Raw genomic sequence first — 138,364 nt, forward strand, 5'->3', positions numbered from 1 at the left:
GAGACAGACAGACACCTGTACCACGTGTGTGGGCTCGGGTCCTGCTCTTCAGGCCACTGTGTGACCTTGGGCCTGTTCCCCCACCCCTCTGAGCATGTAGTGTTCAGAGAAGCCTGAATTAGCTGGACGGTCCTTGGTGGCCAGGAGGCAGGTGGAGAAACACATGGCCACCTGTGGGACATCCCCTTGTGAGGGAAAAGCATCCAGCTTATCCAGGGCATCTTTTGGTCCCTTCTTCCTTCCTTCCGTCTTTCTTTCCTCTATCCCTTTCTGCTTTCTCCCTTCTTCATCTCCTCCCTTCTTTCCTTTCTCCTTATTTTCTCTTTCCCCTTTTCTTCCTTCATTCCTGAACACACTGAGTCCCTGGCCTGAGCCTTATGTCAAAGTAGCGATTTTCTTATTCCAAGACCTGTCTCAGGCCCTGATAGATTAAAGACAAACTCGATGAATAATCCCTCTGGCACACTATCATCAGCTCTTAGCTTTTCATCCCGAGGCTGGAAGCTCCAGTGTCTGATATGGCCTCTGCTTTCTGGGAAGAGCAAGGAACTCTAACAAATGAGTTCTGAGGAGCTAACATACAGCATGGTGACTATAGTTACCAACACTGTGTCGTACACTTGAAAGTTGCTGGGGCTGCCCGGTGGTCAAGTGGTTACGTTTGCACGCTCTTCGCTTTGGCCGCCCAAGGTTTCGTTGGTTCGGATCCTGGGCGAGGACATGGCACCACTCATTAGGCCACGCTGAGGCGGCGTCCCACATGCCACAACTAGAAGGACTCACAACTAGAATATACAACTAGGTACTGGGGGACTTTGGGGGGAAGAAGAAGAAAAAAAAAAGAAGATTGGCAACAGATGTTAGCTCAGGTGCCAATCTTTTTAAAAAAGAAAAAAGAAGAAAGTTGCTAAGAGAGTAGATCTTCCGTGTTCTCACCACACACACACAAAAATGGTAACTATGTGATGCGATGGAGGTGTTAGCTACTTGGGGGGTCATCATTTTGCAACATATACTTGTATCGAATCAGTGCCTTAAAGGGACACATGTTTTATGTCAATTACACCTCAATAAACCTGGAGGGGAAAGTTCTTTTAAAAAAAGTGACGATGAGAAGATCAAAAGTCCAGGGCAAGGAATCCCCTAAGTGTCTGCGTGGCCACCTGCTTCTCTGTGAGGATTGGAAGACAAACGAGGAGACGCCTCTCAAGGAGCTGTGCTAGCTGACCAGACTCCCAGGCCGTCCCAGGTTCCCCAAGACTGGCATAAGCTGGAGCAGCAGGAAAAGGGGTGCTGGGGACAGGGGTCAGCCCAGCGAGGTCACCTGCACAGTCGTGGGTTGCTCTAAAGCACTCGCGGACCTGATGAAGATAAGCAGGAGATTGCTGGCATGTTTCCCTTGACCATACTGCAACTTACAAGTAACTGTTTTCTCACCAAACCAAAAACGTAACACAGTGGGGTGGAGACCACCGAGATTTCACACCAGAAAAATAGCCCTCTGTCCTGGGAGGCTGGGAGTCTTCACCCCCAGATTTGTCTGCATCAACTTCCTAGAGCTTCTCCCTGTGGACACGCTTTCCACCAAGAAACCAAAAGTCTGGAATCGCATTCAAAATAGATATTGTTCCTCATAGAAATTTATCACAAACCAAAATTGTTCTTGGCTAAAGCTGCGCCTGGCACAAGTTCATTTGTAACAGATAAGAAAGAAAGGGGAGAGGCTAGCCCAGTGGCGCAGCGGTTAAGTTCGCACGTTCCGCTTCTCGGCAGCCCGGGGTTCGCCGGTTTGGATCCTGGGTGCAGACATGGCAACGCTTGGCAAGCCATACTGTGGCAGGCATCCCACGTATAAAGTAGAGGAAGATGGGCACAGATGTTAGCTCAGGGCCAGTCTTCCTCAGCAAAAAGAGGAGGATTGGCAGCAGATGTTAGCTCAGGGCTAATCTTCCACACAAAAAAATAAACTGACACTGGAAAAGAAATAGACAAAATCAAGCTAGCACTGGCTAAGACTAAGATACAAGGTCAAATCAAATTTTGACCAAAATTGCAGTCTGCCCATTTTGAGGTGGGGAAGATGAACTGGCAGGAAATGTGAAATTCACAAAGGTAAAAGCTTGGTGGGAAAATTGTATAAGGAAAAAAAAAGACAAAGTTGGCACAGGAAAAAAACTGATGCTGATGAGAACAATCTTAGTAAAATGAAAGCGGAAACAATGGAAATAGTTTGACTGTGCTCTATCAAAATGGATCAAGGAATCAAATAACCCTAATGGAGATGGAGCCTTTCTCAACCAAAAACGCGCTACGTTGGGAGGATTCTGCTTTCAATTTTGTTTCTTGTAAATATGGAGTCAAAATATCCTTGAATGTTTTACACACCTGTTGGCCCTCACTGCCCATCCTCCCAGGTGTGTTAGTTTCTGTGGCTTCTGTAACAAAGTGCCACACACTGGATGCCCTAACGCAACATCAACTTATTTTCTCGCATTTCTGGAGGCTAGAAATCCGAAATCAAGATGTCAGCACAGCCACGCTCCCTCTGAAGCCTCCAGGGAAGAATTCTTCCTCGCCTCTCCCAGCTTCTGACGGTTGCCAGCAATCCTTAGCATTCCTTGGTTTGTAGGTGCATTACTCCAATCTCTGCCTCCGTGGCCACATGGCCGTCTCTGTGTGTCTGGGTCTAAATTTCCCTCTTCTTATAAGGACACCAGTCACATTGGATTTAGGGCCCACGCATGCTGATCCAGTAGGATCTCCTTTTTTTTTCCCCTGAGGAAGACTGGCCCTGAGCTCACATCTGTGCCCATCTTCCTCTACTTTATATGTGGGACGCCTACCACAGCATGGTGTGCCAATCAGTGCCATGTCTGCACCCGGGATCTGAACCGGCGAACCCCGGGCCTCGAAATCTGAATGTGCGCACTTAACTGCTGTGCCACCAGGCCGGCCCTAGGACCTCCTTTTAACGTGATGACATCTGCAAAGACCTTATTTCCAGAGAAGGTCACATTCACACGTTCTGGGGGCACGTGAGTTTGGAGGGAACCCCAATCATCCCAAGACAGGAGGATAAGCTCAGATTTGGGGGGGCCTGTCTGACCCACCTTAACCACACCCCCATCGCCCTCTGCAGCATGATGGAAAGCATTTTCAACTCTTTAGACAGAAAGATCAATTTCCCAAATTGAAAATGCACCCGCTTCACTGGGCAGAAATAATGAGGTTGGGGGCCCTGTCCAGTCTGCCCTGGACGGCTAACGGGGAGTGCGTTTCTGATTGACTGGGAACCCCCAGTTCTGCTTGGCTGGTCTCCCCTTTGTCACCTCAGCAAACCACATAATGCACTTACGTGCCCTCCAGACACCCTCTATGCATTCTCAGACCCTCTTTGCACACAGACCTACCGCCCCAGAGAGTATTGACCTAAGAAACAAAAGAATATGGAAACCCCACTCAATTCTCTGCAACTTATGAAACTGCAATGTTTTTTTGTCTGTGTGTTTTAGATTGGCCCTGAGCTAACATCTGTTGCCAATCTCCCTCTTTTTTTTCTTCCCAAAGCCTCAGTACATAGTTGTATATTTCAGTTGTAGGTCCTTCCAGTTCCTCTATGTGGGATGCTGCCACAGCATGGCTTGATGAGCGGTGCTAGGTCCGCGCCCAGGACCCCAACTGGTGAACCCCGGGCCACCGAAGTGGAGTGGGTGAACTTAACCACTCAGCTTCAGGGCCAGCCCCCGTGCAATGTTGGCTTGTCTTATTTTGTTTTGCCCTTGTGAGAAGACTCCCCGCTTTTTATGAAGAGTTATAAATCCCCACAGCTTTAAAAGTCCTCCAAGATTTTTTTTTTGAGGAAGATTAGCCCAGAGCTAACATCTGCTGCCATTCCTCCTCTTTTTTTTTGCTGAGGAAGACTGGCCCTGAGCTAACATCTGTGCCCATCTTCCTCCACTTCATATGTGGGGCGCCTTGTGGGGCTTGATGAGCGGTGCCATGTCCGCATCCAGGATCCAAACCAGTGAACCCCGGGCCGCCAAAGCAGAACGTGTGAACTTAACTGCTGTGCCACCGGGCCGGCCCCTCCAAGATGTATTTTTTAACATGCATTTGAACCAAGTATCTGCAGAATTCTTCTAGTCTTTGCAGGGAGGCCTGGGGTTTTTCTAAATGAAGCTCAATTTTATTTCCAATACTTTTTCCCATCTTCACTGATTGACAACACTGCCCCCTTTATCACTACTCATCTGTTTGAATTAGGATGTTTCCAGCCATCCATCCTACTTCAATTGACCTTTCCATCCTTTGACCAGCACCCCACTGTTTTTATCACTGTAGATTTATAATGTTTTCGTATCTAGTGTGTTCCTTTCCTTGACGTGTTCACCTGTTATTATTCCAAAAGAATAGATAGCCTTCACGGCATTTCCACTCTGACTTGCTCTAGAATAGTTTATTCCCTAAGTCCCGTCTGGGCCAAGACTCGTAAGAAACTCAAAAGTTTGCTTTCAGCAAAAGCTTCCTTTCCAGGACTGCCATGTGTGGCTGTGCATGTTGTACACTGCATAAACACATGGTCACCAGCCACATCACATGGTCGCCTACACATCAGATTTTCACACTGACAGTATTGACAGTATGGTTTTCTAAGATGCGCGTTGGTTCATATTTCTAACATCTCTGAAAGTGAGGTGCACCTCACATGGATGGCATGCCATAGCTTAATTAGCAGTGTGAGAAACCATGATGTTAGACCATTTCTGCCAAGACTATACAGCTAGTAAGTGGCAGAGCTGAGCTTTGAACCCAGCCGGACCAATCTACGGTTATAACTTATTGTAGAAGCTTGTGCCCCCTATTGGGAGGAAACTCTGAGTCCAGTCATGTGGAGGAAGAAAAAGTGACCACAGTGTATGAGCATGCGTGTAAGAGCATATGGGTGGGGTGATGCCGGGACCCACCACCCCTCCTTCTCGCCCAGCTCTTCCTTCTGGAGGAGATGAGAGAGCGAAAGTTCGACGGCTTTGCCCGCACCATCCAGAAGGCCTGGCGGCGCCACGTGGCGGTCCGGAAGTACGAGGAGATGCGGGAGGAAGGTGAGAGGTTACAGGCGGGAGGCTGAGGGTGGGGACAGGTGGACCTGGAGGAGCCAGGCCATGACCTCTGCCCCCCACACTGGGTCCCCACAGCTTCCAACATCCTGCTGAACAAGAAGGAGCGGAGACGGAACAGCATCAACCGGAACTTCGTCGGGGACTACCTGGGCCTGGAGGAGCGGCCGGAGCTGCGGCAATTCCTGGGCAAGAGGGAGCGCGTGGACTTCGCCGACTCGGTCACCAAGTACGACCGCCGCTTCAAGGTGAGGCATGAGCAGGTGGGCACGGCTGGGATCCTGGGCCCAGCCTGGCACCCCTAGCAGAGGTACACCCTTACCTGGCTCAGACACACCTGTCCACAGGTATATATTCACCTAGCCTGGGTACACCTGTCCCACCACAGGTACACTCTCACCTGGCCCAGACACACCTGCCCACAGGTATACACTCAACTAACACAGATACATCTGTCCATCAAATACTCCCTTAGGTAGCCTAGACACACCTGTCCATCAGATACATCTTCACCTGGCCAGACACATCTGCCCACGATTACACACTCACGTCACCCAGAAGCCCTGACCACAGGGCCACCCTCACTTATCCTGAAAACACTGTCCATTAGGTACACCCCCACCCAGTCTAGATAAACCTGTCAATGAGACACACCTTCGCCTGGCCCAAATACACCTGTGCACAGGTACACTCTCCTCTGGCCTGGGCACCCATGTCCACAGGCATGCCTTCACCTATCCTGTACCTGTTCACTGGCCCAGACACCTCTTTCCAGCTAATCTACCCTTCCTTAATCTCCTTTTTCCTATATAATGTAACCACTCACATACCTTCACGTGGAGGGACACCCTCACCTGGCCTGCCAGCACCACCCCTCTGCCTGGGGTTGATCCCCTGGGGCCAGGCTGCCCCTGCCTAGGGCTCCTGACACCAACTCTGGTCCTCCATCCTCACAGCCCATCAAGAGGGACTTGATCCTGACGCCCAAGTGTCTGTACGTGATCGGGCGGGAGAAGGTGAAGAAGGGACCTGAGAAGGGTCAGGTGCGTGAGGTCCTGAAGAAGAAGCTGGAGATCCAGGCCCTGCGGGGAGTCTCCCTCAGGTGAGGGCCCCACCTGCCCCGTCGTCACCCTCACCTGCCGCCTTCATCCTCCACCGTCCTCCTGTTACCCATCTGTCACCCTGACCATCTTACTCGCTGCTATACCTGCAACTCTCTCTTGGCCCTGCCTGTCACCTTCACCTGCCCCCACACTCGTGATCCTTATTTCCCACCAGCACCTGCGCCCTCCCCGGCCCTTCTCTAGTACCCCTTCCCCAGCTCCTTGCTGCTTCTTCCCTTTTCCCCCACCTGGGTCACTAGCCCCGTACCTGACCCTCCCCTGTTGCATCTCACCTGTCCGTCCTTCTGCCACCCTCACTTGTCACTCTCCCCTGCCTTTCCTCCCGCCCCTCCCCCAGCACGCGCCAGGACGACTTCTTCGTCCTCCAAGAAGACGCGGCCGACAGCTTCCTGGAGAGCATCTTCAAGACCGAGTTCATCAGCCTCCTGTGCAAGCGCTTCGAGGAGGCGGCGCGGAGACCCCTGCCCCTCACCTTCAGTGACACGTATGCACCCCCCATCCTCTGGTTGGGCGCGGCACAGCGCCCCCCTCCCTCGCCCGCGCGGCCTGGCAAGGATGGGGTGGGGAGGGGACCCCCCCACGTGGGGGGATGGGCGCCCCCACGGCTTCCTCCTCTCCCCACAGACTACAGTTCCGGGTGAAGAAGGAGGGCTGGGGCGGAGGTGGCACCCGCAGCGTCACTTTCTCCCGTGGCTCCGGCGACGTGGCTGTGCTCAAGGCCAGCAGCCGGGCTCTCTCGGTCAGCGTGGGCGACGGACTGCCCAAAAGCTCCAGTGAGTCTGCGCAGAACCCGGGGCGGAGCCAAAGGGGCGGTCCGGAAGAGGAGGGCCCTGTGGAAGGCGGGGCTAGCAAGAGAGCCAATCAAGCTGTGGGGGCGGTGCCAGCTAGGGTTGGCCTAGAGCCCGTGAGGGCCATGGAGGGGCGAGTCCACGAGGTGACCAATGAATGGGCGAGAAATGTGGAAGGGGCGTGGCCAGAGGCAACCCGTGAGCTGGCTGATAAGGGCGAGCCCTGGAGTGGGCGGGCCCAGGGAGCCAATGACAGGTGCGTCCTGGAGGGGCGGGGCCAATGCTGGGCGGAGCCAGTGTTCCAGTAAATAAGAGGCGAGCCAGTGAGCTTGAGGGGGCGGGCTCTGGGGGCGGAGCCAGAGTGGATGGGGCTTGCGGGCGGGGCCAAGAGCCTGGTCCCGCCTGGCCACCACGCAAATCCCTCTCTTCTTTCCCCTCTCCCTTGCAGAGCCTACACGGAAAGGGATGGCCCAGGGAAGACCTCGAAGGTCGGCCCCGGCCCCTACTCGGGCAGCCCCGAGGCCCCCCAGAGGTGAGGGGGTGCCCCCCCACTAAGTGTCTTCGCTTGCCTCTTGTGGGCTCCTGAGCCAGACCTCCTGTCAACCGGATCTAACAAGCAGAGTTGAGCACTCTCTCCTTCTCTGTGCAGAACTCTCCATAGCTCCCCATCTCCTACAGATTAAAGGCTAAACTTAGTTTGGTATTCAAAGCCCTTCCAAATCCGGCCTCAGCTAACCACTGACCTTTTCTCCCATCTTACACTCTTGTCATGCAAACTCCATCTTATTTTGTCAATTTACCCAATTTGTTCTTACCTCCAGGCCTCTGCTTGGGCTGTTTGCTCTGCCTCTCTCCCAAATTCCCACTCCACTCGAGCTCCTATTCATCCTCCAAGACCCACCCACAAAAGCCCTCTACAGAAGGGGCTGGGGGAAAATCTTACCCCTGCAGAACTTTCCATTAGTCCATCCTAACCCCTAGGTCCCCTCCACTGGCCCAGTCTTTTACCATCCTGGGTTGAGAGTGTGGCTGCCTCCTCCCTCAGAGTGAGAACTTGGAGCTAAGTCCTCCCCAAATCCTCCTAGCTTCACCCTGGTAAATGCCCCCATCCTTTCTCCTACTGCAGGCCCAGACCGCAACGGGGTGCCCCCCTCTGCCAGAGGGGGCCCCTTGCCCCTGGAGATCACATCTGGAGGGGGCTCCCAGCGGCCTCCTCGGGGCCCTCCGTCCTCAGCCCTGGGGGCCAGCAGACGCCCCAGGGCGCGGCCCCCCTCAGAGCACAACACAGAATTCCTCAATGTGCCTGACCAGGGCATGGCTGGGTAGGTGGGGTGGGAGGGCGGCCCCAGGAGGTGGGTGGAGGCGGGACTGTGTGGGGCTGTGACAAGTGCCCTGTCCCCACAGCATGCAGAGGAAGCGTAGTGTGGGGCAGCGCCCTGTGCCCGGGGTGGGCCGGCCCAAGCCCCAGCCACGGACACACGTCCCGAGGTGCCGGGCGCTGTACCAGTACGTGGGCCAAGACGTGGACGAGCTGAGCTTCAACGTGAATGAGGTCATCGAGATCCTCATGGAAGGTGTGTGCACGCAGGGGAGAGGTGGGAGGAGCCAGAACCCCAACACGGCCAGGCAGCCCCCCAGGACTGCACACCTTTCCCGAGGAGAACAGAGGCAACCAGCTCCCACCCAGCCAGCTGGAGAGACCCTCTCCTGTGCCCTATGGAAGCCTTGAGTCTAAGCCACCCTGGGAGCCTGGCCTCATAGCATCACATCCAGTACCCCAGCCTCATACTGCTCACTTGTCAAACAGGGTTAACAGCAGAGCCCCTTGTGACCCCTTGTGAGTAAGAAATAGGCCACCTCGTACCTTAGTCCCCTGGGCTGCCCCCAGAGGGGCCTGGGACTCAACAGCTCCCTCTGCAGGGGGATGGGGGAGCCCCATAGGGGTCATTCCTGGGTCCACCATGGGGATTGTTGGGAGGGGCCTGCAAGAGGAGATGAGGAGGGAAGAGCACAAGAGAATGGTCTAGAAAGTGACGGCGTGTGAGCCAGTGGCCAGAAAAACCATGTGTCCGTCCCTCCATCCCTTCCTTCTATCTGTTGACAACTCTCTTTTCTGCCTCTGCCTTCTGCCAGGCCGGTGGAGACGAATAAGACAGACACTGAGCCAGCATGAGGCTTTCTCCCGGGTGGGCTGGGCGCTGCCTCATGCTCCCTTCTCTCCCCCAGATTCCTCGGGCTGGTGGAAAGGCCGGCTACACGGTCAGGAGGGCCTCTTCCCAGGAAACTACGTGGAGAAGATCTGAGCCGGGGGTCCCCCGGAGTCTGCTCGCCCGCCTGCCCGACGGGGGGGCCAGGCCCTGCCAGCGGGGGTCTCGCTTTCCTTGGCTGCCTTGGCCACAAGGTCGAGTCCTGTGGCCTCCAGCCCAGCCCAGCCCAGCTCAGCCCAGGCCCTGGGTCTGGGGGGTCACCATTGCAGCCACCCCCGGGCCCTGGCCTCCCCCATGTCACACCTGCTAGTCAAGTCCCCGTTTCCTCCTGTGTCACACGGAGCTGACAGCGGAACCTACCTCCCAGCTGCCTTGTGAGAACGAAATGAGTCGAGTCACGTTGGCGAAGTGCAGGGCCCAGTCGGGGGGGCCTTGACAAGCGTGACTTCCCTCCTTCCCTCATCACTGGGGCAATAAACGTTTGCCAGGTGGAAACGGAATTCACTTACTGAGTGGCAGCAACAAGGACGACCTCCTCACCACCCTGTGAGGTGGGCGCAACCAATGCCCCATTTTACAGGTGGAAAAATGGAGGCTCAGAGAGGTTGAGCCACTTACCCAAGATCCCACAGAGCCAGGCTTGAACTCATATATGCCCCTGCCCCCCCTTCTCAAAGCTCGAGTTTGTCGAGCTTCTGGAAGCTGCATGCCAGCTTTCCTGCAGAAAATGGTCCAGTGGGTCCTGTCTGCTTTGAACCTACAGCTCCCAAAACCATCGGGGACCCAACTGGACCCTGAGGAAGGAGGCATGGCCCCCCCGTAAGCTCCCCTGGGCCATCCCTGGCTCCTACCACCCCCCCCCCCACCCCGTGTCTGTGCCTTCTTAGCCCTCCCGCACCTGGGGTCAGGATTGGTTCCAACATTCGAGGGCCCTGGCTGTCTGCACTTATTGTCACAGGTGAGGGGATGAGGCTGGATCCTGGTCTTCCCAGCTGTCTCCAAACCAGTGCTGGGTCTGAGCCCTTCAGAAGTCCTGCGGGTGCAGCTGGAACCCACTGGGAGCCCCTCAATGAGCAGCCAGGCTGGGAGAGACAAAGCCAGATTGGGGGTGTCCGGCCTGGGGTGGGGAGATACAGAGGGAGTGGGAGTTGCTGGAGGGACCAGGAAGGATGGAAAGGGTGGTGTCGGTGGCTCTTGGTGGCGAACACCACACAGAATGACCTAAGCTAGGATAGGAGAACTCCAGGCAGATGACACCCACCCAACAGGAGGCTGGGAGATGAGGTGTCAAAGACAGATCGGCCAGCAGAGCCTTCTGGAGCATCCGCACCTTCTCTCTTCCACACCTGTCTGGGGAAGCTGAGTGTGGCTGGGAAAAAACCCCAAGGTGGCAAGTGGGTCTCAGCAGCGCTTTATTAGTCCATCATTTTACAAAAGCATTTAACATAGTCCCTTGAATGTCCTCCCTGCCCTCCCCCTCTAAGTTTCTCCATTCTACTGCCCACCCGCCACTGTGTGCATCTCTCTGCAAGACTCCGATGTGAGGACAGACTTGAGGAGGACGGCCATGAGCCACCAACCTCATCAGCTGGGCATTTCCTGGGGCTTAAGGGGAATCAGGGCTTCGTCTCCCTTCTCTGCCTCCAAATTTACCATGCAGTCTGCCCCCGACTCCTGGCGCTTTGGGCTACAGCCCCGTGGCCCCACTGCCTTGGCAGGCATCCCATTTGCAAGAAGTAGGGCCTTCCAGGCAGGACAGATGGGTGAGGTTTGGGTGGGGTGCTGGGGGTGAAGAAGGGAATGGGTTTGACACATTCTAACAGCGTCGAAAATCTAGGTCACAGCATCTTCACACTGCAAACCTGAGTCACCTTGGGCCTGCCCACTTGGCAGCCCCACATCCTGTTGACTCTTTTACAAAAAAAATCCATCTCTCCCACACTCGAAAATCCCGGCTCCCCTCTCCAATTTTTTAGTGTCTCTTTCTAACAGTATTCCCTGCATGTGAACGTGTGTGAGTACATCTTATGTACACAGATGGAAATACCTTGCACCTAAAGTCTACACTTGCCTAGAGCTCAACAAACACCTCTTGAATGGTTAAATAATGTATTATAGAAAACTGAGATCAAAGATCCACTTTACCGACCCCCCAGAAGGCCATCTTCCAAATGACAGCCAGCGATCAGATGGTGTACCTCCCCTGCTGAAAATTCACCAGTGGCAGGAATAGAAACCACACTGCTCTCTCTCCATGGTTCACAAGGCCCTGCATGACCTACCCTGGACCATGTTCACTTTCTGACCTCCACACCGCACCTCCACTCTGCTCCAGGAGTGCGTGGATCTCTTCACTGGTCCTTAAAAAAGACAAGCTTGTCCCTCCCCACCTCAGGACATTTGCACGAGCTATCCCCACATCCCGGAGTGCTCTGACCTCCTGACCTTCCGTTGTCTCATCCTTCCTGACTCTCAGGCAGCAGCTCAGAAGCCACCCCAAAGAAAGGCTTCCGTGACCCATCACTGCCATATCCTTCCGGGTTTGTTTTTTTGGTAGCACTCAATATAACCTAAGATGGTTTTGTTCACTTGTTGACTCAGTGTTTCCCCATTTAAAAACGTGAGCGGCCCCTGAGGGCAAGGATGTTCGTCCTGTTCTTTGCGTTCGCAGCGCCCGGAACGTAGGTTGGATAGGTGACTCATTCCCCACTGAGACACCCAGGGCTCTCCATCCTTAGGCTACGCCCGTTTATAAACAGGTGTAGAGGACAGGCAGCTTGCTTCCCGCCCTGGGCCACCACAGCGGACTCATCTCAACTTCAGAACTAAGTGCACTGACGATTTTGACACCTCTCCGAAGAGGGGCCCAATCAACACGACCTCTTCAAAAAAGGAGAACCGCTGTTACCCCCTTTCGAGGGCTGGTGAAGGGACGGGACGGGAGGGGATGAAGATGCCCATTTTGCAGATGAGAACACAGAGGCGCGACAAGATGTAAACCCCGGTCTCAGCGCCCAGGCTCTGTTAAAGATGCGCTCCATCATTGCCCTCGACTCCCAAGGCCGCCCTCGCGCCTGCACCGCGGTCCAGGAGGACCCCGGATCTCAGGCCCCGCCCCCTTGCGGACCTCAGGGCGCAGGCCCCGCCCCCGCTCTCGCGAGAGCTGGGAGGCGGAAAATGGCGCCGACGTGAGCGTGAGCCCGCGGCCGCCCAGGGAGTCGCTGCAGCCTCAGCCCGAGCCGCCGGAGCCGCGGGAACAAGAGGCCGAGCCGGGCCGAGGATGGTGAGCGCAGCGCCAGGGGCGCGGGCGCGGCGAACCAGCGGGGACTGGCGGGGAGAGGCCCTGTCGCGCACACACCCTCCGGCGGACCCCGCCCCCACATCCGGGCACTCTCCCGCGGCTCGCTGTCACTCGGCCTTACCCCCTACTTCCGGGCCTGGCCTCGACTGGGCCACGCCCACAGGGCTCAGGCTCCGCCCCCGGGCCTTGTACATCCGGGCCCCCAGCACCTCCGAGTTCTGCCACCTCGATCCCGGTGGGTCTTTATCTCTCAGGCCTCGAACAATCCGCTCGGCCACTTCGGGCCCCTCCTGTATCTTCCTGGCCGCGCCCTGCTCGGAACCCCGCCTTCATAGCCTTGGTCCCGCCCACTCCCTCTAGGCCACGCCCCTGCCGCTTAGTCGGCCTCCCTCCTTCCCAAGTTGGGAGGAGAGGATGCTTGTCTTTTATGGGCGATTTCTGACAGATACCCCTTTCTGCATTTGGGACACCTCCCAGCTCCTTCCTGAAGATGGGGATGCAGGAGGCGGGAGCTCAGTCGACCCTCACCCCCTGCCCTCCCTTGATGGTGCCTCCTTAGGATGACATCTCAGGGGCATTTGCTGTTTCAAGAATGCCCAGTGGTCTTGGCGGGGTGGGAGGGGTGCCCCTGGCTGGCCCAGGCAGACCCCGGGCCCAGAGGGGTTCTCCCTGCCTCTTCCTTCCGCCAGGAGGAGGAACCCTCGGGGCCCAGCGCGGACATGCCGGCCACTGCAGAGCCCGGCTCCAGTGAGACCGACAAGGAGGTGCTGTCCCCAGTTGTGGCTGCTGCAGCCATCCCCTCTTCCATGGGGGAGGAGCCTGGCCCTGAGCGGGCAGCCACACCCCCGATGTGGGACCGGGGAGCACCTGGAGGGACCCAGCAGGGTGCCTCCCCAGCCCCAGACAGTGGCCAGCCTGGCCCTGGACCCAGCCTTGGCCCGACCAGCATAGTCTCCGGGACCAGTGAGGACCTGCGGCCTCCCAGGCGACGCCCGCCTCCAGGTGACCTGTGATGGGGCCTTCTGGGGGGTCACAGGCCCTGGAACAGAGTGCAGAGGATCTCCAAACTTGGGGCCCATTTAGAGGGATGCCAGTCACTGTTCACCGAGCACTGTGTACGCCAGGCCGTGGCTACAGTGTTAAGCCAGGCCAGCTCAGCTCACCTCCTGCCCTCTGGCACCTCAGTCTGTTGGCAGCGGGAGCAGAGCCCTGGACAGCGCGCGTGGGGAAGGGACGGGTGACCCCTGCTCTGTGCATCCTGCAGGGAAGCAGATTCCCTGCTCCAGCCCTGGCTGCTGCCTCAGTTTCCCCAGCGTTCGCGACCTGGCACAACATCTGCGGACCCATTGCCCACCCACACAGTCCCTGGAAGGTAGGGCCAGGGTAGGTGGTGGGGAGGCAGGCAGAGCCTCCAGGCGGGCGTTGGCCACCCCGCTCCACTCCTCTGTCCTTCGCCCCTGCCCTGCCAGGCAAGCTCTTCCGATGTTCCGCCCTGAGTTGCACCGAGACCTTCCCCAGCATGCAGGAACTGGTGGCACACGGCAAGCTGCACTACAAGCCCAATCGCTACTTCAAGTGAGACCCTGACCACCCGCGACCTCCCCTGGTGCTCGGTGACCAGGCCCCGGGCAGCTTCGCCCGCCGCTGGTGTGATAGCCCCACTCCCCGGGCTCCAGGCCTTTCTCCCTTCCCAGTCAAGGGGGTTGGGTCTGGGGGCGGGTGTGGCCTCGGGCAAGCCCGGTCCTCACCTGCCTGGAAGAGAAACTGGTTACTGAAACGAGTCCCAGGGGCTCGGGGGCGGGGCTTACGTGGTGTGGCTCTGCCCAGCCCCTCTCGACCTCCCAAGAAGAAAATTGACCGCCCAAGTCAAAATGGAGACTTCCTTCCTCGTTTTCCCAGGGCTCTGACCCGGAGGGGTCCGGAAGGGTCGCGGTCACAGGAGGGGGGCGTTTAGGGCCAGCTCCTCCCCCCAGGTGGGGAATCTGTGATTTGGGCCTAGGCTCCCCGACCCCCGGGAGACCCAGCCCTGTGCCCGCCCCCAGGTGTGAGAACTGCCTGCTGCGCTTCCGCACGCACCGCTCGCTCTTCAAGCACCTGCATGTTTGCGCCGAGCATGCGCAGAGCCCAGCCCCGCCGCCGCCCCCAGCCCTCGACAAGGAGCCGCCGGCGCCCGAGCGCCCCCCGGAGTCCGACCCCGCGTCGGCACCGGGCCTGCAGTTCCCGCTGCTCGAGCCCTTCACGACCCCCGCCCCTGCCCCCGCCGGGCCCTTCCTGCCCTTCTTGAACCCCGCGCCCTTTGGCCTCAGCCCCCCGCGCCTGCGCCCCTTCCTAGCTGCCGCGCCCGGGCCGCCCACCTCCAGCGCCGCCGTCTGGAAAAAGAGCCAAGGTCAGTGTGGGGGCGGGGCCGCCTGGGGGGAGGGGACTGGAGCGTTCTGGCTCCTGACCTTGACCCGCCCTTGTCCCGCAGGTACAGGCGGCAGCCCGCGAAGACCCCAGGGCGGCTCCGACGCGCCCTCAGGTGCGTGCAGGTGACCACCAGGGAGGGGTGGAGGGGACTCCTTTGCTGCGCCCCTGCCGGGCCCAGGGATGCTGGCAGGCAGCGGTGCCCGCCCCCTTCCCAGGTGGCCAGAAATGCCGCCCCCAAAATACAGGATTTTGCCTTAAAAATGACTGGCCCCTGCGCCTTCCTCTGCGCCGGCGTCTCCGTGTGACTCGCGCCCGGTTCCCGAGTCTGTCCCCCTGCGGTGGTTCCGGGGATGGGAGTGGGGGACGCGGCTAAGTCAAGTTCGGAGCCCCCCATTCCAGGGGGGTACACGCCCGGGAGAAACGGATCAGCCCTGCCAGACCCCCGGCGCCCGGAGCTGATGGGGAGGCGGGGGAAGATCCGGCCGCCCTCTCCCTCGCGCACCGTCCCCGGGGGTGGACGGGTCCTGGGCCCCGGGCCTGACGGCGTCCCGCCTGCCCACAGGGCACGCGGCCCCGAGCCGCATCGTGTGGGAGCACACGCGCGGCCGCTACTCGTGCATGCAGTGCGCTTTCTCCACGGCGTCGCGGCCCGCCATGACGCTGCACCTGGAGGACCACCGCCCCGTCGCCCCCGCGGGCCCCGCGCCCGGGCCGCCGCGCCCCGCCGCGCCGCCGGGTAAGGCCCGGGAGCGCGCGGGTGGGGAGGGCGGGGGCCCCGAGGCGAGCGGCGGGGCCGAGGCTCAGGCGCCCCCTCCTCTGCCCCACCCAGACCCGGCCCCGCTGGCACCCAAAGTGTCGCCGCTGCTGTCAGAGGGGGACTGTCCGGTTTTCTCGCCGCTCTGAACCCCGCCGCGTTGGGGGTGGGCCTTGAGGAGTGGATACTTTTGTAATTTGGGGGGAGACTGAGGTGGACGGGGTGGGGGGGACAATAAAAGAGGCGTCATGAGCCAGCTTGTGCTGTGTCTGGGTCCCTTGTCCCCCTGAAGCACAGCGGGCCAGTCTAGCCGTCCTAGGGCACTCCCATCTTGGGAGGGGGCAGGCCTCCCCCCTCCCCGCCCACCTGTGTCCCACCTGCCCTGACACCTCCAACAGGGACCCAGGTCTCCAGCTGTAGATGGGTTGGCCTCTGCCTGCTGTCCTGTCCCACCGCTTCCCGAAACCGGAGGGGATGGAAATTGCCAGTTTTACTTAAGTCCCAGGAGTTGGGAAGACAGGCTGGGAGCCTGGCCCTGCTGGAGCCCCAGATCCTGGGGCCAGTGCTGACTCAAGGGACAGGGTGGGCACTCCGGCAGGCTGGGGCTCGCATGACTCCATCCTCGTCCCTCTTCTCTGGCTGCCCCAGCTCTGGGGAGGGAGGGTCAAGGACTGCCCTGGAGAGCCTGGGTCCCCTCCCTCCCCCCTTCTCCCCCATCTCCGTCCTCCTCTTTCCTCCTTCCTGGGAAGTCAGGCCAGGGCCAGGCTTCCAAATCTGGTGCCACCCTGCTGTCGCAGCCCTCCTGTCCCCAGAACCCAGCGTGCCAGGCCTCCTGGGTATGGAAGTCCCATGTGTTGTTGGCAGCCACCCCACAGGGGCTGGTTTCACTCCTGCATCTTGCTCCCTTCCAGCTCCATGGTCCCCTGGCCCAGGCCTCAATCCTCTTCTCATCCTGGGATACCTGAAGCAGCCCCCCCGCCCTTCCCCCGACTCTGAACACCCCTGGAAACAGGGCTCTCTTCTGATTGTGCCACTCTCCTGCCTCGTCCCCTTCGGTGGCTCCCCACAGCTCTCTGGATGAAGATCCTGTTCTCTTAGAAGGCCACAAGGCCACGTCTTGAGCCTCCCCACTTCCTCTCAGGGCCGTACTCACCATCTCCCTCCTCGTTCTCCTCTTCCTCTTCCTCCTGTGAGCAGGAACCCAAAGCCCAGGTCCCTGTCCCCATCCCCACCATGCTCCACTCCTTGCAGCCTCCTCCCCATTTTCTGAGTCCTCATCACAGTTGTGCTCTGTCACCTCTTCCTTCTCAGTACCTGCAGGCAGCAAGACACTAGTCCCCCTCTGGGCGGAGTCCCCAGGCTGCCCTCCCATCTTCTCTTTGCCCCCCTCACGTGGTTCTCCTCGGAATCTTCAGCCCCCAGCGCGTGGTGTCAGGCTCTGTGTCAGGCAGCGCAGGGTCCCTGGTGTCGAGGCCAGCCAGGTCGAGGAGCTGGGGCAGCGGCTCAGACACCGGCTCTCCATAGTGCAGCTGAACGGTTCCCGGCTCCAGGCCCTTCAGCTGCTCCCGGAGAGGCAGGGGGGCGCTCCGGGCGCCCTTAGGACCCAGCCCGCCTGGACCCAGGGCCCTGCCTGCCTGCCTCGCTGCCAAGGCCTCCCCAGGGTGCTCAGGGCTGCGATGTCCTTGATGAGGTTGCGGCTGAGGCCCCAGTGGCTCAGGCCAGGCATCCACCCCACCAGCGCCTCCAGGCCCCCGCTGAGGCACCTGTCACTCAGCAGCAGCTGTGGGGCCAGATGGGCCCTCAGGGGACCTGGGGCTCCGGGGCCCCCTGAGCTCCCTGCTCCTCAGCCAGAGGCCTTGGAACCACAACTCTGTGACCCTGGAGGGGAGTCAGCCTCCCGGCATCTCACTTTCCTAGTCCTTAGGATGGGTGTCATGACGCTCGCCCTCCGGAGTCCTTGTGAGGATTCAGAGGGACTCGGGGGACGGACGGAGGGGCCGTTTTCCGGGGGGATGTTTTCGAGTGAGGCCCATACCTCCAGCCACCACGCCCATGGCTGCCTGGGGAGCAGGTCGGGGCAGGCTCAAGGGGCCCATTTTACAGATAGAGAAAGTGAGGCTTGGATGGTAAGCCGAGGGCTCGCACTCTGGCCAGGCTGTTCCAAGGTCCTCGCTGACTCTGCACCACCCTGGCAGCTGGGCACGGTTACCACCGATGAGACACCCCGGGCAGATGAGAAGACCGGGGCCCCAAGGCCCGCGGGCACTCACCATTCCCTGCTCTCCCTTGGGTATCAGGCCCGGTCCCAGCCTTTCCCGCATCTCCAGGGACAGGGTCCCATGCTCCCTGTTCCCCAGGCCCCTGATCCATATCCAGGGTACCAGGGTCTCCCAGCCCCCAGGAGTTTTCTTCCCCCATCAAGCCCCTCATTCAGCCATCCCACCCCCACCCCCGGCTCCAATCCAGGCAAGGCCACTTCCCAGTCTGTCAGGACCTTTCCAGAGAGACCCAGAGCCAGCATCTTGGTACCTCCCCCCGCCCCATCACTGATGTACACGCAGTAGTTCCTCCCGTGGACACAAGGGGTCCACAGCCCCCTGCTGCCCTCTGGAGCAAGCTGAAACTCTGCCCCGAGGCCTAAGGAGCCGCGTCACCACCTGGCCTGGGCACCCTGCCCTCTCAGAAGTCCGCCTCCCACCCCTGCTCCTCCCAACTCATGGGCAGCCTTAGTCTGCTCGGATGGGGAGTCTTACTGCGCCCAGGGGCCCCTCTGGGCTCCCGCAGCCCCTGCCCTCCCTCTGGCCAAGCTGGGACCCTACAGACGGCTCCCCCTCCCCGCCCTGCGCCACCCAACTCCAAGATGCCTGAAAGCCGAGTTCTCCTTGGGCCCCGATTCCGCCCAGCAGAGGGCGCCCAGGAGTGTCAGTCCGAAGGGAGAACGGATGAGACGGGCCGGCATATCCAGACAGGCACCCATCTCGCCCAGCGGGGACTGGCTGGCCACTGCGGGTTCACGTTGGACAGGCTGAGCCGCTCCACCGGGTGCCCGTCCCCCGCCCGCCAGTTGTCCAGCACCAGCTCCATCGCCTGCGGTGCCCCCTCGGTTACCCTCACCCCGGCCTAGGCGCACCTCCCCGGACCCTGCTCCTGACCCGGCCCGAGCACTCCCATCCCGGGCTCCTACTCCTCCGAACGCCCTGAGGCCCCGGGATCGGCCGCCCACTTGCTCAGTCCTCCCGCCTGCGCGCCCGGACCACGTGGCTGAGCCCGGCGCCCTGGCTGCCACTGCCGCGACCCCCCACCCCCTCCTCCCCCGGCTCTGGCGCGGGGACCGGAGGCACCAGCTTGGGCTCCCCACGAGCGCTCGGAACCCCGGCACCCGTCCCTGACCCGCAGACTTCCAGACGCTCGCCCCAACGAAGCCCGCCCCAACTCCCCAAGGCGGCCCCTGGCCCGCGCTCGCTTCTCCGGGCTTCCGGTGCCGCAGCTCCCAGTGGAGCCGCCTGTCCGCGTTCACGGCCGCGCGGCGCCACACACCCACTGGGGAGTCGGGGGGCGCCCCCTGGAGGCTGTGCCGGGAGCCTGCGCGCGCGCCCCGCCGGGGCTTGGCCCGGGTGGGCACCCCCAGACTGCGAGATCTAGCAGGGGGTGTCCACACCGAGTGCCTGGGAAGTCACTAGCTGTCATTCAGTCCTTAAGCTCACTTTGAGCGCCTCCTGTATGCTCTCGGCCAACAATCGCTTGTCCTTTCATTCGTTCTTTCCCTCACTCACCAAACCTGTGCTGGTTGGTCCCCCAGACCGGGAGAGGACCCAGACCTGTCATCCTTGGCCTCCCGGGACTCCTGTTCAGAGGGGGACCCACATCTGGGAATGTGAGCCAGGGTGCATGCGTGTCCGTGCAGGAATGGGGATGCACAGGCACAGAGGCTCCAGAATCCTTAAGCCGCGCTCTTGAAGCAGACATACGGACAAGCAGGTAGTCATTTCCGACTGTGCCGCCTTGTGGCCTTCGTGGCAGGGCAGGTGAATGAAGGGCTCCTCAAGACAAACGAGCCTCCTTCCCTGGCTTAACTGGATCCTTCTGGATCCTCCTGGAAACTGCCACAGCCTTGCTACTCCAGGTGTGATCCTGGGACCAGCAGCATGGGCATCACCCGGGATGGTCCGGAATCTGAGGCCCCACCACGGACCTGAGGGTGAACGTGCACTTAGTGGGATCTCAAGGTGATGGTGGGCACCGGTGCTTCTCAGCTTAGCTGCGAGTTAGAATCCCCCCCTCAAGTGTTTAAAAAATCCCCAAGTAGGGGCCGGCCCGGTGGCGCAGTGATTAAGTGTGCAGGTTCCGCCAGTTTGGATCCCAGGTGCGGACATGGCACCGCTTGGCACGCCATGCTGTGATAGGCGTCCCACATATAAAGTAGAGGAAGATGCGCACGGATGTTAGCTCAGGGCCAGTCTTCCTCAGCAAAAAGAGGAGGATTGGCCACAGATGTTAGCTCAGGGCTAATCTTCCTCAAAGAAAAAGAAAAAATCCCCAAGTTCACGCCACACCCCAGAGGCCAATTAGGTGAGAATTCTCCGGAGCCTTTGTCTTTTTGTCAAGCCCTCAGGTGATCTCCTTCAGGCCAGACTGAGAATCAGGCCACCGCACTCTGGGAGGCGGGGGGGGGTGGGGGGGGGGGGGGGGGGGAGGAGTCTCTTTCTTCATCTGTGCCTGAGGTCACTGACCTGGGGACACAGCCCTGTGTCTGGCCCGGCCTCACTCCCTAACAGGACTGGTCTTGCCCACTCCCTTCACCCTCTCTTCACTGGCCTCCCAGCTGTCTCAGTTTTCCTCCCACCTCCCATCTGCCACCAAATCTGCCATCCCAGTTGGGCCCTCTGTCCAGCCAGTCGTCCACGGTCCCTGTGACATAAAAGGGAAGTCCTGCTTAGAGCTGGGGAATCAGACCACGGGGAAGTGTCTCAATGAGGAAGGCGGATGAGGCAATGAGAGCCTGCAGAAGGGCCTCACCCATCACACTCACCTGACCCCTGGGTCTCTGGGCCCAGAGCTGACCGGGCCCCTTCCCCACTGAGCGCCCCTCCCGGAGGCCCCAGCTGGAGGGGACCTTGGTCTGGGCCTGGCATGGCGTCCTCCCTGGGGTCCGGAGGTCAGCACACGGCAGAGCATGTTGTGGGAGGGAGGGAAACAGCGGAGTCAAGAAACTAGTGACCGGGTTGACAAAGTGTTGAGGTCGGATGCACGAAGGAGACCGTAGCAGGCAGGACGGGGACTCAAGAACGACCCCACAGGATCTAGGGACAGGCCGGGGCTGTCTCCGCCTACTTTCCTTCCTCCTCTGCCCTCCCCACCCTGCCATCAGCCCCCACCCAGTGGGGCCCGTGGAGCAAAAGCCACAGTCACTTCCTGAAGGCAGCGGCCCCGGCTCAGGTCCCACTGGCCCCGTGGCCCACTCGCCTCGTGGCCCGCCACCTGCCTGCAGCCATGGTGAGTGAGTCCCCAAGCTCCGGGAGAGCCCCCAACTGACCGGAGGCAAAGGGTGCCTGGGTGGAAATGGGAGTGGAGCAGTGAGGAGGGCAGGAAAGCCATCTGGGAACGGAGAGTGACCATCACAAAGGCCCAGAGGTGGGAAGCATCCAAGACGCACCCCTGAGACAGCTTGGGCTCCAAGGGGCTGTGGCCCAGGCAAGGCTGCGACCATAAGGGGGCACAGATGACACTTCCTGGACTACTCCCCTCCCTCCATGTCAGCGTGAACAGCAAGCGGGTAACAGGCAGCCAGGGTGAGTGCAGGGGCTTCCTGTGAATGAGAAAGTGGGTCATGCGCCCGCTGTCCCCCCACCCCGGCTGTCACCCAAGGTCACCTGCTGATCCTGATTCTGTGGCCCTGTGGGTCACCCTGGGGCCCTTTCCCCGACCACCCCCTGTAGAGGACCTTTCACAGAGGCATTTCAGGCCCCAGAAAGGAATCGCCACCCTCCTCGTTCTCCAGATGAAGACAGCGAGGCAGTGACGGGGGCACAGTCCACGCGGTTCTGCCTCTCCCCTCCCCCAATCTCCTTGACCCCAGTGAAGCAAGACTTGGGGAGCCTGCAGCGAGACCACCTCTGGGGTACCTTGTCGGGTGGAGCAGGCCTGGCCCACTTGTGCCTCTGCCTGTGTCTGGGGCAGGCTGGATGTGACACAGATGGTGCATAGGCCTGCCTGTGCCCTCCATGGGGGCCTGCCTGCCAGCCTCGTGGGCACCCCTGTCGGCCCAGGTGTCTGGGACCGTTAAGAGAGCCCCTGCGCCCACCTCTGCCTCCACGTCTCTCTCTCAGTGTCTCTGCATCCGTCCACGTGAGTCCATGATGGACAGACTGGACGTGGCTGAGTCCACGCCTGCCTCTGTGCCCTGCGTACATTCTTTATTTCAGCAGATATTGACTGAGCCCCAACTGGGTGCCAGGCACTGAGAGGACAGCAGTGAAAAAGCCGCAGCACTGCCCTCACATTTCAAGAACAATAGGAGTGAAATAAATAGTATGACACAAGGTGGCAGGTGCTGAGAGAAAAACCGTGCAGGCTGGGGAGGATGGAGCGTACTGGCAAGGGGGCATTGACTGTTTTCAATTAGGTAAGAAGGCCTAATAAGGAGAGGCTGGAGCAGAGAAGTGGAGGAGCAGGAAGAAGAGAACCACGCGGTGGGGGACTGTCCCAGGCAAGGGGCAGGAGGGGGGAGAAGGAGGGGGATGGAGAAGAGGAGTCGGAGGATGAGTTGGTGACCAGGTAGGGGCTGCTGGCTGGCTGGTTCAGGGCCTGCTGAGAAAGGAAGGCAGGCTGCCGGATTTCAAGCAGAGGGGCACAGACCGACTCGCTTCCCCTGGCTGCTGTAGGGGGACCGACCAGGCATGGGGGGGCGGGAGAACAGGGAGGAGCCTGTTACAATAATCCAGGCAACAGGGGAAGGTGCTTCTGGCAAGTTCCTCCAGTGGGTGACAGTGGTGCAGGCGATGAGAAGTGGTTGGATTCCGGATGTATTTTGAAATTAGAACAGAAAGAACTGGGGACATGGCGGTGCAAGAACGAGGGGATCTCGAGGATGCTGGGAAGGAAGGCGCCACCAACTGAGGGGGGTGCTGGGGAGCAGCAGGCTGGTGGGGGGCAGAAGCTCAGTCCTGATGTGGGGCAACTCAGGTCCTGATGGGGGTGAGGTCGGGTCCTAGTGGGGGGAGGTCGGGTCCTGATTCAGGGGGAGGTCGGTTCTTGATTGCAGGGGAGGTCGGGTCCTGATAGGGGGAGGTTGGGTCTTGATTGAGGGGGAGGTCAGGTCCTGATAGAGGGAGGTCGGGTCCTGATGGGGGCAGGTCAGGTTCTGGTGCGGGGAGGTCGGGTCCTAGAGGGTAGGTGCGCATTTGGAGCCCAAGTGGAGAGGTCAGGAGGTATGGTTTAGGAGCTTGGGAAATGTGGGAGTCCCCGACCGACAGAGAAGAGAGCCAAGGGCAGAGGATGGGAAAAGGAGCTAGCAGAATGGGAGCCCAGGGAAGGGGGTGTGTCCCCAAGGCGGTCTCTCCACAACCCGTGTGTTTGAGTCCCTGCTTGACTGGCTCCATGTCCCCTAGGGGAGCCATCAGGACTTCCGGAGCCTTCAAGCAAAGTTCCAGGCCTCTCAGCCTGGGACCAGCGAACAACCCCAAAAACCCCCAAAGCCCGAGGTCAACAAACTCCTCAAGAAGTTTCCGCTGCCTGAACTAAACGAGCACCCCAAGAAGCCACAGCCCGAGTTCAGTGCAGTGCCCAGGACACCCCGGCAGCCTGAGTTCACTGGTCTCCCCAAGAAACCCCCACAGCCTGAGTTCGCTGATCTCCCCAAGAAGCCCCTGCAGCCTGATTTCGCTGGTCTCCCCAAGAAGCCCCCGCAGCCTGAGTTCACTGATCTCCCCAGAAAGCCTCTGCAGCCTGATTTTGCTGATCTCCCCAAGAAGCCCCTGCAGCCTGAGTTCGCTGATCTCTCCAGAAAGCCCCCACAGCCTGAGTTCACTGATCTGCCCAAGAAGCCCTCCAAACCTGAGTCCAGTGAACTCTCCAAAAAGTTCCCACAGCTCGAGGCCACTCTGTTCCCCAGGAAGGCCCCACAGCCGGCAGCCGGTGAGGCCCCTCAGAAGGCCTTGCAGCTGGAGCCCAGCGCTCTTGCCCAGAAGCCTCCACAGCCTGAGCTCAGCAACCCTGCCAGGCCTCCCTCAGAACCCAAATTCAGTGCGTTCCCCAGGAAGGTACGGCAGCCTGAGCCCAATGAGGCCACCCCGAAGCCCTCGCAGCCCGAGTTCAATGCAAACCTCAGAAAGCCCCCACAGCTGCAGGTCGGCGGCCTCCCTAAGAAGTCCCTGCTGCAGGCTGAGTTCAGCGAGGTCCCTCAGGCGCCCCCCTGGAAGCCTGAGTCCAGTGAGCCCCACCCCCACTCCTCGCAGCCCGACCTCAGTGCCCTTCCCAAGAAGCCCCCGCAGCCTCAGCTGAGTGACCTCCCCAAGAAGCCCCCGCAGCCTGAGTTTGGTGACCTCTCCAGGACGTCCTCGGAGCCCGAGGTCAGTGCGCTTCCCAAGAGGCCGCGGCAGTCGGATTTCAAACCGCTCTCTAAGAAGCGCCCCCAGCCCGAGCACGGCGGCCTCCCCAGGACGTCCTCGGAGCCCGAGTTCAGCCTGCTCCCCAGGAATTTTCTGCAGGTCGAGTGCCGGGGACCGCCCCGCAAGTTCTCGCAGCCCGAGACCAGCGCTTTGCTCAAGAAGCGCCCGCAGCCTGAGTTCTTCGGGGATCTCCCTAGGAAGCCCCTGCTCCCTGGCTCCGTGTCCGAGAGCTCACTGCCCACTGCTGTGGCGGGTGGCAGACCCAGGTTCCCGCTCAGCCCGGGGTTCGGAGCCAGGCAGCAGAGACCAGGGGCGCTCACTACCAGTGGAGGGTCAAGGCTGAGCCTCAAACCCCGGCGGAGGCCTCTGCCCTCGGTCAGCAGCCTGGGACCCCCTCCGGCCAAGCCCCCGCTGCCCCCAGGCCCCAGGGATGTCCAGAGCTTTCAGAGGCCCTCGGCAGCGGCCACAGGTGGGTCAGGCGGCACGGGCAGCAAGGAGGGGACAGAGGTGCCATGGCCGTGCTGGCCTCCCTTCCACTCCCGTCTCTCCACAGCTCCACGGAGGAGCCCCTCTTCTGCCGGAACCCTTTTCCAGGCCCGCCAGCCTGCAGACCTCCTGCAGTGAGTGTGCGGGGCGAGGGGCACGGGCGCAGGGGGTGCGGCTGAAGGGGGCCCTCACTCAGGTATCCCCGCAGGGCCCCGGACGAGATCTACGAGGTGTACGACGACGTGGAGTCCGCAGACGACTCCAGCCCCAGCCACAAGGACAGAGGTTTGTTGGTGGTGGGGCTGGGCCCTCAGCCAGACCAGCCTGCCCAGGCACCTGGCAACGTCCGTCACACAAGGGCATTTTCTGCCCTGCTGCGGGTGTGAGGCCAAGTGACAGTCCCCCTTCCTGGCAGTGCCAGGGGAGAAAGCAGAGGGGAGACGGGCTTTTCAGAAAGGTCACACCAGCTCCTGGTGGGTGGAACAGTGTGCGGAAGGGCAGCCCAGGAGCCAGTGAGTGTGGTGTGGCCCAGGTGGTGGCAGAAGGCATGGAGAGCAGTGGGACAATCAGCTCAAAAGCAGCAGGAGGACCTGGCGCTGTTTCCAGGGGCGAGAGGGACGGAGCAAGCGCCTGACATGGCTGAGGCCCAAGTCTCAAGCCCGCAGCCTGGGTGCAGAGTGGAGCCATCCCTGGGTAGGGGACAAAGTGTCAGGTTCCACCTTAGACCTGCTGTTTGAGATGCTTGAGGGATGTCCAGGCAGGACAGGGGCCTGAACTCTGCAGCAGATCCTCCGGGTCTGCGGGCCCAGGCAGCTCATTTGCTCTCAGTGCTCTGAGTTCCAAGGGCCCTGTGCTCCCTTCTTCCAAGTCTCTGCTCCTGGAGAGCAGGATGGAGGCGCAGGAGGCCTACGCCTGCCCCCTAGCTCCAGGGCTAATGCCTTCAACCAGCAATGCGTGAACAGAAAAAATGGCTTCCAAGGCAATGTCCCACCCATTTTATAGATGTGGAAGCTTGAGGATCCCAGAAGTGATTTGCCCCAGCTCACAGAGCTAGTACGCAGTGCCCTGGGGGCTGGAGCCCAGGCCCTCTGCCCCCAGGCTGCTTCCCTGCCCTGTCTTTGGGAAGAGCTTCCGGCAGAGGAACCTCACACCAGGGCTGCCTGGGGGATCTCCGGCTGAGGCCTCTGCGGCCGGCCGAGGCTCCCTCCTGGCCCCATCTGCTTCTCCCGGGCTTTCCCTGGGGTGCTGCTTGCAACACGTCTCTGTTGCCACAGAGCTTCCTGGCAGGGCCCCTCCTGCTTCTGCTCCAGTGAGGCTCTGTGGCCAGAGTCTGGGGGCCACTCTTGGGGCTGGGACGTGGGGAGGGAGTGCCTCTGGCCACACCACCTCCAGCAGCCTTGCAGCTGCTTCCCCTCTCCTTCTTTAACCCCAAACCCACCAGGCACATCCCTACCTCTGTTCACTGTCCCTGCCACTGGACCGCCTTCTCCCCATTCCGTGCCGCTCGCTTCCCTGGATCTCGCCCTCCTTGAGGCCCCGTGTGGGGCTCACAGGTGTGCAGACTGTCCCGAAGTCTGCTCTGCCCTTTTCCAGTCTCCTCCATTGGAAGGACTCTCGCCTCCTGGCAGCAGTGGCAGTTCTACTCCAGAGGCTCCGTGCACAGCCGGGCGCTCCTCTGGAGGGGCCAGGCCCAGCTCTTCCCCAGGATCTGAGGATGGCCTACTCAGGCTCACAGCCAGGAAGCTCGGGCCACGGTGCGCCCGGTCTGTGCTCTCTGCTGCTGTGGACAACTTTGTAGGGGCCCTGGGGCACCTGAGTCAAGACCGCTCCCAGCTGGGTGACCATCTCTGGCCTGGGCAGCCTCTGGGAGGGAGGAGCAGCTGCAGAGTGCTCTGGGTGGGACCGTGCACGGCACCCATCCAAACATCAGGCCTGGAGGCAAGCTCAGTGTCTGAAGGGGTGCGAGTGTACCCACAAACACCCAGCACTGGGCACTTGATGGGAGGGACTGCTGGCCTCCAATGTCCAGGGTGACGCTTTGAGTCATTCAAAGAGGACGGCAGAAAGCTGGGGTGCCCGGTTCTGGATCCTTCACTCACCTGGTGTTCGTGAGGCTCTCGCTGTAAGCCAAGCCCTTGGCCAGCAGGGCTCACACCTGGCAAGCTGGTCATTCGCTAGGAATCAGCCCTCACAGTCCAGATCTCAGCATCAGCCAGGCCAGTCTGAGCCCCACCCCCACCCACCCCCCACCCTGTCAGCCCCTTCTCAGAGGCGGACTTTGTTTTGCCTCTAGGAAATGCTTCCCTTTGCCTTATTTTTGACCCAAACCTCATTACAATTCCCAGAACCCAATCTGCTCTAGGGGGTAGACACGAAATGGCCTCAAGAGCCTAAAGTAAATCCTGCCTCTATCCCTTAACAGCTGGCTGGCTTTAGACGGGTTATTTACCTCTCTGGGCATTTCGTCATCAGCCAGTTGAGAATGGCAGTATGGCCCACTGTCACCAATAAGGTTGTGTGAGGGGTGAAATGAGTGCTGTACCTGGCGTGCAGCAGGAGTGCAGAAAATGCAAGGCAATCTCCTAGAACTCACGCCGAGGAGGAGAGGGATGTGGAGAGGGTGGGCAGCAGGGGTCAGGGGACGGATGTCCTCTGAACTGACGTCCAGGGAAGGCTCACTTAAGATCAAGCTGCCAGGCTGAGAGGCTGAGCCAACGGGCCCTGCCCTAACTTGGCGTTCTGACTGCCCCAGATGAAGTGCCATCTACCCAGCAGTCCCCCAGGAGGCCACCCCAAGACCCAGAGCTCAGGTACCACAGGGCAAAGGGCACGGGACAGGGTGGGGCTGAGCTGTGGGAGGACAGTGGAAGGGGACTCCTGAGGCCCACACCTTGCTCAGCAGCACCCAATTCCTTTGGGGGTCAGGAAGGAGAAGGGCCCCCAGGAAGAGCAGATGCCAGCCATGGACCCGAAGGTCCTGAAGCAGATCCGGAAGGCGGAGAAGGCTGAGCGGGAGTTCCGGAAGAAGTTCAAGGTGTGGATGCCAGGCTAAGCCAGGGTCAGCCCCAGTTGACCAAGGCCCCCAATTCCACCCTCGGAAGGAAGCCAGGGGTCCTGGGTGGCAGCACAGGCGAAAGCTCTCTCTTCTCCCTCCAGTTTGAAGGGGAGATTGTGATTCAGACGAGGATGATGATCGACCCCAATGCCAAGACCCGTCGTGGGGGCGGCAAGCACCTGGGGATCCGGCGTGGGGAGATCCTGGAGGTGATCGAGTTCACCAACAAGGACGAGATGCTATGCCGGGACACCAAGGGCAAGTGTGAGTGAGGCATACCCGGCAGCCCTGGGGAGAGGGGGCCACCACAGGGCCAAGCACTCACCCGTGCCTCCTCTCTTCGCAGATGGCTACGTGCCCAGGACAGCTCTACTGCCCCTGTGAGTGCAGCCGGGACTAGGGGGGCACGGGCTGGGGGAGGGGCCGGGGGCCTCGCTGACCCACTGTGTTCTCCACCAGGGAAACGGAAGTATATGACGACGTGGACTTCTGGGGTATGTAGATGCTCTGGGGCGCTGGAAGGGACCACAGTGCCTCGGGAGGGGGTATGCCCCACCCCCAGGGGCTGTTCCCTGTTTGCTTATGTGGGGAGGTGTCACTGGAAGTCACCCTTCCTCGGCAGACCCTCTGGAAAGCCAACCACTCCCCCGGGGACGATAAGGCCTGCAGGTGTGGGGACCTGGGACAACCCACCAGCTCAGCCACCTGCTAAACCCAGGAGCCCTGGATCCCAGCCTGGCGGCCACAGAACTCCCAGACTCCAGCTGACCACATAAAGCCCCTGTTTAAAGCAGTCCCTGCTTCCTGTCTTTCTTTTCCCTCCTGGTTGGCACAGAGCAGAGCCATGATCAAACACTTGGGGGGGGGGGGTCATCGACTCTCTCCTCCAGGGTCTCACCCCTCAGAGAGAAAGGGCAGGAAGAGAAAAGTGGGGCAGGGAGAAAGTGGCCGGGGAGGGGGCGCCTTGCTAGACCTCAAGGTGGGATTGCCTGAGATGGGGCTCCTCGCCATGTGCCAGCCAGAGTGGAGGGGAGGCAGGTAGGAGCCGCCCCCAGCCCACATCCCAAGCAGCAGCCGCAGGTCCTCACACGCTGCCCACCTGTGCATGAGGTCACGTCTTGGGAGGGGAGCAGGGAGCGTGACCCAGTTCTGACAGAGCCCAGGAATCCAGTTCAGCCTGAATCTCTGACACAACCACATCTGTTCAGACCCTTGCACCTGCTTGGTTTATTTTAGCAAAAAAAAGCCACTATGGACTGAATGTGCACCCCCACCCCCACCCCAATTCCTACACTGAAAACCTAACACCCAGCGTGACGGTACTGGGGTCTCTGCCCTCATGGATGGGATTCGTGCCCTCGTCAAAGAGGCCCTAGAAAGGCCCATGTCCCTTCTGCCACGCGAGTTTACAGCTGGAAGGTGCCATCTGTGCACCAGGGCCCTCACCAGACGCTGAACCTGCCGGCGCCCTCACCTTGGACTTCCCAGCCTCCCGAGCTGAGAAACCCATGTTTGTTATAGCAGCCCGACAAAGCCAAACTGGAACAGAGCCTGGCGCAGCATCTGTGCCCACAGGCCCACCGCACCAGGGCAGACGGGCGGCTCTCCCAGCCAGGTGCTCCATTACCGGCTCTGGCGGATTCAACTTTCACAGTTTTCCTAAAGTAGGCGGGGCCAACGGCCTCCAACTCCCGGGGCCACAGCTCCAGGGGAGAAAGGAGACTCAGTGGCTCTGCCCCCCAACACACATGCAAAAGCAAGCAGCTTTCAGGAACTGGTATTTATTATCAAAGTCATATTTGATGTCAACAAGATGCCACAACTACAAAAAAAATTGCGCACATTGCAATCTCAATGCAAACAGTCAAATGGAACCCCAGTCATTAAAAAAGTAATTCAAATTACCCCAAAAAGCAACTGAATTTTTTAAACATCTTTATACATCCAGCCAACAAATTAAAATGGTTAACAAGAAAAAATACAAATTCAGAGGTCTGGTATCGATGTTTAAAAAAGGCAACTGCTTAAGCGTTTCTATCGATTCGAACATCAATCTCTCGGCCACTCAGCTTCATCCCATTCATCATCCGGCAGGCTCTCTCAGCCACCTCTGGCGACTCAAACTTAACCACACCGCACCCCTTGGACTTCCCGTTCTCCATCTTGATGTCGGCATACAGCACGTGGCCTGGCACAGGAGGGAAGAAGAGACCACACTCATCAGGCAAACCCGGAGCACAGCCTCAGCCTGGGCTCCACTCAGTCCAGATCACCTGGTGGATTTCGGGTGACAGAGGCCAAGGGAGTGTGGCCCTGGCGCCTGAACGCTCAGAACGCAGGTGGGAACCCAGTGACCGCGGCCCCCAGCCACACCGCCATTCCTCTGCCAGCAGGACAGCGGTCTGACTGCCCCGTGATAAGCATTTCTGGCGGCTTCAGGTGCCGCCCTGACACTCGAGTCTAAACTAGCGGCTGTGGGAGGCCAACTTCATCGCCAAGTTCCAGAGGCCTCCTCTTTAATACCCTGCACCACCACGTTTACAAGGCCATCGCCCATACAGGGGACACTTGTGCAAAGTCCACTGGTGTGTAATAGTGAGTGGGCTGCACACTCACTCAGGCGTGGGTTGAGCATCCAGGTATGTGTCAAGCGTCATGGAAACAAACGCACAGGGGAAGAGTGTAGAAATGCAGGGCTCTGCTCCTGGGAGAGCCAAGGACACAACAGTGTGGCCAGTGCTAGGGGTCCCCAATTCTAGAGCCATTAACTTGGCCTGAGGGCAGGTCAACAGCCGGGAGGCTTCCCATGGGGAGTTTTGAGTTAGCTTAAGTGGAAGTTCACTAGAAGGAGGCCTCCTGCTGGTAACAGCTGGCCACAGAGCACTTCTGGGGCACAGCACTGGCAAGCTCATGGTGGGGCGGGGGCATGGTGCGATGAAAAGAGGAAGGGACCAAGCCTTAAAGGGCTCATGAGTTTGGACTTTCTTTCGCCAGTGAGGAACAGCTCCAGGCCCTGAGGCACGGGGAGTGGCGGGATCCCATCTCACTTTTCAGAACGTCTAGCTCCAATGTGGCAAGTAAGGAGGGGAAGGAGGGCAGAAGGGGGCCCCAGGCAGGCTGTGGCTCAAGAGCTGCCCCAGGAGCAGCAGCAGGAAGGGGGAAATCGGCGCCACCAGTGAAGGAGGAAATGAGAGAACGCTGGGGAGGCCTTGATCCAGCGAGCCGCCCAGACAGGCCTCTGGCTCAGGGCTGGGGTTCCCACTTGACAAGGTTAAAGGAGGCGGGGGCGGCGCTCACCCAGAGACAGCTCAACTTCCTTTCGGCCACAAAGTGAACCTTCCAGAATGGTTGCCTCGTGTGCCAGGAAACCACAGCCAGAGACCCTGAGCCTCATCCACACAGAGGCTGCTCTGCACCCAGAGCCTGTGCCCTCACCTGTGGGACCAGCTGGGCAAGGACTCTGAGGCATGAACCCACAGTGCTGTGGTGGAAAGAGACCTTGTCTCAGACGTATTTATTTTAGTGTCACTGAGAAGCCATGTGACCTTGGGAACGTGACTTTGCGTGACTCGTGTAAAATGGGGACAGCACGACCTCCTTTCAAAAGCGGGAAAAGGAGAAACAAAGATAGTTAAGGATGAAATGAGAACACAGCGGAAAAGTGTCTGACACACAGTGGGCAACTCAACAAGCCGCCTGAATGTGTGCACAGGCAGAAAAATGGCATGTCTCATCAGGCCTCTAGTCGTGGCCGGTGGCTGTGCAAACTGGGATGGAAGCATCGTGGCACCACAAAGGCGTCACCCACAAGCTCCGCTTTCTGAAGCCACAACACACGGAAGCCCCCAGAGAGCCCTGGGCAAACACTTACCACACTCGTTGAATTTGTCCTTGAGCATTTTCCATGTAAAGTCAAACGGGAGCTGTGGGAGACAAGGAGAGATGGATGAGCGACCCCAGCAGGCCCCACGCAGGAGCAGCATGGCGGTCTCTGAGGACTCCTCAGCGGAGACCGGCTGACCTCACACTGAGCCCACCAGCGAGAGGGAAGTGAGTCTCTCTGGATGAGCTTCTAAACTAGCAGGCCAAGGGCACTCCCTTGGGGCTTTATCTGCCCGTGCGAGTGTCACAGGAGAGCACAACGTAGCTGCCTGTGGGGAGCGGCCCAGAGAACCAGCCAACAGCAGCTGAAGGTGGTCAATTTGCTAAAGATAATTCAGACACAGCCGTTTTTCCTCTGAACTGTGAAGCCAAGGCTTAGCAGCTCTTTAAGCCAAAGGCTCGAGAAACTGGAGTTCTTCAGCTCGCTGCCCGTTCCACCTAGTAGTCAGACAAGCCCAGGCTTTCACAAACCCACTATTCTTGCTGTACAAGTGTCTTAAGCTCTCACATCCCCTTCGCACCCTACCAACATCAAACTTTGGGGACAGTGATAAGGTGGCCTCGCCTGCTACTCAGCTCCCCTTCTGAGGGCATCGCCTCTGACTTCAACCTGCCGCCATCCAGTACTGCTGACTCCCTGCCTCCCTCCTCCCTTTCTGTGTAAAACCACTGAGAAGTTCCTCAAGAGCCACTTACATTCCTCACAAATATCTGGCAAGCCTTCCTGGCCACCCCAGGAGCATGGCCTCCCGCTCCACCAAAGGAGCCTGCGAAGCTTCCTCCAAAGTTGCCACGCTCCATCTCGATGGCGCGGTCAAAGCTGGCACCGCCGCCGCCACCCATGGCCAGGCCCATGCGCTCAATGCCAGCGCCCAGGGCCGGGCCCATGGCAGGACCCATGCGCTCCAGGCTGTTGGCGCCCATGCGCTCCAGGCCCATGCGCTCGAGACTGTTGGCGCCCATACGCTCCAGGCCCATGCGCTCCAGGTTGTTGGCGCCCATGCGCTCCAGGCCGGTGGCCATGCGATCCATCACAGGGCCCATGCGCTCCAGGCCAGCCCCCATGCCTGCGGGCACCATGCGCTCCATGCTCAGGCCCATGCGCTCGATGGCAGGGCCCATCCGCTCCACACCGGAGCCCATGCGCTCAATGGTCTGGCCCACACGGTCGATGGGGGCGGCCATGCGCTCGAGGCCAAAGCCCATGCCGGCACCCATGCGCTCCACGCCAGAGCCGATGCGCTCCATGGTCTGGCCCATGCGCTCGATGCTGGAGGCCATGTGGTCGAGGCCCAGTGGGCCCATGCGCTCGATGCCAGAGCCCATGCGCTCGACTGAGCCCATGCGGTCCATGACCAGGCCCATGCGCTCGATCTCGGAGCCCACACGATCCATGCCGTGGCCCAGGCCTGCGCCCATGCGCTCCATGCCGGCACCCCCAATGCGGTCAATGCCAGGGCCCATCCTCTCGATTCCAGGGACACTGCCTCCACCTCCACCTGAAACAGACACACAGCACAGGCAGAAGTCAGGGACTTGTGCATGTGAGAGCACACCATGCCAGGAGGGTGACGTGGGTGCAGAGGCCTGGGCACTTCACAAACTCAACCACGACTCAACAATTAAGCCCCACAGTAACTTATCACGAGCTAGCCCTCAAATGCTGACAGCTGTTAGCGCTGGGCAATGAGCCTACTATTCTTCCTATTCTGGGCCACGGCTCAAATCTCCGTAACAGAAAGAGAAAAGCCTGCCCTGGAGGACAGCGTTCTCCATGCTCCTTCAGAAGTGTTAGGACTTGTGACAAGCTTTGTGAGCCACGGCTGTCAATTCCTGAGATCTCTGTGGTTTCCCCACCACCAGACATTGAGAAATGCTCTCAAGCGGGCAGGCTTGGAAACCCCACACTCAGAGGGTCACACGGTGTAACAGATTACACGGATTATATGGTGACAACTCAAAAGCACGCAGCACCTTTATCCTCTCCCAGCTGTCCCTCTACGATGCCCTGCTGGTGGCCAGTCTGGCTGCATTTCCTTAGCACCTCCAGAGCACACAGAAGCTACACTTCGGCCATGTAATCAAGAAGAGAGAAAACAAACACCAAAACCAATACAGATCCTCTGTGTGCAAAGGGACACAGCCACCTCCAGAGAACCTCACTTGTCGGGAAAGCACCCACTGACTTGTGCATCACTCTGCTGGCTTCAGAGGAAAAGAAGTGGATGGCACTGCACAGTGCCTTCTGGAAGAGGCGGAGGGTCAGTCTCTCACTACCACGGTCCAGCAAGACATGTGCTGGCAGGTCAGCAGTAGTGCACAGTGACCCCATGATGCTGGCAACTCAGGACAAGGAGGGTCTGCCTCCACCACCAAGGTCACCCCCCACAACTTTCCCACATGCAGAGCCCAAGGGTCCCTCTCACTCAAGCCTCACCACTGCCACCACACTGCCACCTGCCTCTGAAACTGGGCACTGGAGCCTGCAGCCAACCCACGACTGATCAAGCAGCCCAGTCCAAGATGCAGACTCGAGAAGAGGAAACCCAGCAGTTCTCTAACTGACCGAGGTCGTGACCTCCCACGAGTCCCTCCACTTCTCCATGTCTGTTTCCTTAGCTGAGTAACAGCACACACAATTTTAATATTTGCCAGCAACTACAAAAAAGGTGAGACCTAGAGAGGGTAGGGGGCATGCCCAAGAGCATGAGAAATGAAGCTGGCTCCCCAGATGCCGCCAGCAGCAGAGAACTAGGAAGAAGCAGTGCCCACGTGGAGTGCTGGCATCAGCCCCCACAGAAATAACCAGCACGTGGAGTCACCAAGGAAATGCCCAGACACTCAGAGCCGTGGAAAAAAACCAGGCTGAAAAAAGTACATTGAGTTCTAAGTACCCATTATAAAAATATCTATTAATGGAAAGATACATTCCAAAGTGTTCACAGTATTCATCACTGGGCAGTGAGATTTCAGATAATGACTTCCTTCATAATTTTCTGAATTTTTCTGAGTACATGTGTATATATTTTAGCAAGCATGCTACGTATTAGGTGGTATACTTTTATAGTCAAGTGAAAATATTTACTGCCAGAATTTACAATTTTATAGTATTGAAAACAAAAGTACCCAAACTGCATGGCCATTATAATAATGACAGTGGCTAACACTTACACAGACCTACGCAGGTACCTTTCCTATACATTTACTCATTTACTCTTCACAACAACCCCGTGAGGTAGGTACTATCATATCCCCATTTTACAGTAAGAAAACCAGAGAGGTTCGGTAACTTGCCCAACGTCACACAGCTGGGTAGAGGCAGAGCTGGCTCCCACCCCAGGCAGTCTACTGTAGAGCCCATGCTTTCCCCCACTATACTCTACTGTCCCCCACAGTAACAACCTATTCTAAACATCAAAACATCAAAACTAAGCGTGTCCTACCTCCTCCCTGCTTTGCAATGATCTCTCCTCTCTTCAGTGCATTACTTAGGATTTCTAAGGAAATCAGGAAGAAAAAAAAATTAGCCAAATTTCTCTATGTAATAGAAATTTGTTTATTACAGATTCCAGAGTAGGACTACTACTAATTTCAAAATAAAACATAGAGGAAAGGGGGAGGGGTTGAGAAACGGACAGACAGACAGGATCATTTTCCTGGAAACTTTAAGAAGCCGGATGACTGGTGGCGCTGCTGGGATCCCCTGGAGCTGCAGAGTCCAAGGCCCGGGGGAGGGCCCTCCGGGAGAGCGCTCAGCAGAGCTGGGAGCCAGTGTGCACCCAGGAACTGAGCTTGGAGAGTCAGAGCAAGAACGGGGCCAGTCGCACAGTTTTCTACAGCTGGTCCAGACCCTCAGTACTCACAGCCCGACGCCCACACCCACCCAGATCCACTCCACACCTCACGGCTATCCTTCAGCAAACGACAGCTGTAGCTACACTCACAGCAGAAGCCCTGCAAACCAGGAGCAACCACACGCAGCGCTGGAAATACGCCCGAATTAACGAGCCCCGCATGGCAAGACTTCAGCCAGCGGAGCCCACCAGCCCCGCCTGGAAGGGCCGCTGTGATGGAGACTAGGTGCCAGACAATGCCTCGGCAAAGTAAAAACCCCAATACACACACCAACAGAAAACGCTGCTGCTGGCCTGCCAATGGGCCATCCAAATCTCCTTCAAGTTCGTCTCATGCTATCGTTAGTGCTGGCTTCGAAAGCTCCTTCTCAGTGTTTCACTCTGTAGAAGCAAGTTCCACGCACCCCTTCTCTGGTCCTGAAGTGTGCTCAGCAACATGGACAACAGTTCCAGAGCACACCTCGTACTGCGACCATGACCACGAGGAGGTTACCCCTACCCCACAGCCATGTCTGGTATGACAACTCCCTGCCAAAGGAAGGAGGTGGGAATGGACGCCAAGAAGGCACAGCCCTCCCAGGCAAGCACAGGGCTCATCCTTCCGGCACGCCCGCGGCCCTGCTCCACATGCCCAGCCGAGGTGCACTTTCCTCCAACCACTCCCTGCCACAGCCTGCACAGCCATCCGCCACTGGTTTGAAAGAAAAGCCGAACTCTTCCCACGGGCACTCACAGGCCTCCCTGCTGCGGCTTGACCTCAATCTGTTCTTCGTGCCCCAGGGAGACCCTCTCCAGCTGCTGTATACCCTCTACCTACGCTGAACCCTCGCAGGCCCCCAGCCCCTCCAGCACAAGGCGCGTCCCCTGCTCGGATCCAGTGGTCTTGGCGCACAACGCTTCTAGCAGCCATGGAGAGCAGGGCTTTTCCCAGTCTTCACACAGAGAAAATGATCACCTTCGTGTGGTGCTCACATGGCTGCCAGGGGCCCGGGAATCCACAGCTCCCTCACCAGGCCGCTCCTGCATACGGACCTCTGCTGCCGCCCTGAGCCACCCTCAGCATCGGCTCCTCCGCTGCACCAGGCCCTTCAAAGTCAAGGACCACAGTATCCATCTAAATCCCTGCAAACATCCACTGCCTTGTCTGGAGAGAGGGACACTGAGTAAGGAGGCACCACACAAAGCAGCACCAAAACGCTCCAAGTGTCAAGTAAACAACACAGCAGAAAGATCAAGAAGTGAATCCGAAAACCCAATCCCGGCAACTACTCTGAAACCGACAAATATTTTAGTTGGTACAAAGACCTTTTTACTAACTGGGGTCTGATCACAAGGAGCAGCAGGGAATTCTAGAACAAAGCCCTCTGTTCTTGCCCATGGTCACTCTGGGAGGCCTCAGGATAAACAGGCGACACAGTCTCCAGCACAGAGAAAGTGCCAGAGCAGCAGGAGATAGCAAGGCCTCAGATGCTGCGTCTATCCAGGTTGGGACGAGCTTCCTGTTGCCACATGCAGCCACCTCACCAAATCTACCTCTCATGCCACTGCAAGAGCGGGGACCAGGCTGACGGCCTCATCACAGAGGTGAGGCGCACCACAGAGTGGCAAAGGATGAAAGCTCAGAGCAGGAGAAAGTAACTATGGGAGCACGGCCACGTGCCATCTTGCTCTCACCACTGGTATCCACAAACCGGTATTTGAAGCCAAATGACAAATTTTAAAGTATTTAAAAAAGACTCTACCATTGCAAGACACAGAAACAAAGCCAGTCAAGAAAACAAGAAGCTTTTAACTGACCTAGTCACAGATTATGAATCCACTCCAAATTCTAGAGCTTTGAAGAACCTAGAATAAAGCTACAGTCCAATCAAGCAAGTACAGGAAAAAGGTAACTCTTCACTACCAGCCAAGTGAGATGCAAGAGAACCATTCGGCTTCCTCACTGTGGTCAGGGAACAAGTGTAACCAGTCTCCACCAAACAGAATCGACTCCGAGGGACACAGTTTCTAGTAATTCCTGATCTTCATAAATGACACAAAGACGACGGGAGTCCCAGAGATGATCTGCAGAGTTAAGAATCCTGTCTCATTCACGAGCTGAAGGATGAGTCTCTTAGGGCCTTCATAAATTCTAACACAGCTCAACTCAAACAAGCTACATATCAAAAGCTTAAAATCCTCACATCCAGCCCATAAAGAGGTGTCCCATAAAGAGAGGCTGAGCTCTCTTTGCATTTCCCTGTACTCAGACAGGCCCAACACTCAAGGCCTTCGACGTCAGGGGGCTTTTCTAGCCCACCGAGGCGTCCCTCAAAGGCATCAGTGAGCACCATCCTGGGTAACTGAGCACCACGGAGCCCAGGACCGCGGAGACTCGCGCCCCACCTAGCAGGGCCTTGACAACCTGAACCACGACTACAGAGCCACAGTATCACAGCGACACAGCAGCGTCAACTCCCACAGCCAGCAAGCACTTTACACCAATGCGAAAAAGGAAGCCACCTGAAAAGATGCAAAGAAAAGTGGTGCTACTGACACCAAGAAAAAATTCAAGGACCGAAAGATTTTCTCTAGGTCTTGGAAACACACAATTTTTTAAAAGCCTAAGGAAAAACAGCAGACTTTGCCTAAGAAAGAACATGAGACATCAGGGTGAGCCTGCACCTGGGCGTGGGCCCTGCCCGTGGGGCCTGCGGGGCCTTCTTACCCATTCCTCTGCCAAGGGGCTCTCCAAAGCTTCGAGACATTCTCATCTCCTTTCTGGCAAAGTCTCTCTCAAATCCTCCACCCATGCCACGCTCCATCTCTGTGGAAAAAAATATTACCCTAGGCCTTTCTGGGCATACCATCATGTTTTAGACATTAAAAACAAAAACCCAGAGACACAACAGCCACCACCACGTCAGCATGTTTAGTTTTTCTATAAGAAACCATCATTCATCTGTAATCCTCAAATAAAAAAAAAAAGGTCACCTCAAGTGAAATCCCTGGAAACAACCTACCTTTAGTTCATTAAGAATAAGAAGGACGGATTTACAACGCACGTCACAGCCACACAACGGGCACCCACGAGGGCGGGCTGCAGGAGAGCCAGCTGCTGTGGGGGCAGCAGGGACCACCTCTGGGCACTTCCCACAAGTCCTGCCCTGCCAACGGCTTGCGTGAGCTACTATTCCATGGAACCCTCACAACCAGCCCGCATACCTGTATCACCTGCTACCACCACTGCCCCTTTACAAAGAACCTGAGGCTCACATGACTGAGGAGCTTGACCAAGGCCACATGCCTGGTAAGGGGTGAGGCTAATATTTTAATATTTAAAATGATATTTTAATTAAAAATTTTTATATCCATTCTATCAAGACACGACCTCTCTGGCCGATTGACTGGGCCTGAGAATGTGACTGATTTCTAGCCAGTTTCCTCTTGCAGCACCTGTGACCCTAACAGATGCATTACAGCCATCAACTAAACATTAAATTCCATCGGAAACATCTTTATCATTTTTTCCCAGTAAGTGAAGCCTTCCTCGGACCCGGCACCCAAGGGCCCTGGAGCTGACTCCACACCAATCTCAGACCACAGCTCTAGCGTCAGGAAGGCCCTGTGCTCTACACAGGGCAGGGAGCAGGAGCACCTGGACATCCGTATCTGAGAACACCTAAGAACACGGCGTGACAACAGAGCCCCCACCGCGGCTCTGCAGCACAGCCAGCACGCGGACCCTTTCCTCACCAGGCTCAGGACCCTAACTGCTGCGTCCCACCCACCAGCTCACCAGGACTTCACCCACACCACTCAGCACGGCCCCCACGCCATTTCCATCCACTTCTAAATCCATCACTCTGCTCCTCAGAGCAGCAGCCCAATCGCCTTCCTTAATGGCTCCTCTGTTCTGAGGAAGCACTTGATCAAGCCAGACTTCACCTCTCACCTTTGATTAAAAAACCCAGGCACACCCGAGCCACCGGCAAGATGCAAGCACAGTGCAACACAGACTTTTGTCCCTTCATCCGTAATTAACAGTGAGGACCTCCCCACATCTTTCTACCACTGTCCAGAACAGGGCACCCCACAAAGAAAGGCACTTTAGTCCCCAGGAATACCTTCCTTTCCAGTCTGACAGCGAATGTCTCTCCTAGCAAGGCCCTTGATTGCTCCACACTCTCTTCACATTATATGTTACTACAGACCAGCAACGCAGCATGTGAGCCCAATCCTTACTCACTCCCCATCTCAGGGAAGCCCGTGCGTATAAAGGAAGCAGCAATCCCATGGGTGGGAGCAGAGAGCACCAACTGCGGAGGACCTCCGACAGATGGCAGGTTGCACAGGGCGCACTCTACAGCCCCGCTTGGGAGGGCTGAGGCCCGTCCCGGAGGCAGTTCTAAAGGCAACATGGCAGTGTGGTTAAGAGCCAGATGGCCTGGATCCACATCCCACACCATCACTAGCCATGGGACCTTAGGCAAGTCACTCTCTGGGCCTCAGTTTCCACTGAAATGGGGATAACAGTACCTACACGTCATGTGGTTCTTGCAAGGACTAAATGAAATAACACCCTGTTATTATAATTCCTATTATCATTGCATTGCTGTTAAGAGGCTGGGAGGGCTGTAAGATTTGAAGGGCAGTACACCAAAATTGGCATTATGTAAATGCTAAATGACATCAGCGCCTCCGCTCACAACTCAGGGTCACCACAGCAGATGACCAAGAACTCACTGAACCCAGTACTCCAGGGGAGGCATGACCTTGATCAAAACTTCAGAGAAACGAATCCCTTACACTTGGAGACCATTTTAAAGTGTGCAAGACATAACCACAGATGTCTACATGATGCTGCTGGTGCTGGAGGCACTAAGAAAGCTTGAAAAACTGTACTGGACAATCACTGGGGAAATTCGGAACAAAGGACATCTTAAGAGTTTAGTGACTAAGAGAATTAACACTTTCTGTTGAAGTCTAGCTTCTGAAATACAAACTTAGAATTTTGCTAATATTTAAGACAATTCAAAGACATCCGATTCATGGAAATCAGAAATCATTCTGGAATCATGTGAAAAGGGGAACTCATTTATTAAACATGGGTCACCCGAGAGCCAACAGTCAGCAAAGGGTAAGTGTGAGCAGGCAGGAAACACAAGTCTTACCGTTTATTCTGCCCATGTTCATCCCAGATCCAAATCGACCCATGTTTTCCATACCACCACCAAAGGGTCCCTCCATGCCTGAAAGAGACATCTGCACTTCAGCACCATCACAACAGGATGGCTCAGACTCGGCAGGAAAAGAAAAACGTTTTCTCAAGTTTCTCCTTGGGCATTTCCTGCCAGGACCGTATTACTTACCAAGTTTAAGGGCTTTTGGAAAAATAAAAAAACATAGTGCCCTTGCTTAAAAATCACCATCTTTTAAAAAGGTGACCTGATCCAACCCCCTGAATGAACAGACAAGCAGAGAGGCCCAGAGAGATGGAGAGGTTTGCCCAAGGTCACAGAGCTGGTTAGTGAGAAAGCCAGAACCGAAAGCCAAGACACCCACTGGAAGGTGCGACAGGTAAAGTAATTTCTAGAATCAAATTTTTTGGAAACCAAAGTGAGAATTTCATGCAAGCTTTAGAGAAAAGAAAGAGGAAAAAAGATAGAAACCATACCTAAGTGATTACGTTTGTACTTCATTTTAAATTTCTTACCTCCCATTTTATTTATTCCAAATCCTATGCCTTCCATTCCCATTCCTTAAAAAGAAAAAGTCAATGCAAACTAAAATTATCTCAAAGCAGTAACGTTTGAACTTAAAAAACACAAGAAATTCGAAAATAGCAAATGAACAAAAAATATCCCTGATTACGAATTATTTTAATCGTCAAGGAAAAAAGGGGGGGAGGGGCTCTACCATTTCAACTGTCAAACCACCACATTTCAAGAAAACTGAGCCTTTAACAAAATAATCACCAAGTGACTCAAAATTCTGTAGGGTCCATACAGTTTTATTAAACGGCCAAGTTAAACACTTTTAAACATAAAATAAAATTATCAGGTACAGACTAGGGAACATTCATTTTTTAAAGCTTATTTTAGGGAAGAGAAGTGGATTTAAAAATCCCCTTTAAAGGTAAAATCCACTAAATAAAAAGCAGTTCTTAAAAAGACTGAGGCTTCTCTCCCCCTCACTAGGTGTTAGTCAGGGGGCTGTGGCAGTCAGCCAGGTAGAGCCACTGGAGGTGTGACAGCCCAGGACACTGCAGTCAGCCCCAGAGTTGAATCCGGGAGGGAGACAAAGGATAGGGAGAACCAACAGCAGTAGGGTCGAGGGCATCCAGCTTGCAAGTCAAAGGATTTCAAGAAAGAAAGACCTAAGTCTGAGGTCATAACAACGAAATATTTCTTAACACTATATAAACGCCTCATTGCACAGAAATGAAAACACTCAACAGTCAAGTTTACAGTTCACTGTACTTGTCAAAGCTTTCGTTTCTTGGCCAGTTCTTGTCTTCGTGAACAAAGATCACACTGTGCATCACTGGTCCTCGTGGCCTGTGACGGCTACGCTGTCACGCAGTGAGCCCCTCTGTGCCTTTGTGCACCCATCAACGCCCCTGCCTCTAGAAGCCGTGTCAACACCAGGCGAGAGCCCAAGGGGTCTGGGTGATAGACGGTGGCAGTGCTGTGGTCCCATGGTCAGGAGACCTACAGTCTCTGTCACTAACTGACAGTGTGACCTTGAGCAAGACCAACTCTGGCTCCTTTTATCAAATGGCTTAACTACCTCAGCTCAGCAGGTCATGCAAGGATAATACGCAAAGGTATAATGGCTTGAGAAAAAAGGTTCAATTCAGTAAAAATACAAAAATACTTCCTTTATCAAAATGAATCAGAGACGAATAAGGAGGGCATTTTGTCCCAATTAAAGCTTTATTCCATTCGAACTACTCAATGGCCAATTATCCCAATAATTAACTTTAATAATTTGAACTTCCCCAGAAATCCCCAATCAAGGTGCACTGTACTTCTCACCTGCGGGTCCTATGTTTCCCATTCCAATGCCTTTGTTCAGGTGATTGGCATCGATAGGCTGCCCTCCCGGTCCTAACCCCATGCCAATACCACCAAGGCCATCTGCAAGGAAAGGAGAAAGTCACAAGTCTAGATGCCACTTACTTAGAAAACCGTGACCCTCAAGGCAAAAAGCCTTTGTTTACTGTGTTGTAGCTGTCACACTCCATCCCTCCCACCCACCTCCACCAGCAAACCCAGGACTAATGCACAATTCAACACTGGTCCATCTGGAAGCTCCCCCCTTTAAGGCATCAGCTTTTATATGCGATTACAGATTGGAGTTGGTGATAGGTATACAACAGTGCAACTACAAGTCAGTCCGCTGCAAAGTTACAGCGAAGAACTCTGAACCAGTAAGTTCTTAGTTCACCCAGTAAGAATCGGTGAGCACCTGTTTGCTGCCCTGAATCGTGAACTGAGAAATGCTGGATCAAAAAGGGCAATTCACAACTAGAAGGACCCACAACGAAGAATATACAACTATGTACCGGGGGGCTTTGGAGAGAAAAACGGAAAAAAAAAAAAAAGGGCAATTCAGGACCTCAGGAGGCAAGCAGCACAAATATGACCAGCCCCACCTCCCATCCTGGTAGCCCAAAGGACTTTTCTCATGAAGAAACCATGTCGTAAGCCAGCCAACTAACGCACTGGGCACACACTAGTCTCTGACTCTGCTGCAGGCAGAGTAACAATGGAGCCAGTGTGTTCGAAGAACCTGTCTTCTACCCAGAAAGCCTCCTGACCCGTGGATCGCTGCGAACCCAGCCCACCCTCAACCCCAGGCTCCACAAACAAACAGGGCGCAAGGACACAGACGGGGCTCACAACAGCCAACAAGGCCTGACAGTGTTACGACACTTGCAGTGCTATGGGTGACCACGGTCTGAGGCTTCAACCAGGACCAGCCGAGATTTTTGAAAATGGGAATGAAGTTCATCAAAAAAAGTTCGACACAAGTTCCCAGGTATTTAACCTGATTAACATCCCTGTTTTTAAACTGCATAGAAACAGCAGCAAGAGATCACCAAGGTTACTCACTCCCCAAAGCACTGAAGACTGAAGTCAGCCCTCTGAGATGTGCCAGGAGACCAAAAGCCACGTCTAACGGGCTCCCTGGGGCCCAGTGGGAGCCGGCCAAGGTTGCCAAGCAGCCCCAACCCGCCCTCCTCTAAGCAAGAAAGCCAACAAGAGCCAGCACGCCGATCCTGGGCGCTCAGAGCAAGTAAGCACACTGCCTCCGACAAAGGAATGCGGTCACACTGTTAACTTCCACCAGATAAGCGATGGACCTCCCCCTCAAAATCCCCCTCTATAATCCTGCACTGCAAAGGCACTCAAGAGTTGTCAGTGTTCTAGTCTAGGCTCCCATTCGGTTCCATCTCTGACGGCTGCACCCTCGGCTTGAGTCACTGCTCCAGACCAGAGGCACTTGCTGGCCCTCCAGACAGCGCCCCCTCACCTGGTGGAAGGCCTCCCTAGCACAGCAGGAGCGGGTCCCACCCCCACCCAGTCTTCCTTCTATAGGATAGCCCCACAGGCACCGCTGATTCCCCAAGTCTCACGCTGCTGCGACCTCACTCCCACCGCTGCCTGTGCTCAGGCTCAGCTCACCCCCATGGTCTTGCCAGATGGGGCGCCTAGGACGTCACTAATATGTGCCACTTCCCGCTATGTGGTGACCAATCCACTAGCCTTTCCTGTCACACGACAGATTTTCACTTGACCTTGCAAATAACCCTCTCCAAAACTCTGACTGCTGTACTTCACACAGCATAAAACTCACCTACTGAAAGTTACAGCTCAGTGACTTTTAGTATATTCAGAGTTACGCAACCATCCCCATCCAATTCCAGAACATTTTCAGTACCCCCAAAAGAACCGCCACCCCCATTAGCAGTCACTCTCCACTTAGCCCCACCCCGCCCCAGCCCCTGGCAACTACTAATCCACCGTGCGCAGATTCGCCTACTGCGACGCTCCCTACAAATGCAATCAAGGCTCGTCCACGCTGCGGCGCGCACCAGGACTCCACTCCGTCCTAAGGCTGGGTGAGACCCTAGCGCGTGGATTTACACATTTCATCGATCCGCTCATCAGCTGCAATCATGCCGCATGAGTATCCAGGCACAGGTTTCTGTGTGGACCTAAGTTTGCAGCTCCCCTGGAGTAGACGGAGGAGGGGAAGTGCTGGGCCACGTGGTAATAACCAGTCTCCTCGTAACCCAGGGGCAGCCTGGCTTTGATCCCCTTGCAGTTTCTCGTTCCTCCTTTCTCTCGTTCCCAGGACGCTTGCAAGATGCCCAACTCCCTCCTGGGCAGCCTGCCTGACCACGAGTAATCCTAACAATCCTTCCTCCATGGAATCTCTCTGCTCCTTTCCACCCCAAAAAATCTATAGGGGGAAAAACCCACCCTTTCCTCAAGAACGGGCAAGAGAACTGCAGAACAACATGGCACAAATTCAAGGGTAAGTGTAGGTTTCTGGTTAGTACATATCAAATTCAAAATTTCAGCCATAATAATTGAGACACTTACGGGGAAGTTGCTGTGGACGCTCAGGAGGGAAAAAGTCTCCCTTTGGTAGGGCCCTCTCATCCTGAAAGAGAAAGCAAACACATCTCAGTATTCCTCACAGCACTGTTTGCAACAGCAAAAGACGGAAACAACTCCCACCCACAGAGGCCTGGCTAGATATATTATGAGACACCCCGCCGGGGCACGACACGCAGGCGGGAAAAGGCTGTGGGAGAGCGCTTGCTGCCTTTTGTAAAGGGGGAAGGATGAAACTCCCGTTCATGTTACTGTGGGGATGGGGGACCCGGACACAAAACGAGAGCAGGACTCTCACACTAGCTTTTTCATGCTTTTTGACTTTTGAGTCATGTGAAGCAATTATGTATTCCAAAAACTCAACTGAATGTTTAAAGCAACTAAAAAATTCCTCTACAGCTCCTTTTCTTCACCAATTTGAGTCCTAACTAGATCGCCCTCAGCACGGCAGGGCTGGAGTTTACAGTGAAGCGCTTCCGCAGAACTTTAAGGGGTGTCTGAATCAAAGACTTGATGTTCACAGTAGATACGATGCTAACAAACACCAGAGCGCAAGACTCTGAAAGCGGGAAACCCATGTACACAAGCCTTCTTCGAAACCGATCACTTGCTCAAGCAGGATATTCAACTGACCTGACCAGGCCAATAACAGCCGACTATGCAAAGGAAAAATATCTGAAAAGCTGAGTGAGCAGAAAGTTATTTCTGTCATGAATTTGCTCAAGATACTGACCCTATTTAACTTAGCTGGATCCATAGAGTATAGTGGCTATGTGTACACTCTTAATAATCCTCTATTTTTGCTAGACTCATTTGAGTATGTTATGGAGAAGGAGGTCCCATTAACTTACCATTTTCACGTGCATAGGTCTATCAAACAGCAGCTGACCATTAAACATAGCTGACATTACAATTAAGGCTGTTTCTTGCAATTCTAAAAACACGCACAGCAGGAGAGAAATACATAAGAGAAAAATAGTCCAACCGCTAACAGTCCACTAAGTGGTGAATTTTGGAGAAATTGAGATTTGTCATTATGTTTTCAAGTATTTGTTTCTACAGGAAGCATAAAAGGAACAATAAATAAAGCTCAAGGGGCTAAAAATGTAAACCTCAGCTTACTCCTCAGGTGTGGAGGGTCATTCACGTAATCTTACTCTTCTCACCAACTACCCCTTAAGTACTGGTGTCAGTCTGTGTGTGCGCCCAATGGCAGCCACCCGACCATTGTGGAAGCACCATGTTATCTGGGTAAGGTGAGACACTCAGCGAGAGTCCTGTCTGAGTTCAGGGACTGTTCACACGTGGTCTTCTCCACTGTGAGTAAAGATGTGACTCTGGGGGAAGCAGCCCAGGGTCAGAGAAAAGTGCTTCTCCCAGAATGGTGCCAATTCCTAAGTCCTGGAAGGACTCATGCATGAAGTAACACTGAATTTCTCCCCAGTGGCACATTCTTTGGACTTCCTCTTTCCAGTCAGACTCCTCTACAAAGAAAACACTGGAAAAGACCACTCATGGGCATGTGCCTATTTTCAAACCATCCCTTCTATTTTATTTACCTGGTACTGAATCAATTCCATCCCAGAGAACTTCCAAATTCCACAGTACTGCATTCCCCAGTCACTTAGGAACTTTTAAAACACAAAGTTACCACTTCCCCACACAAACCTATGATGACTAACACAACATTTAGGCCAAACTGTTCACCAAGAGTTGAATTCTGGGAAAAGGATACATATAGCTTGCACAGCTTCAATGGACTGTTCAAAAGTAACAGTGCCTATTCCACGACTTTTTCCATCTTTATCCTCAAGAATGTCTGCTCGGACCACCACACCAGCCATACTAAAAACTTCCTTCAGTTTCTTCCAGCCAACTTTATAATCCAGCTAATCAAGAGAAAGGGGAGGAAAATCTCAACGTAGACATCTTAAGAAAAACAACATCTTAACTACATGGACACGACATGCTCTGGTTGGAAACACAAAAACAGTATCACAAAAACTTAACAACTGCAGTGCAGTTTTTCAAACAGGATTATGAAGCTTGGCCTTCACTGCTGTTTACTGTCTCTTTTCTCTGAAAGAACAGTTTCAGTCACCTCATACTTTCCAAATTAGTGCTTATTTCGTGAACATTAAAAAAAAATTTGTTCCCCCGCTAAGGTTTACCATCATTGTTCCCAACCCACCTTCTTCTAAAACTATTTCCCCTTGCAAATGACAAAGGTATTGCCGTTCATCCCAGACACAACAAAAAGAGGAAAGTATCAATATACAACCTCTGCTCATACACTTTCTTACTCTGCACCTAAAACCCCCCAGAGAATGCTGAGTCAGCTGCCACTTTTGTAAACACCAGAAAAACTCAGTAAACAGGGCCCCAATGGGGCCACAGTCCATCCCCAAGGCTGAATTTTTAAATAGATCAAGAAGATAACATAACCCTCTTTTAAGTTTTTCTTCTCAAATGTCAAGAACTACTTTTAGAACGTATTGACAAGAGTGTTTCACAAAGTTCTGATTTCCTACTTCCACCAACGTTTCCGGGTACTTACATTTGCTACAAATACTGTGCTTCCAAGTCTTCCAGCCTGTAATGCATGGATAATCTCATTTGGGATGTTAGGATTATTTAGGATACTGGGTGGGATATTAATCATTCCTGGGCCACCTGGTCCCATACCCATCCCACCAGTCGTAGCCATCACCTTTTGCATCGCTCTCCTGGCATGTTCACCATCGGGATCCTAAAACAAGCACAAAAGTGTTACATTGAACTGACCCAGTGACAACTAAAACCACGCTGGCACAATAAGTCATATTCCCAAAACCGCAGAGATTGAGAGGCTGTTTGGAAAGCATTTCTCACATAACAAGAAATTCAAATAAACTAAACCACCAAGCTAGGAAGAATTCCAGCCAAAGGAATGAGCAAGAAAGAAAGGGTATAAAATTTAGCTCTAAATTGAACTAAGTAAAAAACAAAAAAGGGGGTCAGGTGACATGATTAGTTGACATAATACAGAACTTCCAGACTGAAACAAGATCTTCACAGGCTTGGGACAGTTGAATCTCACTGATTCAATGAAGTTTTGACATCTCTGCTAGCCCCATCAGTGATTTTTCCAAACGTTTGGAAACACAGTTCGACATCACCAAGGTACTCCATCCTTCAAGTTAGTCAGGCGTCTGACTCACGAGTCAAGTCTGGACATGTTTGTCAAGTTCTCGTATTGACACTATTCTTGAACTCTTTGCCCTTTTGTGTATCACCTTCGACACACAAGAGACCTTAAGCTCTACCACGCTTTCCTCTCTGAGCTCCGAATGTACTCATCTTCCTCCAAGAAGAGGTGAAAATAAGTCAAGGAGGGACTGAATCAACAAAAAACCTCCGTCCTCCTTGAGTAAGAGAAGATATTTGATTTGGATCAGATGTGAAAGAGGATTTGAGTCATGACAAACTCACTTTAAAGAAGAAAAAAGGTGGGCCAAGAAAAGGGTGCAGACTAGGTGAAACTGTGGGTGCAGAATCCCTTTAGAAAGCCAAAGGAAAGCCTGGGCGCAGCCTGCGCGCCCCGAGCAAACAAGGCAGGCCGGTCTAGGACAAATCACAGGCGTCGGGCAGGCGGCCAGCAGTCGCCCGGGGCGCGCTCAGCCCCTCCTCAGAGCTCTTACAGGAGGGCCTGCTGCAGCCTGGGACCGACCCTCTGCACGAACAGGCTGGTCTGCTCCGAAAACGGAGGCAAGGGCTCTTTTTGTCCTTTCCTAACTCCGAACAGGAACAACTCGACAACCACACACGGAATCCACAGGTCTCAAGAGCTTACTTCTTTGACTTTCAGTGGTCTTCCACTCAGACTATGCTTGTTTAGAACTTCGGCAGCTTTTTTCATGCTCTCTTCCATCTTGAATTCAACAACGCTATGAAGAGTCAAAAGGAAATGAGTGAAAGCAGTCCCACGACTCAGAAGGCTCAATTGCCAATAAGTAACTAGACAATACTTACGCACATCCCTGTGGGAGAAGCCACAGACCAGCCAGAAGAGCAAGGAGAGGGGGAAAAAAGAAAAGACAAAACCGTCAATATCAACGACAGTTATCAATGAAAAATATGATTTATGTAACAAAGTCAGTTTTGTTTTTTGCCTTAATCCTTCTAAGGGGCAGCTGACAGCAGCGTCCGGCCTAGCCCTCCTTCTGAAAAGCTGGGCTCCGGGTTTTCTCCTGCTCCTGCGCGTAACCAGCACTACACTAGAGCTGCTGAAGTTACAATGAGCAGACCCAAATTCAGGTTCTCCAAGAAATCACACCAACTTTAGATCTGCTTCCCTCTCCTCAGTCAATGCCTTACCATACTCCTCTAAATCCATCCCTTCCATGAATTAAGCTCATCCTTTGGATTAGTCTAAGCCATTCTATTGCACGACAGAAAATAGTTTATTTTCTCATTAAACTAGGCCAATTTTAAACATTCAAGTTTTAATATTTGTTTTACAATTTACTGGCACAAAGGCAACTTTTCGGAATCTTTGGTTCACACAACTTTCAAATTCAGCAAACAACCAAGAGTGACATTTTCTAGACAAAAACACACGTTTTACATTAATATACCACCGCTAAAATTCCATGCATAATTCACACACAGCCAATTCCTCTGTTAACAAAGAGACAATGCTGCTATTGGTCCCCAGGTACCCAAAATGGGCGTCCAAACAGAATACCAAAAAGCTCTTTGGCCAGCCATTTGGAAAAGCGGGACTCCCGTGTGCAAATCCCCGCCCACCCCACTCAAATGTTTGGCAAAATCAAACATGGCTACTGTAACGTGAGCACTCACTGCCTTCCTGATTTCATTCGATTCCACGCCACCATACAGTTACATTTTTCATGTAGTAAATCCACAGAAGAAATTCTCTCAGACACTTACCCTTGACTTTCCTTCAGCGTCCATTAAGAGCTCCACGTATGTTACCTCACCAACTACAAATCAGTTTCCAGACGACACATAAACCAAGGGAGAAAAGCCAAGAAAACAATGGGAATTTAGAACAATCATCAGCAACCTTGTATGGAGCCTCTGCCTTATAAGAAAGCCCAGAAACACTCCATATTCTCTAAACCACCGCACTAGGCATTACAGGTGTGCAGTAAAAGGAGGTGCAGCTCTTTAACAATATGTCCTTGATTCTCCTCCCACCACAAACAAGCTATTTCCACAGATGTCCAGATCCATGTCCCTACCTGGAATCCTCACTCATGACTCCTGGCAATCCAAATCTACAGGAAAGAAGTCTGCGTGGTTCCCTTTTTTGGGGAAGGGAGGAAAACAGTTTTACACACACACTCTTACTGGTGAAAACAGGTCAACAGCACACAAATTGCAGCGCCACTGAACCAAGCGCAAGTGCCAAATACAGGGCCATGTAGCTGGACAGGCACGAGGGTGCACAGATGGTGTGGCCGGCTACGTGGGTGGGCAACCTGCACAATCGCACAGGGCCCTGCGCTCAGGAGGGCCGTGCCTTGGTTTAATGCTCTGTTGCTGTCATCTTGAAATTCTTATCTTTTAACAAGGGGCCCATGTTTTCATTTTGCACTGGGTCCCACAAAATCTGCAGCTAGTCCTGCACGCAGCACTGGGCTCAGCAACTGTCAGAAGCAGGAGGTTTGCATACCCGATCACAAAACCAGAGCAGCACCTGGCTCCTCTTCAGTGACCTCAGCCAGGCCTCACTACTGCTACTTTCTCCGCCTCCCCATTCAAGGACTCGGATAAAAGCAAACTGACAGCTCAGTTTGCATCTCAACAATTAAGCAGACTCACAAGTTTCCAATCTACACAAAGGTGAGGAAAAACAAAGCAGTTCAAAAGATTCCGCAGGGTTTCCTCCAGGTTTGGATTGCCAGTTCATGACCACCATGACCGATGTTCGAACCCACCAAGACGACCACCAAAATGGCTGCTGAACTTGAAGATGGCACACAGCGAACAAAAACATAAGCTGTTAACCTGGAGAAAACAACCTCTAAGCAGGCTTTCCAAAGTCAAGAAATGGCTTTTTGTTCCAGAAATCTCTTTTTTCACCCAAGGATTATTTTATGATGGTAAAGCCTTCTCCAAATCAGTTTTCAAGTTTGGTTTAGCAGTTTAAGGGTAAAAACCACCCTCTTAACGGCCTCACCAAGTCCTGCCTATTCTAATTCCTTTGTTCAAAGGATATTAAATTATGAAGATTTTTAAATTTATATGGCAAAGAGTGATTTAAGTGCAAAATAAAGTAAAATAATTTGTTAAATAAAATTAACAATCTGAAAGGCATATTTATTAGTAACATATCTGCATGGCAGCTGAAGGCAAGAAGGCCAAGTGTTCAAAGTGTACGTCCACAGCCTCACCTCCCTTGTCCTTTCCTGGAATGCTACAGAACCAAACCAGCACTTTGCACAAAACAGAGGGGAGAGAGAATCAGTGCAAAGGAATGAAGAAAGGGAACGGGAGGGACTGGTCTATTAAACTGTTGGAGCGTGCACTCCTGTGGGGCAAACTGAAAAGCGATCACTGCCAAAGGACACTCGTACCAATTGGCTTTATTTTACTCTTACCAAAGTAAAGTAATTCCAAATAAGGTGTGGCCTTTCCTGAGGCCATGTTAAAAGCCATTTATTTCAACAGCAGCAGCCATCTGAGGACCAACAGCCCTTGTCTCCACTTTGATGAAAATGCCAAGCAGTGTCAGGATAAGTGAAGAGAGAGGCCACGTTTACTTCCTACAAGCTGACTACCACCTAATAACCTTAAAAATAAATGAAAGAATCACAGTATCTAACTCAAGACAGCTGTAACTATGTTGTCAGAATTCAAATCTGTTGCATTTGGAGAGTTTCTAATCTGTGTCCATAAAGGCACTTTATCAAAAAGCTGTCATTGCGGGCTAGAAACCAAGCAAGTCCAAACCAAACTTTTTTCCATGGTCATAACCATTTTAACAAAAAGCCAGGTTTAGAAATTAGGACTTTTTCCACTTAACATTCTAGTGATGGCAGACATCCAACTTCAACCTTCTGCACCAAAACTTTGCTTAAAGTGTCCCTTTTTTTCCCCCAAATGGTACAGTGGTTTAGTAAACAAATTACATTACAAAAACCTTCCATCCTATCAGTGGAGCCGCAGGTTCGGCGGTCACGGAGGCTGGCAGCAGTGCTGCTCCCGAGGCTCAATAATAACCATGCTCCTCAAGAATTCATGAAACCCGGACCCCCACCCTGAGACCGATCAGTTCAGAGCCGTAAGCTAATCAGTCACAGGATCTGCAATAGTTGCTAACTCGTACTCCCTCCGGGAAGACGGTCCTGAAGCCTGCAAAGACCACCTCTTTTAGTCGTACAATATTAAAGCACAGACCTGTTTAGCACAGTCAGTACAAGTGTCGACCAAACTTTGCGGGCTAAATTTGCCAAGTGTGCAGAGTCTGGTCACATTCAACGAAATGAAGTTTAAAAGAGCAAATAAACCAGAGCAGATCCCAGTCCGGACTGGGAGGGTGGTCGACGAACAGGCAGGAGCAACAGTCCCACAGAAATGGAATCTGTAGCAATGAATCAAACACACTCCTGCTCCACTCCCTCCTCCACACAGACGGAATCCCCAGAGGAGGCAGCTGAGACAAGCTCTACTGCAGCCTCGAACATCAAAATATCTACATGAAAAAACCAGTAAGACTTTGAAAACTCTAATGCCATGTTGTTACCTACCTTTATTTTCAAATGCTCCCAGAAACCACTCTGAACCAACATTTAGGTGCATTATTAAAAATAGTGCCTCAAGAATAAAACACATCACGAGGACAAGAGGATGGGCAACCCAAAAAGAATTCAGGCCGTCCTCTGGGGCTACTTTGATAGTAACACTCCCGCACATATTTTCCTCACAAAGAGTATCTGCTTCTGTGTTCTCATTTACTGCTCCGGTCTGAAATGGACAAATAGGCAGAAGTACAGAGGCCAAAGCTCCACTGAAGAGAACGCATATGTGAAGAGGCCTACAATTTTTTTAAAGGGGGGAGGGGCTCAAAAGCATGGCATGTTACCACACGTTTCACCTCCTGATCGTCCCCTCCCAGGCGGCCTCTCTGACGGAGGGGCACATGGAATAAATGCACACTTGAACCGGGAAGGCTTGTTTCTGTAAGATGCAGACAACTTGACACATGGCAAATTAATTCCTCTACACGAGGACTGCCTGATTTACGGACAAGTTAGGAAATGGCCGAGCCCATTCTTGCTCTAATGCCATGACAACAGCAGAAGAGGACTGCCCCTCTAACTAGACTGAAAACCACCAAATAAGCTAGGTGGGCTGCACTGCTGGGGCTCAACCCGAGCCCCCACAGATAGGAACGCTTTAGCCCAACAGGCCTTTCCAAAACACAGGCTGAATTTCCAACAAAGGAAAATAGGAAGGAGCCAAGGAGACTGGGTAGGGATTTTTACTTAAATTGAAAATAAAGTTCTGCTCCACAGACCCACAATGTAGATTATTTCCAAGAGCCAAAGGAGACTTTCTACTGGACTACACGTTTGTGCCTTGCAGGCCTGTTTTCTGTCAGCTGGAATCTGGAATTCAGTTAAAGTGATACATTAACTAAAAACAGGATTAAGCACTTAAAGAAATCTTTGGTTACACACGATGGACTGACTGCTGCTAAACTCGGGATTGACTGAGAGTAACCTAGATCCCTGACCTTCCTTTCTTCCTCCCAGTGCGCTCCGTGTTTACTTTACTCACTGCTGGGGCAGCCAGTCCTGCCCCGCCGCAGCCGCCGCACCTCGAGGCTGCCGGCTCCCTGTTAGGCCAGAGCTTTCTTCATCCACAGGACACCTCGGTACCGCTGCACAACACTATTTAAGTTTAAAATTCCCAAGACCACCAGTTGCTCACAGAAATCTTAAGCTGTTGCCCAATTCTTACAGTCAAACGCTTGAAGATGTGTATCCTGCTGTCTGTTAGGTGATGAAAATGAGGAAGCTGTGAGGAAGTGAATCACTTCCCAACCTGGTTTGGCATCTCCAATTCAAATTCCCTATTACACTGACTTTTTTTAATCCAGCAACTCTTCAGTGCTCACAGCAGCCATTTGTTCCACATGTCTCCACTTAAAAATAAGCACGGTCACAAGGAAGAACAATAGAAACTTTTCCTCTGTCCCACCGGGACACTTAAGAGCAGGAAGGGAAAACTTGGGGAAGAGCGAATTCAATTCTAAGGGCCATGAAAACAGTTTAACCCATGGCCCTGACTGATGTGATGAGGCGGGGAGGGAGCCAAAAAGCTGCCTGGCACAGAACAAAACGAAGCTCTCAAAATATTTCCCCTTTAAAATCAGCAATGCTGATTTCATGACAGTGCCACCTAACAGCTGGGCACCAAGTAAGCTTTGCGATCCCATCCAGGGGAAAAGGCATTTAGTGACCAGGTCACACAGCATAGACATCTATTAAGAGGATGTCCCAGAATGCTGTCACATTAAAGATGGACAATGTCCATAGGGTGTCCAAGGAGGGGTACGTGAGGCAAACTCAGGCAAGATTACTCTTAGAAAAGCTCCCGCCTGCCACCCCAAAGCCACTCCTCTAGTTGTGAGAGGTGGTAATGGACAGCGCTGCGGCACCAGAACATTCTTCAGATAAGTTCAGGACAACTAATTCTGGCTCTTATTCCCCTAGCTTCCTGAAACAGGCCAGGATTCCATCAGGGACAGACTCTTCAAACGCAGGCTGATTAGAGCGGTTGGATTCTGACAGCCCAAATCTCTGGTTTGTCCACTCCAGAGATCATCTTGAGACTGCAGTTTTTAGAAAGTGCCTCTATGTGCAATTTTTTTCCTGTGCCACAACAGATTGTCAAAAACCTTAAAACTTATTTGCAACAGATTTCAAATAATTACTCCAGATTTCAAATAACCATTTAAACACATTTATGGTAAACCAAAACACGAATAAAAATATATATTTAAACCTCATAATGAAAATAATAACAACATTTCTTAAGGAGTCATATGTACGTAACCACAGTAAATTTCTTTGGACCTCACATACTGAATATAAGCATAACCGTAAAAAAATTACCTTTCTCTTATGAATCCTTTTACCCACAATTCAATACTGCAATAATTTAATTAAACAGAAAAAGTAATTAATTTAACCTGTACAGGGGAGCGCTAAACAAGAACATTTTAAGGTTTGTTAAAAATAACTGATTTACTGCACACCTGTAATTCTAAATTACACCACCAAAAATACACTGCAAGGGCTGAGCCAGGGCATTCGGAGTAGAATGCCAGGGGAATATGAGAACCAGTTTGGACGTATCCAAATAAACCACCAGGCTGGCTCCACGCTTCGTACAGTGCAAGATAGGAAATTGAGGCGAACTGCGTCTACATCCAGAAACGCCATGGCTGCTGCTGCTACCAGCTTTCAGGCTTCCAAAACTGAAGTACTGAATGGTAAAGCAGTGAAAATGTCACCGACTTTATCCATCATGTCCCAAAACTGGTTCACACACTCCTAAAAATGAAAAAATAATTGGCCGGCAATCTCTTACACAATTCTAACAATTGCGTTTTCAAAACCACATTCCTGGTTCTTGGAACTACTATACCTTATTAGCAATGGCAGTATCAATTCAGCGGTTCAACCAAATCACGAGAACACAAATTTGGGGGTTATTCCAAAAACTAATTCGAATGAGACCCAACTGTACTGTACAGAAATTCTAAGCTTGTATTGAAGCAGCAGTCCCAAAAACCAAGAACACTGCATCTGGGATGCCACGTGACATGCCCTTCAGACATAAAGAAGAGACTTCCCTCTTGCCCTAGGAGCACTGGCAGGAACGATTTGGCCGATCAAGGCAGGAAAACAAATCTCACACCAAAACGGTTTTCCATCCGTGTTATCTGGAGAAGTACCACATGGGAGCAGCCTACATGACTGTACAGAGGTTCACGGTGCCCAGGGCTGCCGACGTGTCGTGGTCGAGTTAAGTAATGGGACAATGATCACAGTGGGCCATTCATAATTTCAAAACCCCACGCTGGGAGCACCAGTACACATCCCAAAATGGCCTATCCAAGTGGCATCTCTATCACTGAAATGTTAATCATTTGACAAATCAAGCTCAAATCTCTTTTCATTATGAATGCTCCAGAAAACCAATACCTTTCAGTCCTTCAAAAAGACTCCATTTAAGGGTGATTTGATGCTAGGTTTCCCTTGAGGGTGGGGGTGAGAGGGAGACCTCCAGGCATTAGACAAATTGTTCCCCAGCAATAGTTTTGTCTAAAGCAGGGCTGAGCAATCTCTTTAGCCCTGAGTGCCACCAGCAGGGCCAAGAATCAGGAAAGGAAGGCAGGCAAAAGCAGCAGCAGGAGAGTTTGAAGAGAGAGATGACACGTGATGTGCACAGGGGGGTGAGGCAGAGGACCATGGGGGCAACCAAGCTCCTCGGACCTCCTGGTGGCAGCAGAGCGCCAGGTGCTTCTCCTGCCCTCGGCCAGAATGTGGACCCCTGGGCTGGGACTGCCATGCCCTGAAGGCACCACGTGGCACAGCAGATGCCTTATTCTGAGCTCTCCAATTGCCAATCTACTCTTTCTTCCCCCCGCGAGGGAAAAAGCCTCAGAGTTTAAATACAAGCTAATGTTTTATAATTTAGAAAATCTGAGCAGCACAAGCTCCAGCTACCAAATTTTGATCCCAGGAAGACATCCACAAAATTTAAACTACCTTCCTGCCAGAATTAAAAAGCCAAAAAAGAATGAAAAAGAAAAGCAAAAATCTCTCCTGTCATATATAAAGAATTCGAAAAATTTCCTCCACACACAGAGGCTCCCCTCAAGCTTACTCGAAGCCCTATTGACCATATTAAGCCAGTAAAATCATTTGTAGGCCCGGGGACCCTACAAACCACCCTGCTGGACACACAGGTGCATGACCACAAAAAAAGTAGGCTGGGTAGGAGGCTGAACTGCCAACCCTGGACAGAACACATGCTCTACCCAGAAGAGCTTCCAATGACAAAAAATAACCAAGGAATTAGCCACAGGAGAGATGACACAGCGACCTTCTTACCCTACTCAGCCACCAGTACCATTACCTTTTTCTTTAACCAGGTCTTTAAGTGACTGCCATTTCACATCAAAAGGGATGTTTGTAATGAAGGCTCTGTATCTCTTAGTTGGATTGGCATACGGCTCAAAGCGATTGCCTCCTCTTTTTATGTTTTTCTCCTTCCTCTTCTCATTCTGAGTAGGTCGTTCTCCTTCACTGAATTCAAGAGAAAAAAAAAACGGAGTCCATATGTTAGCACAATATGAAAGACAATATTTGATTTGCCAGGTTTACAGCTCCACACAGTTACAGATGACACAAGACTAATATTGATTTTGATTCGAGACATTCAGACTAAAGTGCTCCATAGAGCAGAAAATGGCAGTAGTGCGCTCCCTGAAATCCACCTATCGAGGGGCTGGCCCCACGGTCTTGTGGCTAAGTTCAGCGCACTCCGCTTCAGCAGACCGAGTTCAGACCTACAGCACTCATCAGCAGCCATGCTGTGGCGGTGACCCACATACAAAATAGAGGAAGACTGGCAGAGACGTTAGCTCAGGGTGAATCTCCCTCAGCCAAACAAAAACAAAAACAAAAGCAACCACTCACCTATTTAGAAACCACTCCCAAGAAAAATATGCTCTCCCAAGGCCTTTGCCCACTCCTATGGGGCTCTAACAGATAGGGCAGCGAGAGGCCACCTCCCTGCCCGAGGGGCTTTAATTCCAAGACAGAACAGGAAAAGAGAAGGGAAGCCTTCACAGATTTCATGGTACAGAAATGAGGTGGTGCACACAGGCCCAACCAATGTTAGCTTCACAAATAAAAGTGCCTTTTGTTGTGGGAAAAAAAAGTTTCTTTAAAGTGGGAATGTAAGTGGTGCAGCTGCTACAGAAAACTGGCAGTTACTCAGAAAGTTAAAACATGTAATCACCATAAGACCCAGCAATTCCATTCCTAGGTGTGCACCCAAGGGAACCGCAGGCAAGGACTCAGGTACCTGCACACCAACAGCAGCATTATTTGTAACGACCAAAGGTGGAAACAACCCATGTCCACCAACAGACGGAACAAACGAACTGTGGCGCATCCACACAACAGAGTATCATTCAGGCACAAAGAATGAGGTGCTGGCACGCTGCAACACAGATGAGCTCTGAAAACGGCATGGAAAGCGCAACAGGCCAGACACACAGAAAGAAAAGAAGAGCAGCGGTCACCAGGGACTGCGGGGGGGTGGGAACGGGGAGTCACTGTTTAACAGGGAGTGGATAGTGGCACACTGCACAACGTTGTACTTAATGCCACTAAATTGGAAAATGGTCAAAACGGCAAATTTTACATGTATTTTACCACAATAAAAAAATTTTTTTCAAGAGAAAGAAACCATTCTGTACACAACCCTACTACCCTGAGCCCGGGAAAACCCAAGTCTGAGCAACCCTGGTAGGCAAAAGAGGGCAGGCAAACAAGCCCGCAATGAGCAAAGAGGTGAGGATGCTTTCTGGCACTGGCTTTCCCGTCATATTCTTCACCTTTGTGCGTGAGGCGCCTCTGTTGAGGTAACATTTCATTTCTAAGCACTATAAACACAAATTTGGCTTCGAGTGGGACATGAAAAACATTTCATGAGAAATGTAGACATCCAAAGCACAGAACCAGACATCAGGCTGGAAGCCCAGGCCCCACAACAAAAGGCCAGGGTGTGCACAGCCAGCGCAGGGGCCAAGTTCAAGTTCAGCCCCCTTTGGCTACAGGTAGACACCTGGGAGAGCTGACCAGGAACAAACACCAGGGGAGTGGCAGCCACAGGAAGTTCTTATCAGGGCCCTGAGTCCTGCGCTTCCTGCTCCCAAGCCCTATCCTTCCATCAGTGAGCATCCAGCAACTCCACAGATTCTAGCAGACTTTGTGATCCACGACAAAAACGGAAAAAGAGAAAGCTAAGACCATGGTACTGATGATTTCTAAAACTACACTTAATTAAAAGGGTGATCTTTATTCTACCGTGGAAGACCGTGTGGGGGAAGGGTTAGTGTTCAAACACCCGATGGTGGCTGGACAACTTGAACGTACGTACTTGGAAAAATTACAAAGTTAGCACGTCTTTGTAGTCCTTAAAAGTTTTTTTACTGGTCCTCATATCCAAACACAAGGGTGCCAAGTGGCAACCCAGTGAAGGTGTCATTCCAGACAAAACTAAGGAAAGCCACTTCCTCCATGAGCTGAACTACACCAACAGGCAATAATGGGCTTCCTCCTCACAGGCTGGCAGATGAGGGGGTGTGGCCGCTCCTCGAGCCCCAGAGCTCTTCCCCCAGCTTCACAACAGACCCTCATCGGGCGGCTGCATACCACAAGCCGATCTCAGAGGGAAACCCTCAACTGTCACCCAGGCCACCTGTCTACTCCTTAGGCAAGCCCTAAACCAGAATCTGCTACACAGAGCATAACTGCCAAGGAGTCTTTTAGCAGATGAGGAGGAAAGCAGGAGCAGAAATTCATAAAATGTAGATCAATCTACATTTCCTGGACCTACAGTGGACAGAAACGTATTTTAATGTAACTAGTTTTTTGTGAAACCCCAATATTCTATGACTTACAATAAAAAACATCCTTCTGACACAGGGTCCATGCCACAGTAATAGTTCCCGTCTGTGTTTTCACCTACTAGTTACAAATGTACAAATAACTAAGTACAGCCAGAGCAGGTAACAAAGTGTCTAAACAACAGTATGCGATGGACCGGCTGCATTATTACTGCTAAGAGCAAGCGGCCCAGCTGCCGATCTGCCGATCGAGGCTGGGTATCTGCTCTGGGGTTAATCCCCATCACGTGGCTCACAAGGATTATGCCCGGGGGAGGGCACAGCACCACTGCACCCGAATCCTTCTCTGGCTGACCATTTCCTCCCTCCAAGAAGGTTCCTCTAGGCAAAGGGTTAGAACTACCTCTGGTCACTGGGAGCTTCTTAAAAAATTGACCTTTTCATGAATCTAATGATCACCATCAACGCTGTTCTTGGTGTTCTTGAATTATAGAGAACCACCCTTAAGGAAATCCCACTCACGTACAGAAGATGTGACAGTTTAAGCACGGTGTCCTGAAAAGTCCATTTAAAAACTGTCCAATGTTCTCGTCTTTACTGTAAAATTAGAGAAATATTCTTCTCTAGCCCTAAAATATATGTAAAACAACTCTGAAAATCTTTTAGAAGTACGTTTTTATAGGTGGATTATAATTTAGCAACACTGATAAGATAAACTGATTTATCCTAAATACCCCAAATTTAAAACACTATAGACATTAAAAATTTTATGTTAAACACACCCTAGCACATGAGCCAATCATCCACAGCTAGATACTCACCCAAGAGAAGAAAAGCATTTATCAATACAAATGCTTCTACCCGAATGCTCATGACGTCATCTGTAATATCCCCAAACAGGAATTCTAAATGTCTACTAACAAGTAAATGAATAAACAAAATTGTAGTATATGCATACACTGAAATACTATTCAACAAAAAGTAATGAACTACACGCAATACGGATGAATCTCAAAATAAATAAACTCAAAGAAACCAGACCAAAAAAAAAGAATACATATGGTATGATTTCATCATATAAAACTCTATATGTGAAAAAAATCCAATCTGGCAAACTAATCTGTATCAGGGTTTCTCAAGCTCAGCACTACTGACATTTTGGCCACATAATACTGCTGGTGGGGGGCTGCCCTGTGCACTGTTTAGCAGCATCCCTGACCCCTACCTAGAGATGCCAGTAGCAACTCTACCCCTCAGTCCTGAAGGTGAAGATGGAAAATGTCTCCAAGACACTTCCCAATGTCCCCCGGAGGGAAAAAAAAAAATCACCCTGGTGAGAACCACTGAGGCATACTGATGAAGAGCAGATCCATGGATGCCCAGGGGTGGGGGAAGGCAGCACTCAGAGGATTACAGGGGGGCAAGAAAAGCCTTCTGGGGGCTAAGGCTATATTTATTGTATATATCATATGGACATATTTATTGACTCAGTGAGGGGTTCATATACTGACACTCATCAAACTACATTTCCAATGTGTGCACTTTATTGTGCCAATTATACAATACTGTTTTAAAAGTTTCGACTCATGATTGTTAAATCTTTTTTTTTTTTTTAGATTTTTTGGTTTTTTTCCCCCTTTTTTCTCCCCAAAGCCCCCGGTACACAGTTGTACATTCTTCGTTGTGGGTCCTTCTAGTTGTGGCATGTGGGGCACTGCCTCAGCGTGGTTTGATGAGCAGTGCCACGTCCGCACCCAGGATTCGAACCAACAAAACACTGGGCCACCTGCAGCGGATCTCGAGAACTTAACCACTTGGCCACGGGGCCAGCCCTCATGATTGTTAAATTTCAATCCTAACTCCAATAACCTGACTTGTAACTCCAATATAGAGTAACAAATTTGTAATCTTTCAAAGAAACTGAAGCCACAATAAGCTTCTACCTAGGCCAGCTAAATGTCTTACCAATATCCTCCTTGCTAACCAGTTCTCAGTTCTCAATTGCCAATAAACACACCATCTGACTGATTCTGGCATCCGGTCATCCACTTGATGTTCTAAATAGACCTAATAAAATAAAGACTTTTTCTGACATTCTGTCAACCTATTTCACAGTATATCGATAAAAACAAGCCTAATATACCTTAAGTACCTTCCAAGTCATTAAAACAAGATTAATTATGTTTAATATAGCTTTGGAATTGTCTGACAGCATTCTTTGAAAACTGGTAATTTATCATGTTACTGCTCCACCATCCTAGAATTATACTGTACATAAAGATAAAAAAAAAAAAAGCCCGAGTGCCCACTCCACAAAGAACTGCTACGTGCCTGTGTGAATCCCTGAATCCCCACCCTCTTAGGCCTCCACGGCATTCCCACATACAGCACTCTCACGACTCTCAGTTTGTCACTCAGGAGTGTAGCTTAAAATGGCAAGCCCGATGCCCTGAGATCCTGACCACATCTCCTGAAGGAAGTGCCCCCTCCCCAAAGCCCCCTGAGAACCTTCCCTTATGTAAAATGATTCTGCACAGAAATCCTTTCAACCCTGAGCTCCTCTAATGCATTTAAGATGTGGAGAGCACTATTCATAGCACTCTTCTAGCTGCCCGTCTACCACTTAACTACCCACGTGACTCAAGCTCTTCACCGCTCTGGTTCTTCACCAGCAAAACCAGCATAACTAACCTATTTCCATGGTAGCTGACAGGGATGCTGCGAGAACCAACAGCCTAACAAAAAGCAGCTGGTAAACGCTCAGCACGGTATCTCAGGGAGCAGTACTACAGGTGACTAGGGCCCATATGTCGGTCCGAGCCCCAACGTCACCATCTCTCTGCTAGGCCTCCGTTCCTCCACCTGTAAAAGGTTACTATCCACGCTGACGGGTCTAAAGAGAGACCTGGCACACAGTCACTGAGCCGACGGCCTATTTGTGTACCAATAATTTTCTTGAGGGGATAGGGAGGGAGCCTGATTCAATCCTGGCCTTCCACTGTGGCATATGCTGATGAGGCTTTAAAACAAGCCCACTGGCTGAGGCAGCCCAGGCGTGGTACTCATTACAGACCACCAAAGGAGCAGCTCAGCTTTCAACCTCACCACTGCAAAATATGGTCCCGGGAAAGCGCATGTGAGAGTCCCGGAGAGAAACAAGCTCACTCCTCTTTGTAGACTAGTGTCTCTGCCTGGCCATGAATAAAATCAAAGAGCAAAGGGAAAGCAAAGAGCTGGCAGCACGCATTTGATCAACCCAGAGGCCCCACTCTAATCTGGGCTCACAACCTAACCTGCTTCAAAAATGCCTTCTGCCAAGGACACAATCACTTTGTAAAGTACAGCAAACACTCAAATCACTGCAACGCAGAGAATCTGGTTTAAATAAAACACTTCAAGTGACTGTGTTTAGTGAGAGGTTACCAGGGCAGCATCCTGGAAGCAGCTAAGGCCCTGGAGTCAACACGGCCTCCCCCAGACTCTGGGTCCATTTCCTGAACCTGAGTTTTCTCAACAGCTTAAGAAAAACATTTCTCAGTTACAAAACAAAGTTGACATTAACATTACCTCCCGGGCAATCTACACTAAACATAAACGTTTTATTTTTTGAATGACCAATCCATCTCTCAGTTTTCTGATTCAGCCATAACATTACTACGGAAGGACAACAGGTTATGTCATTGATTTTAAATATATGGTTCAACCTTTATTTAAAAATAAAAAAGAAACTCAAACCTAAACTGATATATTCCTCTAAAATGAATGCTTTTTCTCCCTGACTAAATATATTCCAACTCTGAATCTTGACTGACTTTAGATGGCATACATTTCTCATCAAAAGAAAGCAAATCCTGGGGCCAGCCGGTGGCGCAGCGGTTAAGGTTAAGTTCACATGTTCCGCTTCAGCGGCCCGGGTTCGCAGGTTCAGTTCTCGGCCATGGACCTACGCGCTGCTTCTCAAGCCACGCTGCCGCAGGCCTCGCACATATAAAGTACAGGAAGATGGGCTTGATGTTAGCTCAGGGCTAATCTTCCTCAAAAAAATAAATAAATAAATAAAATTTCCTGCTCTCACACCCTGGAGAAAAGTAACTGCAAAACAAGCTTCCTATCTCGGGCCGTCCCTCAAGGCTGCCAGCTCCCTACCTTTTCTGCTTACAGCACACACTCCACTCCTGCTGGACACAAAGGTCAGAAGAACCAAGTTTCACTCACTCTCCATCCCTCCAGGGCTTTCAAGATAAAGATCTAAATTCCTCAGCCTGCAATTCCTCCCCCACCAGCAGGCCCCCAGTGTTCCAGCATTAAATGCTACAGCGGCCTCAGCTCTCTATAAATATGCAAAGCATATCCACAAGTCCCCAGCCTTTGGCCCCTCTCCTCTTTGCCTCTCCCCAGTCACCCTCTTTCCTCCTCCTCCTCCGGAACACCTCCCAGCCCCAGGGGTTCGGCTGGGGGGAGGGGAGCCCCTCCCTGCCCCCTACCAGGTAACTCCCTTACTTCAATCACAGCATAATTACATTACTACGAAAATATTAACTCGCCTCTCCTCTGGGCATGGGCTTTATTCTAAAGAGATTCATAAGCCAAAAAAAAAAACAAAAAACAAAAAACCCACACAGTTTTCCACTGGCCCTATGAAATACAGCTAAGTGTTGCTAGTTCCCTGAAATATCCTCTATTAAGCAGCCCTAGACTCTGAGGTTCTTTCCAACAAGGGCTATTTTCTCTCTAAAACCTTCAGGCTTTCTAATGGTCTATGTGTTGCGTTTGTCAAATGAATCTGTCACAAAATGACTATTTGAAAACGGACAGTGGAAAACAGGAAATTTGAAACATGTACCCCAGATGCTATAACCCATAACTAATTCGCCTTCTCCCCTAGCACGGTTCTAGCAGCAGTCCCTCCTGAGATAACTGCTTTGAAAGAAAAACACGGGAAATAAATGTATCTTAAAGGCCTCCTTTGGGGCCGGCCTGGCGGCACAGTGGTTAAATTTGCACGTTCTGCTTCAGCAGGGCGGAGTTCACCGGGTCGGATCCCGGGTGCGGACATGGCACCGCTTGGCACGCCATGCTGTGGTAGGCGTCTCACATATAAAGTAGAGAAAGATGGGCACAGATGTTAGCTCAGGGCCAGTCTTCCTCAGCAAAAAGAGGAGGATTGGCAGCAGATGTTAGCTCAGGGCTGATCTTCCTAAAAAAAAAAAAAGACCTCCAAAAATGGCCGTCAAATCCTCCTGGGCTCCCCTAGACAGACGACGGAAAAAGTCTAAACGAACACATCCCCTTGCAGAGTTTTCGACAGGAAAGTGCTGGGCACCCTTCCAGGCTGCCATTCTCTTGCCCTCCGAGGACCAGCAACCACGGCACTCTGCGCCTCCCCACCGACGGGGAGAGGGTTTACCAGCACCGCCCGTCATCCGCCGAGCGCTCGGTGACACAACGCGCTTTAACCACATTCACTTCCAATCTCCACGAACTCCGGTTCCGCGCACTAGACATTTGCGGGAAGGCGAAACCCTAAGAGACACAACGTGTAACAGAAGTTTCCAGGAGCTGGGGACGGGGGGGGGGGGGGGGGGGGGGGGGGGGGGTTTGGGGAGTCACTGTTTCACGGCTCGTGTGCTCGGGGTGACGGAAAAGTTCTGGACGTGGGACAGTGGCAACGGCCACAACAAAAAACACAGTGCACCCAATGCCGCTGAACCGTCCCCTTAAAACGGCCCAAAATGCCAATTTCACGTTACGCACACGTTACCACAATTTAAAAAAAAGAAAAGAAAAGAAAAGAAAACTGGTGGGAAGTCACGTGCGCCCAGCCTTCCCCCCGCCTCCCCCCACGGGCGCCGGTCAGGCCGACACGTCTCCCCGCGTCTCCCCTCCAGGTGACTGTCAGCACGACGAGCGGGTCTCGCGGGGGCGCAGACGAGGCTCTAAGGCTTGGAGAAAACTTTGAACAGCCAAGGGCCGGAGTGGGAGCCCCAGGCGGGCCTCGCAGAGGTGACGGAGCCCGGGAGCGGGTGAGCCCGCGCGAGGATGTAGGCTCTCCCCCGGGAACACGGAAGAGGACGTTTCTCGCTTTTTTTTCTTTCCTGCTCTTTGTTGGCTGCGCAGGGCCGATCCCCGCACCAACGCCTCCCGCGCACCTGGGAGGAGGCGGGCGCCGGGGGCCCGGGGCGGGGGAGGGGACGCGGGGGCGCCCCGAGAGGCCTCGCGGTCCTTCCCGGTTCCCACGCGCCTCCGCCACCGTTTACCGGGCCGACCACGCGCGAAGCCCCCCACGCGCGCGCTCGCTTCCCTTCCCTGCCCCCCCCCCAGTAGCCGGAGCGGGAAACTGAGCCCCCAGTCGATATTGGGGGGCGCGGGGAGGTAAAGCCACGCGCCCAAGGTCACCCGACAGGCGGGCAGGCCGCGACCGCGGGGTCCCTCCGGCGCCGGGCCCGCGCCATCATCCCCGAGCGCACAGGCAGGGCCCGAGGCCTCGGCGTGGGGTCGGCCCGGCCCGGAGGGCCCCGGGGACCTGAGCCCGAGCCCCGGGAGGAGAGAGCGGCGCCGCCGGGCCGCCCGGCGTCACCCCTGGCGGCCGCGGCCGCCACCGCCGCGGGCAGGCCCCGCGGGAAAGGCCCCGGCCGAGGCCGCGCCGGGGGAGGCCGCCAACAGACCTAACGGGGCCGCCGCGAAGGCGCCCGGCCCGGGACGCGGAGCCGCGGGCTACTCACCCCTTCGGGCCCGGAGCCCCGTTGCCGCTCGGCACGCCGGGCGCGCCGCTCTCCTCCTCCATTTTGGGCTCTGTCGCCGCCACCTCGGCCGCCGCTTCGACCCCTGCCGCCATTTTCTCCGCGTCTGGGCTTTGTGTGAGGGAGCCGGCTGCGCGGCGCTGCGCCTGCGCGCTCACGTGACCCGGCGCGACCAGTAACGCCTGCGCGCGCCGCGACCGGCTCCCGCCTCGTCCCCGCCCGCCCCAGGCCACGCCCCTGCTCCGGGCCACGCCCCCGCCGCGCGCAGGCGCAGACCGGCCGCTGGGATCCATTCATTCCCGCAGCAAATTCAGGTTGGGCGCCTTCGTGATGCTCCACCGGTTCCCCAGGCCTCGTGAGGGAGGCATCTCCCCACACCCGACCCGGACACCCGGACTTCGTCACTCCCAGCTTTCTGTAATCAGAGGTGGGGAAGAGGGGCAGCGAAAGTTCTGTTTACTAAAAATATGAAGGAGTCAGCCAGGTAAGGAGGGCAGGACACGGACGGGCCAGGCAGTAGAGCTGGAGTGCAAAATGCTGTCTCTACGCAAGGATCATCCTGCACCAGGAATATCTGGGCTGTGTCCGACCTGTCTCCCTACCACGTTGGGGGCTCCTGGGTGCACATCCCGTGGCCTGAATCTCTCGCTGAACCTATCAACCAACAAACAAAACGCATGGCTGAGAACTTCGTATGTGCTCGCGGATGTTTCTTGAGCGAATGAACAAGCAGGAATCCAAATGTGATGGGAGAAATGAGCTAGACGCCAGGTGATCTCATTAACCTTAACCGGGGCTCCTTCCTGCCTGATCCTGGCTGGGTGCCTTTGCCTGAGGGCTCGGCTCCGTCCCCAAACTGGATTTCAGGGCTGTTACAGGCTATGGCCTGGGGCAGCCACGTGGCCCGGGAAGAGACCAGAGCGCAGGGGCACATTCAGAGGCCTCAGGCTCCCTTCCCCAGCAGCACCCCCTCTCCCTGGTGTCTCTGGAACTTTGAAATGCTTCACTGGATCTCACAGAAGTTCCCATCTACCACCAAACTCGAGGCTTACGAAGGGAAAGAGGGTTTTTTCCCCCTCCTCTCTCACAGAATGACTACATTTCATCAGGCTCTGGGGAATATGTCACCTACCACACCCTCCCAGCTGCTTAATTCTGCCTGGTGATTCTGAGCCAGGGTTGAGAATTTCAGGACCAGAGAATAAATCCACCTGGTAGCTCAGTGGAAAGAGACCAGCTCCATTCCCACATACTTCCCAAACTCACCTGCCCCCCAGAATTCCCTTCTCCTGCCCATCTTCAAGCCCCTCCTCCCACATCACCTCCTGAACCAGCCCCCCCCCCATACCAACCTTCCCTTCCTCCATGGCCCCACTGGATTCATTCTGTCTCAGTTTACCTTCCTCCTCTAGCCGAGCTCAGAGATGGCAGAAGAGGCCACAGCAGACTCAGAATCAGGGAGGCGTCCCAATGCAAAACAGGAGGAACAAGAAGCCACCTGTCTGATCCTTTCTCCCACAGTGGGTGTGACAGGAGATCAGGGACAAGCCAGGCCCTGGTTGTGAGACAAACTCTCTTCCAGGCTGGACTTCTACGGGCTGGCTGACATAACCCAACTGTGCCCAGATCCTGGGTTTTGCTATCTCTTGAACTAGTCTTTCCTTCACACTTTCCTTTTCCTTTAAAGGCATGTTTTAAAATTGTGCCTCACATCTCATGTAAATATATGCAAATATGTGTAAAGTAAATATATGAAAACTTATTGTAAAAAATAGGAGGATGATGCTATTCAAGTATAAATTCAGTCGCGCACACTGCCAAAGGCTGAGCCTGAGGCTTGCTCTCTCTTTGCTCGGGTTAAGGGTCATTTAACACAGCCTAGCAGCGCTGGTTCCGATCCTGGGCGGGGACATGGCACCGCTCATCAGCCCATGCTGAGGCAGCTTCCCACATGCCACAGGTAAAAGGACCCACAACTAAAAAAATATACAACTATATACTGGGGGGGGGGGGGGGGGGGGGGAGAAGAGCAGAAGAAAACCAAGAAGATTGGCAACAGTTGTTAGCTCAGGTGCCAATCTTAAAAAAAAAAAAGACAGCCTAGCCCAAGCTACAACGGTCTCCTCGATGTAATTGAAAGGATTAGAAGAGATTTGCAAAGGAAACAGCTCTTTTCACGATGGCATATCCTGGGGCCTCCTGACATCATCTCCAGGGGCACTGCAATCCAAAGTTGGCCTGAAAGAGGTGGGTGCCAGGCCTGTGTAGAGAGGCGAGCTGCCATGGCCAGAAGGGCCCCTGAGCGCTGGGGGAGCTAAGGCACTTGGGTAAGACCCTGGGTTTCTGCAGACCGCCAGATGCCCACAGAGTGCCGCGCATCTTTCTAACTGCCTTTCTCTTACCCCTCTGCCCCTCCGTCACGCTGCTCCAGCAACCTCGTCTGCCATGCTGCCCCACCACAGGCCACGCATGCTCTAGCCTCCAGGCCTGTACCCTGTGCTGTTCCCTCCACTCCTGTGGCCAGGCTGGCTGCCGCTCGTCCTTCTACTCCCGGGCAGAAAGGGTTTTTCTTCCTCTGTGGGTGAGCCACATACCAGACAGGGATTCATGCCAAAATCAATAGAACATGCCAGACACTGTGCTGGCCCATCAGGGAGGTGCGATCTTGAGGAAGCGACCCCCCTGCTCCAGCCTCCATTTGCTCATCTGCAAATGAGATTCCTAAGAGAATTCGGGAACCCACCTGTCGGGGCTCCTCTGAGGATGAAATGTGGCCTGATGCAGAGAACCCTCAAAGGTTAAAAGCTCGGAAAGTGCTCAAACGGTGGATGCTGTTATGAGCACGACCATATTCTGCTGCTTTTCCTGAGTCCTCACAGAAGGGGAAGCATAGAGCTCAGCAGTGGGGCCATGCGGACCTGAGGGCAACCCAACTCCACTTTCTAGAGCTGTGGGGCCTCAGACAGAGGCTTCTCTGCTCTGGGCCCCTGTCTTGTCACCCTTAGAATGGAGGTGCTAGCTATTCCTCCCACCGATGATGGTAGTGAGAGTCAGAGGGAGGGTGCCCATGCAGGCTCAGAGATGGGGAACCCTCCAGAAGTGTGGGCATTAGTCATTAGTAAGTATACCAGCGTGGCGGCTGGCCCATGGGAGATGCAAAGGAAGTGGAAACTTACGTATAGTGATTGTAAATCATTTATTATATAATCCCGCTACCTGCTCTTCACCTGAAAACTCAGACTTTGCTTCTTGCAGTGCGTTTCATAACAGATCCCTCAAAACCAGCAGAGGGCCTTTCTTTTCATTTTTTATTCTTTACCTCGGTGTGGTCCCTGACTCCCCTCGTGTCCCGGGTGCCTCACTTTGAGGCCTCGGTTCAGAAACGTAACTGACAAGTCCATTTTGTCCAGCAAGGCCTGCTTTTATTCATTTGGGGTGGGTTTTTGAAACGCGGTGCAACTTGATGAAGTCGAGGGTGCCGGGAAAGCGAGCCTGCCGGGTGCGGAGAAGCGCAAGAAGCTTGTGGAACCTCCCGGCCTGATGGACACCCTCGACTCACCAGGGCTACTGGCCCCGAAGGGACCGAGTAGACCTCGGGAAGAGATCAGGGTGCCTGCTCCATCGGAAGTTCAGGACCACGTCCGCCTCCTCGGGTATAACGGTGTGCAAAACAATCAGTGAGTGTCTTCACACGGGATCACAGAGTCAGCTCCGCTTGGTGTCTCTTGGCCTAAAAAGCATTCTGGCCGTGCAGAAAGAGTCGGGCAGTTTCCGTCCTTCCCAACGCCAGGGCATCGCCAGCTGCCCCTGGCCCCGCCAGCCTGGCCTTCACACGGGCGTCTCCTCTGCCACCTTCTTCAGGAGTCCGGCTGCCAGCAGCGGGGGCTGGGCACCCTCAGAGCCCTCCACGTCCTGGACCTTCAGGCGCACCTTCTGGTTGGTTCTTCTCCACTCGGAGTACAGCTGGCAATGGTAGCGGAAGGAGACCTGTAAGGCAGTGCAGGGGTGGGTGGGGAGGCTGGCCGGCAGCCTCCACCCCCGGGAGAGGAAAACTGGGTCCCCGGAAGAGGAAAACTGGGTCCCCGAGGCACCTGCCTGGGCCCAAACCAGGGCCGGGCTCATGCTTCCAGAAGCATCCAAGCCTTTCTCATACAGACTGTGCACTCACACCCATTCACTCTCCTGGGGCAGCTCCCCACCAGCGCTCGGGGCCCCGCAAAGCTAAGGGGGTCTGCAGCACGGAGCAAAAAACTCCCTTCTGTGTCTCAGAGGGTGGGGATGAAGTGATGCAGCCTCTTAGAAGGGGTTCCATGGCAGTCGGTCACATCGTTGCCAAAACACGGAAGCACCCAAGATGTCCTTCAGTAGGCAAATGGATAGACAGACTGTGGGACACCCAGACAATGGGATACTATTCATCTCAAAAAAGAAATGAGGGGCTGGCCCAGTGGTGCAGCGGTTAAGTGCGCACGTTCCACTTCGGCGGCCCGGGGTTCACCGGTTCGGATCCCAGGTGTGGACATGGCACCACTTGGCAAGCCATGCTGTGGTAGGCGTCCCACATATAAAGTAGAAGAAGATGCGCACGGATGTTAGCTCAGGGCCAGTCTTCCTCAAAAAAAAACAAAGAAAGAAATGAGCTCTTAAGTCATGAAAAGATACGGAGGAACCTTAAGTGCATACGACTGAGCGAAAGAAGCTGATCTGCAAGGCTACATCCTGGATGATTCCAACTCTGTGACATTCTGGAAAAGGCAGAACGATGGAGACACTAAAAAAAATCGGTGATTGCCAGGGGCTGAGGGGATGGAGGGATGAATAAGAGAAGCACCGAAGATTTTTAAGGCAGTGAAACTACTCTCTATGATACCGTGATGATGCATCCATGTCCTGATAGATTTGTCCAAACCCAGAGAATGTGCCACACCAGGAGTGAACCCCAGTGTCAACTATGGACTCTGGGCGACAATGACGTGTCCATGTTGGTTCATCAACTGCAACAAAGGGACCACGCTGGTGCCATGGTGACTGTGAGGGGGGCTGTGGGGAGCGGACAGGGGGTACGTGGCAATTCTCTGCACTTTCTGCTCCCCATTTTGCTGTGAAACTTAAACTGCTCTAATACATGAAGTCTATACAAGACCATTGATAAAGAACTGTCAGTGGTTCATACTCTGACGAAGCAAGTTCCAAGAAATATTTGCACGGCTGGTGCCCAAAGCACGGTTCATAAAGGCAAAAAAAAAAAAAGGTGGAAAGAGAAGAAAAACATTGGAAGGAATCCCAGTGTCCATCACAAGGGATTGGCTAGATAAATATGGTCCACCCACACGATGACTGGCTGTTGGGTGGCTGCCTGTTTTTTTAAAGGACATTAGGAAAGTGAACAGCAGCAGACTGCAAAGCAGGCCTTATGATTTCATCCTATTTGTCTTAAAAAAATACACGCTAGTGGATGCACTGCAAAATCATCGTGGAGAGGGAACGCCCCCACAGCTGGAAGGCAGTGGTTCTGCCCCAGGGGTGAGACCCCGGGGGACCTCAGGTCTCCCAGCAGGGTGCTAATGCCTGCCAGGAGCCTGGAGCGACACCCCCAGGGCAGTCTCTCTCAATCCCAGGGGCTTTTTCTCGCAGTCGCTTCATCCTCCTCCCTCCCGGCCTCTCCCCGCAGCCTGGCCGACTCTGGGTGGGCTCATGGATGGTGGAGGCCACGCTCAGCACTGGGGAGCAGGTGCCCTGGTCCCCACAGAACAGAAGGCTCACATCAGGCTCAGGCTTCCCTGGCCCTTGGTGGGGCTCGGAATCTGGAACCCCTGAGACTCCGGGAGGTCGCCAGCAGGGAGCCCCCCAGCTGCCTGCTCTCCAGCCGGCGGCCACTCACCAGCGTCCAGAGGACATAGATGGTGAAGAGCGCGATGGTGAGGGCGATGAGCCCCACGGCCTCGAGCCGGCTGTGGAGCCGGAGGTGGTCCTGGGCGCCGCGCAGGCACAGCCAGCCCGAGATGGCGGCCAGTGGTGTGATGAACAGGAAGCACACCATGTCACAGCAGAGTGTCCGCTTCTCGGTCCGAGGCCCCGGGTCCCTCAGCCACTGCGGAGAGGAAGGGAGCAGGTGAGCTGCTGAAGGGTCTACCCGGCGCCCTCCTGCTGGCCCCGCTGGGGATGCGGTGCGGACCTCCAGGCCCTATGCCTCCCTCGGCTGACACCCATCTTGATCGCTGGGCCTGCGACCGTCCTCCTGCCTGGCCCCTCCCTCCATCCCTTCCTTCCTTCCTATACTTGCTGAGCCTACGAGGAACCAGGCCCTGCTGGATGCTGGGCATTTCTGCCCCCATTTACAGATGGGGGAAACTGAGGGCACGGAGGGGCTGACTCATTTGTGCAAACTCGCATGGCTAGTCATCCACAAACCCTGGACTAGAACCGAGGAAGTCTTGCCCCAGGGCCTGTGTGGCCTCAGCCGCTATGCTCCACTGCCTGCCACAGATGACGGGCCAAGAGATATGGGCTTCACTCATGGAACTCTGGAGAACAGAACAGAAAGGGTCCCTGCCAAACCAGAACTCCCTTGCTAGTCAGGAGAGGTATGAAGTGGGGTGGATGGTCAGGGAGGGGAAGCCCTGCTGTGGAGAGCTGAATGAGCAGGAGAAGCCACGTGAAGAATGGGGGAGATGGCACTCCAGACTGCAAGAATGGCATGTGCAAAGGCCCTGAGGTGGACGTGTGTAGATTAGACAAAGTACAGTGGGGACGAGGCTCGTGTGGCTGGAGCTCGAGGTAAGAGGCGGACAGGTGCAGGAGGGGCTGGCTCTCCCTCCCACCGTTCTCCTAAGAGCCCAGCTCCCAGGTGGGCCAGGAGCCTTTCACATCTCAGCCCAGGGACATTAGCCTGTAGCTCTCAGCCACCCCCCTGCCAAGGAGGGCAGGGAGGAGCTGGAGGGCATCCAGCCAGCCGGGAGGGCCCTGGGGAGCAGCAAGGCACCCGCCAGGCCTGGGAGTGCCCTATCCCACCCCATCACACTCAGGCTAAAGTCGAAGCTGGGTGTGGCCGTTCCCGCCTCCTTCTGGGCTGCCTTTCTCCTTTAACTCGTTCCACTCCAGCCACTGGGCATCAAGGACACCAAGCTCCTCGTGGCCTCAGGGCCTCTGCACTTGCTGTGCCCTCTGCCAGGACCTCCCTTCCCTGGGTTCTGCTGGCTCCTCATTCCTCAGGTCTCGGCTTCAGGGGGTCACCTGAAGTGACCCAAACAGGGAGGGGGCCCAGGGTCTGGCCAGTCTGGAACCTCAGGCCTGGTTCCCCACCTCCATCAGCAGAATCTCTGGGGGGCAGGAGGGGTCCACCCGACAAGAGAAGCCACTGCCCCAGGCCCAGGGCAGTCCCCGCCTCTGGTCCCCGCCACCCGCACCAGCCTCAGGCTCCTGAGCGTACCTCTATGAGGGGCCGGGGACATTTCTCCACCACAAACTCCGTGTGGCACAGCTCGCAGTAGCTGGTGTTGGACGAGGAAAGCCACCTCTCTAGACAGCTCTTGTGCACGGCGCCCAGGGTGCCGGTGCAGCCACACGGAGACAGCAGGCTCTCCCCGTTGGCTCCCTCATGGCAGATGCGGCAGAAGGGACCATCGCTGGACACACAGATAGGACACATGAGCAAGGACCAGGCTTCCTGCTTATGCCTGCTCACTACCTGCTGGATCACGAACTCAGCACTGCCCCTCTGCTGCCACTTGGCAAACTTCTACTCATCCTTCAACACCCAGCTCCAAATGTCCTTTCCTTTGGGAAGCCTTCCCAGATTCCCACAGACGGAGTGATGTGCTCCTCCCCAGGGTTCTGGTGGCACCTTTTTAGGCCCAGGGTGAGCATCTCTTGTACCTGCCTGCCCAGTGTCTGCTCCTCCTTTTCCTGCAATACCACCTTCAATGTACTGGGTAACCACCCTGCTCTCAACCCTTGGTCCTCAGGGACTAGGGCAGAGCTGATGACACCGCTGATGACCTCAGACCTGACCAATCAGAACACTACACACTCCTGGTCACAAGGACCAACTCAGGGAAGGGCATGTGTGATGCAATCAGAGCCACTGGGAATTCATTCCTGAAATTCTTTTTTTTTTTCCCCCACTAAACTCCAGAACCACAGGCAGCGTGGCTGATGTTAAGTCTGGAACTGCTGGCAGCAGCCTGGTCTCCACGTGGAGTCTGTGAATGATGCCAAACAGAGGAAGGCAGAGCCAAGAGACGGGCAAGGGTGGATTCTCAAGGCCATCATCAGAGGCTCTGGATCTAGCCACACCTGAAGGCTGCACTACCCAAGAAACCTGAGCATCCAAGGAAAACAACTTCCCGCTCCTGTGCTCTTGTGAGGCTTGGAAAAGAGACATAAAAAGCATCCCCAGGAAGCTGCTTCGGGGAAGTCTCAGCCCCAGCAGGGTCTCTGGGGATGCTGGGTCCTTCCTGGGGCAGCTCAGGAGGCTGGGGGAGTGGCCTTGGTGGGCCCAGAGGCTGTCCAGCACATGAGTCATTGTTTTCCAGACACTTCTGTCCGGAGAGCCACTGTAGGAACACACGAAGGGGGCGGAGCAGAAGAGCTGTTTCCCAGATAACGCCAGTTTCCCCTCCCAACTGTTTCTACACTTTTCTGAGCGTGGCTGGCGGTGGGCGGGGCCTGGCTGCCAGAACACAGGCGCTGGGCAAACCCCTCACGTCTGCTGTGCCGGCAGCCCTACGCCCCCCTCCACTCTGACCCCTCGCTCCCCAGACACACACCACGTTCACAGGGGAGCAATCCCTCCTCCGGAAACCAACCCCAGGAAGTGGAAGAGATGAGAACCTCGGGGCAGAGCCACGTCAGTTTGGGGTTTGTCCCGGGCATCCTACTCGGGAAGAGCAAGTTCCGAGAAAACAAAACAGAAACGGATTTGTTATGGAGCATTTACGGACTGTGCACTAACAAAGGGCAACACGGGGATTAATTTGTCTCGTTCTCGCAGGGAGCCTGTGGAGAAGGTGCTGTTTCTGCCCCCATTTGACAGACAGAGAAACTGAGGCATCGAGGGGTTCACTTGTGTGTGCAAACTCACACAGCCAGTAGACCACAGAGCTGGGGTTTGAACCCAGGAAGTCTGGATCCACGGCTTGTGTACTCTGAGCCACTAGGCTATGCTGCCTGCCACAGACAGTGGGGCAAGAGAAAGGGGCTTCGCTCACGAAATTCCAGCAGGAAAATGACGCACCCGATACAGATGAGAAGGAAAAGGGATGGGGGAGCAGGGGAGATACCACAGACTCCCATGGGGCTGCCCAGGGATGCTCCACGAGCAAGAGGAGATGGGAGATGGGGAGCGAGGGAGGGAACAGAAGCCGTGGGGAAGGCTGGGCAGAAGGGCTGGGGATGCGGCAATGCTGGGGCAGCTTCCAGAAAGGCCCGGGCCCGCTCACAGCCTGGTGGGCAGAGTGCCGAGGGCTCAGAGGGGTCCAGGGGCCCCACAGCCTGGCCCCAAGCCTGAGTTTCTGTAGATTGTCTTGGCCCCAGAGACGCCTCCTGGCCCTTCCTCTCTGGCCTCTGCTGGGTTCAGGGTCCAGAACTTTCCGCCCCGCCTAGTCTCTGCCATGTGCCCCCAGGGCCCCAGGTCTCCTTGGAAGCCAGATAGAGGGCTTGATTTTTAGGAAGGCGCCGGCTATGACATCCTTGAGCCCCACTCCTGCTTACTCTCTGTTGGCAGGCTGGCTAGAAGGAGTTACAGGGCGAGGGCAGGGGACGGTGACCTGCCTGCGTGGCCTCTGCCAACCCCAGAACCTCCCAGCGGCAGCAGCGGCCGGAAGATCCTCATTTGCTCCTGGGGAGGCTGGCCAGGAGGCTGTAGGGAAGGCCACGTCCCTGGATGACGACAGCTCTTGGGAGAAACAGCGGCCTGCTCTCCGGGACAGGAGGTCCCGCCCTGGCCTTCAGCCCCGCCAGGTTTGGGTTGAGTGGCATCAAAAGGCAGATGGGAGAAGCCGCCAGCAAGGAGGCCAGAGCAGCTCAGGAGGCCCTGTGGTCTCAGCGGGCATGGCCGTCCCACCCGCCGCTCGCCTGGGTCTCTGGGGACTGCAGGAGAGGCTGCTGGGATGCAGTGAGCTCCTCCTTCCCGAGTCACTCCCCACCGGAGTGGGGGTTCAAGCCTCAGCCCTGCTCAGGGACACTGACAGGGGTCCGCCTCCCTCTGGGCCTCAGTTTCCCCAGCTGTCAAGAGGGAGAGTAGGGCACAGTGGGGTCAACTCACTCGGCACCCCTCAGGAACCCCGTGTAGGGAGACCCCAGCTTCCGTCAGCTTCCTCCCGGGCCGCCTGTCCTGGCAGTGCTGGCTGGGAGGTCCCAAGGGTGCTCTGGCTCCCAGCCTGGCTGGACCAGCAGAGACAGACCCCATCCTGACTTCAAGGGTCTGATGGAGACGCAGAGCTAAAAACCAGCACCCTGGAGGAAGCCCAGAAGCCCAGAAAGAGAGTTCCCGCTCTCATGGGGTGCAGGCAAGGCTTCCCGGAGGGCGCGACACCAGGCAGAGACAAAGAGCGTGAGCGCTGTGAGCTCCCTCGAAGCCCTGCGAGGCCTCCCCTGCTTCTCTTCCTGTCTGAATGAGAAGCTTCTGAACTAATCCTGACACCTGCGACACCACGGGTGAATGGAAGGCATTACGCTGAGTGCAATAAGCCAGGCACAAAGGGACAAATACTGTATGATCCCACCTGCACGAGGGCCCAACGGGAGTCACGTCCAGAGAGACAGAAAAGAGACGGTGGCGCCAGGGGCCAGGGGAGGGGTGGGGAGTTTTGTTTCATGGGGACAGACTTTCAGTTTGGGAAAATGAGAAAGTTCTGGAGACACATGGAGGGGATGGTTGCATAACCACGTGAATGAATTTAATGCCACTGAGCTGTGCGCTTAACCATGGTTAAGGGGCTGGCCCGGTGGCACAATGGTTAAGTTTGCATGCTCCCTTTCGGTGGCCCGGGGTTCACGGGTTCGGATCCCAGGTGTGGACCTAGCACCACTCGTCAAGCCACGCTGTGGTGGTGTCCCACATACGAAATAGAGGGAGACTGGCACAGATGTTAGCTCAGCAACAATCTTCCTCACGCACAAAGAGGAAGACTGGCAACGATCTTGGTTGAGATTGGTGAGGGCCAATCTTCCTCACAAAAAACAAACAAACAAACAAAAATAGTTAAGACGGTACATTTGATGTTAAGCATATTTTACCACAATAAACAAAACTGAGGGGAAAAAGCTTATGAATTAAATCGTAGCCAATAAACACAGCAACAACAGGTAAAACTTGAAAAACTGAAAGAAAAAGAAATCACTTAGAATCCTACTCCTCCAGCCAATCTGGTAACTGTTTGAAATCTAAGTAAGTTAAAATGGATTCCAATTTGTGTGGGGTTTCCTTAAAACTCCCTTCTTTGGAAGTGATGACCAATGAGTGAAGCAGGCTGATTCTGCTCACAGGTGGGTATCAAAGGCCAGCACCAAGGTTTTTTTTTTTTTAGACATGCTTTTTGGTGAGGAAGAGCGGCCCTGAGCTAACATCTGTTGCCCATCTTCCTCTTTTTTTTTTCCTCCCCAAAGCCCCAGTGCATAGTTGTATATCCTAGTTGTGGGTCCTTCTAGCTCTTCTATGTGGAACGCCACCACAGCATGGCTTGATAAGCAGTCTGTAGGTCCAAACCTGCGAACCCTGGGCCGCCGAAGCAGACCGAGTGAACGTAACTGCTACGCCACAGGGCTGGCCCACCAGCAATGGGTTTTAAATACTTGTATAGAATGCTTGTGAGGCAGCCACCCCCGTCCTAGGCTTTATGTGGACCATGGCAACGTGCTTTCAGAACTGCTCCGGGAGGAAGATATCCCCATCTTAGAGACACCGGGGGAAGTGACTTGTCCTGGGTCACACAGGGAGAGAGGTCTCCAGGCAGGATTTGAGCCCAGGCACCGTGAGCCCACAGCCTACACTCCTACCCCCTCTTTATACTGATTCGCCAAAATCTGAGCTCCTCGCCAACGTTTAGTCTTCAGCTTTCACGGTGTAATCTGGAGTTTCTGCTTTTCCTAAAGAATCAGGCCCTGCCAGCCATGGGCCTCCTGGCCTCCCATGGGGTAGTGACTCATTGAGCCCTTTCTCTGGGAATCTGCCCACCTGCCCCTCCAGATGGTTGGACTTCTGACCCCAGACTGGGAGGAAAGCACTGGGCCCAGAGAGCCAAGCCACTGAGGACAGACACCTGCTCAGTCCTCACTCACCTCGGCCCATCCAAGGCCCGGATGACAGTGGAGAGGAGCCGGCCGTCCCTTGACGTCACCTGTGCCACATACTGGGGTGGCCCAAGGCCCGTGGCCTCCACGATCTTGGAGAAGGAGGGGCTGCCGGAGCAGTCGCACAGGGAGCCGGGGAGGTGGCAGCATTCACCTGTCGTCATGGCCACAGGGAGCCCTGTGTCCTCAGGGCCCAAGGCCCATGGTCCCAGGAGCCTGGGGAGAGGCAGGCAGGGAGATTAAGGGCAAGGTCAGCGAGGCGGACACAGACTGGGGTTTGAATGCAGCTCTCTGAGCCTCAGTGGCCGCATCTGTGAGATGGGGGTATAGGGTGAGGATCCAGTGAGGACCCCCGAGCCCAGGCCTGGGGCACACCTGAGGCTCTAACTCTCCTAAGAAAGGCCAGCCGGGTCCAGCCCTCAGTGCTCGCAGGCTGCCCCTAGCATCACCTTTCCAGAGACGGTAACGGCCCCCCCACAGTTATTGAGCACCTGCTGTGTGCCCGGCCCTGTGCTTGGCGCTTTCCTGGGCCGGAACCACGCCCGCCAGCCACGTAGTCTTGTTCTCTGCAGACCAGACTCCCAGCGCTGGGCTCAGAGCACAGAGCCTGCCTCTGAGTGGGGCAGAATGAGCTAGAAACTGGGCCCCGCGGAACAAGATGGTGAGTTCCCTTGACCCTTCTGGTTCTGGGCCTCTCGCAGGGCTCTGAACTCCTTGATACCTCAGGCCATGAAGGAAGTGACCCAGGCTGGAGAGGACCAGGGAGGCCTCTGTCCCCGCCAGAGCAGCTGCTCTAAGCCACGTCTCTGTCCCGGAGGAGAGGCCTGTGGGCAGCAATCTCAAGTCTGCTCTGGTGGTGACTTCAACAGGATCCGCCCCGACCCCAGGTCTGACCTGCCAAAGGGATCCTTGGAACCTCCTCCTCCATCCCTCCTCCATGCCTCCTCCCCAATCCCTCCTCCTCCATCCCTCCTCCAACCTCCCCCATCCCTCCTCTATTCCTCCTCCAAACTCCTCCCCATCCCTCCTCCAAACTCCTCCCCCATCCCTCCTCCAAACTCCTCCCCCATCCCTCCTCCAAACTCCTCCCCGTCCCTCCTCCAAACTCCTCCCCCATCCCTCCTCCAAACTCCTCCCCCGTCCCTCCTCCAAACTCCTCCCCATCCCTCCTCCAAACTCCTTGCTCCATCTAGCCAGTGAGACTTGTGCATTTCCCTCTGAGAATTTCATGAGAGTAACAGAGGCCTCTCTAGACGCCCCCTGGAAGCCAATACAGGTGTCCTGGAGCTAAGGATCTCTGTCTCCAACTGGTCTCATCCTCAGGCCTTTGTCTCCGGGAGCTGTGGCCCAGAGACCCCAGCAACACTCACTGAGGTGCCCCTACTCTCGGCTTTTACCAACCCCTGCCCGTCAAAATCTGAGACCCCAAGAGAGAAGAAAAGGGAGAAAAGTAGTGTAAGTCATTGACGAACTTTTTGCGCCAGGACAGTCTGGCAACAGATCAGCGCCCTCTGAATAGCTCAGCCAGAAGCCCTCCTGACCCAGCACGCCCTTCCGGGCCTCCACCACTGGGCGCTGCAGGCCAGATAAGCCACTACAGGCGGCCCTCCGTATCCATGTGTTCCACCTCTGCGGATTCAACCATCCGCGGATCAAAAGGCCTACGATGGTTGCGTCTGTACTGAGCACGGACAGACTGGTTTTTCTTCTCATTATTCCCTAAACAAAACGGTATCACACCTATTTCCACAGCATTTCCATCGTATTAGTTATTAGAAGTGATCTAGAGATGATTTAAAGTGCATAGGAGGATGTTCAGAGGGTAGACGCAAATACCAAGCCATCGTCTATAAGGGGCGTGAGCATGCGCAGATTTTGGTATCTGCTGGGGTGGGGTGGGGTGGGGGAGTCCCTGGAGCCAATGCCTCGAAGATACGGAGGGATTACTGTATCGCCCTGAGTCAGGAGCCCTGGGGGAAGGCTGCGTGACCGAGATAACACGCTCGCGGGGCAGCGGCTGGGCCTGGCCTGTGGTGTGTGCCCCTGTCCCTCCTGAGGGCCTGCGACCAGAACTCCCAGCTCTGAGGTCAGCAGGGGAGCCCCAGGGCTACTGGGGGAAGGCACACAGAGGGGAAGCCACTCCTCCCGTCCCACAAAGGACCGGTCTGAACGTTTCTGCAAGTAACTGGGCCTTATAAGAACCATCAGGGGCCGGCCCAGTGGCGCAGCGGTTAAGTTCGCTCGTTGCGCTTCAGCAGCCCGGGGTTCACCAGTTTGGATCCTGGGTGTGGACATGGCACTGCTTGGCAAGCCATGCTGTGGTAGGCGTCCTACATATAAAGTAGAGGAAGATGGGCACGGATGTTAGCTCAGGGCCAGCCTTCCTCAGCAAAAAGAGGTGGATTGGCAGCAGATGTTAGTTCAGGGCTAATCTTCCTCAAAAAAAAATAAATAAATAAAAAAGAACCATCACAGCTCCTGTACATGTTAAGCTCTGCCATTTCTTTTATTCTTACAGGAAAACAAAAACCCATCTGGTAAATCTGCTAACATGCCAATGGCCAAAACAACCCCAGCAGCTGTTCTTTATTACGGACCTACTGTGTGCCAGGTGCCAAGCTCACTGAGTCTAAATAGTTCTTATAAGTGTCCTCTGCAAAGGTCACCTCCCCTGGGAGGCCTTCCCTGACCACTCTGGCCACCATTGGTGTCCACATTACCACCCTCCCAGAATGCGCCCCTCTCCAAAAACGCCCTCGGTGTTGGTTTACTGTGTAACCGCCTCTGTCCTCTGTGCTTTCGTGAGCTCTGTGAACGAGGGACCAGGCTGGATTTGCTCTCCGCCACCCCCAGCGCCTGGCCCTGCGTCTGGCACAGAGTGGCCACGTTAATTGTTGCTGCGTTCATCTCTTGGCCCCTACTCTGTTTCACAGCAGTGGCAGAACCAGGTCTCTGCACCCCAGAGGGTCTGCCAGCACCCAGGGGAGGAATCAGATATGTTTAGAGGCTAGAGGTCTGTGCAAACCACAGAGGCTTGGGCTTACAAGAGGCCAAAGTCGAGACTGGCCCCAAGGATGGGGTGGCTGCAGGCTAGGCTCAGCTCTGGAGCTGCAGAGATGGGGGCTGAGCCAAGGTCCCAAGCAAACCGGGCCCAGTGCCCGGGAGACGAATTTCACCAAGTCTTCACAACAAACCTATGACATAAGTCCAATAAATGACCCCATGTGACAGCTGAGGAGACTGAGGCTCAGAGAGGGGCAGCTACTTGCCCAAGGTCACACAGCTAAGAAACAGCACCAACATTTGAACTTAGTCCACTGAGTGGGTCTGGGACTCAAGACCCTTGAGTTCTTTTAAGTCCTGACTCTGGCCCTGATGCTGTGTGTCCTAGGACAAGTCGCTTGGCTTCTCTGGGCCTCATCCTTCTCCTCTGCCAAATAGGTTGACGGAGTTGGTGGACTGAGTCTGCTGAGGGGCTTCCTGAGAAGGAGCCCCCAGGCTCGATTCCTTGGCTAGGCATGTCTGGGGTGGCACTGGGACACCACAGCCTTTCCACACCTGCCCAGCCTCCTTTTTCTGAGGGCAGGAAACTGAGGGCAGAGGACTCCGAGGACCCTAACTCCTCACAGTGTCTCTCAGGCCAGTTGCTTCACTGTCTGTGCCTCAATTTTCTCATCTATAAAATGGGGGTCACAATGACACCCAGCTCAAAAATCCGTAAATATGAAGAAGTTGGTAAATATTAGCGCTTGTTACAATCACCGCCATCAGCTTACAGAGCTGTTGAGGGGGTTTGATGAGACAAGGCACAGTCAGCACCTGGCATACAGTAAGTGTTCGATAAATGCTCACCATAATTATTTTTCAGGATAAAGGTGGAGCCTGCGAAATGCATTCATTCCCCTTCACTCACCAAGGAGAGGCTTCGTCACTGGAGGCCAGGTTCTAATCCTAGCTCTGCTCTCATTTGCTGTGTGGCCCTGGGTAAAAGACTTGACGTCTCTGAGCCTCGACTTCCTCATCTGTCTAACGGGAAGCTTCCTAGCACTTCCACCTCCGACGGTCCCTGGAGGACTAAATGAGTCAGTCACATACATCCTGGCTACCCAGTTTGGGGCACCCACTAACAGCCAGGTGCTCTGCTTTGTACACATTCCCGGCTCATGAGAATATTGACTCTTTTCCAGGCAAAGCCCCTCTGAGAGGGAGGTTGGGGAAGGACACTGACCGCTTATGGACCGCCTACTGTGTGCAGGGCACTTTCCTCCTCCGCCACCTCCAACAGCCTCATGAGATCGGCGCCGGGATGACCCGGTTTCACAGATGGGGAAACCAAGGCTCCGAGAGGCGCCTACTGTGTGCCGGGCCCCGAGACCTGCCGCTGCCCTGGAGACCGGACTGCGAGCCCCTCGTCCCGGGGAAGGCGGAGGCCGAGGGTGCGAGCCCGGCCGTCCTGCCCGGGGGCCAGGCTCGGGCCTCGAACCCCGGGCCGACCCGCGGACTGGCGCCCCTCGGCCCCGCCCGCTCGCGCCTACCTGATCCGCGGCCGGGCCGGGCGGCCGCGCAGGCCCCTCCGCTCGCCCCGGCCCGGGTCCCGGCCCGGCCGGTCCAGTCGGCGCCGCCCGCTCCTCTCCGGCCGGCACCTGCGTCCGGACACCGCCCGCCGGGCCGACGGCGAGCGGGCCAATGGCGACCGCCTCTCGCCCTCACTGGCCAATCGCCGTGCACGTCCCGCCCTGGGGGGCGGGGCCAGAGGCGACGGGGACGTCCTGGGCCGCACAGGCCCCGCGGCGCCGCAACTGCTGGCTCCGCCCCTGCCGCGTCCTGGCTCCGCCCCCGCCCCTGACCCCGCCCCCAGCCGTGACCCCGCCCCAGCCCGGCCCGGGGCGCGAGCGGGGCTAGTGGCGCCATCTGCCGGCGACCAGTGCCTGTTAATTAATAAAATCGTTACAGTATTCAACGTGACGCCGGCCAAGGAATTGATTTGTGGGTGCTCATCACCTCTCTTACGCTTCTCATCGATCCCGGGGGAGGGAGGGACCGCGTGATCACATTTCACGGAGGGGAAACGGAAGTGTAGGGAGGTTAGGGGGCCGTGGAAGAGCCTAAAGCCAACATCATTATTGATCATTCATTTATTCCTTCATGTATACAATAGATTCATTCATCAGATGTCATAAACATCAATCAGAGGGCCTATTATGAGCCAGGCACTGTGCTGGGAGATGGGCACACAACGTTGAGTAAGGCAAATATTGCTGCCCGCGTGGACCTCGATCTAGAGAATGAGACAGACCATTAACCAACTATGTAACTAATTATTAATTACAAAGGTGATAAATTATAGCAAGCGAGGGGGGCATATCATGGAATAATTTGGAAACTGCAAAAATATTTCCTTCAAGAAGCAATTGAACTGACAACTAAGGTGTGAGAAGTTCAGCACATGCAAAGGGCCTGAGGTAGAATGGGAGAATTGTCTCATTGTTCCTTTCTTCCCTTGGCTCAATACTTAGGAATATGTAGATCAGCTCAATTCCCTCAGTTAAATTCTGTTGTGTTGCACTGGCTTATATTTTTTAAAAATGGAAAGATAGGGGCTGGCCCGGTGGTGCTGCAGTTAAGTTCACACATTCTTCTTCAGCACCCTAGGGTTCTTGGGTTTGGATCCCGGGTGTGGACCTACACACTGCTTGTCAAGCCATGCTGTGGCAGGCATCCCACATATAAAGTAGAGGAAGATGGGCACAGATGTTAGCTCAGGGCCAGTCTTCCTCAGCAAAAAGAGGAGGATTGGCAGCAGATGTTACCTCAGGGCTCCTCTTTCTCACAAAAAAAAAAGGAAAGATAGACCATTTAACATTTTTTAAAAGTTACCTCTAGAGGGAAGAAGTAGAATGGAGGGGACAGAGAGAGAAGCTAGACCTTTAAAAAGTATATCTTGTTTTATATACTTGACTTTCCAACCACATAAGTATTTTCTATAATGATAAAACAAAATTTTAAATGTAAATATAGTGCTAAAAACAAAAATTAAATAAAGTGAACAAACCTGTGTATCTAGTTAGCGACAAAACAATACAGAGATGGAATCTAGTAACTTTAAAACACAACAGTTTGACTGGACATACCACTGCTATGTTGTTATTGATGGTGTTAAAATTGGCATTCTGAACTTATTGCCTATCTAGTATCGGATAAAGCAAAGAAGTAATTATGTTGGTGTCAAGAACCAGGATTTTCAGAGGGCGTGAAGGAGATGTAAGATTGATTATGTTCAATTAAAACCCGGTCATCTTGAATTTGAATTGGACATATCACGATAAATTTTACCTTTATAAAAAGCAGACGTTTCCTAGTCTGTTCTCTGAAAAAGTCCCCACTGAAACAAAGACTGAGCTCGAGCTCGTCGCAATGAGCACTCCCTAAGCCCAGATTGTGGTCTCTAAACACCATTTCCAAGTGGGAGAACCGGGAAACCTTGAGGAAGCAGCTGATTCTGGGTCTGGGGCGGGAAACGTGGAAGATGCACCTGTCGCATCTTGATAGACCAGAAACCATATGTCTTCCTCAAAGACGTTACCTAGCAAGGTAATGTGGATGGAACCAACTAGAAGCAGCTCTCACTGGCCACAGAGGAGACAATCTGGACTTTAAAAGGGATAATGATTACAGAAGATCAAAACACATCAAATGGTTAAATCCACGAACTTGGGTTTTTCAAAAATTCTTATCTTACGATAATGTCAAATTTACATAAAAGTTGCGGAAGTGAGACACAGAGCTCCCGTTAGCACTTTGCCTGGAGTCCCCAATGGTTAACATTTCGGAATCTTCTGAATATAAGGTACATACGTGGTGTCTCATTAACCCTTAACATTTCAGGTATATTTCCTAAGCGTAGGCACGCTCTTCCACAAAATTGCGGTACAACCTCCAAAATCGGGAAATTCATAGCGATCCAATATTACCATGTAATTCCCAAGTCCCGTTCAAATTTTCCAGTAAAGTCCTTTAAAGCCCCAGCCTCCATCCCAGATGACACATCGTATTTAGCTGTCTCATTCAGTCTCCTTCAGTCTGGACGAGTTCCTCAGTCTTTCCTTGTCTTTTGTGACCTTGAAACTTTTCAAGATTGTGGGCTCATTATTTTGTAGAAAGTCTCTCAATTCGTGTTTGTCTAATGTGTCCTCGTGATCTGGGACAGGAACCACAGAAGTGACATTGTGTTCTCGGTGCAGATAACAGGAGGCATCGGGTGTTGATTTCTTCCATTACTAATTATGTTAACCTGGTTAAAATGGTTCTGCCAGGTTTCTCCAATCTGAGTTAGTGTGTTGTCAATAAGTGCTTTAGGGGAAAATATTTTGAAACTACTTAAATATCCTGTTCCTCAACAAATCTTCACCCATCAGATTTAATATGTATTGATGACTCTCGCTTGAGTCAATTTTTGTTGTTGCCGTTGTTAGCTTAGATAAAGGGAGTTTTATTTATATTTATAAGAATTCTGGAGGAGGATGGCTGCTGGCATCGGCTTGGCCAAATGATGATAAGGTCAAAGACTCTGAGATTGTCTTGACCTTTCTCTCATGGTAGCAAGATGGCTGCTGTGGCTCCAGGCATCACATCCTCAATCAAAGCAAGAAGAGAGGGGCAGGGCGATGTAAGCCAAGCCTGTCTCTTTAATCAGGTAATAGTTGGCATATGATGATTTTTCTAATTCCATCTTTGAGCACTTCCTTACTTACTGGCTCAACAAGATGTTTGAGGGTAGTTTTCCTTTAATTTTTACCCAGCCCAGCTCTGAATCGACATTTCTCCAAGGCGGCCTTGTTCTTTTTAGTGGGGAATGATATTTAGAAACTAAGATCTGGGTCCCACGTGTGCTCATAGCTACCTCAGTGCCACTAATTCTTGCTTCTTTCATTGTAACATGTATGTAATATGTATGTACCTATATACATCTATCTGTCTGTCTGTCTGTCTATCTATCTGTCTGTCAATTTATCTTTAAAACTCTGGCTGCACACCAATACCTCTAATTCTAATCAAACATCAAGATTTATCCCAGTTCCTGGGATACATGTTTCTGACTTCTTTCTCTGACTATGAAACCGAGCTCCTGTGATCCTCCGTAGAGTTACTCATTTTCCCACCCCCCGCCTCCTGGAAACTCCTAGATACACCAGCCACAGCTCAGCCCCAGTCATATGCTTCCTACCCCATTCCACTGCCAGTGGGAACTCTGGTTAAAGGCTTGACCCCCAACAAAGGAGCCAAATCCACACATTTTAACTAAAAAGAGAACTTACCAGTCGCTTTCGAAGGCTACTGGAAACCAACTCAAAATCTTGAAAATTATCAAATTCGAAAACTGACAAGTGAAGGAAAGAATTGAGTGTTTACACTGACCTATACAATCTGTGCCTCAGGGTAACCACATAGACGAGGGGAAATTTCTCTTTATAGAAGTATTCCAGAAATAAGTGAAAAGGGAGAGAATTTGAATCTCACTGTGTTTCTGACTCCTAATGGATTAGGAGTCTGGGTGATGCTCAGCATCTGTAAACACTATAACTGAGAAGCACACTGACACGATCTGCCTCCCAGGGGATCTGCGTGACACCAGTGTGAAGTGCTAATCTCAGGTCTGCTCAGCCTCTGGGTCTAACTATTAATTTACAGGAAATGCAGGGGACAAAGGGATACGTTTTATTTTCATTTTTTTGCTGAGGAAGATTGGCCCTGATCTAACATCTGTGCCAATCTTCCTCTCCTTTGTATGTGGGACACCGCCACAGCATGCCTTGATGAGCAGTGTGTAGGTCCACGCCCAGGATCCGAACCCACAAACCCCAGGCCACTGAAGTAGAACATGCAAACTTAACCGCTATGCCACTGGGTCAGCTTGGGACATGTTTTAAATCTCCATAGGCCCATAGAGACAGAAAGCAGGTTAGTGGTTGCCAGGGGCTGGGGAGGGGAAATGGGGAGTAACTGCTTAATGGGCACTGGGCTTCTTTTTGGAGTGATGAGAAAATTGTGGATCAGATGGTAGTGAAGGGTTGCACAATTTTGTGAATATACAAAAACCACTGCATGTACTTTTAATGCATGAGTTTTATCTCAAAATCTTGAAAAGCAAAAAGCAAGACACCATGGATACAAATGAAAATGAAAACATACTATACCAACTCATATGGGTGCAGCAAAAGCTGTACTAAGAGGGAAATTCATCGCCATACAGGCTCACCTTAACAAACAAGAAAAAGCCCAAATAAGCAATCTCAAACTACACCAACTTGAATTAGAAAAAGAAGAACAAAGAAAGCCCACAGTCAGCAGAAGGAGAGCAATAACCAAAAATCAAAGCAGAAATAAATGCTATTGAAATGAAAAAAGGCAGTAGAAAGGATCAATGAAACAAAGAGCTGGTTCTTTGAGAAGATAAACAAAATTTGCAGAACCCTAGCCAGACTTAGAAAGAAAAAAAGAGAGAAAGCTCAGAGAAATAAAATTAGAAACAAAAGAGAAATAATGGATACCACAGAAATACTACAGATTATAAGAGAATACTATGAAAAACTATAAGAGAATGCTATGAAAAACTATATGCCAACAAAATGGATAACCTAGAGGAAATGGATAAATTCTTAGACTCTTACAACCTCCCAAAGCTGAATCAAGAAGAAATAGATAATCTGAACAGACCAATCACAAGGAAAGAGATTGAAACAGCAATCAAAAGCATCCCAAAGAATAAAAGCCCAGGACCAGACGGCTTCCCTGGGGAATTCTACCAAACTTTAAGAGAGGATTTTTTTTTTATTTTAAGATTTTATTTTTTCCTTTTTTCTCCCCAAAGCACCCCGGTACATAGTTGTATATTCTTCGTTGTGGGTCCTTCTAGTTGTGGCATGTGGGACGCTGCCTCAGCGTGGTTTGATGAGCAGTGCCATGTCTGTGCCCAGGATTCGAACCAATGAAACACTGGGCCGCCTGCAGCGGAGCGCGCGGACTTAACCACTCGGCCACAGGGCCAGCCCCCAGAGAGGATTTAATACCTATCCTTCTCAAGCTCTTCCAAAAACTGAGGGAGGATGGAACACTTCCTAACACATTCTACGAGGCCGACATCACTCTGATACCAAAGCCTGACAAGGACAACACAAAAAAGAACTACAGGCCAATATCACTGATGAACACAGATGCAAAAATCCTCAACAAAATATTGGCAACCTGAATACAGCAATTCATCAAAAGGATCATACACCATGATCAAGTGGGATTCATACCAGGGACACAGGGACGGCTCAACATCTGCAAATCAATCAATGTGATACACCACATCAACAAACTGAGGAATAAAAATCACATGATCATCTCAATAGATGCAGAGAAAGCATTTGACAAGATCCAACAGCCATTTATGATAAAAACTCTGAATAAAATGGGGATAGAAGGGAACTACCTCAACATAATAAAGGCCATATATGACAAACCCACAGCCAACATCATACTCAATGGGCAACAACTGAGCGCCATCCCTCTGAGAACAGGAAGAAGACAAGGATGCCCTCTATCACCACTGTTATTCAACATAGTCCTGGAGGTTTTGGACAGAGTGATTCGGCAAGGGAAAGGAATAAAAGGAATCCAAATAGGGAGGGAAGAAGTGAAACTCTTGCTGTTTGCAGACGACATGATCTTATACAGAGAAAACCCCCAAAAATCCACTGGAAAACTAACATAAATAATTAACAACTATAGTAAAATTGCAGGGCACAAAATCAACTTATGAAAATCAGTTGCATTTCTGTACTCTAATTACGAACTTACGGGAAGAGAACTCAAGAATACAGTTCTATTGACAATCGCAAAAAAAAAGAATAAAGTACCTAAGAATAAATTGAACTAAGGCGGTGAAAGACTTATACAATGAAAACTATACGACATTATTTAAAGAAATAGATAATGACGTAAAGAGATGGAAAGACATTCCACGCACATGGATTGGAAGAACAAACATAGTTAAAATGTCCATACTACCCAAAGCAATCTACAGATTCAATGCAATCCCAATCAGAATCCCAAGGCCATTCTTCATGGAAATAGAACGAAGAACCCTAAAATTCATACACGGCAACCAAAGACCCTGAATTGCTAAGGCAATCCTGAGAAAAAAGAACAAAGCTGGCGGGATCACAATCCCTGACTTCAAAATGTACTACAAAGCCATGATGACCAAAACAGCATGGTACTGGTACAAAAACAGGCACACAGATCAATGGAACAGAACTGAAAGCCCAGAAATAAAACTGCACATCTACAGACAGCCAATCTTCAACAAAGGTGCCAAGAACATACAATGGAGAAAAGATGGTCTCTTCAATAAATGTGTTGGGAAAACTGGACAGCCACGTGCAAGAGAATGAAAGTAGACCATTATCTCACTCCATCCACACAAAAATAAACTCAAAATGGATCAAAGACTTGAAGATAAGTCCTGAAACCATAAAACTCCTGGAAGATAATATAGGTAGTACACTCTTTGACATCAAACTTAAAAGGATCTTTTCAAATGCCATGTCTTCTCAGACAAGGGAAACAAAAGAAAAAATAAACAAGTGGGGAGTTCATCAGACTAAAGAGCTTCTGTAAGGCAAAAGAAACTAGAATCAAAACAAAAAGACAACCCACCAATTGGGAGAAAATATTTGCAAATCATATATCTGACAAGGGGTTAATCTCCATAATATATAAGGAACTCACACAACTCAGCAACAAAAAAACAAACAGCTTGATCAAACAATGAGCAGAGGATATTAACAGACATTTTTCCAAAGAAGATATACACATGGCCAATAGGCGCATGAAAAGATGTTCAACATCACTAATCATCAGGGAAATGCAAATCAAAACTACACTAAGATACCACCTTACGCCTGTTAAAATGGCTATAATCACTAAGACTAAAAATAACAAATGTTGGAGAGGGTGTGGAGAGAAGGGAACCCTCATACACTGCTGGTGGGAATGCAAACTGGTGCAGCCACTATGGAAAACAGTATGGAGATTCCTCAAAAAACTAAAAATAGAACTACCATAGGACCCAGCTATTCCACTACTGGGTATCTACCCAAACAACTTGAAATCAACAGTCTAAACATGGACGCGCCATAGCTTGGTGCTCACAAAGAGAGCTCTAGGGTTGAAATCCACCTGCTTATTACTAAGTCTGGGACCCTGGGCAAGTCATTTAACTTCCAGCCCCTATCTGTAAACCAGGGCTCATAAATGATGCCCATCTCTTAGGATCGTTGTGAATACTAAATTATGACATGTGAAAGACATTTTTTGTGGAACTCAAGTCCTTTATATGTCATAATTTATTTAGGTTAACAGGATTCCGCAAAAAATTAAACACAGAATTATTGCATGATCAGCTATTCCACTTCCGGGTAGACACCCAGAAGGATCGAAAGCAGGGACTCAGATATTCGCACAGCGGTGTTCATAGCAGCATCATTCACAAGGGCCAACAGCTGGAAGCAACCCAAGTGCCCATCAATGGATGATAGATCAACACAATGTGGTCCATCCATACAAAAGACTATTATTCAGCCTTAAAGAGGAAGGAAATTCTGACACTTGCTATGACATAGAGGAACCTTGAGGACATGATGCTCGGTGAAATAAGCCAGACACAGAAGCACAGATCCTGTGTGACTCCACTTATGTGAGGTCCCTGGAGGAGTGACATCCATAGAGACAGGAAGTAGGATGGTGGGGCCAGGGGCTGGGGGAGTGGGATGGGGAGTCAGTGTTTCATGGGGACAGAGTTTTAGTTTGGGAAGATGAGAAAGTTCTGGAGATGGAGGGTGGGTCTTGCACGACAATGTGAATGTACTTAGTAACACTGAAGTGTACGCTTAAAAATGCTTAAGATGGTCAATTCTGTTATGTGTATTTTACCAAAATACTTTTTTAAAAAGACTTCAGAGCAGTGCCTGGCACGGAACGAGCATGCTGTGTTTGTTCAATCACTGAAATTACAGTCACTGAAATAGCATCACTGGACCGCGACCCCCAAGGGCACAGGGTCACCTCAGTCTTGTCCCCTGGTCTGTGCCCCAGACCTGGCCAATTGCGGAGGCTCCAGAAAGATTTGATCTCTTGGCTGCTTAAAACCCTTCGGGCGCCCCGTGCCTTCACGTGGCCCTCTTGAAGCCTCTGTCCACGCTCCGCCCTCTCCATGTCCCGCCCACCCCCAAACCCAGGGCAGTCAGTACCTCTGGGTCTGTGTCAACAGCTCGGGGTGGCGGGTGGTCCTGGAGCAGGCAGGGCACCACCTGCCTGCTAGGTGCGCCAGACGCCCACTCTCCCATCGCCGGCCTTGCCTGGGATGCTCCCTCGGCTTGGAACACGCTCTAGCTCACTGAACTCCAACTCCCCTGCCTGAGCAGCCCCCTGCGGCTCAGAGCTCTTCTAGAATGGTGTGGTAGGGTTTGCCCATCCCTCCAGGACACATGGCCAGAACCCAGAATCGGGAGGGTTTCTGGGGGCTCTCCTAGGTCTCGGGGCACAAGAGGAGCTTCTGGAACAGCCACGGCACTCAGGCAAGGGGGGACACACAAGGAAGGGGTCATGTGGTCAGCGCAGGGACGGAGGTTGGGCCCACACAGGCCTGGGCTGGGGGCTGGCCACACCTCCTCCACAGCGGGAACCAGCCCTCAGGCCAGCCCTGCCCACGTGGACAAGGGGAGAAGCCGGATCCTGCGAGAGGCAGAGGGGCACCCAGGCTACCCTCCTCCCCTGTTACCAGCATCCCTCCACTGGGCCCTCCTCAGAGGTCCATCTGGGATGCAGACAGCTGGGGTGGGGTCAGCAGACCAACAACCCCCAGACAAGCCCCTCTTGCCAGGCCCCAGGTGAGGAGGCGGCCAGATACCCAGATGGAAACCACGAGCGGTCCAACCCCCAGGGCTGGGAATGGGGAGCAGCTGGCACAGCCAACCCCCTCCCCGGGCGTATCAAGTCCTAGAGCTGGTGGTCCTCGGGCTGGGGCGTTTAATGTCTCCCCACGCCCAGACTTCCCTCCCTCCCTGCCACAGAGGCAGCTTGGAGAGGGTCCACCCCTCCCTCAGCCCCGGGGTCCCCCCGTGGTCAGCTCAGGGAGCCTCTGCACTGTCCCGGTCTCCCAGCTCCCCTGGGGGCGGCGCCAGGGCGGTGCGGCCCACAGCAGGGGATGCGCGGTGAGGGGCCTTGGCTCCGGGGTGGCCAGAGAAAGAAGAAAGCAGACAGAGGCGCGCGGCAGGTTTCTGTACAGGAAGTCGGATTGTACATTTTAGTAACGGGCGAGAGAACCGAGGCATCGGGGCAACAGTGCGGGGGCCACGGGGCGAATAAGAGATCGAGAGCTAGGGCTTGGCGTAAGTCTTACAAAGTGTATAAAGAATCTGTGTTTCTCTACAATAACAAAACCCAAAGGCTACAGGAGCGGTTGTATATACAAAACATGGAAATATTGCTTCACTTGCAAACGGGGTCCTGACCAGACGGGAGACGAGACAGAGAGGGGCGCGGGGAGGCGGGGAGAGCGCGGCGTGCAGAAAGGAGGGGAGACGGAGCCGGGCTCCCAGCGCACGTCTGCAGGCGGGAGCTGGAGTGGCACGCACGGGAGAGGTCGGAGGCGCGTGCGGTGCTGGCTGCGCGGGGCATCGGGACCGCCAGCCAAGAGCGTCCACCTGCCCCGGCCCCCTGGTGCATTGCTCTTCGTCCCCGGAGAGGGGTCTGGGTGGGGACCGGGAGCCAGCTAGGCCAACTGGCCAGAGAGGGAAGGAAGCAATTGCTTCCTGGAGTCTGCCGTGGAAAACTGGAGAAGCCTGCTCGCCGTGCCCATCCTCCTGGCCTCTGGCCGGGCCTTCCATCCTGCCACCCTCCCTGGCCTGTCCGGCCCCAAGAAGAGCGGGTGCAGCAGCTGGGGCTTCTAGCTCTCCTCGGGCAGGACAGGAGCTGCCGCTGGACTCCTGTTCTTGCCTGGCCGTGTGGAGCTCCATGGCAGGGCGGGAGCCAGGCACAGAGTGACAGAGGGGGTGGGGCAGGGGGCACAGCGTGGTGAGGGGGACGCAGGACGAGGACGTGCACGCACGCTCGGATGAGGGGCCGGTCACAGGTTCTGACAGCACTGCAGCTTGCTGGGTTTCTGGCCGTCGGTGGTGGGCGGCACACTGATGTCCACGACGTTGTTGCCAGGGGACTCATCATGGGCTGCGCGGTCCGCGATCTGCTTCTGTGACACGATGCGATAGATCTCTGCAATGGGGGGACGTGGGGTGAGTGCCCCCCTGCAGGACTCCTCTGGAGGTCACCTCCTCCAGGGAGTCCACAGCCTTGCGGAAGGCCCCCCCCGTGCCTTGCACCCCCATCGCATCAGGCGCACAACGGCACAGGCTGGGCTCCTGCAGGCTCCCACCCGCTCATCCACTGTACCCCCACCCTTCGCCGAGGCCTCTTCAGAAGAAACTCCCAGAAGCCCACGGGGGCTGGAACCCTGAGGCCACTGCCCCCGCAGCTGTCCCAGCTGGCTGTTCTCTGGTGGAGCCAGGGCAGGGCCCACCCATGGGAGCTGGGTCGAGGGGTCCCTGTGTTCCAAGTGCCAGCAGGGGCAGGATCTGGCCTGACCCCATGGAGCACGCCACGTCCCTCCTTGTGTCTGGACTGATAGGCAGGTTTAAGGAACGGGGTTTCCAGGGCTGTGTCCTGGAGTGCGTGACCAGTGTGGCTGGTGCTCTCCCCACCCCGCCCTCGGCCAGGCCCTGTGACGACCTGTGAGGATGTTCTTGAAAGCTTCCTCGACGTTGGTGGAATCCAGGGCTGAGGTCTCAATGAAGGACAAGTTGTTCTTTTCTGGAAGAAAGAGCATGTTGCGGTGAGCAGGCGGGGGCATGTGTGTGGCCCCCTGCTCCCTCTCAGGGACCCCGCCTGCCTAGCCCAGGAAATGAAGGATGGCAGGGGCCTCGGGGCAAGGCTGCCTGCCTTCCAGATGCTTCTCTGATGCCTTGGTCATAGTCAACTCAAGAGGTGGTCCCTGCGGAACGCCCAGGGCCAGGTCAGATGGCCAGGGGTGAAACCCTGGCAGCCCTCTGGCCAGGCCCTCTTGGGCCCGGCACGTCCTCACCTGCGAAGGCCCGGGCCTCGTCTGTGGGCACGGCCCGCAGGTGGCGCAGGTCGCTCTTGTTGCCCACCAGCATGATGACGATGTTGCTGTCGGCGTGGTCCCGCAGCTCCTTGAGCCAGCGCTCCACGTTCTCGTACGTCAGGTGCTTGGCGATGTCATACACCAGCAGGGCACCCACGGCGCCACGGTAGTACCTGTGGGGACAGGGGCAGGGCCCGGGTGAGCCGCACCAGCACCCACAGGGGTCTCTCAGGTTCTGTGGGCAACAGCTCTTTGGCCCAGGCACAGCGCCCAGCTGAGGGGCGGCTATCATGGCCTTGAGGGAGGGGCGCATGTCCTGAGGCCCCGGCCCTGGGCCCCAGACTCAGCTCAGGAAGGTAGGGACCTGTCAAGGGAGTCTGGAGTCAGAAGACACTTGTGGGGTCAGTCACAAAAAGGAGGGAAGGACACAGCACCTGTGAGAGAAAGGGCCACGGCTAGGCAGAAGCTCCAATGCCTGCTGTGGCCTGGCCCACCAAGGAGACCAGTGGACATATGCGCACCCCAAGGGATTAAGTACTACTCACCAGGAGGTGAGTAGGCCTCAGTGGAGGGAGTCCAGGGGCCAGCAAATGACTGATAGGGAATGGCTGGGGGGTTGGGAGGGTCTAGGAAGAGACAGCCCAAGTGGGTCCTGATGGCTGGGTGGCCACGGGGAAGGAGTGCCAGGTCTGCGTGGGAACACGGGATGTGTGTGGGACAAGGTGTGAGCACTGAGGGGACCTGAGGGAAGAGGCAGGCTGGGAATGTGGCCCAGCAGGATGGGCCGAGCGGGCAGGGCTAGAGAGCAGGCAGAGTGGAGTGGCCTCAGCCAGGCCTGGTTAACAGCCCTCACCATGCAGCCACCACCCAGCAAAAGTGCAGAGCCTGAGAGGGACTCCGGGGGTGAGAGGGGCCGTGGGACATGCCCACCTGGGTGCTGGTGTTCCCGAGGGTCCCACAGTTCCTGAGGGTCTCATCCCTTCACCCTGGTTCCCCTGCTCTCAGGGGTGTGCTCTCCCCTTCTCCTCCCACCCAACTCCTACCCATTCGTCAGGGCCCAGTGGCCCCGTGCCCAAGCCTCCTGCATCTCCCCACCCCCACCACTCACGCGGAGGTGATGGCACGGTAGCGCTCCTGGCCGGCGGTGTCCCAGATCTGCGCCTTGATGGTTTTGCCATCCACCTGGATGCTGCGGGTGGCGAACTCCACGCCGATGGTGCTCTTGCTCTCCAGGTTGAACTCGTTGCGGGTGAAGCGCGACAGCAGGTTGCTCTTCCCCACGCCCGAGTCCCCGATGAGCACCACTGTGGGGGCGGGGAGGGACACGGTGAGGCTCTGTGGGCCAGAGTGAGCCAAAACCCCGAATGCCAGCCACGCCCACCCACGGAACCTTCATAGCGCACCCTGGTGGCCAATGACGGGGCAGAGTCAGAGCTGTCCTGGAGCCCCTCAGCCGGGGCACCACACTGCCTCGTGCAGAGGCGAACAGAGTCCTTCAGAGCAGGGCTGCGCCACCTGGGGCACGGGGACTCAAGCACCCCGGCAGGCAGATGGCTTGGGGATCTACCAATCCCAGAACCTCCACTGTCGCCTGGGCAGCTGGGTACACCCAAGAAAGTCTCCACGGCTGAGCAACCTAGGGCAAGTAGCTTAACCTCTTGGGGCTGCCTTTTCCACATGTGTGCAAGGAAGGACGGTAGCAAGAGGCCCCTCGGGGACGGGGACACCAGTTTCCTACTGATCAGGAACAGGAAATGAGAAGCCTCCCCCCACGCCCACCCCGCGGTCCCCTTACGGAAAGCTGTGCAGACCCCCACTCAGCACCAGCACAGCGCACCAGCTCAGGAGGAACAGGACAGGAACGTGCCCTCTGGACATAGCTGGGAAGGGACAGAGCCTGCCACCTTCTCCCAGCATCCCTGTCCCCAGGGTCAGACTGTCCTGCAGGGGTGTAGGAAAAAGAGTGCAGGGCAGAGCAGGCGGGCGGGTCTCTCCCGTCACCCCTGCCCAGCCACAGAAGCACGCCTCCGAGGCCCAGCCGCCCCAGGCTCTGGGGTAGAGCCACGTGAGGTGGTCCAGGAGGGCTGTCCTCAGACCCAGGGCACACCGGAGACTCGCGTCCATGCGTGGACCCATGGGTGCATGTATGTGCAGCGCAAGGAAAACAATACATGGCCGTGTGACCAGATGCCCCAGCTGGAAACCACATGCACCCCCAGTGTGGGCCTTGGGCACTAGCATCCAAGGGTGGGTCCGCTCAGTGGAGAGCCATGGGGGCTGCAGGGTTGGTTACCCATGGGCCCGATGAAAGTTTTATGTGTGTGTGTCCAGATCCCCGCCACTTCTTACCACCTTCACTGCCCCCACCCTGGTCCATGCTGCCGCCATCTCTCCCTCCCTGGGGTCCCAGCGCACACTCAGCCCCAATCAACAGGCTGTTCTCCTCGCGGCCGCCGGAGGGCGCCAGTGAGCTCCTTAGTCAGGTCCGGCCCTCCTCTGCCCACCGCCCTCCAGGACTCCCGCTCCCAAGGCCCCCTGCACGGCTGTGGTCCTGCACCACCTACCCCGTACCCTCCCTGCTCCCCGCTCACCCTCACTCACTCCGCTCCTGCCCCTTGGGCCTCCTCGCTGGGACTCAAAGAGATGGGGTGCACGCTGTCCTTTGCCTGGGAAGTTCTTCCCCAGGTATCCGCCCGGGTCCTGCCCTCATCAACTCCGGGTGGGCCCTCAGATGGCACTTGATGGAGCAGGCCCTCCCTGCCGTCCTCTTACAGCCCCACCCCCCCAACACTCCCCACGCCCCTCTCCTGCCTTTCCTCCTCAGCCCCCGCCCCCACCCCTCCCCAGGTCTCCCTTATTTGTTTTTGGCCATTCTGCCTCGAGGGCAGGCATCTGGGACACTGGTTCCCCGCTGCATCCCCAGCCCCCGGCGCAGTGCCCGGCTCACAGGAAGGAATGGACAGACGCAAAAGTGGCTGGCAGAGCCCCGGGCACACATCTCCCCACACCTGGAAGATGCCCAGGTCACCATGCTCGGGCCACAGGCGAAGAGCGGGCAGGTGACGCAACCCCCACGACACTGCACTCTCCCTGGGCTGGCTGCTTGAGAGCCAAGAATAAGGAGAACAGGAAGAATGTTCACTGAGTCTGGGCTGAGAAAGCCCTTCATGTGCATCGCCTCACACAGCCTCATGTAACCCATTTTACAGATGAGGAAACTGAGGCACAGACAGGAGTGACAAGCTCAAGGCACATGGTGAGCAGGAGGCAGAGCAGGGGTCTGAGGCTTGCTCCCATCTCCCAACCATGCTCACGAGGTAGCAACTTGCCAGGGTCACCTGGCTGGAAAGTGGTCCAGCAGGATTTGAACCCAGGTTTTCTGGGTCCAGGGCGGAGCTTAGGTGTCTAGGTTCAGCCTCGTCATCTTCCACCACCTGGGGCATCTTGACCCCTGGGAGTAGCTGGCAAACTCCTGCTCATCCTTCAAAACCCCTCGGTTCAGGCCCCTCTTCTCCCACCAAACCACCATACGGCCTGGCCCACACCACCTATGACAACAGTGCCAATGTCCTCTCGTGACAACATGGATGCCCAACGCAAGACTGCTGAGTTGACTTCAGAGAAAGGTGGAGATGGACACAGGCCTGTGGCCCAGAGCCGAGGACTCCCAACCATGCTGGGGCCTCAAATCAGCTCCTGGGCCATGCGAGGCCAGGCTGGACTGACTGTGGGGCCCACCAGCCACTCCCCCAACCCCTCACCTCCATCCCACGGCAGCCACAGAAACTGGGCCAAGGCCAGGGAGGTTTGCTCAGTTCTTACATCCTCAGGAACGGAACAGGAAATGAGGAGGAGGGTCCCTTTCGGGCCCTGCCTTGTATCCCCCACAGCCCCTCACTCTCCTCCCAGGCTTGTCCCAGCTGTACTGTTTCTGGGTCCCCTTAGCCCCATCGGTCCTACCAGGGCCCAGCCCTAAAGGCTGTGTTTATCCAGTTCTCAGGGCCACCCCAGGGACAGATGTTGACACGGTTATTCCCTTTGTAAAGTTGGGGACACTCAACCCAGAGTGACCAAGTCCCCCAGCCCAAGGTCGCCCATTGAGCATAGAGCAGGATGAGTGCCACCAGCCACTGCCGAGACCAAGGGCAGAAGGCTGGGCTGCCCGGGCAGTTGCTGGCACACGGTGCTGGATGCAGAGAGGTGACCGGTGGGACAGCAGCCGGGCTGGCCCCGTGTGCGGGCTAGGAATGAGATCAGCATTGTCCAAGATACAAGCGACCTACTGTCTTGGGGAAAGAAAGGGCCCATGAGGACACGGCCCCCAGCATTTCCATGGAAGTTGGTGGCATCACTGGCTGGGAAACAGCCCCCCTGGACATGCCACTTGGCTGGCAGAGCAGGCAAGCCCAGTTGGCAAAAACAAAGAGCTGGCACTTCCTGAAGCCCTGGGTCCTCTGGCCTGCCCCATGACAGTGCGGCACCCCTGGGGCCCACATGCTGAGCTCAGGCAGACTGAGTGGCCATTCCGGTGGGAAGCTGGATCCCCGACCTCAGGCAGAGCAGAGCCCCACCTCTCCTCCAGGATGCTGGCCCTGACCATCCCAGGCCCCAGGATCCGGCACTTAGGGGCCACCTTGCCACAGCTATTCCCCAGGGAATCAGACAGCAGAGGACAGGGCTCTGAGCCACTGCAGCAGCTTCCCACCCCAGCCAGGTCCTCACGGGCCAACGGATGGCCAGGGGCTCTGGGAAGGCCTCGGTGGCCCTTGGGGACACAGCTGCTCCCACTGTGAACCCTGCAGCCCGGTCCATCAGAAGGGAGGTCAGGGGTGCCCCCGGGGATCCACAGGCAAGCTGGGAAAACAGTCCCTGGTTATAAAATGTTAGCAGGATAAATGTGAGGATCTATAATTAGACCAATAAACAAGCACACTCCTAAGGGAGGGCGGAATGCACAGCGAGGAAAATAAACAGCACGTGGGGAAGGAAGACACCCATAGGGGGTCGGTGGCCTCGCTGAGGAGGTCGGGGAGCCAGTGTGGGAGGGCAGGGCCAGGGGAAGGTGACTGACGCCTGGGGGAGGCTGGGCACAGGGCGGGGGGCAGAGGATCGGCTGAACGGCTCCCCCGACCAGGTGGCAGGGTCCAGGAGCCACAGGGTGAGAAAAGTGGCCCATGGCAACTCTTCTAGCACGCTCGTGTTTTGAATGCCTCTCTGATGCCCAGGCCTAACTCTCTGCAGGCCACCGGGCCTCGGGAGGGCCTGGGAGTGCAACGTACCCATGTGTCTGTCTACCCGCCGAATGGATGGCAAGGGATGTGATGGGAGCCGCTTGCCCGGCTGCTGGCTTCCCTCCTCCCCTCTGCGTTTGCCAGAGCCAGACAGTTTCCTTTTCCTATTGGAGTGAGTGGAAAACCGAGCAGGTTGCAAGATAAATATGAAAAGATAACAGAGAGGTCCTCCGACAAGGCATCGGCGTGAAGATGAGGTCTCAGACAACCACAGTCGGGGAAATGCTGACCTTGGGTCCGACGTGCACTTCCAAGCCAGCTTGAAAAGGTCAGCAAGGCACCTGCTCGACTCGGAAAAAGGAGGCCAGAAGGGGAGGGCAGTGGGGCGGGCAGCCACCCCCCCAACCCCCCGCCACCATGAGCCAGCTGCCGCAGGAGCCAGAGCAGTGTTTCCAGGAAGTGGACCCTGGAGACGCGTCCCTGGAAGCCCAGGGCCGCCCCATTGCCCCTGACCCAGTAATGGTACTTCTGGGAACAAACTTCAAGGAAACAGCTCAACGGGCAAAAGATGACTCGTGCAAAGCTTGGAGCTGGCTTATTTATAACAGCCAAAGGTTAAGAATAACAAGTGGGCAATGACCACAGAAACCAGGAGGTGGCTGCTGGGGCAATGCCTTCTGCCCTGGCTGTGCCACGACCAGGCGGGTACTCCTTGCGGATGTCTCAGGGCCGGCTGCATAAAAACAGGCACCAGGTACAGCAGGACTGGAGTCCTGTTCACCTGTCCCCAAAGCCCTAACAGAGCTTCCCCTGCCTCTAAGGGGAGAGCCCGAGGCTCAGTGGGTGGCACACAGCCTCGCCTACCAGTGACATATCAGCCTGCATGCAGCCCTCCAAGCCCACGGTGCTGTATGACGACCCTGGGCCTTTGCACGGGCACTCTCTCTGCCCAGAAGCCTTTCACCAGGTGGATAACCCCGGGAGAGAGAGCACTGCCCGACTCTCCACATCCCCAAGGTCCCCAGGCTCCCACACGCTAGATAATACCACAGACAATGGTCAGTGACAGACACAGACCACACTCCCAGGGATGGCCAGGCTTCCCCAAGGAGGGGAAGATGCCAACAGCTGGTGTGGGAGGCAGACCCTCACGCAGCAGGCAGTGGGGCAAAGATGCCCACCCCACGTGGGCCCAGGGCTGAGCTCTCAAGAGCTGCCACTGTCAGCCAGGGAGCCGAGCACAGACAGCACAGGCCCTGAGCCCAGCTTGGCACAGAAGCCACTGCAAAGCCAGTGACCCCTCCTTCTATGTCTCACCCCTAAGTGAGATGTCTCCCTAGCTTGAGGGGTAGGGTTGGCGAGGCCCAGGACATTGGCCACCATGTGTTGGGGGAGGCAGTGTGACAATCCTATCCCCAGATCCTGGCTGCACGCTTCTCCGGACACACTCCCTAAGTGGTAAAGCCACAGCTGGCCTGGGCTCAAGTCCTGCCCCAAAACTTCTTCCTTGTCTCTCTGGGCCTCAGTTTCCAGGTCCATAAAGAGAAAGGCTGGACAAGACGGACCTCACAGAGTCGTGATGAGAATTTCAACGAATTCATGTGCACAGAGCTTAGAAAAGTGCAGGTACTCGGATAGTGCTAAGAATTCTAACAGTTAAGAGAGATCATTACTACTGTCAACCACTGGGCCTGGGTCCAACACACACAGTTCCCTCCTGTCCGCACCCCAATCCCTGGTCCCCCCCATACACACGCCAACACCCATTGTCCACCCTGCCCTTCCCAGGCTCCGACCACACACGTGCCGCCACCAATCAGGCCTGGCCCCTCCCACCTCGCGAAGAGCCCCGCCCCCAGCCGCCCCGCCCCGCCCCGGTCTTGGGCACGCCCACTACAGCCTAGCCCCGCCTCCAACGGCCCCGCCCCCACACGAGGGGAGCTTTCCACCCAGCCCGGCCCGCAGAACGCGGCGGCGGCCCCGCCCCCTCTGAAGGCCCCGCCCCTAACGGCCTCTCCCACCGCTCCGGGCCCCACCCCCTCTGGGCCCCGGCTCCGCCCCGGCTCATCCAGGGCCCTCGGGCCTCCTGGGCCGCCCGCTCCGGACCGTCGCGCACCCCTGCCTAAAGCTGACCGAGCTCGGCCCGCCTCAGCCCTCCCGGCCGCCTGACTCGCCGGGCCCCACGCCCCGGGCTCGGCTTGGGCCCAGCGGCCTGGAGCGCAGCCTCGGCCTGCCTGCCCGCCGCTTCGCCGCCGCGCCCTCGCCCGTCTGTGCCCCACCGGCCGCACCTTTGAATAGGTAGTCGTACTCGTCGTCCCGGGTCCCCATTGTCCTGGCGCTTCCGGCGGGATCGGCGACTCCGCAGCCCCACCACAAACACCCGACGGGGGCGGAGCCGGCGCCGCGCAGAGCGGCGGCCGGATAGCTAATCAGCGGCGGGTGGCGTAACGACCGGCATCTAGAGCAGCCAATCAGAGGTGGAAGCAGAGCCCTGGGGGTGGGCACCGCTTAGCACCCGCCCTCCTCGCTCTCGGTCTCCCGGAGAAAGGCGGAAGGATTGCGGACCTTTCTGAAATGACGGCCGCGCCAGCCTATCAGATGCAGGCTCAGGAAGGCGGGGCGGAAGACGGGAAGAATGAGACGGATTGACGGAACGAGTAGCCAATGAGAGGCTTGATTCAGACCCTGCCAGACCGCCGGAGGACCTGTCCTGGAAGGGAAATGGGGCTGCGTCCAGGTGATGTTACGCTACGTAACGTCCCAATGACGTCATAGGTCAATGCACGCTGCTCTGCCTCCCCGCCCCCATAAATGACAGTGTCTGGGGGGCGTCTCTGCGGGGTCTTTTCCAGAGAGGTTTTTCCTGCTCTCTCGGTTGCAGGGTCTTTTCCACCTAGAGGTCCCCTCTCCTCTTTCGGTTGCACTTTGCATCCTTGCGTTGGTGACATTATTGTTGGTGACCCTTCTGCCTCGGTTTCCTTCCTCTGTATAACAGGGAAGAAACTCATCTCATGGAATCTTCGGAAGATAACTAGATCATTTCCCTGAACACACTCTGAATCAACCATCCACTTTCTGTCATTGTCTTTGTTTAACAAATATCTGTAAATCCTTCTTGGGCGTCAGACTCTCCCAACTTGGTCTCCTCCCCTTGTCTGTCCGCTTAACCTGTTTTGTTCCACCCCTTCCCCCAGGTTTATCACGACCTGAACGTTGGTGTGTTTCATTCTTGCGTTAATCCGTTTCGTTTCTGTCCCCATCACCAGACTATCAGCCCATGAGGACAGGGCCTGTGTGTGTCACCATCACTGCTGTGTCCCCGTGCTCAATATTTGACCAGTGATGAGTAATGTAAGCATAGAGCTCATGTGCTAGCTGTAATAATAATTGCTCTTATTGCCTCCTGAAGCTCCTCCTTAGGATGTCCATCAAGCCTGCCGATACTCATTTATCCTCTTTCCCCATATCCACTCCTCCTATCTCCGTCACCCTGCCCTTTATCATCAAAGCCAGAAGTCAGGATCCTCATCTTTGACCCTCCTCCCCCTCCTCCCTCCCTCAATTGCCTTATCCGGCCCTCCTCCCTCCCAAATTCCTGACCACTTCTCACTTCCTCCACTGCCACCACCCTGATCCTGGTGCCCAACGCCACTCCATGGACCTGTGTGGTTGCCTGCTCCCGATCCCCCTGCTCTGCCTTCAGCCCGCACAGTCCGTTCTTCCCACAACAGTCAGAGCGTTTTCAGACGTGTCAGATTGTCTCGCTCCTCTGTTTAAAAATCTTTTAGTCCTTCCTTTAGCAAGCATTTACTGAACACCTATGAGGTGCCAGGCCGTGCTCTAGGTGCTGGGGATGCAGAGTTGGAGGGGACAAAGTGCCAGCCCTCACAGAGCTGACAGTCTCTCAGGGGCAGTGAGACAAGAAGTAAACAACTAATTGCAGAATGGGAGGCGTGCAATGAGAAGAACCTGGGCTCTGTGGTGGTGTAGCTCCTTAGCTAGGAAGCCAGGGAGGGCATCCTGGAGGAGGTAGCATTTGCACTGAATCTGCAGGAGGGGGAGGATGTGGTGGGAACAGCATTTCAGGTAGACACAACAGCAAATGAGAGAAAGAGCTCAATGGGTCTGAACAGCCAGGAGGCCACAGTGGCTGGAGAATGGGGACCAGGGGCCAGAGATGAGATTAGGCGAAAACGCAAGGCTAGAAGCCAGACCAGGGAAGAACCCCCCTGGCCTTTGTCAGCAAACTCCTGGGGAGTTGGCTCGAACCCTGCACTGTTGGTCCAGATCCCTTCTCTACCCCACTGCCATTCACCTCCCCCACCTTCTGCCCCTCGCTGCAGCCAGGTGGGGCTCTGTGCTGGATCCCCAGAAGAGCTGCACTTCCCAACAAAGCCACTAGGCTTTGGCTCTCACAGTGACCTGTTCCTGGAATGCCATCCCCCCTTCCCTGGGATGCCACACCCCTTCCCATTTTGTGTGTGTCTGTGTGTCAGGAAGATTCGCCCTGAGCTAACATCTGTTGGCGATCTTCCTCTTTTTGCTTGAGGAAGATTGTCACTGAGCTAACGTCTATGCCAACGTTCCTCTATCTATGTGGGATGCTGCCACAGTGTGGCTTGACAATGAGCAGTGCTAGGTCCGTGCCCAGGATCCGAACCTGCAAACCCAGGGCTGCCGAAGCAGAGTGAACTTAACCACTAGGCCGCTGGGCTGCCCCCCGCCCCCAGCTTGCTTCCCATCTTTGTAAAATTTTTGTCCTTTGAAAACTGACTCAAAGCCATTTCCACCATGAAGACTTTTTTCCTATCTGTGTCATGCTTCCCTCCCCACCCCAGCGTGGCTCATAATAATAACAGTATTAATAAGGATGGCTAATGTTTATATGGTGAGCTCACTATGAGCCAGACACTGTTCTGAGCACTTTTCACGTGATACTCCATGAAATTCTCGTAACACCAGGAGAACGGGAAGGGTTGATGGAGGTGGGAGGGCAGGGTACCAGACCCGTTCCCTTTTTGCAAATGCAGGAACTGAGGCCACAGAGCTTCAGTGGGCTGTCCCCGCTCATCCAGGGGAGTGCTGTGGTTGAGAGCTTCCCGCTGCTCGGGTTGTATGGGTCTGTCTATGCATCCTGGCTCTTGTTTGGTTCCCAAATTCTTTCTGTTGTTCCCCGGGGAGGAGGGTGGAGGGGCAGGAAATGGTGCTTGAAGAATGGATGGGGTTGGGGACATGAGCCCTCCGGGTACAGCTTGAGAATTGAGGGCCTAACTGCGGGACCCCCCTCACTTTGGCAGGCTGGACTTGCCACCAGTTCCAGCCACAGTGGGCTCAAGGAGACCCTCCAATCTTGCCTAGTACAGGACACCCCCAAACGAGCAGCCTGGAGAGGGGCTGGTTCCCAGTGCCGAGGAGCTCCTCACCTACGCTCAGCCAGGGCCCCAGGGAGGCTATGGCCCCAGCGCCTTCCAGGAAGAGTCACGGGACAGGAAAACCACAGAGGTTTTCCTCCAGAGCAAGAAGCCCTCACTGCCTTTCTAAGGAACACTTAGAAGGAAGATTGGGAAGATAGGTTCTCCTGTGAACAGCAGCTGTGGCTCAGGGCGTGGACAGAGGCTGTTTTTCCCAAATATGTGTCTCAGAGACAAGACATCACATTATTCCAGGCTGTGGGAGATGGGTGACCATTGTAAGCAGTGTATTAAATAACTGAAAAACTCTTACCTTTCTCCAATTTTTTTTTTAAGGAAGATTAGCCCTGAGCTAACATCTGCCGCCAATCCTCCTCGTTTTGCTGAGGAAGACTGGCCCTGAGCTAACATCTGTGCCCATCTTCCACTACTTTCTATGTGGGACGCCTGCCACAGCATGGTGTGCTAAGCGGTGCCATGTCCACACCTGGGATCCGAACCGGCGAGCCCCAGGGTGCCAAAGCGGAACGTGCGCACTTAACCACTGAGCCACCGGGCCGGCCCCTCTCCAATTCTTGAACTCCTTTATTATTACCAAGAAGAGAGGCTCACTCTCTCTGGCTCATATCTCTTGAAAATTTTCTGATGCCCATCTCCCTCTTTAAACAGAGCTCAGATCCAGAACCTTCAGAAAGCCAAAAGATCTAGTGAGAATTTTTTTCCCACATTTTATTGTGAAATTTTTGGACACTTACAAAAATGGAAAGAATAGTACAGAGAATACTCATATCCCCAACACCTGGAGTCCACTATTAATATTTTGGTTTATCGCATATCCATCTCTATCCACCCATCCATCATCTTATTTTTCTTTAAGGAAGATTAGTCCTGAGGTAACATTTGCCACCCATCCTCCTCTTTTTGCTGAGGAAGACTGGCCCTGGGCTAACATCCGTGCCCATCTTCCTCTACTTTATATGTGGGACGCCTACCACAGCATGGCTTGACAAGCAGTGAGTAGGTCCACACCCGGGATCCAAACTGGCGAACCCCAGGCCGCTGAAGCGAAATGTGCGAACTTAACCCCTGCACCACTGTGCCGGCCCCACCATCATCTTATTTTTTGACGCATTTCGAAAAAAGTTGAAGATTTGGGGGATCTCCTGCACAGCGTGGTGATTATAGTCAACAACACTGCATCATATACTTGAAAGTTGTTAAGAGACTAGATCTTCAAGGTTCTCACCACAAAAAAGAAATGGTAACTATGTGACGTGATGGAGGTGTTAGCCAGTGCTACTGTGGTCATCGCTTTGCAATATGTAAGTATCAAATCAACACTTGACACACCTTAAACTTATACAGTGTTATATGGCAATTATACCTCAATAATGCTGGTGGACAAATTACAAATAAAGACATCAGTCCACTAAAAATTCTAATCACTTCAGGGGCTGGCCTGTGGCTGAATGGTTAAGTTTGTGTGTTTCACATTGGTGGCCCAGGGTTTGCTGGTTCAAATCCTGGGTGCAGACCTACGCACCATTCATCAAGCCATGCTGTGGCAGCGTCTCACATAGAAGAACTAGAATGATCTACAACTAGGGTATACAAGTATGTACTGGGGCTTTGGGCAGAAAAAAAAAGAGAAAAAGAGGAAGACTGGTAACAGATGTTAGCTCAGGGCCAGTCTTTAAAAAAAAAAAAGCTTCCAGGTTTAGCTAAGTAATTTCAAAAAACTCTGAACGCTTCAGCATGCAGATGATTAACCGGAGTTTAAGATTTGTTTACGGCTGTTCTCGTAACTTTTTCTTTTTAAGGTGAAATTTACATACGATGATATGCACGTATCAGAAGCGTACATGTACATCAGCCAAGACAAAGACACACACAGAGTAACCCACCCCTGTCAAGAGAATTTTGCCTCATGTCCCTTCCCAGTCAATTCCCACCCCACCCTTCCAGAGGCTGCCACTCTTCAGGTTTTCTTGTTTTGTTTTCACCATAGATCGGTTTTCTAGCCGGAATTTTAAAGCATCGGCATCATTATATTTTCATTGGCTGTTTTCCTAACCTGTTTGTGGCAGGTGATACTGGTTCCCCATATGAAGTAGAAAGATGTGTTTACATTTTTTTTTTAAAGATTGGCATCTGAGCTAACATCCATTACCAATCCTTCTTCTTCTTCTTTTTCTCCCCAAAACTCCCCAGAACCTGGTTGTAGACTCTAGTTGTGAGTGCCTCTGGTTGTGCCATGTGGGACGCCGCCTCAGCATGGCCTGATGAGCGGTGTCAGATCCGCGCCCAGGATCCGAACCAGCGAAACCCTGGGCCGCCGAAGCGGAGCGCGCGAACTTAACCACTCCGCCACGGGGCAGGCCCCTGTGTTTACATTTTTAAAAAACTGGGTCAGTAAGGCCCCATATTCCTGGGCATGAGCTGCTTTATGTGTCACCAGCTTAATTATTAACAGTATACCCACTTTTACTCTCCCAAGTGTGTCAGTTTGAACCATCAATTATAGGTTGCCCTGTCTGTAAGGCCAGGGTTTGGAAGGTAAGCTTGGTGTGAACAGGGATGTTTTCGTCCACTAAATTATCCCAAATACTTGGTACAGAGCTTAGCCTGTAGTTAGTACTCCATAAAAGTTGAATTTATATAACTTTTTTTGCGGGGGAAGACTGGCCCTGAGCTAACATCTGTGCCCATCTTCCTCTACTTTACACATGGGACGCCTGGCACAGCGTGGCTTGACAAGCGGTGCGTAGGTCCACACCCGGAACCTGAACCGGTGAGCCCCAGGCTGCCTAAGTGGACCACGGGAACTTAACCACTGCGCCCCCGGACCAGCCCCAGTGTACACATATCTTTTCGAATGACAAGTTAAAGGAAAACCTATGCAGATGTGGTAAAAATTGTGAAGAATTTACCCAAAACACTGCATGCATGTACAGACACACTACAGCTGCACTGTCCAGTGTGGTGGCCACTGGCCTCTGTGGCCGTTGAGCCTTTGAAAAATGGCTGGTCCAAATTGAGATGTGCCGTGAGCATAAAACACACACTGGACTCCAAAGACTTGACAAAAAGCAGTGTCAAATACCTCATTAATAACTTTTTTTTTTTTTTGAGGAAGATTAGCCCTGAGCTAACTACTGCCAATCCTCCCCTTTTTGCGGAGGAAGACTGGCCCTGAGCTAACATCCGTGCCCATCTTCCTCTACTCTATACATGAGATGCCTACCACAGCATGGCTTTTGCCAAGCGGGGCCATGTCCACAGCCGGGATCCGAACTGGTGAATCCCAGGCCGCTGAGAAGCGGAACATGCACGCTTAACTGCTGCGCCACTGGGCCAGCCCCTCATTAATAACTTTTATATAGATCATGCTGAAACAGTAATATTTTGGATACATTGGGTTCAATAAAATTCATCTCGTTTCTTTTTATTTTTCAATTGCTTTTTTTTTTTACTCATTTGTATTTTGTGGGTTTTTGTTTTGTTTTTTTTGCTGAGGAAGATTTGCTCTGAGCTAACATCTGTGCCAATCTTCATCTAGTTTTTAGTATGTGGGTCACCAGCACAGCACAGCTGCTGACAGAGCAGTGTAAGTCTGTGCCCAGGGAGCCAAACCCAGGCCACTGAAGAAGAGCGCTCTGAACTTAACTACTAGGCTACCGGGGCTGGCTCGTATTTTTTTTCTTTTTCTTCTTTCTACTTTTTTTTTTAATGTGACCACTAGGCAAAATAAAATTAGGTGTGCAACTCTTTACATTTCTGTCAGATGGCAGGACATAAAAGTTAACTGAGATTCATGTACATAACTATGAGCAGGAAAGGGTTCTCATTTTCTCTCTTACCTGCTTCCAGAAGGATCGAATGAGGGTTTTGTAATTTTGAAAATAAAAACAAGAGAGATGTGCACCATGCAATGATAAATGAAGGACACTTAAATCAGTTGTCAGAGGTGCTAGGAATAACCAGTGTTGTCCTTAAGGGACCTGGGAGCATTTACCCTCCACTCCAGGGACATGTTTGTGTGGACTTGTCCACTTTTTAAAACAAACCAAAGGACAAAGAACAAAATGTTCCGAGGTTAGTTTTATTCCAAGAATTCCGCGAGCTCCGCCCAGACACCGCTGGTGGCCGCTCCACCCACAGCACCCACACACCACAGTACCATGCAGGTGCCCAGGGGCCATGGGAGCCCCGGTCCCCTGGCCAGTCAATGTGACTGAATCCGCCATCGAGGGCCAGCCTGGCTGCCCCCGAGTGGTCCCTCTGCGTCCTTACTCCTCGGGCGGGCAAGGAGCGGGCCTCAGTGCTCCTCAGTCTCGAGCTTCCCGGGTCTGTACTCTGCACCTCTGTAGCTCCGTACTTCTCAGAGGGCATGGCCTGCAGCCCCCACTCAGAAAGGGGGCCTCTCCAGTCATGGGCTTCACTGTCCATGAGTCTCCAGATGGCCCCGGCCCAGAGCCCCTGCCTGGGCAGGGAGTGGCCACAAGCTGAGCCAGATTCAGAGTCCTGTCCTCCAGGAGCCTGGGTCCAGGCCCCATAGAGGGGGCTAGGAGGCTGCGTCGGCTGCTGTGGGCTGGATCAGCATGGTGGTGGCCTGCAGCGGGTAGTAGCGGCCCCGCCAGGTCTTCCAGAAGATGCCCTTCTTGCGCTGCTGCCGTTGAAGAGGGATGGAGCGGAAGTACTGGCCATTAAGGTTGGAGTGGCCACAGGTGCCGAACCACCAGCCACCTGCCGGAGGTCGAGAAAAGGGAACACGGTCAGGCCAGGGGTCCTTGGGTCTCCACTGGGGCTTGGATGGGGATAAGGCCGGGTGTCGCACTTTACACTCTTGAGATGGGAGGACTTTGGCAGTGGTGGTCAAACTGGGTTCCGAGGAACCCCTGGTTGTGACAAAGGAAGGAGCCTTGGGGCTCTGGGCCCCCACTTCCTGGCAACCAGAGCTTTCACATCTGTGACTGCTTCTCGGCGCTTGCCACATGGCAAACGTTTATTAAAGACTATGATGGTCATCCATTTCATCGACTTCTGTTAGACAGACCCATATGAAATTACCAATATTCCATCATTTTCTGACCCACCTTTCCTAGGTTTCACCTCAGGGCCCGGGCTCGGCCCCCAATTTCATTAGCACAAGGTGGGGTTTGTCTTGGTGGCTTTGCCACGTGCCTGCCACCATCCCACAAACGTCATCTCATTGAATTTTCATAATAATCCTATAGAGTGGGTGCTGTGGTTATTGTACTCATTTTAAAGATGGGAAAACTGAAGGTGGGAGAGATGAAGCCAGCTGCCCCAGGGCACACAGCAAATATGGAGATGAGACTAGGGAGCAGGGAAAGGATGGAATCCGGGCTTGAAGGCAGAGCAGTGGAGCAGAGAAGAGAGGCCCCCCCCCCACCCCACCACCTGCCGCAGGACAGGACAGGGAGGGGCAGGGGTTGCTCACCTGAGAGGCTCTTGGCACAGTTCTTGTCCCTGCGGAGGTCGTGGTCCTGGTCCCAAGTGGAGAAGGGCAAGGAGAGGCCATTGGGGGCGACAGTGGTGGCACCCAGTTCGCTGGCCACGGGCGCTGTGAGTTGCAGGCTGTAGGCGGTGTCCTCGCCACCCAGGTGGACGGGGAACTGCAGGGACTCTGCGTTGCCCTCCCAGTCCTGCAGCTGCACGGCCAGGCGGCTGCTGCGGTCCCCCATGATGAGATGCACCTTCTCCAGGCCCAGCCAGAACTCGCCTACAGCCCAGAGGTGGACGGGTGAGAGGCGGCCACCTCCACCGCCCCCCCTCCCCCTGCGCCTCCGGCCCTCTGGAAACACTCACCTTGGGGGTCTCCGAAGCCAGCCTTGTAGGCTTCCCAGGGCTGGTTAAAGTCCACGGAGCCATCCCGGCGTCTCTGGATTACGGTCCAGCCTCCATCTGCCCGGAGAGGTACAATGTCACCAGGAGGACTCTACTCACAGGGGACCCCTGCTTCTCCATCTGCCTCCCAAACCCCAAACCGCCTCCAAGCCAAGGAAGGGCAATGCTCCTCTCACTCATCCCGGCAGGACTGAAGGAAAGTGGTCCAGGGAAGAACCACTGGGGGCTGGCCAGCAGGCAGGAGGGTCAGCCTAGACCCCTGTCCCGAGGACTCACCAGGGAAGGAAGGAGGGGAAACCTGGGGGGAGGGGGGGCAGTGGGCTGCGTGTGACAGAAAGCAGGGCTCATGAAAGCTGGGGCTCCCTGGTGGGCCAGCACATCCTACCTGAGGTCATCTTGCAGTTAACCAGGAATGGGGGAGACCCCTGAGGCTGGATCTGGAACAGTCCACTTTGCCGCTCTCCCACTTCGAACAGCTCCTGGCAGTCCCTGGGCAGCCCTGCAGGGCAGATAAAAGGGGTCGGGGTAGGCACTGAAGCAGAGAGCAGTCCCAGGGTCTCAGGAAATGGGCATGTCTGGGGGCTGGGCAGTGGGTGACAGGGACATGAGGGGACAATCCTGAGCTCATGATGCTCCCCCACTCCACTCGCCTAAAGTTTTCCATGGCTCCCCATGGTGTTCCCCAGCATGGTCTACACGGTCCCCCAGGGCTGGCCGCTACACCCATCCTCCCTTCTCCCACACTGCATGGCCACCCTCTAGCCACACAGCCTTCCTTGTACCACACCTCCTGCCACCGGGACTTTGCACACGCTAGTCCGTCTGCCTGGGACCCTCTTCTCTCATGACTTTCTCAGCCTCATTCTAAAAATCCCAGCTTTTGGGGGCTGGCCCGGTGGCGCAGCGGTTAAGTTCACACGATCTGCTTCTCGGCAGCCTGGGGTTCGCCGGTTCAGATCCCTGGTGCGGCCATGGCACTGCTTGGCAAAAGCCATGCTGTGATAGGCATCCCACGTATAAAGTAGAGAAAGATGGGCACGGATGTCAGCTCAGGGCCAGTCTTCCTCAGCAAAAAGAGGAGGATTGGCAGCAGTTAGCTCAGGGCTAATCTTGCTCAAAAAAAAAAGAAAAAGAAAAAAATCCCAGCTTTTGGAAAGAATGCTTTCCCCGACCCCTAGACCAGGCCAGACCTCCCAAAAGGGGTTTGAAGAATCCCCACTCCCCAGCACTGGGGTCATCTGTGGTCTCTCTCCCACACTCCCCACTGAAGAGGGCTCCAGAGGCCAGGGACAAAGAGCGGCTCTTTGCCCTGGCTCCAGCAACAGTGCCCAGGCTGATCTGCGGGCAGGTGTTTAAAAAAGACGCCAGGAATAAATGATTGAAGAAGCTGAACCAGAAGGGGCAAGACACGAGCTGAGCCACGCAGGAGGGCTCCGCTTTGTCCCATGGAGGACGTGCATGGGGCCTAGGTGGGGCTTAGGGCACAGAGGCCCTGCCCGGGGTTCCAGGTATCAGCGGAGGAGGGACGGCTTGAGGAGGAAAGGAGGGAGGGTGGGAGGAGAGAGGAGGGAGGCTGGGAAAGTCCCCGCCCCCAGGCCAGCCGGGAAAGTAGGGGAAAGGTGGCCGGGGGAGGGGAGGGCCCAAGACGGGTGAGGGGGGGCAGTGTGGCGGCACTGCGGGGGTGGGGGCGGGAACTGAGTGACTACAGACACTTTCCGGCCCCCCGGGCAGCTCCTCTTTCCCCCACTCTCCTCTCTTCCAATCAAGACAGGCGCGCGGCCAAAGCACCAATGTGGCTTCTATTAGCAGCAGCTGTTTGTCTCCAGCTCTGAACTTTCCCCTACTTGGCAGGGCTCAGCCCGCAGCCTGGGAGTCCCCACAGCGACGCCCCCCCGCCGCCACATTCCCAGGCGGACCTCTGCCTGCTGGCCCCGCCCCACAGCCTCTCAGCCGGGGAGGGTGGTGCGCTGGGGCGCGACGGACCCTTACTGGGTCCGAGGGGGGAGCCCTCAAGACTCGAAGGCTGGAAGCGAGTAACCCGCCGGAGGGTATGAGGCGGGGATCGAGCTTTCATCCAGTTGACTGCGGCCACAGATGCCCGGCCGAGTGACGGCCTAGGGGGGAGCACAGGGAAGCCAGCCAGGTCTGGGGCAGGGAGCTGAGCGCGTGTGCCAGACACACACACAGACACGCTGCCGTTGGAGATCTGGGGTGATTTGTGGCATACACGACAAAGGACCCAGAACTCACGGTGATGGCAAAGGCTCACTTTTTTCGGGGGTGGCGAACGGGAGGGAGGGTGATCAGGGACTCGGGGGCCAACAGAGGGGTGAGGGACTAGGTGTGCGGGTCAGAGATGCAAGAGCGAATGGTTTGTCTGGCCAGGGAGATGGGGGTTCCCTGCCCTAGCCGCCCCGCCCCCAACCACACTCCAAAAGACCTTGGGGGGGCTAAACCTCAGAAAATTCTCTCTTCATCTAGTGAGGACTCCAGGCTCCCTAGCTGGCACCCGTTTGTCCCCCTCGCGCCCTCCTAGAAGGTTCCAGCCTGCAGGAAGGTGGCCCTGAGCTGCACCACCCGCTTCCCCCCACCCCTGCAGCTCAAGTTCCTCTTGGACGCTCTCTCCCAACCCCTGCTCCAGGTACTGGCCCATAAGGCTTTGGGGGAAAGTCTGCTGGCTCTCCGGGAAAAGGGGGGTGGGCAGCTGGGCAGAGTGAGGGCTGAGAAGGGAGGAAGGGAGGTACCCACACCAGCCCTTCCCCAGAGCCCACAGGGACCCAAGGCCAGGGCCTCTCTCCTTTTCAGTAAGGCGGACCTGACAAGGGGGACAGGAATGGCAGGTGTATGTGTGTCTGTGGCACAGGGAACCTGCCAGAGGACAACGAATGTCTGGACACTCACTGTGCAGGCGGCTGATATTGTGCGCCGGGCCAACAAGCTGGGCCATCTTGGGTAGCCTCCTTCTCCCGGCAGACTTAGCCCCCCCATGGCCCAGGTGCATGGGGGCCAGGAGGTCCACCTGGGACAGGAAGGGAGGAGGTGGTCAGGTCTGGCTGGCTCAGGCTGCCCAACCTGCCCGGCTCCACGTCCAGAGCCCCACAGGTGCAGCTTCGACCTCCCTCCCGTCCTGGGGCAAGCAGCCGGCACCTGGCTCTGCAGATTCTGGATTCTCAGGCGCTGCTTCTCCAGATGCCGCTGCTGCTGGTTCACTTTCTGGAAGAGTTGCTCGATCCTGCTGTTCTGAGCCTTGAGCTGAGTCTGGGGAGGGCGTGAAAACCGTGGTGAGGACCCAGCCTTCTGCCACCAATCTCTCCACTCACCCACCCGTCGATCCTTTGAGGCCGGAGCAGGAGGACTCAAGGAACCCCGGATGCGGCCCCCTCCCCTAGGAGCGCACGTACCTGCAGGCTGCCGAGGGTCTCGGGGGCGGCCTCGCCGCGGGGGACCAGATTTGCCGGGGCGTGCGGGGGCGCGCTGGACACCCCGGGCTCCTTGCAAGCGGCCCCGCAGGCGCCCAGACGTCGCTCCAGCGCGTCCAGCTGCTCACGGGTGCGCTCCACGTGCTCGCGGAGCCCGTGGCCGAGCTGCAGGAGCCCGTGCGCCAGCACATTCATCTCGTCCCAGGACGCGAAGCGCGGCGACTCTGTGGGCGCCGCGCGGCCCTGCGCGCTCAGCAGCCCTGCGGTGGCGGCGCACAGCACCAGGGCTGCTCCGGCCGTCGGCGCACGGTGCATCCTTCCGTGGTGGCCTAGGCGCGGGGACGCGGGGGCTCGAGACGCGAGGGCTGGAGACACCGTGGTCCTGGCGCAGACGCGCTCGGGTGGAGAAGCCACCAGGAAGCCTCGGATCGCGGCTACTGGCCCTCTAAGTTTGGTGCGTCCGCGCGACGCCCCCGTTTATAAAGCGGGTGCGGAAGTGGGAGGGGGCGCCTGGGAGGCGGGGCGCGGGGAGTGCCGGGGGCGGGGCGTGCTGCCGGGGGGTGGGGTTCTGGCCCTGGAGGCCAGTTTGTGATAGGGGGTGGGGGGCTCCCCGGGGGTGCAAAACTCTGGCTCCTCCCGCCAGGCCCTGATGTGGCTTCTCTGGCGACCATGGGAGACGTGACTCTTCTTCTCCCCACGGTCCCCTTCCCAGCGCCGGAATTCTGAGCCCCCCACCCTCCGCCACGCTGGGGGGGTGGTGGGGGAGGGTTGGGGGGAAGGGTGCTGGCCTCAGCGGGGCCCGGGCAGGCGGGTGACGTTCCTGACCCCCTCCTCAAGGCAGAAGCTGGCAGAGAGGGCGGGCGGAAGAATGAGAAAGGGCCCCCGCGCGCTCAGTCCAGCAGGGTCGGGCAGGGAGCCGGCGACGTGCCTCAAACATCCCCGCCTCCAGGAGGCTCCCGGGAGCGTCCGAAGACCAGGCCGAGCCCCCGGGGACGTCTCCGGCTCCCACGCTCCTTCCCGCTCCGGGCTTCGTCATTGCAGATGTGTTTGTGGATTTCTTGAACATCCCTCATCCCGCCCCTACAACTGGGTGCCCTGGTGGCAGGACCCTGGTGTGTCGTGTTCTGTCTCCAGCTCGGGGCCTCGCTCCCCACCGCCCACTCTCTGTCCTCAGGGTCTGCGGTGTCAATCTTTGCCCGTATTAAAATAGGAACCTCGGAATAGGAAGAGGGGATACATAGAAGGAAGCCCCCCCCCTTCATTAATTCATTCAACAAACAGTCCTCTCTTCTCCTCTATGGAATCCCAGACTGGTAGAGAGATCCCAACAGTCTGAGCCCAGCGTAGGGGCAGGGTTGAGACAAACCAAGCACTGAGTGAGGCTGTGGGGCTGGACCACGTCCATGCCACAAGGTTAAGCATTCATTCAACAAACTTTTGCCAAAGTCCACCCCCTCCATCCCCACCAATGCTCCTGTACCCTGTTAGGAAATTGAGGCTGGCATAGAAAACCCTCCTGCCAGGAAGAACCTGTGGCAGGTTGGCTCAGAGCTCCAGCGAGAAAAACAGAGTTGACTCAGCAGGGCTCGGAGCCAGCTCAGCCTCTGGAATCTGAAACTTCACGCCCCAGGACTGACGTGCAGGTCACCACTTGCACACTCGGCCGGGCCAGACGCCAGGATGGCAGATCCCAACAGCAGGGACAGGCAGATGGGGAGGGCAGGGAGGAAAACCTTGGTGAGGAGTACATCCAGACAGCTACCATCTGTCCTGGCAGCTGACCTCGCCACCCCCAGCCCCTGGCCTCCCTGGCTTCTTGCACAGAGAGAAATGATCAATTCCTTTCCCAAGCTGATGGCTTTCCCATGAGCCACTTCTCAGGGGCGTCTTCCTCCGTGCTGTGTTTCAGAGGGCGCACAACAAGCCAGAAGCTCTTAGAGGCACCTGCTGTGAACAAGCTATAAAAGAATGTGTGAAAAGGCTGTGTCCAGCTGGCTCTGGATTTCGTCCTAAAAACTGCTCTGTGGAGCATGTCCTCTGACCCGGCAAGGGCACAGCCACCCTGATCAGTTGTTTCTTGGGCACCTACTGTGTGCCAGTTACTGTGCTGGGGCCATAAGGGTGGGCAAGACATACCCCCTCTCATGGTCAGCTACTCTGGTCAAAGTGTGTAACATTAGAAGGGTGACATGTGGGCTAGAATCTCTCATCAGAAAAGGGAGCCATGAGGGGGCCGGCCAAGTGGCATAGCAGTTAAGTTTGTGCGTTCCATTTCGGCGACCCAGGGGTCGCCAGTTGGGATCCCAGGTGTGGACCTACACACTGCTCGTCAAGCCATGCTGTGGCAGCGTGCCACACATAAAGTAGAGGAAGATGGGCACGCTTGTTAGCTCAGGGCCAGTCTTCCTCAGCAAAAAAAAAAAAGAGGAGAATTGGCAGCAAATGTTAGCTAAGGGCTGAAAAAAAAAAAAAAAGGAAGCCATGAAATTGGCTTTTTTTCGCTGTCTGTGGCAGCAGAATGAAGTCCCTGCCTCTGGGATATTTCCATGTGGGGCAAGACAGAGCCTCATCCACAGCATCTTTCCATCTGTATCTCTAGGATCTGGGTTACTGGGGCTCCTCAGTTGCTCTTTACTACCCTCCAATCATTGGTGCTTCTGGTGGGTGGGACGAGAGGAGCTGATCCACGAGCGGAGGGGCTGCTTATAGTAAAAATAGCAGTGAATACCTACTGTGCACTCCATATATGCCAGGCATTGTTCTAAAGTGATTATATGTTCATTTAATCCTAATGGCAACTCCAAATGAGGTAGGTCTTGCTGTTATTCTATTTTAAAGATGAGGACACAAGGAAAGAGAGATCAAGTAGTAGTTGTCCAAGGTCTGCCAGTTATGGGGAGAGACCTAGGATTTGAAATCAGGCTAGCTGACTCACAGCTGTGTCCTTAGCATCCATGAGATGCTTCCTTTATTCAAAACAGCTCAACGAGCCTTGCCTCTGGGAGTCACACCCTTGTGTCATTTCTCCCTACCATATTACCAAACGCGGATCGTTGAAATGATGGTGTGTAACTTCTGAGGTTAGGTCATAAAAACATGTGGCTTCTGCCTTGTTGTCTCTCTCTCTCTGTCTTTTGTGTGTGTGTGTGTGTGAGGAAGATTCGCCCTGAGCTAACATCTGTCACCAATCTTCCTTTTTATTTTGCTTGAGGAAGATTCACCCTGAGCTAACATCTGTGCCGATCTTCCTCTGTTTTATACGTGGGTCGCTGCCTCAGCAGGGCTGAGGAGCTGTGTAGGTCTGCACCTGGGATCCGAACTGTGAACCTGGGCCACCAAAGTAGAGGGCACCAAACTTAACCACTACGCCACGGGCCAGCCCCTGCCTTCTTCTTGATCAGATCCCTTGTTCTGGGAGAAGCTGACTGCCATGCTGTGAGGACGCTCAAGCAGCCTTTGAGAGAGATCCACATGGTGAGGAACTGAGGCCCCCACCCAACAACCCAACATCAGCTTGTCGGCCGCTGGAGGGAGCTATCCTGGAAGCACCTCCTCCAGCCCCCGTCAAGCTTTCGGATGAGGCAGCCTCCGATGACGTCTGTCAGCAACTTTCTGAGACCCTCAAGCCAGAACCACCCAGCTGAGCCGCTCCCACACTCCTGACCCATAGAAACTATGAGATAATAAATGTGTCTTGTTGTTCTGAGCCACTTGTTATGTAGCTAATACAATAAATAGCTAATACATTAGCCAACCCTTCCACAGTGCCCGCTCTGTGCCGGCACTATTTTAAGTATTTTACGTCCATTCATTCCCTTAGCATACCCTATGAGGTTGACGCAGGATGGCTTTAATCTCCTTTTTGAAGAAGAGTGTAGCATAAACCCTGACAGTTTTCTTTTTCTTTTTTGTGATGCAAGTACCTGACCTAAGCTTTGATTGCCGAGGCATCACTCTCAGATAAACACACGGCCGGCCGCACAACTAGATAAAGGGCCAGGCCGCCTCCCCATACCGAGCCTCCTTTGTTTCAGAGATATTGGCTGATTTCTGTAACTCACCATTTGGGTCACTTGTTTTTTCTCTCCCTGTGCTTTAAATTCCCTCTCTCGTGTTTTAAATTTACCAATAAAGAGTGACCCCACAAAACCCCAGGTCCACACCCTTGACCCCAATAAAAGCAGAACCCCAAGCCCGCACACTCTCTCTCTCTTTCTCCCTGTGACCTTGCTGTGTGGCCCCAGGCGTGCTGTGTAATTTCCAGGTCCTGTAAATAACAAACCTTTGTTTTTTCAAAGTTTCCTGATGGTCATTGCTGAAGAGCATATTGCGATCATAGTAAGAACCACAAAGGCTGGACCAACCACAACATCGGTTATTGGTAAGCTGAGAGAGGGCATAACAAAGAGGAAATTGAAACACAGAGAGGTCTGAGAGAGGAGATGTGAGGGGGATAAAGTTTTCCAGGAAGACTGGGACTAATTTTGGGCTTAAACCTACTCCAAGGGCCGGCCAAGTTGTGCAGCGGTTAAGTGTGCACATTCTGCTTTGGCAGCCTGGGGTTCACCGGTTTGGATCCCAGGTGTGGACATGGCACCGCCTGGCAAAAGCCATGCTGCGGTAGGCATCCCACATATAACGTAGAGGAAGATGAGCACGGATGTGAGCTCAGGGCCAGTCTTCCTCAGCAAAAAGAGGAGGATTGGCAGCAGATGTTAGCTCAGGGCTAATCTTCCTCAAAAAATAAAAAAAAATAAAAAATAAAAAAGCTATTTAAAAAAAAAAGCCTGCCCCAACCGAGTTCTATTTTGAGTTCTGCCAGGGGCTGGCATTGAGTGCAGCTAATGCTGCCCCCACAAGTCACAATCCTGTTGCCTGCTCCAATTTGCACAGAAGCCAAGCCCCCTCCCCCAGCTCTCCTCTGGCACCCACCCCACCCCCACCCATGTTTTAGGCACAGACCCTGCACGATCCTACACTGGGCCCCACTGGCCAAACCCCACCTGAAGATATGCTTGGTTGGGCCTGCCCAGAATTTTGAACATCAGGAGATTTCTAATGGAAATCTAGATTTTCGGCTTCTCCTGCAAAATTGGAAGGTCCAACAGGAGTGGTCTGCAGTCCTGCTTGCTTGCAGTGGGCCAGAGCTGAGGGGAGCTGCCCACCTTGTCTGAAGCAAGCCCTCCTTCACCACCACTGCTCTGCTCTGCCTGTTGAAGATCCCTTAAGCCTCTGCTTGCTGCCTTCAAGCTGGTGTTTTCCTGCTGCCGGCACCAGCCTCCGGCCAGGTCAAGAGGGGCCTCTATTCTGACGCTGCCCCTTCTGCAGTGAACCCCTCACCAGGTGAGGAGTTGTGGGTGCTGGAGCCCACACATGGTCTGCTAGATCGTGGGTACAGAATTTCCATTTGGGGTGATGAAAAAGTTCTGGAACTAGGTAGTGGTGGTGGTGTCCAATATCATGAATGTACTTCACACCACTGAATTGTCTACTTTAAAATGGCTAATATGGCCCACTTTTTTTTTCGTTGTAAGGAAGATTGGCCCTGAGCTAACATATGTTGCCAATCTTCCTCTTTTTGCTGGAAGAAGATTGTTGCTGAGCTGACATCTGTGCCAATCCTCCCCTATTTTATGTGGGACGCTGGCTTAACGAACAGTGCTAGGTCCACACCCAGGATCCGAACCTGTGAACTCTGGGCTGCTGAAGAGGAGTGTGTGAACTTAACCACTACGCCACTGAGCCGACCCTGCTTCACTTCTTATATGTATTTTACCACAATTAAAAAATCTGACAGAAAAAAATCTCGGTAAAACAAAAAAGAACTAATAAATTTGAACCTAGCTTTCCATATCGTTTTGAAGGTCTATTTACTAAAGCGGAAGGATAGGGCGTACTTTATTATTTTACCGCGCTTAGTTAGCGCATTGGTTTTCTATTGCTGTGTAACAAATATTCTCAAAACGTCGGGGTTCAAAGCCACATGCAGTGGACTCGGCTGGGTGACTTTTTTCCCCAGGGGTCACTCGTGCAACTGCAGCCTCCTGGAGCTCAGCTGGGGAGGCGTGGTCCCAGGTGGACCTTTAGATGTCTCGTGGCTTGCTGGGGCTGTAAGCTGGGACCCCTCAGTTCTCTTCCATGTGTCCTCTCCAGCAGGATGGCCTGAGTTTCTTACATGGCGATGGCAGTGTTTCAAGACGACGAGACCCAAGACCCAAGATGTATCAGCTTCTGCTTGTGTCACATGGGCTGACATCCCAATAGCCAAAGCTACGCAAGAGCAGGGACGTCATTCAGCATGAAGCATTGGGGGCCACTGAGGCATAGCCTCTCACAGTCAGCTTGACGTAGAACTTTAAATATTTGGACGTATAGCCCTGCAAATATGGGGATGGGCCTCTCTGCCTCAGGGACTCAGTGCAAATCAGGATCCCATCATGGAGGTCAGACCCAGCACAGACTCACTTCATGCATTCTGCAAACATTGCTAAAGCACCTACTGTGCACCAGGCTGTATGCCGCACACTGGGGACACAGCCCCGAGCAGGCAGACGTGGTCCTGTGCTCAAGAAGTCGCAGGCCACTGGGGAGACCACGGCACTGGGATGAATTATCTACATGGAGTTGAGCTGCAGTTAAGATCATGTCAGGGGACATTTTGTAGACATTTAATTAAACATTTATTAACTTTGCTATTGCAGGGTTTTTTCATTTCCAAATTTGCGAAAAGATATGGTTTGTTTTCAAGTCTTAAACTTTTTTTTTTTGAGGAAGATTAGCCCTGAGCTAACTACTGCCAGTCCTCCTTTTTTTGCTGAGGAAGACTGGCCCTGAGCTAACATCCATGCCCATCTTCCTCTGCTTTATATGTGGGACGCCTACCACAGCATGGCTTTTCCCAAGCAGTGCCATGTCCGCACCCCGGATCCAAACCGGCGAACCCCGGGCCGCCGAGAAGTGGAACGTGCTCACTCAACCACTGCGCCACCAGGCCGGCCCCTCAAACATTTTTGTAGGGGCTTGAAAATGGCTCACACTGTCGACCCTTTGTGGAAAACCTTGCCCGGGGGAGACAGACCATTAAGCCTGCGATTTCTTCCTTTCTTTTTTTTATTTTTAATTTTGAAATTATTTCAATTTACAGAAATATTGCAAGAAGAATACAGACATCTTGTATACTCTTCATAGAGACCCATCAATTGTTACCTTGTTTCTCAGCTTTATCATTCTCTCTCTATGTATATACATATATATGATGTGCATAGCTGTATCACATGCATCTATAGAAAGAGACATACATAATATATATAAAAAATATAGCCATGTATATGTGTATATAACATACACACAAATATATTGAGATATACATCAAACATTACAAAGAGAAGCATATGTATAATACACATATTTACATGTAGAGAGACACATATGTATAGTACACATACAAAGGCATATATAATACACATATATGCAGCAATATACGTAACACACATAAGACATACATAAAACACATATATACAGAAATAGACATAACACAGAGACATATATAACACACATGCACACAGAAACACGCATGACACAGAGGCGTATATGTAATACACATGCACACAGAAACGCACACGACACAGAGGCATATATATAATACACATGCACACAGAAACATACATCATACACATAGAGACGTATATATAACACATATATACAGAAATATATATAACCCACGCAGAGACATATTTAACACACCAATACAGAAATAAATACACTGTACACACATGTATGTAGAGGCATGTTAACACACATGGAGAGAGACATACACATACAATATACACAAATTCCATATACATATGGAGAGAGCCACATTTCTGTGTGGAGAGACACACGTATACCTATAGATACATATAATACATACGCACACGTATACACACACATGCACATATGTAATACACACAGATACATGCACACAGATTCTACAACACGCACACACTTAGAGAAAGAGTGATAATAACACACACAGACACGCACGTGTTATTTTTCCCGAACCATTCAAGGGTGTGTCGCAGGTGTGTTGACAGCCTCTGCATTTGACTAAGAACGAGGACACCCTCTTACGTAACCGCAGTTCAGTTAGCCGCTCCGGGAACTTCGGCCCTGACATAACACAGTTATCTAATCTACAGTTCATATTCCACTTTCGTCAGTTGTGCCCATCATGTCCTTTATAGCTGTGTTTTTCCCTGTCGGGATCGCATCCAGGACCACAGGTTGTGTTTTGACGTTGTCTCTTCGGTCCCCCTAAACTTGGACCGGTTCCTCTTTGTCTTTCACGGCACCCACATTTTTTTTTTTTTCTTGAGGAAGATTAGCCCTGAGCTAACATCTGCCGCCAATCCTCCTCTTTTTTTTGCTGAGGAAGACTGGCCCTGAGCTAACATCTGTGCCCACCTTCCTCTACTTTATATGTGGGACGCCTACCACAGCATGGCTTGCAAGCGGTGCCATGTCCACACCTGGGATCCAAACCATCGAACCTCAGGCCGCCGAAGCGGAACGTGTGCACTTAATCGCTGCACCACCGGGCTGGCCCCAACATCCACATTTTTGACGTGTGCACTTCAAAGTTGCAGAACGTCCCCCCTTTGCCTCTGCCTGCTGCTTCTTCCCGGTTGTGCACCTGGGGGCCGTGCTACTGTGTCCTTTTGCATGCAAGATATCAGGAGGCACATGATGCCAGTCTGTCCTTCTTAGCACTGTTAATTCTGATTATTTTAGCCATTTGACTTTAATACGGGATGTTTGGTGCTGTAGTGGGGGAAGCACGGGGACCCAGAAGAGCCCGGAGCAGGAACCAATGGCATCATCCCGTCAGGCAAGTCTTCTTGGGGTCGGGGTCCTGAGGCTGAAGCATGCTAAGATTATCCAGACAGAGGGGGTAAAGAAAGGGTAACGCGGGTTGAGGGAAGAGCCTGGAAAATGCACGAAAGGCGGGGACTTGTGCCCTATTCTCCCCAGACGAGCCCAGAGGAGCATTGAGGCCATGTATGCAGACATCCCAACGGAAGCTGCTGAGCCTCTGTCCAGGGGGTGGCCCCCAACATCCCCGGCACTGACCATGCCCTTTCCTGCAAGCCTCTGGTCACAGACAGGTCACCAAGAAAGATCAGCTTTCCTGCAGGGGCCTCAGAGGCTCGGGGCAGAGAGAATGACTCAGATTCTGGGCTGGGACCCCAGAAAGGAATGGAGCAGCCTCCATCCAAGGCACCCTCCCTCTCTCCACTCCGCCTCTCAGTCCGCCCAGCCTGGGAGCTTGTGCGGGCGCGAGCCTGGCGGCCTTTGTGCCCCAGGGTGCAAGTCTGGAACTCACTCAGGAAACAATAATAGCTATAACCGTGCACGTGGATGTAGCACTCACCTTCATGCCATCAGGCACGTGCAGAGTCCATCCGCGTCATCCTCAAGCCAGTCCTCTTCTCCCTTTTGGAGTGATGGGGAAACTGAGGTTCCCACGTGTTCAGACACTGGGCCGAGTTTCACAGCTTGGAAGAGCCAAGATTTGGACCCAGTTCTTCCCAGTTCCAAACCACTGAATCTTTTTTTTTTTTTCAATCTTGTCTTTTTCTGTAATTTACAGTTTTGAATGGGTAACGCATTTACGTGGCGCCAAACCCAAAATGTCAAAAAGGCATAGCTGAAGAAGGGTCCCTTCCCTAGTCATGCATCTACACCAAACTTAGTTCAAGCATGTTCATCCAGGTTTATTCATCGTCATCTCTGAGGGGTTTTGTGTGTTTAAACATTGTCATTTTATTTTTTTTATTTTTAGTGAAGAAGATTGGCCCTGAGCTAACATCTGTTGCCCATCCTCCCCTACTTTGTACGTGGGATGCCACCGCAGCATGGCTTGCCAAGCCGTATGTAGGTCGGCACCCGAGATCTGAACCCGCAAACCCCAGGCTGCCGAAGTGGAGCATGTGAACCCAATCGCCCTGCCATGGGGCTGGCCCCCTAAACATTGTCATTTTAAAAATTGTTATGAGGGGCTGGCCCGGTGGCATAAGTGGTTAAGCTCATGCACTCCCCTTTGGCAGCCCAGGGTTCACTGGTTCGGATCCTGGGTGTGGACCTACACACTGCTCATCAAGCCATGCTGTGGCGACGTCTCATATAGAAGAACCAGAAGGACTTGCAACTGTGATTTACGACTACGTACTGGGGCTTTGGGGAGAAAAAGGAAGAAAAGTAAAATAAAAATTATCATGATTAGGGGCCAGCCCGGTAGCACAGTGGTTAAATTCGCATGTCCCGCTTCAGTGGCCCGGGTTTTGCTGGTTCGGATCCCGGGTGCAGACCTACACACTGCTCGGGAAGCCATGCCATGGCAGGCGTCGCACGTATAAAGAAGAGGAAGATGGGCACAGATGTTAGCTCAGGGCCAGTCTTCCTCAGCAAAAAGAGGAGGATTGGCAGGGCCAATCTTCCTCAAAAAAAAAAAAATTGTAATAGACTAAATGTTTGTGCCCCCCTAAAATTCACATGTTGGAGCCCTAATGCCCCCCCCCCCCCCCAATGTGACGGTTTTTGGAGACCGGGCCTCTGAGAGGTAATTAGGTCATGAGGGTGTGGCCCCCATGACGGGACTGGTGCCTTCATAAAAAGAGACAGGAGAGAGCTTGCCTTCTGTCTCCATCCCGTGGGGATGCAGCGAGAAGCTGGCGTCTGTGAGCCTCGAAGAGAATTCTCCCCTGGAAGCGACCCTGCCAGTGCTTTGATCTTGGCCTTCCCGGCCTCCAGAACGGTGAGAAATAAATGTTTTGTTTTTTGAACCACCCAGCCTGGGGTATCTTGTGACAGCAGCAGGGCTGACCGGTACCAAAATGGTGGGGAAAATGTTAGCAGTGTGTTGAAGTCTGATTGACAGACACCACTGTCCTTATTTCAAGGGCACAATTGAGTCAACTTGACTTACGTACCCACCTGTGAAACCATCACCATAATCAAAGTAAAGGACATACTTCCTATGCCCCAAAGCTTCCTTGTGCCTCTTCAGAACCCCTCCCACTGCCTCTCCCTGCCTTGACCTACTTTCTATCACTACAGGGTAGCCTGCATTTTCTAGAATTTTCTACCAATGGAATCACATCGAATGGACCCTTTTGTGTCTGGTTCCTTTCACCCAGCATGATTGCTCTGAGATTCCTCTCTGTGGGAGTGTGTATCCATTGTATATTTATTTTTGTTGCTGATATGGATAAACCACCATTTCTTTATCCATTGATCTGTTGAAGGACATTCTGGTTGTTTCCAGTCTTTGGGTATGACAAAGAAATAAAGCTGCTATGGACATTCGTGGACAAATTTTTGAATGAATAATGCTTTCATTTCTCTTGGGGGGAAATTTTTTTTTAAGTTTTTATTTTAACCGTTTTTACTGGAAAGCTCTCAACTTTCCTCATTTCTTTCCTTTTTTTTTTTTTTTTGAGGAAGATTAGCCCTGAGCTAACATCGGCTGCCAATCCTCCACTTTTTGCTGAGGAAGACTGGCCCTGAGCTAATATCCGTGCCCATCTTCCTCTCCTTTCTATGTGGGACGCCTACCACAGCATGGCCTGCCAAGCAGTGCCATGTCCACACCCAGGATCCGAACCCGTGAACCCCAGGCTGCTGAAGCTGAATGTGTGCACTTAACTGCTGAGTCACTGGGCCGGCCCGGAAGGGGATGAATTTTTAAAAATTTTAGAATTGAATTTCAATCTCTCCAGCGCTCTTTTCTTGTCTGCCCAGTTCCCCCACACACACCCACCATCAATAGTTCCTTTTTTATCCTTCTTGCATTTACTTATACAGATATAAGTAATATACCCCCATCTTTTTACACTGAAGATTAGTGTATTCTAAGCAGTGTTTGCATCTTTTTTCATTTGACCTAAATCTCAGAGGTCTTCTCAGCCCGTGGAAGCGTCCTCATTTTTCATAGCTGTATAGTATTCCACTGTATGTTTGTACTCTAATTTATTTAACCTGGTCCCTATTAGGAATCTGTATTGTCCCTAATCTTTGGCTACAATTAACCATACAGCGCTGAATAATCTTGCAGACCGTCATTTTGTACCTGTGCAAATATACCTGAAGGGTAAGTTTCCCAAAGCAGAATTAGTGGGTCAATGAGGACATATATTAGTAATTTTGATGGATGTTACCAGATTGCCCTCCACAGACTTGAGCAACATACACTGGCACCAACGATGCATAAAACATTATTTTCCCACGGCATTGCCAATAAATTGTTTTATTGGATTTTTGCCAATCTGATAAGTGGCATCTCACACAGTTTTGATTTTCATCGGTCTCAGTACAAGATCCTCCTTTCAAAAGTTTGACAGCCTTTTGTTTCCTTTGTCTTTTGTTTGAAATTGCTACGTTGTTCTTTTTCTTATTGATTCCCAGGAGCTCTTTATTAGGCAGCTGAGGTCTTTGTGGTGTGAATTGCAAACTTTTTCTTCCGTTTGTCATTTGTCTCTGACTCTGCTCTGCCTTTTTTTTTGCCATCCAGAAGTTGTGTGTGTGTGTGTGTGTGTGTGTGTGTGCGTGCGCGCATGTGCGCAGAGAGAGCAAACCTTAAATTCTTAGGGTTCCTGGGTTTTAAGTCACAGAAAGTCCTTTCTCCCTGAAGGTTACAAAGGGGTTCTCACATTTTTTTTCTCACAGAACATTTACAGTTTTATTTTCAGGGTTAATTATTCATTTTAAATCGCAATGTCTTCAGGAACCAGCGGTACCACGTCCGCAGCCAATGACTTGTTGTGACAATGACTAATACTTCGGAAACAACCTCGATGTCCCAACACAAGGGCAGGGCCACGGAGTGCAACACACTTGCAAGTTGCAAACCATTTTAAGGAAGTGGGCTGGGAGAGCAGACAGGGTGTGTTCAGTAAGAAATCCAGAAATCCAAACTCTGTATCCGGGGTATTCCAATTTTTCTTCTGAAACGTGTTTCTGAGAAAAGAAGCTGGTGAGAGACACGTCGATGGGTGGCTGAGCTCAGGCAGGGTTTCTGTGGGCAGATTCCTTCCTTCATTAGATATCTGTTGGGCCGGCCCGTGGTGTAGCGGTTAAGTGCGCATGCTCCGCTCCTCCGCCGCCCCGCGTTCGCCGGTTCGGATCCCGGGTGCAGACATGGCACTGCTTTGCAAGCCATGCTGTGTTAGGCGTCCCACATATAAAGTAGAGGAAGATGGGCACGGATGTGAGCTCAGGGCCAGTCTTCCTCAGCAAAAAGAGGAGGATCGGCAGCAGGTGTTAGCTCAGGGCTAATCTTCCTCAAAAAAAAAAAAAAAAAAGATATCTTGAACCTAATATGATGAAAGAGAGGCAGTTACTCACCTTTTAGTGGAAGGACACATCTCCACTGACGAAGTTGCCTTGCTGAAAAATCAAATCTGATGCTGAAGAGATGCCTAGAGTGTTCCACGTCCAAAAGTTTTCCAAAATAGTAGCTATGAGTCACCTGTGACTGATAAATACTAGAAAAGTGGCCAGTACGAATGGAGACGCACTGCAAATGTACACTACACACTAGATTTTGAAGACTCAGCAAGAGGGAACAAAAAGAATGTAAAATAACTAATTTATTATTGGTTGCATGTTGAAATAATCAAACTGTGGATGCCTTGGGCTCACATTAAATGATGAAAATACATTCCTTTTTACCCTTTAAAATTAAAGTGGCTACTAGAAAATTTAAAGTGAGGCACCTAACTTGGGTCTGTGGCTCACGTTATGTTTTTATTTCGACAGCTCTGGTCTGGATCTATCTGCCAAGTTTTACAAAACACAGAGAACATGGGGACACCACAAATGACACCTCGGGGCGCAGTCCGCTGTATCCAAACCATGGGAGATGCTCCAGGACAAATCTGTTTTCTTTAACAAATAAATTTGGAAAAAAAAGTGAGAATTTTTAAATCAAAAGAGACTTGAAAAACATTTCAACCAAGTGCAATGGATGGATATTTCGAAATCCTGATTCAAATCATCCCTGAAAACATAAACTAAAATGCAGCAGAACAGATTATAACGTTTATGAAACAATTAAAAACTTCAACTCTCACTGGACGTTTGATGATACGAAGTTTTTAAAGCATAATAATGCTATTATGGGTATTTTTGAAAGACGTTGTCCTTCTCTCCTAGAAGGTAAAACCAGGTATGTATAGGCGATGGGACGTCTGGTATTTGCTTCAAAATAACCCAGTTAAGGAGGAAGTGGGGACACCGGAGACAAGACTGAGTTGACAATTGGTGTTCACATTGTACAATCTTTTTTTTCATTGTGGGAAAATATACATAATATAAAATTTACCATCTTAACCTTTTTCAAGTGGACAGTTTAGTGGCACTAAATACACTTCCCTACCTTTTTTTGTTTGTTTGTTTAAAATCCTTCCAAACAACAGGTGAACAGAAGTATTTTGAGTAGACAAATGGACTTCAAAGCACAATATGTTGGCAGATGTAACAGTGAGTTCCCAGGAGGGCACGTGCAGCCATTTTTATTTCTCACTTTAGTTTCTTAATTGTTTATAATGAATATGCTAGTTTTTAGAGATTATTTGTGTAGCAATAAGAAAAAGCTAGACATGGCTTTTCTTTTTTTTTTATTCTCCCAGGAGGAAAATTCCTCCACAGGTGTCCCGCGGACAAGCGCGGATGAGGAGCGCCCCCTGGCGGCGGCTCTTGCTCCTTCGGTTCTCGCTGTTCCCCCCGGGAGGCAGAGCAGGTGGCTGCTGAGCCTGAGGGCGGAGCAGGCGAGGAGCAAAGGGGAGATGCGACGATGATGAGTAGCAACTTTCTTCCTCCTCCTCCTCCCATTTCCTTCTCCTTTCAGGCCAGTTTATTTATGTAACAGCAATTCATTCATCAAACATTGATGGAGCATCTACTGTGTGCCAGGCCCTGTTCCAAGCGCTGGGGACAAAAGTCATTGCTCTAATGGAGCTGACGCAATGACTGTGTGAGAGACACAATAAACAAGCAAAGAAAATATATAGCACTTTACATGGGGATAAGCACTAAAGGGAAAAATAAGTCCCAGGAGGGAGATATAGAATAAGGGTGATGCTTGTAATTTTCAATAGAATGGTCGGGAATGGTCTCATGGAGAAGGGGGTGTATGAGCAGTGAAGTGAAGGAGGTGAAGGGGTAAGCCACGCAGAAATCTAGGGGGAAAACATTCTAGGCAGAGGGAATAGCCAGTGCAAAGGCCCTGAGGCAGAAACATGCCTGATGTGTTTAAGGAATATTAAGAAGGCCCATGGCGGGGCCAGCCCAGTAGCATAGTGGTTAAACTCGCATGCTCCACTTCAGCAGCCCAGGGTTTGCAGGTTCAGATCCTGGACGCGGACCTACACGCCACTCATCAAGCCATGCTGTGGTGACACCCCACATACAAAATAGAGGAAGACGGGCACAGATGTTAGCTCAGCAACAATCTTCCTCACCAAAGGAAAAAAAAAAGAAGGCCCAAGGAGGGAAGGAGAGGGAGGGAGAGACAGAGAATAATAAGGAAGTGTGGCAACATGTTAGCATTTGGGGAATTTGGGTAATGAATATATATATACACACACACTTACACACATATACCAAATACGTCTGTCTCTGTGTATATACACATACACACATCTATATAGAGAGAGGTAGATACAGATACACGTTATTTTCTTTTAATCTTCTGAGAACCAATCCCAGACATGACTCCTTCTTATTCCTCAGTTTATATTTTCTGAGAAAAGGGACATTCTCCTGCAGATGGCTTCTCTACCATGTCACTGTTGATATTTGGGCTGGATAATTCTTTGCCGCAGGGTGCTGTCCTGTGCATGACAGGATTTCAGCATCCCTGGCCTCCACCCACTAGATGTCACTAACACACCTGCGCACACTCCTGGGCGTGACACCCAAAAATGTCTTCAGACACTGCCCAGTGTCCCCTGGATGACAGAACTGCCCCCAGTGGAGAACTGTTGCTTATACAACCATAGTATAATGGTCACAATCAGAAAACTTAATATTGAAATAATATTGCTATCTAAACCAGAGACCTGGAGCTGGCCCGGTGGCACAGTGGATAAGTTCCCACATTCCGCTTCGGTGGCCCGGGGTTCGCCAGTTCAGATCCCGGGTGCGGACATGGCACCGCTTGGCATGCCGTGCTGTGGAAGGTGTCCCACATATAAAGTAGAGGAAGATGGGCATGGATGTTAGCTCAGGGCCAGTCTTCCTCAGCAAAAAACCCCCCAAAAAGAAAAAAAAAAAATCTATGTTCACTGGTTAAGTCCCTATCTGTTTCTCTTCTGTAAAGTTAGTTACAATTCTCTTCTTTGTAATTAACATGTATCTTATGGGCAGATACATTGAAGCTACATAAATATCCTGTTTTTCATGAAACTTTCACCAACTAATTGCAGCTTCTTTTGAGGATTCTTGTCTGAATCAATTGTCCTGATGGATTGCTTTTAATAATGGCTTTAAATGAATACAGAATAAGGACAAAAGCCTGCTTTAAACCTTTTGTTAAGGTGTCAGGAGTAACAATGAAACGCACATTCATGTAACTTCCGACCAGGCTAAGAAAGAGAGACGGTAGGACATGTGAAACCCCAGCACAGCTCCTGCCGGGGGATAGATATAAATGTTCGGGGCCGGCCCAGTGGCGTAGTGATTAAGTTCACACACTCTGCTTCGGCATCCTGGGGTCTGCTGGTTCGGATCCCCGGCACAGACCTATGCGCCGCTCATCAAGCCACGCTGTGGAGGTGTCCTACACACAAAAAATAGAGGAAGATGGGCACAGATGTTAGCTCAGGGCCAGTCTTCCTCACCAAAATAAATAAATAAATAAAAGGTTCAAGCTGGGGGTTGGGGGAAGGAGGGCGACAGGGAGGCCCCAGATGGTGGGGTCTTGGATTAACTGGACGTGGAGAAGGCAATGAATTCCAGAATAGTTGGTGAAACTAACAGGATGTGGACCAGCTGGATCTGGATCCTGGGGAAGAGGGTGCAGGATGAGGTTGGGGACTGGATGTAGGGAGGTGCTGTCCTTTGAAGCCCCCGACCGGGCAGTGAGCCCTCAGGGCTGGGAGTGCGAGCATGCGGGGCAGGCACAGCCTCTCCGGGGCCGCTGGGCATTCCAGGCCAGGGCGAGGGCTGCTCCAGAATTCCCAGGAGGCCCTTGAACTGGCCAAGGGGCCGAGAGTGGCTCCTGAGGGCTTCTTGTGCGTCCTGGAGTGGCCAGGAGCCTCCTCCTCTTGTCCTCTGGCTCGAGCCTCAACCTGGGACAGGGTGGGACAGAGAAGGACCACATTTTCTACCACGAACAGTATTAGGAATCTGGGGGTGGAGGTTATTTAAGAGGACGAAGGTAATTTCCTCTCTTTCTCTCACCTGCCCATCCGAGCCCCTCCTCCCTGGTGCACATCCCCGTGCCTGTGGCTGGGCTGGGACCCTCCTCCAGGGCCCCTTGGAATCTCTTGTCTGCATGGAGCTCAAATTCACCTTTCCCTCCTTTCGCTTCAGTGAACGAGTGTTTGTTGAGCGCCTCCCGCGTGCTGAGCTTTGTTCTAGGCTCTGGGGACCAGGCAGTGAAGAGGACAGACAGAAGTTCCTGCCCATGGAGGGGTTGACATTCCAGTGAGGAACAGGCAGTGTGTAAGAAGGTTGTGAGCACTTGAGGAAAAAAATATTGCAGGCTAAGGCGGGGGGTGGGGGGGGGGGGGTCTCGAGTGGAGAAAGCAGGGAAGGGGGCCAGGGCAGCCTCTTGGTGACATTTTAGCAAAGATTCAAAAGAGATGAGGAGGAAGCCAGGGGGACATCTGTGCGAAGAGCATTCCAAGCAGATGGAGCAGCAGGTGCAAAGGCCCTGGGGCACAACCCTGCTGGGTGGAACAGAATGAGCGAGGAGGATAGAGAAGGTAAAGAGGTGACAGGAGCTGGTAGTACAGGGCTTTGTGAGCCATGAAAGGATGTGAAAAGAGGAAGGACAAGAACTCTGCCCCAAAACACATTCCCCATTCATCCCTCAGCCTGGTATAGTTCCACCCAGGCTGAAGCCCTGCCTTTCTCACCTCCATCTGGCTCCCATCCTACCTCCACCTCCAACTCTCTCTCACCCCCTCATTTTCCGCCCATTCAGTGTTTCTGGAAACAGCAAAGGAACACAAATACACAAGACCAATAGCGTTCCCGTATGGCAAAAGCAGCCAGTTAGGAAAAGACAGGGAACGGAGCTTCTGTCTACAAGGGTGGCCACCTCTCCCTGAGGAGAGAATGACCTTAGGGGAGCAGGGTCTAGCTGTTTGGAGAAAACTACAACATTTTATTAAGACTTAGATTAATTAATGGATATGTCATGTTTATGGATGAAATAACTGAATCTTACTTTTTAAATGCCAATTCTTTCCAAATTAATGTAGAGGTTTATTGCAATTCCTGTTTGGTTTTGTTTTTTGTTTTTTGTTGAGGAAGATTGGCCCTGAGCTAATACCTCTTGCCAATCTTCCTCTTTTTTTTTTTTCCTCCCCAAAGCCCCAGCACATAGTTGTATATTTTAGTTGTAAGTCCTTCTAGTTCTTCTATGTGGGACGCTGCCACAACCTGGCTTGATGAGCCGTGTGTAGGTCTGCGCCCAGGATCCAAACCGGTCAACCCCAGGCCACCGAAGCAGAGTGCATGAGCTTAACCACTATGCCACTGGGTCAGCCCCTGCAATTCCTGTTTTTAAAAGTTCAATAAACTCAAAATGGAACAAAGAACTAAACTTAGGAGCCAAGACCATAAAACTCTTAGAAGAAAACACAAGGGAAAATCTTTACGACGTTGGATTTAGCAACGATTTCTTGGATGTGGCACACAAAGCATAGGCAACAACAGAAAAAATAGGTGTCAGACTTGATCAAAATTTAAAACTTTCATGGATCATAGGACATTATCAACAGCGTGAAAAGACAGTCCACGAAATGGGAGAAAATATTCACAACTCATATATCTGATAAGGGATTAGTATCCAGAATATATAAAGAACTCCTGCAACTCAGCAACAAAAAAACCCAAAAAACCCAAGTCAAAAATGAGCAAAAGACTGGAACAGACGTTTCGCCAAAGAAGGTATATGCTAACAGCCAATAAGCACATGAAAAGATTTGCAACATAGCGAGTTGTTAGGGAAATCAAATCCAAACCACAATGAGGGGCCGGCCCGGTGGGGTAGTGGTTAAGTGCACATGTTCCGCTTTGGCGGCTGAGGGCTTACCGGTTCAGATCCTGGGTTTGGACATGGCACCGATTGGCATGCCATGCTGTGGCAGGCGTCCCACATATAAAGTGGAGGAAGATGGGCATGGATGTTAGCTCAGGGCCAGTCTTCCTCAGCAAAAAGAGGAGGATTGGCAGTAGGTAGCTCAGGGCTAATCTTGCCCCGCCCCCCCCCCCCCAAAAAAAGGATAGTGAATGGAGAGCACATAGGCAAAAGATACTTTTAAACCAATTTTAGTAACCTCTCAGGGGTAGTACTGGCATTGTTATTTCGAGACCATTGTGTGAGCAATGTTGATTAAAGCAAATGAGTCATTATGAGATGTTCTAATACTGTCTTCTTCTGTGTCCTTGAGAACCAGGATTTTTATGGAAGAAAAAAGAAATGAATAGAAGTATTAGTGTTAGTTTCCTATGGCTGTTATAACAAATGACCACAAATTCAGTGGCTTAAAACAGCACAAATTTATGATTTTACCATCTGGAGGTCAGAAGGCCAACATGGGTCTCATTGGGACAAAATCAAGGTGTTGTCGGGACTGTGCTCCTTCTGGAGGTTCCAGGGGAGAATTCATTGCCTCGCATTTTCCAGTCTCTGGAGGCTGCCTGCATTCCTTGGGTGGTGGCCCCTTCCAGCAGTTGCAACCCTCTGACCTCTGTTTCCCTCGTCACATCTCCTTCTCTGACTCTGACCCTCCTGTTACCTCTTATAAGGACCTTTACAATGACATTGGGCCACCTGGATAATCCAGGATCATCTCCCATCTCAAGATCCTTAATGGGGCCGGCCCGTGGCCGAGTGGTTAAGTTCACACGCTCTGCTTGGGCGGCTGGGGCTTCACCAGTTTGGATCCTGGGCACGGTCATGGCTCATCAGGCCACACTGAGGCAGCGTCCCACATGCCACAACTAGAAGGACCCACAACTCGAATATACACCTACTGGGGGGCTTTGGGGAGAAGAAGAAAAAGAAAAAAAAGAAGATTGGCAAGTGTTGTTAGCTCAGGTGCTGGTCTTTAAAATAAAAAAAGATCCTTAACTTCCTCAGATCTGCAAATCCCTTTTGCCTTGTAAGGTGACATATGCACAGGTCCCAGAGATTAACATGTGGACGCCTTTGAGGGGATGTTACTCCCCCCACCACAAAGAGGGTCAGCAAAAATCGCGTAGTCCTGAACCTGAATTGGAAATATCAGAATGAATTCATAAAGTATTTTATATAATAGAGTATGTACATATAGTGTATTATATGTATATATACATGGATATTATAATACATATAATATAATAGATACTATTATACTTATAGACTACATATCAGATTTATATTAATTATTATATGATATTCTGATACAGTCATTAAAATTATAATAAAATATGCTAATTACATCATTAATAATTATTACTAATATAATTATATCATAATATTGATATAATGATTATATAATTATATAATCATAATGTAAATGATACTCATATTACCAATAATTGTTAATAATATAATATTATATCATAACACTATGATATATATGATATAATGATATGATATATAATTATAATGTGATAATTATATTATTAATAACAATAGTTAATAATATAATTATGTTATATAATACTATGATGTAGTATATATATTCCCCCCACTTAGCTCTGTTCACTGAAAAAGTCTAGACACTGGGGCCGCCTGATGGCGCAGCAGTTAAGTGCACAGGTTCCGCTTCGGTGGCCCAGGATTCTCGGGTTCGGATCCCGGGTGCAGACATGGCACCACTTGGCAGGCCATGCTGTGGTAGGCGTCCCACATATAAAGTGGAGGAAGATGGGCATGGATGTTAGCTCAGGGCCAGTTTTCCTCAGCAAAAAGAGGAGGACTGGCAGTAGTTAGCTCAGGGCTGATCTTCCTCAAAAAGAAGAAAAAGTCTAGACACAATGACCGACACGAGAGCAGATGAGCATTCCCATAGCGCTAATATATTCTCAACTAACATGTTTCCCACTAAAAGGAACCAGAGTCTCCTGGAGCTGCTGGCTGATGCCAGGTCTGGGACAGGAAATGTCCAAGATGAGCCTGGAACATCCGGTCACACCGGAGCGGGAAAACTCTCAAAGAGTATAGAGTCGCTTCAAAACGTCCCGCCTGCAGAGGCACCCCCTGGCCTGGGGGCCATCAGTGAGGATGACTCAGAAGATGGAAGCCCGATGTGTTTAAATCCATAGCTTATAATGACTTAAAACTAAACCACCCCGGGGGCCGGCCCCGTGGCTGAGTGGTTAAGTTCGTGCGGTCCACTTTGGCAGCCCGGGGTTCGTGGGTTTGGATCCTGGGCGCGGACATGGCACTGCTCATCAGGCCATGCTCAGGCGGCCTCCCACATGGAGGAACTAGAAAGACTTGAAACAAAGATATACAACTATGTACTGAGGCTTTGGGGAGAAGAAAAAAAGAGGAAGATTGGCAACAGATGTTAGCTCAGGGCCAATCTTCCTCACCAAAAAAAAAAAAGAAGAAGAAGAAAAAGACGCATAAGAAGAAAAGAATTAAAAAAAAAAACTAAACCAGCCTAATTCATCACCTTCAGAGAATGATGGAGAATCATTTGTTCCTCACTTTGAGAACTGATTTATGAAGGGAAAGAATCAAGCATCTGTCTTGTCCTTCCTATGTGAACGTGACCCCGGGGAACAAATGGGACATAAGGGGAAGCCTCTGGCGAAGGAAGAATTCTAGATAATAAATGGGGAAGGAACGCTTGAGGGAGGACATCACTATTTTGCCACCCCCGGGATGAGTTAGTCCCCAGTGGCTGCTGGCCTTGTACGAGGAGAGACCGTCAGAGATGAGCCCCCTGGGCATGGTCGTGCCAAAGGTATCAAACCTGGGTCGGTTCTAGAAGCGACTGCCAATTTGCAGGGAGCAGGAAGACAGGGGAACACGCCGCACCGAGGCGGGGGCGTGGGGTCAGCCGACACCCAGGCCACAGGAAACGCTTCAGGACAAACAGCCTGAGTTGTGCAATCGATTTATTGTTACGGAAGGAAAGGGATGGAGGGGGAACCTGTGGATTAAAAGACACTGAAAAGACATTTTCTTCTGGAATCGAAGACAACTACAGTGCCTGGAGATTCCTAGTTGGGCGACACACTGGACGGAAACGCAGGACACTGATTACTCCAGAAGCCACAGTGGTGGTTGCTTTGCAGGGGTGACTGGAATACGGCTGGGGAGGGGCTTCTGGGGTAGCTGGCGGCGCGCTGTCCGGGTGGGGGTGATAATGATGCTCGCCTCCGAGCTGGGTTTCTCAGACTCAGCACTGCTGACGTTCACATCAGATAACCCTTGGTCGTGGGGGCTGCCCTGTGCGCTCTGGGATGTTTAGCAGCGTCTCTGACCTCCACTGGATGCCAAGAACCGCCCTCCCCCACTCCATCATGACAACCCCACATGCCTCCAGATGCTGCCAGAAGTCCCTCCAGGGGCAAATTCACCCCGATTGAGAGCAGCCCTTCAGTAACTCCTTAAGCTTCCCTTTTGTTTTATGTGGATTCTTCGATCTGGCTCTCTGTGTGTCTGTGTGTGTGTGCATTTTATTTTGCCATAAAAATATTTTTAAAACGCCAATGGAGTGTTCATGGGGGAAACTTGCCAGAATTCTGCAGTTTATCTGGAAGAAAACAAGACAATGGGAATAGCCCAGGAATTTTGTAAAAAGCGGAGTCTCAGATATTAAAGTCGATTCTAAAGCTACAGTCATGAAAACAGGTACTGAGATGAACACAGACAGGTGAGTCTCCAGAATACAATAGCCCGCCTCCGGGTGGGTCCCGTTTTAGCAGAGAAGATCTGAGCTGCTTCTGTCGTCCTTCTGCCTTTCCCTCCAGCCCCCTCCCACCACCACACTGACCTCACCCCAGCTCCCCAAGATGGAGCTTCCCACTTCTCCTCCTTTGCACGTGCTGTTTCTCCTGGCTGGAGCGCCTTTCCCTAAATGTCACCCTGCAGGCACCCTTCCCAGCCCCTCCTGCTCAGAGATGTCCCCTT

At 53.3% G+C, this 138,364-nt stretch overlaps 7 protein-coding genes and 1 long non-coding RNA gene across 19 annotated transcripts in view; 4 read left to right on the plus strand and 4 right to left on the minus strand.

Annotated features, from left to right (window-relative positions):
• MYO1F (myosin IF) overlaps positions 1-9,743 on the plus strand; it is a 32,913-nt gene extending 23,170 nt beyond the window's left edge. The window contains exons 22-31 of the mRNA XM_046638308.1: positions 1,535-1,598; positions 4,985-5,099; positions 5,193-5,362; positions 6,071-6,216; positions 6,576-6,722; positions 6,863-7,011; positions 7,475-7,558; positions 8,153-8,348; positions 8,431-8,600; positions 9,253-9,743. Of these exons, the coding sequence (XP_046494264.1) occupies positions 1,535-1,598; positions 4,985-5,099; positions 5,193-5,362; positions 6,071-6,216; positions 6,576-6,722; positions 6,863-7,011; positions 7,475-7,558; positions 8,153-8,348; positions 8,431-8,600; positions 9,253-9,329 (1,318 nt within the window). The 3' untranslated portion in view covers positions 9,330-9,743. The remainder of the gene's footprint in view (positions 1-1,534; positions 1,599-4,984; positions 5,100-5,192; positions 5,363-6,070; positions 6,217-6,575; positions 6,723-6,862; positions 7,012-7,474; positions 7,559-8,152; positions 8,349-8,430; positions 8,601-9,252) is intronic.
• Positions 9,744-12,115: 2,372 nt separating this feature from the next.
• ZNF414 (zinc finger protein 414) lies at positions 12,116-15,950 on the plus strand. 2 transcript variants are annotated; one of them, XM_046684836.1, is made up of 8 exons: positions 12,123-12,516; positions 13,224-13,536; positions 13,799-13,906; positions 14,004-14,109; positions 14,577-14,920; positions 15,002-15,052; positions 15,503-15,676; positions 15,770-15,950. In XM_046684836.1, the coding sequence occupies exons 1-8, from the start codon at positions 12,514-12,516 to the stop codon at positions 15,841-15,843; spliced, it is 1,173 nt and encodes a 390-aa protein (XP_046540792.1). In that variant the 5' UTR covers positions 12,123-12,513; the 3' UTR covers positions 15,844-15,950. The 2 variants fall into 2 exon arrangements, with proteins under 2 accessions (XP_046540791.1, XP_046540792.1); XM_046684835.1 differs by having other exon boundaries at positions 12,116-12,516; positions 15,503-15,950.
• Positions 15,951-20,824: 4,874 nt separating this feature from the next.
• On the plus strand, positions 20,825-28,634 carry PRAM1 (PML-RARA regulated adaptor molecule 1). The gene is made up of 11 exons (XM_046638309.1): positions 20,825-20,872; positions 20,999-21,187; positions 23,302-24,769; positions 24,854-24,920; positions 24,995-25,071; positions 27,539-27,596; positions 27,712-27,820; positions 27,943-28,105; positions 28,188-28,221; positions 28,301-28,335; positions 28,464-28,634. Exons 1-11 carry the CDS (start codon positions 20,825-20,827, stop codon positions 28,499-28,501), a joined length of 2,286 nt encoding a protein of 761 aa, XP_046494265.1. The 3' UTR covers positions 28,502-28,634.
• A 972-nt stretch (positions 28,635-29,606) lies between these two features.
• Positions 29,607-66,727, minus strand: HNRNPM (heterogeneous nuclear ribonucleoprotein M). 11 transcript variants are annotated; one of them, XM_046684967.1, is made up of 18 exons: positions 66,576-66,727; positions 57,351-57,520; positions 50,121-50,173; positions 49,200-49,207; positions 49,021-49,114; positions 47,899-47,937; positions 47,746-47,781; positions 46,924-47,077; positions 46,040-46,089; positions 45,174-45,234; positions 42,597-42,698; positions 41,273-41,317; positions 40,731-40,808; positions 38,285-38,383; positions 35,167-35,220; positions 32,420-33,222; positions 31,713-31,764; positions 29,607-30,029 (listed from the first exon to the last, which is right to left on the minus strand). In XM_046684967.1, the coding sequence occupies exons 1-18, from the start codon at positions 66,686-66,688 to the stop codon at positions 29,866-29,868; spliced, it is 2,175 nt and encodes a 724-aa protein (XP_046540923.1). In that variant the 5' UTR covers positions 66,689-66,727; the 3' UTR covers positions 29,607-29,865. The 11 variants fall into 11 exon arrangements, with proteins under 11 accessions (XP_046540923.1, XP_046540927.1, XP_046540919.1 ...); XM_046684971.1 differs by lacking the exon at positions 38,285-38,383; XM_046684963.1 differs by having other exon boundaries at positions 47,746-47,937.
• A 3,045-nt stretch (positions 66,728-69,772) lies between these two features.
• On the minus strand, positions 69,773-83,551 carry MARCHF2 (membrane associated ring-CH-type finger 2). Its single transcript, XM_046638532.1, has 5 exons — positions 83,420-83,551; positions 78,873-79,100; positions 74,023-74,218; positions 72,475-72,684; positions 69,773-70,580 (listed from the first exon to the last, which is right to left on the minus strand). The coding sequence occupies exons 2-5, from the start codon at positions 79,046-79,048 to the stop codon at positions 70,422-70,424; spliced, it is 741 nt and encodes a 246-aa protein (XP_046494488.1). The 5' UTR covers positions 79,049-79,100; positions 83,420-83,551; the 3' UTR covers positions 69,773-70,421.
• Positions 83,552-93,200: 9,649 nt separating this feature from the next.
• Positions 93,201-103,560, minus strand: RAB11B (RAB11B, member RAS oncogene family). Its single transcript, XM_046637631.1, has 5 exons — positions 102,608-103,560; positions 96,197-96,392; positions 95,068-95,261; positions 94,716-94,796; positions 93,201-94,202 (listed from the first exon to the last, which is right to left on the minus strand). Exons 1-5 carry the CDS (start codon positions 102,645-102,647, stop codon positions 94,057-94,059), a joined length of 657 nt encoding a protein of 218 aa, XP_046493587.1. The 5' UTR covers positions 102,648-103,560; the 3' UTR covers positions 93,201-94,056.
• Positions 103,561-109,824: 6,264 nt separating this feature from the next.
• On the minus strand, positions 109,825-115,469 carry ANGPTL4 (angiopoietin like 4). The gene is made up of 7 exons (XM_046684525.1): positions 115,003-115,469; positions 114,749-114,859; positions 114,503-114,620; positions 111,987-112,100; positions 111,563-111,658; positions 111,195-111,476; positions 109,825-110,476 (listed from the first exon to the last, which is right to left on the minus strand). The coding sequence occupies exons 1-7, from the start codon at positions 115,333-115,335 to the stop codon at positions 110,295-110,297; spliced, it is 1,236 nt and encodes a 411-aa protein (XP_046540481.1). The 5' UTR covers positions 115,336-115,469; the 3' UTR covers positions 109,825-110,294.
• Positions 112,675-121,604, plus strand: LOC124251716 (uncharacterized). The gene is made up of 4 exons (XR_006891846.1): positions 112,675-114,242; positions 118,422-118,494; positions 119,319-119,401; positions 121,174-121,604. It is a non-coding gene; the product is annotated as an uncharacterized LOC124251716 (long non-coding RNA).
• Positions 121,605-138,364: the final 16,760 nt, after the last annotated feature.

The sequence above is a fragment of the Equus quagga genome, chromosome 14 (assembly GCF_021613505.1).
Source record: "Equus quagga isolate Etosha38 chromosome 14, UCLA_HA_Equagga_1.0, whole genome shotgun sequence".
In the NCBI taxonomy this organism is placed as follows: domain Eukaryota; kingdom Metazoa; phylum Chordata; class Mammalia; order Perissodactyla; family Equidae; genus Equus; species Equus quagga.

What these genes read in the sequence shown, in the direction of transcription:
- ZNF414 (XM_046684835.1), top strand. An exon ending in AAGCCCAATCGCTACTTCAA is followed by an intron (nt 14,110 to 14,576) that starts GTGAGACCCTGA and finishes GCCCGCCCCCAG; the next exon opens with GTGTGAGAACTGCCTGCTGC. An exon ending in CGGCTCCGACGCGCCCTCAG is followed by an intron (nt 15,053 to 15,502) that starts GTGCGTGCAGGT and finishes GCCTGCCCACAG; the next exon opens with GGCACGCGGCCCCGAGCCGC.
- PRAM1 (XM_046638309.1), top strand. Translation starts at nt 20,825, where the DNA reads ATGGCGTCCTCCCTGGGGTCCGGAGGTCAGCACACGGCAGAGCATGTT. An exon ending in GCCCTCGGCAGCGGCCACAG is followed by an intron (nt 24,770 to 24,853) that starts GTGGGTCAGGCG and finishes GTCTCTCCACAG; the next exon opens with CTCCACGGAGGAGCCCCTCT. An exon ending in CCCCAGCCACAAGGACAGAG is followed by an intron (nt 25,072 to 27,538) that starts GTTTGTTGGTGG and finishes TGACTGCCCCAG; the next exon opens with ATGAAGTGCCATCTACCCAG.
- HNRNPM (XM_046684963.1), bottom strand. Translation starts at nt 66,688, where the DNA reads ATGGCGGCAGGGGTCGAAGCGGCGGCCGAGGTGGCGGCGACAGAGCCC. An exon ending in AGACCTGGTTAAAGAAAAAG is followed by an intron (nt 50,174 to 57,350) that starts GTAATGGTACTG and finishes ACTGATTTGTAG; the next exon opens with TTGGTGAGGTAACATACGTG. An exon ending in GCCAGATATTTGTGAGGAAT is followed by an intron (nt 31,765 to 32,419) that starts GTAAGTGGCTCT and finishes TGTCTCCCACAG; the next exon opens with CTCCCGTTTGACTTTACATG.
- MARCHF2 (XM_046638532.1), bottom strand. Translation starts at nt 79,048, where the DNA reads ATGACGACAGGTGAATGCTGCCACCTCCCCGGCTCCCTGTGCGACTGC. An exon ending in CGGGCCTTGGATGGGCCGAG is followed by an intron (nt 74,219 to 78,872) that starts GTGAGTGAGGAC and finishes CTGTGTGTCCAG; the next exon opens with CGATGGTCCCTTCTGCCGCA. An exon ending in TCTATGTCCTCTGGACGCTG is followed by an intron (nt 70,581 to 72,474) that starts GTGAGTGGCCGC and finishes ACTGCCTTACAG; the next exon opens with GTCTCCTTCCGCTACCATTG.
- RAB11B (XM_046637631.1), bottom strand. Translation starts at nt 102,647, where the DNA reads ATGGGGACCCGGGACGACGAGTACGACTACCTATTCAAAG. An exon ending in TACCGTGCCATCACCTCCGC is followed by an intron (nt 95,262 to 96,196) that starts GTGAGTGGTGGG and finishes CTGTCCCCACAG; the next exon opens with GTACTACCGTGGCGCCGTGG. An exon ending in CGAGGCCCGGGCCTTCGCAG is followed by an intron (nt 94,797 to 95,067) that starts GTGAGGACGTGC and finishes TCTTTCTTCCAG; the next exon opens with AAAAGAACAACTTGTCCTTC.
- ANGPTL4 (XM_046684525.1), bottom strand. Translation starts at nt 115,335, where the DNA reads ATGCACCGTGCGCCGACGGCCGGAGCAGCCCTGGTGCTGTGCGCCGCC. An exon ending in AGACCCTCGGCAGCCTGCAG is followed by an intron (nt 114,860 to 115,002) that starts GTACGTGCGCTC and finishes CGCCCTCCCCAG; the next exon opens with ACTCAGCTCAAGGCTCAGAA. An exon ending in TCCAGAATCTGCAGAGCCAG is followed by an intron (nt 114,621 to 114,748) that starts GTGCCGGCTGCT and finishes TTCCTGTCCCAG; the next exon opens with GTGGACCTCCTGGCCCCCAT.